Raw genomic sequence first — 144,179 nt, 5'->3', positions numbered from 1 at the left:
ACATACCTTTTCATCTGATCATGTCTTCTCTGATTTTTCTCCTTTTATTTAAATTGTCTTATTTTGGTATGAATTGTAACCCGACTGTTATGAATTAGCCAGTTTGAAAGTGTACTTGGAGCATCCATTCTCATCCACTATTTACACTGGTTAACAAGAAGTATCATTTTTCCTAATGAAGGATAATTATTACAATCACATTGACACAGCAACTTTCATCCTGAAGGATTGAGACCAGTTTAATAACTTGCCCAACAAAATATCGATGCAGGAATCACCTTTTATGCATCCATCTTTACATGCATATATGACATACATTTTGTCAAGTTTCAGACGAGACCAAAAGGTTCCTGGCCCAGTTATAACACCCTTAGAAATGGGGGAAGGGATTGGTGGGAGCCCCTCAAACAACATTAACACTAGTAGTTCATGTTGGTGCAGTGGTACTGGAATATACAATTTGATCAGCTACTCCAGAAAACAGCTCACACTCCTAAAAACAATGTTTACAAAAAGATGCAGTGGGTTACAAGGTGAATTTCATAATGCAGAGCAGAGAGAAGTCTTGGCTGCTTAAAAACAGACTTAATTCATAGCTGAAAATAAGTCAATCTTCAGTTTTCCTCCACATCACATACTAGATCCAAAAAACCCATATATGATTTTTGACGGGAAAAAATTGTCTGGAAATTGTGGCTTTTCAAGATCTGACTTTCTCAGCAGTAGCAGGTATAAGACCAGACTGCTGATTAGCACTAAGATGACTTGTGAATGAAAAAAAGGACCCCTAAGAACATACTAACTCAGCGGATATAATGAAATATTATTTGGTGAACATTGAGTGAATGGTGATTTGGGGAGCCTGTAGAATCTCAAGCTGAATATATTTTAAAATAGTGCTTAGTTAGAGCTTCCAATTTTACAGGATTACAATAAGCATTTTATATGATCACTAGCTACACACAGAAATTTTATATATGTGGGTCAATTGAATGACTCAGCAATCAAAGTTACTTAGACTCCCTGCAGTCAGAAGACTGCAGTTTGATTTTGAGAAGCAGGGTTTACTATTTCCAGTTGGTAGAGGGAGGAGGAGATAAGTCAGGGAATTAGAACAACCTTGCATTGCTTAGCTAGTGCCTGTGTCTTGATCAATAGTACTGGCACAGGTCTGCTGTAGGGAAACCCTGCAACAGTGTCGCAGTCTGCTCACTATTCTAGAGTGCTGTGGTGGATACCAGTGCTTCATAGAATTGGGGGGAAGTGGGGAGGAAGAAATATGGGAATGAAATAATACTGGAATTTCATCTCAAATCAAATAGTAAATAATATTTACCCTCTTCTATGTGAGGTAATGCACACTCTACCCCAGCAATTAGACAGACAAATAGACAAAACTTTATATCATAGTCCAAAAATATTGTTATTTTCAAGACACAGCCAATCACTGGTAAAATGGAATGCACACAAATACACAACATCCACAGAACAGGAGTATATCCCTCCCGGTCAGCAACAACATTAGGCAGGTAATTAACGAATGCCAGGATAAAAGGAATAAGGGTTTATTTATCAATCAAAATAGTATTAATTATCTCAATTGTGTCAATTTTAATTGAAGTGATTTAGATTAATAATGGTGATTTGTGTAAGCATACCTAGAGTGATAAATATTTGTTTCTATGTCTAGCATTAGGCAAACATTCTAATAAGAAAAAATATGTCATGACAGTTTCAAAGTGGAAAATTTCTTGAAGGTGCAGGTTTCGGTGGATATTATTAACAAAATCTGCCAGTGAAAAATCATTGCCTAACAGCTTTCTCTGAAGTAAAAAGAAGAATGCCGTCATGTAAGAAACTGTCTAGTGGAAGACTTGTCATAAAAAAGCTCAGACAACATACATAAAAGGGTAACATTATTTGCAAACTATAATGATAGCTTTCCACATCTACGATCATAAAGAAGGAAAGCTGGATGGCTGGTGATATTTTATCCAAGGTTTTAAACCATCCATATTGTATTAAATTTGAAAAAAAAAATAATTCTTTTTCTTTATATTTATTTTTTCACTTTATTGAAAACCTGCTCTAGTGATTTGCATTAGAACCCTATGTTTTTATGAAAATATCCCATTGATGCTGACTCTCTCCAGGCTTAGTTTTAGCCCAAAGGTGAGTTTTTGAGGACAATCCCTTCAGCTATTTGTCAGCTATTGGAGGTTATTATTCATTTATTAGTTGTATTACAATAGAGCCTAGAGACCCCCACCCCTCTTGAGCTGTCCTGACATGTAGTAAGAGACAGTCTCTGCCCCAAAGAGCTTACAATCTAAATAGCCAAAGAAAGTAAAATACTATTATGTCCTAATCTGTAGAATAGGGCTAAGACAGAGATGTTAAGTGACTTATCCAAGGTCATGCAGGCAGCCAATAGCAGAGCAGGGAACTGAACCCAGATCTCGAGTCTAAGTCCCTAACTTAGCCACAATGCCAGTGAATAGCAGTAGCATCCTGAAGTCCAAGTCAGGTTTAGGTTCTATTTACAGTGTAAACATAGAATAAGAGATAATAACCACATGGATGGACCCCTACTGCTATGTGGAGCTTCAGTGATTTCATTGCAACTCTACAGAGGCATAAGGGTCCACCCACGTGGAGCTGATTACCTAAATAGGGACAAGACAGGTGCACAAGTCAAAGGGTTTATGGGAACAGAAAGGTGACTATGGGTAATAAGACTGCATGGATGGGTGTGTTAGGTAATTGTGCAATGTGGAGGCATCCTAGTTTGCTTAGTAGGCAGTGTGGCCTAGTGGATGGAGACATGGACAGGGATTCAGGAAATGTGGATTCTATTCCCAACTCTGCCCCTGATCTGTTGGGTGACCGTGGGCAAGTGACTTCACTTCGCCTCTCTGTGCCTTCGTTTCTCCATCTGCAAAATGGGGAATGATACTGAACACGTTTGTAAAGTGCTTTGAGATCTGATGAAAATTGCTGTTTTAAAAATGATTATTTTGTTCTGAAATAAAAGAAGTGAACATTACTACATTAGTACACATAAAATGCACATTTTCAACAGTCAGGCTTCAATTTTGCCAAGCACTTATATCCCATTGGCTTCAACAATGAAGCCAATGGACTATATGAGCAAGGTTGAACATGTGCTTAGTGTTTTGCTGAATCAAGGCTTAAGACCTTCTTTATTTGTTCATTTAGTTATTTGTTTATTTATTTATTGGCTGAAGGATAACTCAAAAATATTTAACAAAAGCAAAAGCCACAAAACCCCTCCAAACAAATATTGCATATAAATAGTCTTTACCCAGGAGAAGGCTCTTCGTTAATTTAGGAGGTGGGTGGGTGAAAGGGACATTAAAAACAGAGATATTGAACTGGAAAAGAACAGTGATCATGCTCAGTGGGCATCTGCTAAGATTTTATCAGAGCCTAAAGAAGCTCTGGCCATTCTGTGACATCACTTTGTACAGCTTCCCTGCATGTCCTCACTGATTATACGGCTGCTGCTGGAACAATATATAGGAGGCAGATGGAAGCCAGAAGAAAAATACAGTGGGCCTGTCTTGCAATAAGTATCTCATTGAAACATAAAGCAGAGTCCTTCATCATAACACAAATTAGGAGACTGATTGCTGCGGTAAGGACTGCAGGACTGGCCCCCTGGTTTCTCTCTATTACTGTTGCCCTTGTTACTATTTTCAGCATTTAATATTTGTATTACAATAACACTCAGGGACTCCAATCAGGATTGGGGCCACATTGTGCTAGGCGCTGCACAAAGGCATATTAAGAGACAGTTCCTGCCCCAAACAGCTTTGAATGTAAGGCCCCTGTTCTGCAAAGACTTATGTATCTGCTTCATGTTATACCCCTAAGTAGTTCAAGTGATGTCCCCTTCAAATTACCTATATGTGGAAAGTAAAGCACATGCATAAGCGCTCTGGGGCGGAGGCTGTCTTCTTGCTATGTGTTTATACAGTGCCTAAAACAAAGGAGTCTTGGTCCGTGACTGGGTCTCCTGGGTCCTATAGAAATGCAAATAATAAATAATACTAATAAAGAGTTTACAGAATCAGAGCCTAAGAAAACAAGTGTTACACAAAGTGTAGGAAGAGGGACGCATTCAAATATATACTATTTTTGTATACAGAGATACGCATTTGCAGTTTCTTATTATGAATTAAACAGGATCCATTTATTCCACAGTGTCACTTAAATGGCCATTGTTAATTTGGCTGATTTCTCATAGACATCACTGCAGAAGTGGGTCTTGAGAGCATTGAAGGAAGAGAACAACAAAGATGTGAGCTCATCCCTGCCTTATTCACCTCCCTGAAGTGCGATCTCTTTACCCAGAGGCCATTCATCTTGATGAGGTACGTGTAAGTGCAGGAATGCAGATATAGGAATCACTAGGTGAAATCCTATGGCCTGTGTTATGCAGGAGGTCAGACTAGAATGATGAACATAATGGTAATTTCTGACCTTCAAATCTATAAAATCTATGAACTGTACAACTAAAATGAGACCATGCAAATGCTAACATGCACCGGCAGATTTTTTGTGTGTGTATTAATAAAATATAGTGTGGGCGGTAGAAGCACAAAGGAAATAAAATGCAATCTCCTCTCCTAATGCTAATACACAAATAATAAAAAGAACTGTTAATGTACTGTTAATGTGACATATTTAGGTACAAAAAACCTACTTGAAATCTTTTGACAGGTTTCAGAGTAGCAGCCGTGTTATTCTGTATTCACAAAAAGAAAAGGAGTACTTGTGGCACCTTAGAGACTAACACATTTATTTGAGCATGAGCTTTCGTGAGCTACAGCTCACTTCATCGGATGCATTCAGTGGAAAATACAGTGGGGAGATTTATATACACACAGAACACGAAACAATGGGTGTTACCATACACACTGTAACGAGAGTGATCAGGTAAAGTGAGTTATTACCAGCAGGAGAGTTGGAGGAGGGGGTGGGGAGGAACCTTTTGCAGTGATAATCAAGGTGGGCCATTTCCAGCAGTTGACAAGAAAGTCTGAGGAACAATGGGGGCTGGAGGGGGGGAAATAAACATGGGGAAATAGTTTTACTTTGTGTAATGACCCATCCACTCCCAATCTCTATTCAAGCCTAAGTTAATTGTATCCAGTTTGCAAATTAATTCAAATTCAGCAATCTCTCATTGGAGTCTGTTTCTGAAGTTTTTTTGTTGAAGAATTGCCACTTTTAGGTCTGTAATCGAGTGACCAGAGAGATTGAAGTGTTCTCCAACTGGTTTTTGAATGTTATAATTCTTGATGTCTGATTTGTGTCCATTTATTCTTTTATGTAGAGACTGTCTGGTTTGGCCAGTGTACATGGCAGAGGGGCATTGCTGGCACATGATGGCATATATCGCATTAGTAGATGTGCAGGTGAACGAGCCTCCGATAGCGTGGCTGATGTGATTAGGCCCTATGATGGTGTCCCCTGAATAGATATGTGGACACAGTTGGCAAGGGGCTTTGTTGCAAGGATAGGTTCCTGGGTTAGTGGTTCTGTTGTGTGGTGTGGTTGCTGGTATTTGCTTCAGGTTGGGGGGCTGTCTGTAAGCACGGACTGGCCTGTCTCCCAAGATCTGTGACAGTGATGGGTCGTCCTTCAGGATAGGTTGTAGATCCTTGATGACGCATTGGAGAGGTTTTAGTTGGGGGCGGAAGGTGATGGCTAGTGGCGTTCTGTTATTTTCTTTGTTGGACCTGTCCTGTAGTAGGTGACTTCTGGGTACTCTTCTGGCTCTGTCAATCTGTTTCTTCACTTCAGCAGGTGGGTATTGTAGTTGTAAGAATGCTTGATAGAGATCTTGTAGGTGTTTGTCTCTGACTGAGGGGTTGGAGCAAATGCGGTTGTATTGTAGAGCTTGGCTGTAGACAATGGATCGTGTGGTGTGGTCTGGATGAAAGCTGGAGGCATGTAGGTAGGCATGGCGATCAGTAGGTTTCCAGTACAGGGTTGTGTTTATTACTATTTCACATTTGGGGACAATGTATACCTTCAAATCAGCGGCACTCCTATGGGTACCTGCATGGCCCCACAGTATGCCAACATTTTTATGGTTGACTTAGAACAACGCTTCCTCAGCTCTCATCCCCTAATGCCCCTACTCTACTTGCGCTACATTGATGACATCTTCATCATCTGGACCCATGGAAAAGAAGCCCTTGGGGAATTCCACCATGATTTCAACAATTTCCATCCCACCACCAACCTCAGCCAGGACCAGTCCACACAAGAGATCCACTTCCTGGACACTACGGTGCTAATAAGTGATGGTCACATAAACACCACCCTATACCGGAAACCTACTGACCTACAGACCTAAAAGTGGCAATTCTTCAGCAAAAAAACTTCAAAAACAGACTCCAACGAGAGACTGCTGAATTTGAATTAATTTGCAAACTGGATACAATTAACTTAGGCTTGAATAGAGATTGGGAGTGGATGTGTCATTACACAAAGTAAAACTATTTCCCCATGTTTATTTCCCCCCTTCCACCCCCCCATTGTTCCTCAGACATTCTTGTCAACTGCTGGAAATGGCCCACCCTGATTATCACTACAAAAGGTTCCCCCTCCCCCCCGCTCTCCTGCTGGTAATAACTCACCTTACCTGATCACTCTCGTTACAGTGTGTATGGTAATACCCATTGTTTCATGTTCTCTATGTATATAAATCTCCCCACTGTATTTTCCACTGAATGCATCTGATGAAGTGAGCTGTAGCTCACAAAAGCTTATGCTCAGATAAATTTGTTAGTCTCTAAGGTGCCACAAGTCCTCCTTTTCTTTTTACCTGAAATCTATCTATCTGCATACATAAAGCACCTCTCCCCCCCTCCCCCGAAAGCAACTATGTGCTGAACTGTTAGATTCAGAAAGTAAAATTCTTACCCTTGAGAAAATTCCAGAAGACTCCATCAGAAAGCTTCAATCTGTTTCTACTGGGAAACCAGTACCATGGGAACCAATCTAGCCAAATAGACCTTTTGTTCAATACCAAGGCCTAGCGTCAGGAACCAAATGGAAATTTACAACTAGAATCTCTGCTAGCACCATTACATTGATTCACTTGTACATTTACAGGTTAATAGCAACTAGCAATGTGAGTGAGTTAAGTCTACTACAAGAACCTTAATATTTCTATTTCCAGACTTTTATGTGTGTCTGTAATCTTAATTAAGGTTTCCCCTTTTTTACATAACTAACAAGATTTAGATCTAACTTCCAAAATCTCATTGCAAATTTTAGCATTTTCAAACAAGTTCCCCAAAATGAGGCCATAGCAGATATTATAATTACGGAGAGAGGAAAATTCAGCTTTTCAAAGCAGACTGTAATCTCTTCAGAAGAAAGACTCCTGTGTGTTCAGAGTAAGAACTTGCTGTGTGTATGTGTATAGTGCCTATCGTGGCAGGGACCTTATCCTGACAGGAATTCTGGGTACTACTGTGATGATAATTAATCATTTGGGGGGATCTAAGGGACAGGACTCATGTGTTTGCTACTTTAGCATGTTCAATATCTAACCAATTCAGTCATTATATTCCATGTAGCATACGTTTTGGCTTGTGTCACAGTCATTCAGATGAGGAGAAATGAAGGGTACTCCTGCAAGAGTTTGTCAACACTATTAATTAATCAGTCACTATTAGAACCCATGGGCCTAGAACGTAGGACCAGAGGGTCTAAGTCAGGTGCTGCTACCTCGTTGCCACCGGTGACCCAGGCAGAGTTATCCCTGAGAAGAACTTGAAAGGGATAGACTTGCCTAACAGGGTCTAAACAACTGGCCTCATTGGCTACATCTACACAGCAAAGAAAAACCCATGGCTGTGCCAGCCATCTCAGGCTCACAGGGCGTGGTCTACAGGGCTATTTCATCTCTGTGTAGACTTCCTGGCTTGGGTTTGGGCTGGAGCCCAAGCTCTGGGACCCTCCCACCCTGCAGAGTCCTAGAGCCTGGGATCCATCCCAACCCTAGAAGCATACACAGCGATGAAAGAGCCCCACAGCCCAAGCGCTGTGAGCTGGAGTTGGCTGGCATGGGCCAGCTGCGTGCTTTTCTTTGCTGTGTAGACTACCCTCTGATTCCCTGTTTGGCTGGCAATTTGCATATAACCCAGGAAACCACTTCTGGGAGTTGTCTGAGCAACACAGACCTCTTGTATGTTTATACCCCACACCCTGCTTGCTGCTCCTCGCTGCAACTTGCCTGGATCCCAGACTCTCAGTCTGGCTCCCGACTCTGATCTTGGTTTACTCTCTTTGGCTTAGGACCATTGCTAACCCCGGGACCAGACCCAAGGTGGCTTGAACTCAATTCTTGCCTCATGCTCTCAATTTGTTAAACTCTGACTTCACAATTTTGACCTGGCTTGGCACCAGACTGATGTTCAATTCTTCAGCTTAGACACTGAGCAGCTCACCCCATGCCCACAGGCCACCCATAACCCAGCCCTAAAAGACTGCTCAGACCACCCCCAGACTTCCCTTTTCCGCTAATCTCTCAACAGATGATGGAAAGAGCAGGTACATCTCCTACCACTTATCTACTGGAGGAGACAGAATGTCAAATTTTCTTTCAATTACTGCGAAAAAGTGGGCCTGCAACCCCCATATGAGCTAACCTTTGTTCTCCAGGAAGGGATGTTACCACCCCAGGAGACATCCAGGGCAGTGGGAGCCAGCCAGAAACGAGGTACCTTGAGCCCACAACCATGTCCCTCCAAGAAATCACTGATGTTTTTGAGAAAAAAAATGTGGACATCCTGCCCTCTCTCTGGGACTATGATTGCCCCATAGATTTGCAGCCCAGGGCAAAGGCCCCTAATGGATGAACATACACCATGTTTTAATCAGAACTGGAAACACTGTGCACGTATATCTAAGAAAATCTTGAGAAGGGCTTCATCTGCTAATCTACTTCCCCATTCAGGGCACCAATCCTTTTTTGTATGGAAGAAAGATGGATTGCTGCAACTTTACATGGACTATTGAGCCCTAAATCAGGTCACAATTCACAACCAGTATATTCTGCCTAATATTCCAGAATTGCTATATTGCATGTGAATGGCCAGGATCTTCATGAAGCTAAAGCTTGAAGAAGCTTACAACTTAGTGCATATAAGAGCCAGGGATGAATGAAAAAACAACTTCCATACCCAGTACAGGCACTTTGAATACCCCTGGTTTAACACTGTCCCCGCAACTTTCCCACACTTTGTGAACTACCTGTTCAGGGACATATTGGATCAATATGTCATCGTTTATCTCGACAGTAACCTGATATTTTCGGAGAACCAAGAACAACACCGTTGTCATGTCTGACGTGTTCTAGAAAGGCTGCAGAAGCATGGGTTGTTAGCCAAACTGGAGTTTTTAGGCTACATCTCTCCACATAGGACATTCGGATGGATCCATAAAAAATAGCAGCAATCTGTGACTGGGCAGTTCCCTGGAACTCTGTGAATTACAACACTTCATAGGCTTTGCCCATTTTTATCAGTGGTTTATCACTAAGGCTGAGATTTTGTCATGGATATTTTTAGTAAACATCATGGACAGGTCACAGGCAATAAAGAAAAATTCACGAAACCCCATGACCTGTCCCTGACTTTTACTAAAAATATCCATGATAAAATGGGAAGGGGCTGGGCAGCTGCAGGGTGGCTAGGAGCTCTGGGGCCCCCACCACCCCTGGGGCTCAGAGCTCCAAGGTCCCCTCTCCCCAGCGGTGGCGGGGAGCTGTGGGAGTCTTCCTGCCCCTCCCTGCAGTGGTGGGGAGCCGCGGGGATCCCCCTGCCCCGCCGCAGAGGCGGGGGAGCTGCCAGAATCCCCCTGCCACCACAGCTGCCGGGGGTCCCCCTGTCGACCATGGCAGCTGGGAGCTGCGAGGTATCCCCTTTACCCACGGTGGCCAGGAGCTGCAGGGTATCTCCACTGCCCAGGGTGGCTTGGAGCTTAGGCGCCCGCTGCCTCAGGCGACAGGGGTACCTCACAGCTCCCAGCCACTGTGGAAGTGATGGGAACCTGCAGCTTCCAGCCCCCAGGGATGAAGTCATGGAGGTCTTTGGAAGTCATGGATTCTGTGACTTCCATGATAAAATCATAGCCTTATTTATCACTGACTTCTCAGGAAAAATGGCTCCTCTGATTTTGCTCCTGCATAAGACCATTTGGTTCATGTGGTCGCCCGAAACCCAGCATGCCTTCACACAGCTCAAATCTGCTTTCACAATGGCCCCCATCCGGTGCATTCTGACCCAGCCTGGCTGTCCATAGTGGAAGCTGATGCGTCCAATGTGGCCCTTGGATGGTACTCTCACAGAAGCTCAGACCCCAGCAAGTTTTGCACCCCTGTGCATTTTACTTCCGCAACCTCACCCCAGTGGAAAGAGATGACAAAATATTAGATAAGGAGTTGCTCGCAATTAAAACTGCATTCGAGGAGTGGCACCACCACCTTGAGGGGACTTGGCACCTTACACAGGTCTTCACAGACAAGAACCTTGAGTATCTCTGCAAGACCTGAGTGTTAAACCAAAGGCGAACCCTGTTTTTCTTTCAGTTTGAGTTCACCATGACCTACCAGCTTAAGTCCTGAAAAGGAAGACCAACACCTGTTGCAAAAAGGAGAGCATTAACAGGAGGGTGAGGAACCATCCTCCAAACCACCATGCCTCCTCAAACATAGTAATTTCCTCAATGTGGCAATTTGCCAAGTTCTGATCACCCTTATTCAGTCCACCTTGAAGGAGAACCCCCTTGCCCAGGAACCACTTCCTGAGCACTCGGGCACTTGAATGCCTGCTCCACAAAAAGAAGAAGTAACATATTTCTGTGGGCACATGCATGCCCCTCTAGGGCCCCCACCGCAAGGTACTACATCATTGTCATGACAACCCACTGTCATGACATTTCAGTTATCATAAGACATCCCACACAACCGCCCGCTTTTTCTATTGGCCCCACATGATGGCCAAAGTTGAAGCCTATGTAGATTCATGTGAGCTCTGTGCCCACACCAAGACACCTTGAACCTTGGTACTTTAATATCCCTAGAAATACCCCCAAAGCCTTGGACATCGATTACATTAGACTTCATTGTAGAACTCCCCAGCTCTGACAGTCACATTCTCATCCTGATAGTTGTGGACTGTATGATGAAAATGGACCACTTTGTCTGCTGCAGCTGCCTTCCCTCGGCCAAGAGTATCAGCCAATTGTTGATAATACGTATTATTTGTCTTCAGATGCTCCCTGACCCCATTGTCTCAGACCAGACCCCAATTCACCTCATACTTCTGGCATGAAATCCTGCAACTCTTGGACTTCTATGCCGCTACCTCCACCACTTACCACCCTCAAACCGATGGACAGTCTGAAAGGGTGAACCAGGTACTGGAACAGTACCTCAGTTTCTTCACTGTCACCAGGGTAACTGGTACAACCTCTCACCACCTGCCTCATTTTCCTACAACAATGTGGACCATGAATCTACAGGAAAGAGACCCTTCTTTGCAAATTTGAGTTCCACTCCCTATTCCACCCAGCATAATCAGCAGCATTGCCGAATCCAGCTGATGCTGACTGGGTCCAACAAATCCATCATACTCAGGAGAAACTAGAGAATGCAAAGAGAGCTTATAAGTGATATGCTGATCAGAGATACCAGGAGGCCCCGGCCTTCTCCAAAGGACAGAAATTTTGGCTCACTTCAAAGCATCTTCCATCCAGTAGACTCTCCCACAAACTGGACCACCTGTTCTGGGACCTTTCTAACTCTGCCAGCAAGTCAATCCAGTTGCTTTCAAATTACAGTTTAACCAATCCCTCAAGATAAAACCCTGGATTCCATGCGTACCTCCTAAAACCCTATGTTGAAAACCCTTTCCCTGGCCAAACTATTCCTCCACCTCCACCTGCTGAAGACGAGAACCATGAAGAATACAAGGTGCATGCCATCCTCAATTCCAAATGCACCTAATGATGACTATACTACCTTGTAGACTGGGAAGGATATGGATCCAAAGAGAGGACTTGGGAACCTGCCTCCTCATCCATGCCCCCAGCCTGGTGAGAGAGTTTCAAAAGCTCATCCAGACAAGCCTGGCCTGGTTGCACCCCAAAAAGGAGAAGCCTGAAGAGGGAAAGTCATGTAAGAACCCAGAGGCCTAGAACTGAGGACTGCAAATCTGAGGCAGGCACTACTTCCTCATCAGCCCATGGAAAGATGCCACCAAAAAGTACTGAGACGCTAAGCCCTGGAGGAAGTTGGGGGATGAATGACAGTCCTTTGTGATTTCCTGACACTCTCCATATAAAGCAGGAAGGCATGGCTGGGAACGTGTCTAAGCAATGTAAACCTCTGGTATGCTTCTTTTCTCAGACCCCATGTACTGCTTCTCTCTGTGATTTGCCTGGATCCCAAACTCTTGGCTCTTGACCTCAGTCTGGTTCCTGACCCTGATCTTGGCTTAGAGCCACTGCTGACCCTGGTGCAAGACCCTGGCATAGCCTGACCCCACTTCTTGCCTTATGAACTCAGTTTGGTAATGGTCTCTGATTTTGCAGTTTTGACCTGGGCTGGCCCCAGTATGACCTTTGACTCTGGCACAGATACTGAGCAGCCTACTGTAGGCTGCTCACCACACAGCCCTGAGAGACAGAGAAACTGCTACTGAATTCTTCAGAAGCATGCCTTCCTCCCACTTCTCCAGCTGAAGAAAGCATACTGCCTCCTCAATGTTCTCAGGCTTTGTCATCTTGGGGAGCAGGAAACGGACTAGAAACCAAACAGGTCTCCTATAAGACTGTGCAGAGTGCTTGTTCAAAGCCATTGGGAAGTACTTCCAACAAATGCTTTAGTAAATGGGGACTAGTCCAGATTTCCATCTTTTTAAAATATCAATTTAAACAGCACTTTCAGATCCTAGGATCAAAGTCATTATAGAAGTGCAAACCAAATAATAATTAATAATACATTAAATTATTTCCAATGTAAATTTCTCACACTCAAGAGTTTTAATGATCCATGTGACTATATAGCTATAAAAAAATCTTCCCAGTTAGTCAACTACTCTATGGCTATTCCAGAAATATCTATTTTTAACATCCCTTCAAACACCAGACTTTTAGAACCAGTTGTTGATTTCTAGGTTTGGCACCATGAAGTTATGTTCTTTTATTTTTTTTTTATTTATCAAGTTAGATTTTTGGGCTAATCCAAATTCATCTTTATTTAAAAGGTGCAACTACCTAGGTGAAATCCTAGCTCTATTGAAATCAATGGTAAAACTCCTATTGACTTCAGTGGGATCAAGAGTTCACCCTCCATCTCTTTACTGGTGTTTCTTTAGTTCAGTGTAATATATCTTTTAAAAACAGAGGAACAAATTCACCACTGGCATATAACACCAGTGGATTAGCACCTGTTATGTCAAGGGTTAATTTAGTTCTGATGCTTCTGTTTGTTCTCTGATTTTTCTTTCCTGTCATTGGATATAAATATTCTCTCTGAAGTTAAATAATTGAAACGTTTTAAAGTAAACTGTTTAAAATTTGTCATAAAATTGTATCTTATCGCTATATTTCTTTAACAATGGAATAGGACAGAAGGGCCTGTCTCATGCTACTCCATTGATTTATATTCTGGTAATCCATCCATTCTTTGCCATTAACCTATATATTAAGTACTTTTATGGTAATGTAATACCAGGGGAACAGTTTGTACACCTTATCTCCTAGTATTTGATAAACCAGAGTAAACAGATGTGAAGTTTGAGGAAGTGTTTAGGGAAATCTAGGGACTTCCCTGAAAAATAGGGTTCATAGACTGTAATGCCATTGGTGATAATTGTATTATAAAACTCATGATGTATGCATTTATAACAATTCCCTAGTGATTTCATTGTCCTTAGAGAAAAAATGCCATGTTTTTCTTCACTCCTTAATACACATTCCAACTGTTATTGCAAAGCAGCCACTTCCTACTTTACCTCGGTATTTTATCTCTAGTACTTTCATATTTTCTGGAGCTAAACCTGAATCTAAGCCTTAAATCTAAACACCTCCAAAACTTTGGGGAAGTTCAGATCCAGAACTTTGCTGTTTGAACCCATCTCTAATATCATTGTAAATAAGCAGCTGCTAAATCTAAATGATCTGTTGCTGTTTTAAAATACTTCCTTTTCAGCAAACAAAACGAGGTTTCTTTTCCTCTCTCAGGGCTGATATTTGCCTTTTCTTCTGTGATCTTACTTCTTAATCTGCTGCTTTATTAGTGGGAGAAACCCTACAGAACTTGTTCTCCAAACTGATTTGGGATCTTACCAATCAGAACAAGATTTGGTAAAAAGGGCAAGAAATGTAGCCCATATCCTGCAATCAGATCTGTTAGCACAGACCCCTGGTCTGATTACAGAACTGGGGCCATAGAAAAGAAATTAATCCTTTAGACTAACTTTCTTCTAGATTCATCTATTAATTTTCATTTAGGTCTATTTAATATGCTACAGGCTCCACACTTTGACTTTTAGCTTCCTTTTAATCCACCAACATAAGTTTTAGAGATACCTTCTGTATTCAAACTCATTTTAATCTACAGCTAAATATATGCTTGATATTTAGTGTAAAGCATAAGTGTGCTTACAAACCTGGGAAAAAGAAGTGAAACAGCAGGGTTTACCACTGCTTCTTCCCTTTCAATGCATTTACATCCTACAGAAGGCAAAAATTCAATGCACACTGATGTCAATGGAAAAGTTTCCAGTGTCTTCAGCAGATGTTGGGCCTGGCCCAAGATGAGGTGGTATGGCATGTACCACCATCTGAAGCAGCAGATTTTAAAATATATACTGATATATGCTTGAGTATATCAGCAATCAGTCATACATCATATAATATTACTAATGCTTCTTCATCAGGAGGACAGAGTTATAAAGATGTTTTGATTGTAGTTTAGTTTTGGTGGAAAAGGAGAAACAAACACTCCCTTTCCCCTGACACAGGAGAGAATGAAACCCAAGCTCCTCTTTCCTGTTAGGGATTTTCTTGGTGCTTCATTGTTGTGGGGTTTTTAAGGGTTGGGGGCAGGGCTGGGGTTACATACAATAATCCATTAGGCACTCTGATACCAGTATGGGTTTTAGTATGGCTAAATGTAAATGTGTACATCTGGGAACACAGAATGTAGTCCATACTTACAGGATGGGGGACTGTATCCTGGGAAGTGGTGACTCTGAAAAAGACTGGGGGGTTGTGGTGAATAATCGACTGAACGTGAGCTCCCAGAGCGGTGCTGTGTCCAAAACAGCGAATGCGATCCTGGGATGCATAAAGAGGGAAATCTTTAATAGGAAAAGAGGGGTTATTTTACCTCTGTATCTGTCACTGGTGTGGGGACTGCTAAAATGCTGTGTCCAGTTCTGGTGCCCACAATTCAAGAAGTATGTTGATAAATTGGAGAGGGTTAAGAGAAGAGCTATGAGAATGATTAAAGGATTAGAAAACATGCCTTACAGTGAGAAACTCCAGGAGCTCAGTTTATTTAGCTAAACAAAGAGAAGGTTAAGGGGTGACTTGTTTACAGCCTATAAGTACCCACCCGGGGAACAAGTATTTAATAATGGGCTCTTCAATCTGGCAGAGAAAGGTATAACACAATCCACTGACTGGAAGTTGAAGTTAGACAGATTCAGAAATAAGATGTAAATTTCTAACTCAGAGAGTAATTATTCTGGGGAAGTTCTATGGCCTGTGTTATACAGAAGGTCAGACTAGATGATCACAATGGTCCCTTCTGGCGTTAGAATCTATGGACCATTGTGGTGGCCATGGTATAACTGCTCAGACAGATCCATTAGATTAAATTGTGAGAAGAAAATAGGTACCACAGGATATGGGGTTTGGTTGCTGATTTCAGAGAATGTGTATAATCATTCAACTGACAAATATTACACCTGCATATTGAACAGATTTGCTACCTGTGTCTATTCAAAGTCAGATCTGCTGACTTTATTGATGCTAGTATGTTTTTATCCCTTTTTATTTGTGTTATCAGTGCAGAGTCAACTGAGCAGTAGGAAAGTGTAATGAATTCTTTTCTGGCTTCTACATCATCAGTATACTTGCTAACTAGGTTCCAGTTACAGAAACTTCAATTATTACTCGTGATTTTATGATTCTGAAAGAATTGAACTTTACTCTCACAACCCAACTTGAGTTTTCAGCTCGGAAAACATCTTTTAACTAGTAAACAAGGCAAATTTGATATGGAGAAACAGAGTCACATTGTCACAGAATCACTTTTCAGAACATAACTGCACTAAAACTCTTACAAATTATTACAATATATTTAGCAATGGTTCAAAACACTGCATAATTTGAAAGTACCATAATTTGAAAGTCCAATGTTGTGGGCCATTATTATTGCAGAGTCAATATTATCTAATGACTGGAACAGAGCATTGGGAGTCTGGATTCCTGGACTCCATTCCTTCAACCATTCCATTGCCACTGATTCCCTAAGCAAACTGGGGCAAGCCACTTAACCTTTCTGTGCCTTAGTTTTCCTATTCTTAAAAGGGATATTAAAATACCTTATTGAGGTACTGTGGTGCCTAACTAATTAATATTTATAAGACACATTGGGAATCTTGCACTAAAGGCACTGTACAAATGCAAACCATTATTGTATTATAATATTTTGATAATGGATGGCAGTATTAAGGTATTTAAAATGTCCATAGAACTAAAGATTAGTTCAATCCAATTTAAGATAATTGGAGATCACTGTACCTTAACAATTAACTTTATTTCCTTAGAACCCTACTAGAAGTGTAATAATGATGAGACAATGTTTAAACCCCTTTCCTGCAGGTGGATTGGGTCTTAGATTGTAAACTCCTTCTTAGATTAGGTTGTAAACTCTTGGGGCATCATTGTGTTTTAACAAAACCCAACAGAATGGGGCATTACTAATGATTGGGCCATCTGTGCACTTCTGTAACATAAATATTAAATAATAATAACTGTCTTGTTATGGGACTTCCAAAGAATTCAGCTGGTATAATCAGATGTCTCCTCCAAAATTAATTTATGGGAAGGAGCATAATCTAGTGGTTTGGGCAGGGGACCATGCATAATAAGACTTGAGTTCTATTTTCAGTGCAACCACTGTTTTACTATGTGATCATGAGAAAATTACTTAGATACATGCTTACAGTATCAGGGTGTAACTTTAAGCACGTGAGTAGATCCACTGACTTCGACACCCAAAAAGGATAGCTCTGATGTGAAGTACTGTCCCAGATTGATGTGTCAATAGAAGACATTTTAGAACAAACTGATAAATTAAACACTGATAGTCAGCAAGACCAGAGGGCATTCACCGAAGAGTTCTGAAGGAACTCATATATGAAATTGCAGAACTACTAACTGTGATATGTAACCTATCACTGAAAAGCCTCTGTACCAGATGACTGGTAGCTAACATAACACTGATTTTTAAAACGGGCTCCAAAGATGACCCTGACATTACAGGCTGGAGAGCTTAACTTCAGTTCTGGGCAAATTGGTAGACACTATAGTAATTGGTAGACACTATAGTAAAGAACAGAATAATCAGACACATAAATGAACATGATTTGTTGATGAAGAGTCAACATGGCTTTTGTATGGGTAAGCCATACCTCACCAATCTATTAGAATTCTTTGAGGGTGTCAACAAACATGTGGATAAGGGTAAGCCAGTCAATATAGCAGAGGGGGGCAAACTACGGCCCACGGGCCACATCCAGCCCACGGGCCACATCCAGCCCGTGGGACCATCCTGCCTGGTCCTTGAGCTCCCAGCCAGGGAAGCTAGCCCTTCCCCCGCTGTCCCCCCTCCCTCGCAGCCTCAGGTCGCCGTGCCACCAGCACTCTGCGCAGTGGGGCTGCGAGCTCCTGCCGGGCAGCACAGTAGCATGGCTGGCTCTGGCCAGGCCATGTGGCTGCCAGTCCTGCTGCTCTGAGCGACATGGTAAGGGGGTGGGGAGTGGGGGGGTTGGATAAGGGGCAGAGGGTCCAGAGCATGAGTCAGGGGACAGGGAGCCGTTGGATGGGGCAGAGGTTCTCGGCGGGGGGGGGGGGGCGGTCAGGGGACAGGGAACTGGGGGGGTTGGATAGGTGTGGCAGTCCGGGGGCGGCACACGGGGGGGGGATAGGGGTTGGGGCAGTCAGGGGACAAGGAGCAGGAGAGATTGGATAGGGGGTGGAGTCCTGGGGGGCAGTTAGGGGTGGGGGGTACTGGGAGGGGGCGGTCAGGAGACAAGGAGCAGCGGGGGTTGGATGGGCTGGGGGCTCTAAGGGGGGCAGTCAGGGGGCGGGAAGTGAGAGGGGGCAGATCGGGGGTGGGGGCCAGGCTGTTTGGGGAGGCACAGCCTTCCCTACTCGGCCCTCCATACAATTTCAGAACCCCAATGTGGCCCTCAGGCCAAAAAGTTTGCCCATCCCTGCAATACAGAGTACTTGGATTTTAAGAAGGCCTTTGACAAGGTCTCTCACTAAAGACTATTAAAGAAACTAAGTATTCATGGGATAATAGGAAAGGTCCTCTCATGGCAGCTTTCAAGATCCGTGGATCCTACACATTCCTATCACAACACATGGTATACCTCATCCAGTGCACTAAATGCCCTAATAACTATGTGAGTGAAACCAGACAAGCACTACACTTTTGAATGAACTAACACAGGAAAATGATAAAAGAGAAAAACACCCTATCACCTGTGGGTGAACACTTTTCGCAAAGCGATCACTCTATATCTGACCTCTCAGTCCTCATCCTCAAAGGAAACCGCACAACACTTTCAAAAGATGAGCCTGGGAACTTAAATTCATAGTTTTGTTAGACACTAAAAATCATGATCTTAATAAAGACACTGGATTTATGGTTTGTTATAATAATCTGTAACTCTCTAACCCCCTCTTTTTGTCCCGACTGCAGAGATGTTAATCTGTCCATCTACCTTGAATGATCCCTTACAATATGTGCTAACTACTTATGCTACACAATCTGTTCCACCTTGCATTTCACTCTGAAGCTGAGAGTTTCTGTCCTAGATCTGAAGACGAGATCTGTGTGGCTCGAAAGCTTGTCTGTCTCACCTACAAAAGTTCATCTAATAAAAAATATTACCTCACCCACCTTGTCTTTCTTGGGCAACAACATGGCAGATGAAATTCAACACTGATAAGTGCAAAGTAATGTATGTTGGAAAAAATAATCCAAACTACACATAGATAACGCTGGGTTCTAAATTTGCTGTTACCGTGCAAGAAAAAAATCATGGCGCCACTGTGGATAGTTCTCTGAAAACTTCAGCTCAGTGTGCAAGCAGCAGTCAAAATGCTAACAGAATGTTAAGAATTATTAGGAAAAGGATAGAAAATAAGACAGAAAATACCATAACTCTATTCTATAAACCTATGGTGCACCCATTCATTGAATACTGTGTCCAGTTCTTGTTGCCCTGTTTAAAAAAGGATATACTGGAACTAGAAAAGGTCCAGAGAAGGGCAAAAAAGGTGATGAAGGGTATGGAAAGTCTTCCATTTGAGGAGAAACTAAAAAGATTAGGGATGTTCATCTTAGAAAAGAGATGATTAAAGGAAGGTATGACAAAGATCTATAAAATCATGAATGGTGTGGAAAAAGTGAATGGAGAAGTGTTATTTACTGTTTCCCACAATACAAAAATCAGGGGTCACTCAGTGAAATGAATAGGCAGCAGGTTTAATATAAACAAAAGGACGTACTTTTTCACATAATGCAGAGTCAACCTGTGGAACTCATTGCCATGGAAAGTTGTGATGGCCAAAAATATAAGTGGGTTCAAGAAAGAACTAGGTAACTACATATATGATAGGTCTATCAATGGCTATTAGCCATGATGGTCAGGGATGAAACCCTATGCTCAGGGTGACCCTAAACCTCTGACTGCCAGAAGCTGAGAGGGGAAGATGGGTGGATCGCTCCAACTGCTCTGTTCTCTGCATTCTTCCTAAAGCTCTGGTACTGGCCACTGTTGGAGACAAGATACTGGGCTAGATGGACAGTTGGTCTGAGCCAGCATGGCAGTTGTTTGTATTTGTAGGAACAGAGTCTTCATAGAATCACAGAATCATAGATTTTAAGGTCAGAAGGGACCACTATGATCATCTAGTCTGATCTCCTGCACAACACAGGCCACAGAATCTCACGCACCAACTCCTGTAACAAACCCCTAACTTATGTCTGAGCTATTGAAGTCCTCAAATTGTGGTTTAAAGACTTCAAGGTACAGAGAATCCTCCAGAAAGTGACACATGCCCCACACTGCAATGGAAGGCAAAAAACCCCCATGGCCTCTGCCAATCTGCCCTGGAGGAAAATTCCTTCCCAACCCCAAACATGCTGATCAGCTAAACCCTGAGCATGTGGGCAAGACTCACCAGCCAGACACCCAGGAAAGAATTCTCTGTAGTAACTCAGATCCCACCCCATCTAACATCCCATTACAGGCCATTGGGCATATCTACTGCTAATAGTTGAAGATCAATTAATTGCCAAAATTAGGCTGTCCCATCATATCATCTCCTCCATACATTTATCAAGCTTAGTCTTGAAGCCAGATATGTCTTCTGCCCCCACTGCTTCCCTTGGAAGGCTGTTCCAGAACTTCACTCCTCTGATGGTTAGAAACCTTCGTCTAATTTCAAGTCTAAACTTCCTGATGGCCAGTTTATATCCATTTGTTCTTGTGTCACATTGGTACTGAGCTTAAATAATTCTTCTCCCTCCATGGTATTTATCCCTCGGATATATTTATAGATAGCAATCATATCTCCTCTCAACCTTCTTTTGGTTAGGCTAAACAAGCCAAGCTCTTTGAGTCTCCTTTCATAAGACAGGTTTTCCATTCCTCGGATCATCCTAGTAGCCGTTCTCTGTACCTGTTCCAGTTTGAATTCATCATTCTTAAACATGGGAGACCAGAACTGCACACAATATTCCAGATGAGGTCTCACCAGTGCTTTGTACAACGGTACTAAAACCTCCTTATCTCTACTGGAAATACCTCGCCTGATGCATCCCAAGACCGCATTAGCTTTTTTCACGGCCATATCACATTGGTGGCTCATAGTCATCCTGTAATCAACCAATACTCCAAGGTCCTTCTCCTCCTCTGTTACTTCCATGTGATGTGTCCCCAGCTTATAGGAGAAATTCTTGTTTTTAATCCCTAAATGCATGACCTTGCACTTCTCCCTATTAAATTTCATCCTATTACTATTACTCCAGTTTACAAGGTCATCCAGATCTTCCTGTATGATATCCCGGTCCTTCTCCGTATTGTCAATACCTCCCAGCTTTGTGTCATCCACAAAATTTATTAGCACATTCCCGCTTTTTGTGCCAAGGTCAGTAATAAAAAGATTAAATAAGATTGGTCCCAAAACCAATCCTTGAGGAACTCCACTAGTAACCTCCTTCCAGCCTGACTGTTAACCTTTCAGTGTGACCCGCTGTAGTCTCTCCTTTAATCAGTTCCTTATCCACCTTTCAATTTTCATATTGATCCCCATCTTTTCCAATTTAGCTAATAATTCTCCATGTGGAACCGTATCAAACACCTTACTGAAATCAAGGTAAATTAGATCCACTGCGTTCCCTTTGTCTAAAAAATCTGTTACCTTCTCAAAGAAAGGAGATCAGGTTGGTTTGACACGATCTACCTTTTGTAAAGCCATGTTGTATTTTGTCCCATTTACCATTGACTTTAACGTCCTTAACTACTTTCTCCTTCAAAATTTTTTCCAAGACCTTGTATACTACAGATGTCAAACTAACAGGCCTGTAGTTACCCGGATCACTTTTTTTACCTTTCTTAAAAATAAGAACTATGTTAGCAATTTTCCAGTCATATGGTACAATCCCGGAGTTTACAGATTGATTAAAAATTCTTGCTAATGGACTTGCAATTTCATGTGCCAGTTCCTTTAATATTCCTGGATGAAGATTATCCGGGCTCCCTGATTTAGTCCCATTAAGCTGTTTGAGTTTGGCTTCTACCTCGGATGTGGTAATATCTACCCTCCATATCCTCATTCCCGTTTGTCGTCCTACCATTATCCCTAAGCTCCTCATTAGCCTCATTAAAGACTGAGGCAAAGTATTTGTTTAGATATTGGGCCATGCCTAGATTATCCTTAACCTCCACTCCATCCTCAGTGTTAAGCAGTCCCACTTCTTCTTTCTTTGTTTTCTTCTTATTCATATGGCTATAGAACCTTTTACTATTGCTTTTAATTCTCTTTGCAAGGTCCAACTCTACATGGCTTTTGGCCTTTCTCACTTTATCTCTCCACGTTCTGACCTCAGTAAGGTAGCTTTCCTTGCTAATCCCTCCCATCTTCCACTCCTTGTAGGCTTTCTCCTTTTTCTTAATCACCTCTCTGAGATACTTGCTATTCCAGCTTGGTCTACAACTCCTCCCTATGAATTTTTTCCCCTTTCTTGGGATGCAGGCTTTTGATAGTTTCTGCAACTTTGACTTGAAGTAATTCCAGGCCTTTAGATCCACAAGTTTTTCAGTCACAGATCTATTTTTGTTTATCCTTCCATTTAGTTTGAACTGAATTAGCTCATGATCGCTTGAACCAAGGTTGTCCCCTATAACCATTTCTTCTATGAGGTCCTCACTGCTCACCAAAACCAAATCTAAAATGGCATCCCCTCTTGTTGGTTCAACAACTACTTGATGAAGGGAATCCATCAGCTATCGCATCTAGGAAAATCTGAGCCCTAGTATTATTACTAGCACTTGTCCTCCAGTCTATATCTGGGAAGATAAAGTCTCCCATGATCACGCAGTTTCCGTTCGTATTTACTCATTAAAAACATCAAAGAGGGCTCTATCCATATCCAAATTAGATCCCGGTGGTCTATAGCACACCCCAAGCACTATCCCAGGGGAGGCTCTGGTAGCTTTCTTCCCCAATATGATTTTTGCCCAGATAGACTCTGTCTTATCCATTCCATCGCTTCTTATTTCTTTACAGTCTACCTCATCATTCATATACAATGCTACTCCACCACCTTTACCTTTATTTTGGTCTTTCCTAAACAGCACATACCCTTCAATACCTGTAGTCCAGTCATGACTACTATTCCACCATGTTTCTGTTAACCCTATAATATCTGGTTTCACTTCCTGCACCAGTAGCTCTAGTTCCTCCATTTTGTTACCTAGGCTCCTCGCATTGGTGTACAAACATCTTAATTTTTGCTGTTTGTCTTCGCTCACATTCTTTACCCGACTGGGCACAGAAATTCTACCGCCAATATTACCTGTTAGATTGGTATGTACACTGCCCTTCTGCCTTATGTTCATTCTCCTACCCATGGCTGTATCCTTTCTTACTTTTCTTCCCTCTCAAAGAGAAAATCCGGCATGGAGATTACCTGGACATCTCCCAACCATCTCCCCTGAATTCCTAGTTTAAAGCTCTCTTGATCAGTTGTGCCATCCTCCATCCTAGAAGTCTATTTCCCTCCTTACTCAGGTGAAGTCCATCCCGAGAGAACAGTCCTCTGTCCATGAATGCCTCCCAGTGGCCACATATCCCAAAGCCCGCCTTATAGCACCATTGCCTGAGCCATCTGTTGAGCATCAATCTTGTCACACCTTTGTTGCCCTTCTCTAGGAACAGGCAGAATCCCACTGAAGATCACCTGAGCCTCAATTTCCTTAAGCGTCTTTCCCAGCCTGGCATAGTCTCCCTTGATACGTTCTAGTGAGAATCTAGCCGAATCACATGTTCCCACATGAAGAATAATCAATGGATTCTTTCTTGCTCCCATTAGGATCCTCTTCAGCTTCAGGTCCACATCCTGTATCTTAGCCCCAGGCAGACAGCACACCCTTCTGTTCTCTGGATCAACTCTTGTTACAGGCCTGTCTATTCTTCTCAGTAATGAGTCCCCAATTACGTAGACCTGCCTTTTCCTGGCTATGGTGCGATTCTCCAGTCTATCCCCTGTTCCATCTGGCTCAATTCCTGTTGTCCCTTGCAATCCTCTGCAACCCATCCCGTATCCTCCTGGGGCTCATATTTGGTGTTATCTCCATTGACTCTTGCCCTCTTCCTATAGGACTATCTGCTCTTCTCTTCTTCCTTGCCCTCTCACCTTCAGTGACCACCTGCTGTGCCCCTTCTTCATTTTCCAACTCCACAAACCTGTTCCTGAGCTCTATTTCTCCTTCACTGGCCGGTCTTTTCCTCTGCCTGGTTCTCTTAGTCACATGCTTCCACTATCCACTTTCCTCACCCAGCAGTATCCCCTCAGAGTTCTTTGGTCCTGCTTCCATCTGCAAGTCTGAGCTTTTCCCTTCAGCATCCTCATGTCTTTGCTCCATCATCCGCTTGAATCCCCTTCTAAACTCAACCAGAGTCTCCACCTGCATCTCCAATCCTCAGATCTTCTCTTCCATCAGCTCTATCAGGCAGCACTTCATGCAGATGAAATTATTTTCAGGTACCCCCTCCAGGATCATGTACCTGCCACAGCTTCCACATCCAGTCATCTTCATTGTGTCTTCCACTGCTTGGGTCACTACCGCTGCTGCCTCTGTGTCTGTCGTAGCCTTCTCACCTAAGTCCTGTTCGTCTGGGGGAAACAAACCAAACCAAAACACTACCACCCACAGCAACACAAACCCCCAATGAGCACCAAAACACTGCCAGAACACCACACACTCCCTTCACTAGCTTGTCTGTTCCTTTGCCTGGCTCTTATTGTGTCTTCCCCCCAAACTCCCCTTACAAACTCCCCTGTTTACAGGTTTCAGAGTAGCAGCCCTGTTAGTCTGTATTCGCAAAAAGAAAAGGAGTACTAGTGGCACCTTAGAGACTAACCAATTCATTGGATGAAGTGAGCTGTAGCTCACGAAAGCTTATGCTCAAATAAATTGGTTAGTCTCTAAGGTCCTACTAGTACTCCTTCCCCTGTTTACAGCTCTGTTTGTTGGCCTCTGTACCGCTGCCTTAATCTACACCTGTGCCTCTGCTTTGAGCCATACCATACTACTCACTTCTGTAAAGTGCTTTGAGGTCCTCAGAGAAATGCAAAGCACAAATTTCACCATGAATTAAGGGAGAATTTGAATCAGCAATAGATCCTGACTCATTCCATTCTATCTACTCAGTACTGTAATGTGCTCTTACAACTAAAAGATTAATTCTAATGGAATGGGAAAAGCTCTCTTTCCGAGACACATTTCAGTGGAGTAAATAATTCTTGCAAGTATAGCTGAGGCTCCAGATCTGCAATTTGACCACCACTGTGCATGCATGGAGCCCCCTTGATTTCAATGGATTCCTCATATGTGTATATTTGCATGCCTGAAGCCTAAATATGAAAAATTCAAGTCTGTAAGGTGAAACAAGCAATCACCTTAATGAATAACTTCTCTTTGGTGAAGTGTAGGCAGGAGGAGAATGAGGCTATCAAAATCCTCCCTACACCATTTGGGGATTTCTGCTGCTACTCTGTTTCACTTAGGATATATGTATTTATTACTTTCCCTAGTCATGAGACTTCTGTGTCTCATATATTTGTCTCTCGCCCTGATCTGTAACTCAATTGCCCATACCTCTGGTTGTTGTCTGTCTATACGTGGGTGGAGGTTGTCTTCACTCTTTTTAAAATTGTGTTGCCAATCCCAAACATAAAAAATCATGAGTCATGCCCCCTCCAAAATCATGAGATTGGCTTAAAATTCATCCAATTTTAAAAAAATTCTGAACAGAATTTTTTTTTAGGTGACTTCTGCATTTTGAGCTATTAGAAATCTCTTGAATCACATTTTTAGGCCTATCTCCAGAATCATGAGGCCTAAAAAACCCCTTACTTTTTAAAAACGAAAACTGAGATTCTCACATTACCAAATGCATCCAAGAGCTGGAGCTTTACTCAACACACCAAAGACTGGGAGAGCTGGCCACACAGCTTTTATTGCTATTTGTATTGTGGTAAGGCATTAACTGCATAGGGCCCGACTGTGCTAGGCACTGTACAAAGACGATAACAACAAAATCCCCCAAAGCTCCCGATCTAAGTCTACCAGTTTCCCCTCTTCTGTCACTGTGTGTTTGTCTTGCAGTCTGCCGGGGGCGGGGGGGTTGAGCTGTGACTCGAGCTAATAAGGCTGGACTCTGGTCCCATCCATGTGCGTGTGTGAGCTGAGCTCTCTTTTTAGTAAACACCCGGGTGAGTGGAAAGCAGCCCTAGTTACCACGACAAGGAAATCTGCGGGCAGGAAGCCAGCAGAGTTCCCCATTCCTCCTGCAGCATGCAGGACACACACCTTTTCTTGTCGACCCGCAGAGTGTGTAAGTGTGTGCAAGTGTGTGGGGGGGTGGCCGGGACAAGCGCCTCTGGAGCTGCAGAACCTTTTCCCCCTTCGCCCAGGCGGGCTGGGCGGGTTCTGCAGAGGGGACGAGCTGATTGCGCGGGCGGTAGGACCCCGCAGGCACCGCCGAGGCCAGGCAGCGGCTCCCCCAGCCTGTGGGTGTGAGCGAGCGAGCGAGCGAGAGGCGGAGAGGAGGCGAGCGCAGGCTGGCGGAGCCGGGAGCGGCGGCTGCAGCAGGGCCAGCCTGAAGCGGGCTGGCTGGGGCAGCGGCAAGCGGCTCGGGGCCCGGCCGCCCCCTTCTGCTCCCGGAGCGGCCACAGCCAGGCCAGCCCCGCGCCGGGCGGGCAGCGCAGGCGGGGGTCCGGCCGGCCGGCCGGCGCGCTCCATGGGCTGACTCCCCGCGAGAGGGGGCGGAGGAGCGGCCGGGCACGGCGAGCGGGAGGCTGCGCTAGCCCGGTTAGGCCCTAGCGCCGGAGGAGAACCCGCCCGCGGCCAAGCCCCCGTCGCCGCCTCTCTGCGGGGGCTGCTCCCCGCCGCAGGCGTGTAAGTGCCCCGCTCCCCGGGCGCGCGGGGCGGCGGGAGGAAGCGCCGGGGCCTGCTCCGCCGGGGCTGGCGCATAGCGCGGGGTGCGCGCCGGGGGCGGGGGGCTGGGGTGCGCGTCCCGCCGCCCCCCGGCGCGCCCAGCGACCCGCCTCCCCCCCGGCGCGCCCAGCGACCCGCCTGGGCCTCGGCGGGGCAGGGGGTGGCGCGCTGCAGCGTGCGGCGGCGCCCCCCCGGCCGGGGTTAGCCTGCAGGGAGGAGAAGCGGCTCCCCGGGGGCTGGCCCCTCTCTGACTTACTCCCTTTCTTCGCTCTGCCGGGGGTCTGGGCTTCGCTAACAGGAAGGGGCCGGCCGGCCGGCTGGCTGGGAATCAGTACGTGCGAGTGTCGGTGAGTGAAGCGTCCGGGGTCTCTCACCGGCGGAGCCAGCTCTGGGGTGGATCCAGCCTGGGATCTCTTTCCTCGAGCCTCCCCCATCCTCCAGTGCCTGGGTAGGAGCGAGGTTGGATCTTTCTTCGAGCCTTGCTCATTGGAGTCCTCGGCAAGAGGAGCCCTTCGGTTTTCACAAGCCTCTCTGTGTGCGCCGGCGGATATTGCCATGCTTTGAAGGCTGTTGACGGCTCGTACTAGGTTTCTAAGTCTCCCCAAAAGTTATGACTCAATGTAGGGTAGAACTGTAATCAATATAATCGAGGTGGTTCCCCCCCCCCCGCCCCCTTCCAACTTCTGTAATGACTAAATTGTTCCTTGGAGACTTCTAGCACCTTCACTTCACTTCAACTTCATTGAAAAACACTCCGTGTGTATGTGGGTGTTTCCTTAACGTGACCGGTGTATTTTGGATTTGTTTATCATAACCAACGTGAAGATGCATTAGAAGTTTTGATTTGGTGCCATTGGTACTCATGTGGTTACAGCCTTTTTACATGTTTTGCTTAGGTGAAGTGTTAACTGTATTTATTTCCCTTTCCCAATATACAAGAAGCAAATACGTGAATTGATTTGTTTGTCTTTACATCATGACATGAACATACGTTTTAAAATGCAGTTTTTAAGGGGAGTTGCTGGATTAAGTATACTATAATATTTGTTTACAAGTGAAAAATATGTGTTGTGTGGCTACTAGATTTTATGTAGTTATTAATTTCATAGTGACAGCCAGGACATTTACCATGACACAGTAGTATTTGTGGATGTAAAGACTTTGCCACTACCTTTTACTTTTTGAATATGTGGGCTTTCATTGTTTTGCAAATATTGTACACAAATTCTTGGAAGTATGCAGTCACTAATTAAAAGAAGTGTCCCAATTTATTACGTGGTACCAAGAGTTCTAGCATTCACTTGTTAATAATATTTGATAATGTTAATAATATTTGATACAAGTAATTTAGTTGAGAATTAAATGGACCTATGACTTGTTTTATCTTTACAAAGGTTGGGGCAAACCATTTGTTTACAAATGTGTTCCCTCTGATTCCATTGTACAGTCTCCTGACTTTATATGCTCATATAATTTAAAACTTGTACAAGAATTTTATAAACTGGCTTGTTTCTCACTTGAAGGGCATAATAAAAATGTAGGGTTCAGGAGAAGCTGTCCCCTTTCTGCAGCCACACTCAGTTTTACCCTGCTTAGAGTTTGTCCACACTACAACCAGAACCAGAGATAGGAGAGAAAAGGAGTACTTGTGGCACCTTAGAGACTAACCAATTTATTTTAGCATGAGCTTTCGTGAGCTACAGCTCACTTCATCAGATGAATCTGATGAAGTGAGCTGTAGCTCACGAAAGCTCATGCTAAAATAAATTGGTTAGTCTCTAAGGTGCCACAAGTACTCCTTTTCTCTTTGCGAATACAGACTAACACGGCTGTTACTCTGAAACCAGAGATAGGAGAGCTAAACTTGGGTAGCCCTCTCCTCCCCCTCCCCCCCCCCCATCTTGAACAGACGTATCTGTTGGTTCTTAGACCACTAAAGACATGAGAAATGTAAGCATTGCAAACTGCAGTTTGGAAGTCTAGATTAAGTTTATGGAGTCACAGAAAATGGGACGTGTGGTATAGTTTTCTTTTGCTCTCAGCTTGTGCTTCTACTGTAGCTTGCAATATCTGGAAAAGCTTTTCTAAGCCTTATCATAAGCTCCATGTATAATTATGACAAAATACCTGTTTTGACATGAAGAAAAGGAGTACTTGTGGCACCTTAGAGACTAACCAATTTATTTGAGCATAAGCTTTCGTGAGCTATATGCATCCGATGAAGTGAGCTACAGCTCACTTCAAAGCTTATGCTCAAATAAATTGGTTAGTCTCTAAGGTGCCACAAGTACTCCTTTCCTTTTTGCAAATACAGACTAACACGGCTGTTACTCTGAAATCTGTTTTGACATGGTGGTGTCTTAAGTGGAACATCTTCTAGACTAGTGGAGAACATCAGTAATCGCACATAATTGGTGGCCCACAACAGGATTTTCAAAATTAAGCTGAGATATAAAGGTGGTTGTTCATTTTCTGCTTTCTTGAAAATTAGTCATTAGGATTTGATGGCTGTGGGTTGGCTTCTACCTCCCCACACCTGCAGTTGGTATCGAGCCTGTGAACACAGTGGAATTAATGGTTCTTCTCGTTGAAATGATGGTGGAATTTGTGGGGCTCTAACATACAAGTCAAGGTAGAGATAAAAGGGTGAGGCTGGAGGATCTGTTACTGCTTGGATTGACCTGTTGTATGAATTTAGATGGAATAAATGGGGCAAAGGTGTTAACACAACCTAGTCAGTGTCCAACATTAAACAGTATTAAGCGAGGTCCAGGGTTTGATATACAGAGACCTCAGCCTGCTTAGCACCATGGCAAACACACCATTAAAAATCCTTTTAACCTTTTAATTAAGATGAATAAAAGAACGAAAAACAGTTTCAGACTTTAACAGCAGCACCAGCAACAACAGCTCCAGCTCATCTGGACAAATTTCTTCTCTTTTACCCAAAAGGACAGTTACTACAATCTTTGAGACCATCCAAGAGACTGCCAAGCAAGGGGTGGGTTTTTTCTTTCTAAAACTTTCTCCAGCTAAAGGGAACACGGGATATTGTTAAAATGAAAGCCTGATACTTTACCTTTCAAATCCTTTCACTGAGGATAGGGCACTGCCTACAGAGTCTGCTGCTTCTGCAGTTGTGACTGCAGAGTGCTGGTATTTCCCTCAACTCTGTTACCAAGATCCCAGCATGTTCCCCCTGAACATGGCCTGGCTCCACAGATTGTGCAGGAAATGAAGACAAAATAAAATCTCTTCCTGAGCAGGAGAGCGCTCTCTGTAAGAGGAGAACAGGTACATCTCTTAATTTTGTATGGGGCTCCTACAACAGGAAAGGGGCACATTTGAAAGACAGTAAAAGAGAGCACCCTGATTAGGCAACTTCCTGTCTTAACAGGTTTCAGAGTAACAGCCGTGTTAGTCTGTAGTCGCAAAAAGAAAAGGAGTACTTGTGGCACCTTAGAGACTTACTAATTTATTTGAGCATAAGCTTTCGTGAGCTACAGCTCACTTCATCGGATGCATCCGATGAAGTGAGCTGTAGCTCACGAAAGCTTATGCTCAAATAAATTAGTTAGTCTCTAAGGTGCCACAAGTACTCCTTTTCTTTTTTCCTGTCTTAAGAGGCTGCCCCAAATATACTGAGTATAGTTCTGCTCTACCTTCTATTGGAAGATTAGTTTGGGTGGTCCCTTAAGACAGCTTTCATTATGCTAGTACATAAGGAGATGATGTATCTTTCTAAAATTAATAGCGTACTGAATTTTCACAACTTAATTTTATGCACGTACTTATCAACTGTTCCCTATATTGGTAGAATAGTCAGCAGTGAGACACAAGGTATTATTTATATAAATAATTATTTATTTTAATCTGTCTGAATGATGAGTACAGGTGGTCTTTTGATACTGAATAAGGTGTCATAGAAACAAATCTTTTTTTAAAAAAAGAGAGAAAAAGGAAGAATTGTTCATCTGCAGCTCCTGCTGTCACTCAGTCACATGCAGATACAGGCTCTAAAAGCAGCCCATAGTGACCTCAAATGACATCTATTCACTGGGAACCATTCCTAAAGTTACTTAATGAGCCTTATGATCATCCATTTTTTCAGCGTGTGCAAAAGGCATACCTTTCATTTGTCCATATTCACTAATGCATAGATCCCCCCAGGAGAGCTGACTGCCTCTTCCTATGTGAGATCTTTGTGCTACCATTGTGTCTTTAAAAATAAACACCCCTCTCTCTCTCTCTCTGTTGAATTGCATTAGATATAATTTGGATGTGCAATTAAAATTGCACCAGGTATAGTGAGGTTATGCTAGATACAGCTTTATGTCCAACTGCACTAAGACATCCCACCTTCCCGTGTTATGAATTGAAGATATTTTAAATGAGTTTGCTCTTACTAACACACACACCAGCATAGCTGAATAAAGAATATAAGGCCTGACTGGCCTCTTCTGCATGCTGGCATGAAGGGTATTAGGGGCCTCTTAATTCTCTGTGCCATACTGCCACTTCAGTGCACAGAGCCACTATGTTATTTCTCCCTCTCCCCAAAGAGGCTGAGAGGGAGCAAGGGTGTGCCTGGCAGTGTGTAGTTACCCTCTCCAATATGCTGGTGTATGTTGTACTTAATTCATGCTGCCACTCCCTCCCTGGAACAGGAGGCAGAATGACTCCCAAATCATGATCTCCCTTCTGGGCTATTTCAGGGGTAGCGGAATAAGATGCTGCTACTAACCCTGGGCAAATTGACAATCAAGCCCATAATAAATAAGGTGGTGCTATGCAAATATATAGGTTTGTGATTCCAGATGGATATGGCATCACCCAGCCTGAAACTCCAGAAACCTTTTTGTCATTGTTTTTTATTTCTTCTAATCGGGGGATTAGCCTTCCTACTAATTAGTTATTTTGCTTTTAACTTTCTCTTTCACCAAGTGACTGTGGAAAGGGGGTTGGCTGCTTATTTCCATTGTTTTAAATTCAGTGCGTGGGTATGATGTACAGTACCCTAACCTGCTGTGGCATAGTGTTATACCAATAAGTAATGTGTGTTAACTTTCACACAGCAATTCCATTTTCAGACTGTAGCTGTGATAATCATAGGGATTTTATTCAACACTTTGCAGATAGCTCCGTATTTGAGAGAAGGCTTTAAATGAGGTCTGTTCTCCCATTGATGCCTAGGTGTAACTGTCAGTAGGTGTGTGGGAATAACAGCCCTTATTGTTTGTCCAGTCTTATCTTAGTTGCATGTCAAAAGGTGCTTGTCCTAAGATACCTTCTTGGTGAAACTCATCTCCATTTTGTAACATATAATTCTTCTGTACTTGTCTGTGATGTCAAGAAATTCCTACATGTCTGTGTTCCAGGATCAGATTTTTGTATCCACCCCCCCACCCCGGGCAAATGTCAGGCTCGTTTCTTAGAGCTGATAATTATAAGAAGTGAGAAATGGCAGATTACTAACTTGGAAAAACAGTGAATTTATTTATTTATTTGAAAAATACAGGGTGTAACTTCTAAAGATATAGAACTCTGATAACTGGTGAAAGTTCACAGAAATACAAACAGGGACCTGACCTCCTTTCTCTCACAACTCATCCCACTCAAGGTTGCACAGTTTATATTTACAGTGATTGATATAAGTCAGTTTTAACTTCATTAGACAGAAGCTCTGGCTGGCTCAGAGTACTGGCAATGAAATATGGAACCTCCCATCTCTATCAGATGTTCAGTCGTAGTCCAGGTTCATAATGGCAAGAGGTTGTTACAATCAGTGATCGCATCAGTGGATAACATGAAATTAGTTGACCTTAGTCCAGTTCCTAATGGACTGCTATCCCCATCATGACTGCTATGTTTGTTGCCAATCCAAGTAAAGATGTCATGGACTGAATAGGCATAAAGATGTGGTCCCTTCAGAAGAGGAGTGAATAACAGCCCTTATTGTTTGTCCAGTCTTATCTTGGCCAGTGCACTGAGTTCAGTAGCAGAAGGATGTGTGTCTAGTTGCTGGGGATGGGGGGTGAGGGGGTGTTGTTTTAATATCTTCACCATTATCTGGAATTTGGCATAAATTACATTTTAATGATAAAAGAAAAGGAGTACTTGTGGCACCTTAGAGACTAACCAATTTATTTGAGCATGAGCTTTCGTGAGCTACAGCTCACTTCATCAGATGCATACCGTGGAAACTGCAGCAGACTTTATATATACACAGAGAATATGAAACAATACCTCCTCCCACCCCACTGTCCTGCTGGTAATGATACTCCCCTGTTATACTGAACTAGGTAAAGTTGCAGATACCTCTGAGGACTTATAAAAAGAAACCTGGAGAAATTGGCAATGTGGGCAGAAAATAAGGAACAAAATCAGATTCAGTTTGGAAGATAATACAAGGTTATAGTTCTGGAAAGAAGGATTTTCAGTGAGGGAGCGAAACTTGGAAAACAGACCTCCTGGTGATAGTGGAGAGCAAACAGAGAACTATAATAGCCAGGAAGACCAGGGAACACAGTTTAGGGCTGCATAAGCAGAGGCCTCAAGCAACAAGAGCAAGGGGATGTAGGGGCTGATTTATGACAAGAGAAAATTAAATGATTTTACCCAAGATACCATATGCTCATTTAAGAGGGGAGTTGAATTGCTTAGAGAGGTCAGTGAGAGTAATGGGATTAGTTTAACAGGTAAAACTGAAGTGGAATATTAGGAAAACCTTCCTGACATTGAGATGCATTAGGCTGTAGAAGTTTCCCAAAGGAAGTGCGGGAAGCTTCCACACTGAGGGATATAAAAACTAGACTGGATAAAATTACTGTTGGGGAATACTTTTTATTGGTGGGGAGACGGAAGAGACCTGGATTAAGACTTGCAGTCCGTGTCTAATGTAGGGTTTTGTACTGACATTGCTGTTCTATCTGTTGAGTGACTAGGTAGAACTTCCTCAGACATTCACTTTGGCATCCCCATTCTTCCCGCAAATAAAAATACTTCTGAAGAACAAATCCCTCATTTGGACTTTGTAATCAAAACAGCAATATAAGCTACCTTCTGTTGTGTTCCTTACTGCACATATGTGAAATGCTGCAAAACATTGTTTGTTTGTTTTTTTTAATTTCTAGAAATAGCTGAAAGAGAGAGGAAAGAAGCCCTTTCCGTGGCCCCTTCTGCTGGAATCCAGAAATAACAGTGGGGTGATCTTTTGGCATAAACTGTTTTTTCAAGAGACATTCCTGCCATTATGAATGAAGTAGCAATAGTGAAGGAAGGATGGCTTCACAAGCGAGGTAAGTGTCTTTTCCTTCTCATTTAAAGGAACACTGTCCGTTTGGGTCAACCAACAAATTGGCTTGGTCTCACCTTTAACAACATACCTTTAAATAGCTCTTCCTTATTTTTCTCTCTTAAAATCTGACCCTTCCTAATACTAAATATACATAGGAAAGGTGTATGACTTTCCATGAGGCATGCAAGACTCTGTGAAATGTGTGTATTATGTTTTTCTCAGAAAACTCAGTGTCTTCACTGTTTGGTTTGAAAATTACGCTAATAGAAAAAAAGAGGCTCCTTAAAATAGAGACTTGAAAGTTGGACTATTGCAATGGTGGGACAATTTATTTTGTCTCTATGGTATCATTTTAAATGGGGATAACATATCTGTAGCTGTTCTATCTGTGAGCATGTATCACCAGAAAATATAATTCTCAAGATGAATCTTCACGTGGACAGCAAGGTATACAATGATTATTAGCTATGCTGTGATCCCACTGTGATCCCATGTAGATTTGCTAGTGAATGCACTGTTTGGTTGATTTGTTTTTTTTTAAAAACCCTTTCACTCTTTGTACCCAAGACATGAGCAGTAGCATTAGTTTTGCACACTCCATGTACATCTGTTTTAACACTGGTAAAATAAAACTTTAATAAAGTCCTTCTGTATGAGAGGTGGGGCAGAGAAAGCTGAAATATAACTGACACAGTAATTGCATGTCCCTCTATCCTGTTGCATTACGAGACATTCCCCCACTCCCTCAAGGTCTTGCTAAGAGTAAGTGAAATTTTATTGTATGATTTTTTTTCCTTAAGAACAGTGTTGTTATGCTATCAGGTATTTGGCTTACCTGTTTCTTTGTACTGTACTATTGCTTCCTGGAAAGGAGAGAACATCATTAGGTGCTTTTCATAATCTCATCATTTGTTGTAGACAACAACAGATTTTGTATCTTCCAGATTTTGTATCCTCCAGCTTGCTGCTTCTGCAGACTCAGGATTTTTCTGGACAGTTTGCAACAGCAAAGTAATGTAACCTGAAGGTGCAAAGGTACAGAATAATTTTTGGGGGAAGAAGATGGCATTCCTTATCATAACCTTGATAAAGGTTAAAGATTCTTCTGCAAGAATAAAATTGATAAAATCCATGTTGTTAAAATAAAAGGGCAATTATTTTTTCTAAAATCTGTTATAGCCTTTAGTTTTCCATTCTCGTCTGATGATTGGTCAGGAGAATTTGACATGGCCATATGAAAGCACTATAATTTTTTATTCAGTTTTGTTTCAAACAGCATTTATGCACGTAAATGTCCCCTCTCTAGAGCTTAGAGAAATGTATAACATCTTAATTCATGTCACTGGATAGTTCTGAAGAATCTAAACTATCTTTTGCAATAAATATGTTTGAGAGAGACATTTTGATTGGGTAAAACAAGGCAAGGAAAAGAATTGCTTACATTTTATTTTCCATTTTAGGATCCTAGAAACTCTTTCAGTTAAAGGGACACCGTGGACTTAAATCACATTTCTGCCTGAATATTTTGTTTTACCTAGTTACAGCTAACAGCTAACATGACTATAACTGAAAGAGGTTGGAGGGAAATGTGTATTTTGTGTGTGCGCACACGTTGGCAGCACTTTGTCTATGCAGTTTTATTGTAGTCAGTCTTCCTCTGTTTAGGTGGTTTTTTTTCTCACAAGAACGGTGGGAGAGAGAGAGAGAAACATTTTTTAAATAAGAAAGCATTGTTGTAAATCCACAGACATTGTTCAAGGGGAATTCAAGGGCAGATGTAGTATCCAAAACTATTTATTTTTCTCTTTTTTTTTTTTTAACAGTCTGACTAGATTTCAAGATGACAGTGACCCTCATATTGAAAATTGAAATTTCTATGCTTCCTACGATAAAAAGATGAGCTGAACACACGTACTGGTTCTTCTTACTTTGCAATATAGCTGGGGGGACATTTTGGTTCTAGATTCTTGAATTGATTTCTAAATGCCTTTAGAGACACTTTATTGCCCTCCAGGCATCAGAGATTATAATCTGTAATTTAATGTGACAAGACCGCCTGCTGACCATGTGTGTTGCAACTTTTTTTTTTCTTTTTGGTGTGGTAAATAGTAGTGCATGCTGTGTATCTGAGATTCTAATTTTGTGCTCGGAGTTTGCATATTCATCTTGATGTTTTGCATCTAAGTAAACCCCATTTATTTATCGTGGTTGCTGCACAGCTTTTCCCCTCTTCCTGTCCCCTTCCTGATGAATACTCTGGCACGTATTTCTTTCCACTTCAGTAGCGAAACACAACTGGTAATGTTACTTCACTAACCTGCTGATGGGAGATTTCAGAAAGTGATGCAGTATCCCCTTCTTTGCTTGCCAGGATACCACATGTGCTAAGCTCCACTATATTCTGACTGGTTGCTGTAGCTCACGAAAGCTTATGCACAAATAAATTTGTTAGTCTCTAAGGTGCCACAAGCACTCCTGTTCTTTTTACTATATTCTGAGTTTCATTGGCAGCAGTGATGAGATTGGTCTTGAAAATTGATTCACTTGCATGGAGGGAGAGAGGCTGGTCCATGAGTGTGGGTTTTTTTGTTTGTTTTTTAAGTGACTTCACAGCTACAATGCTTGTTATAGATCTGCACTTGAAAAAGACCAGATTAATTTGCTAGTTCTGCAAGGCTAAATGCTCCAGCCAGAGGAAGTTTCCAAAACTGATGCCTGGTACTGTGAGCTTGTGAAAGAAGACATAAAAAGTAATTACTGTAGGGAGGGACTACAAAGGGAGGATTACAGATATAGTAAACATATACAGTTTGTCTTTTGGGTAACAAGTAAAACCGAGATCCTGACTGCTTGCAGTCTTTAAAGATCCCATGGTTCTTTTCACAAGTGTAATCAGTGTTAACCCCAACTGGCCAAATGCCAGTTTGGGTAATTATGTTCTGCCTACCTTAAATTCCCTCCTCAGTTTCAGTTGGATAAGGTATCTTTTAGTTCCTGTCCTGAACAGTAGAACAGCATGGCTGTGTGCAGTTAAACAGTTGCTACATTTCACCCCAGCGGTGGCTGCGTTTCAGTGGTTGCAGTGATTTGTGTATGTGTAAATCAGCTTGCAAAGGGCTTTGGAGCCCTTCTGGACGGCAGGTGCTCTATATGCCATTAATGTCTAGAGCAGGTGTTTTTGACCTGGTAGAAATAGAAATAGCATGACTTTCTTGGGTAGCTTTCTTGTCTTTTTTTTGTTTGTTTCAAAGTGAAAAATATAAATGGAGAAATGAAATTCAACATCTTTTTCTGTGCATGTCTGATAGTTCCTTTAAGTGACTGACTCATGGGACTGCTGGGAAATGCCACTTCCAGTAGTTCAGATATTTATTTGTGGAGGGGCCGGGGCATCTATCTCCATGACACTTCTCGCCTCAGCCAATCAGATGTATAAGAATTCATGAATGAACTCATTTTATTTTTTCAGTTGGCAGCACATAGCTCTGTAACCCTAATCAGGATGGAACAAGTGCTTGCTCATCAACTATACATATGAAAACAATCGTTAGAAACCCTGACCTCTCTTTGCAGTATTTCTTTATGCACATGTGGAAAACCTGGAGTGGAGTAACTTAGACTTTGTCATGTTTAGGGGTGTATATGCGCATGCACATACAGTACACGATGTTACGTTGGTAGAGGGACGAGGCATTGGAGGCTAGGGTTTTGTCTTGTGGGAAGGCATAACGGGTCAGTTAAGCGGTATAAGTCCCGTGACTAATGATTAAATGCTATGCGGGAGGGAGGAGAAAATCATCTGCTCTGAATGGTTTTAGATGTTGGAACTCTATGTAACTGTGTTTCTAAATGTATGTCAGTGGCACCCAGAGATTTGGATGGGTGCCCTTTTATGTGGAATTTCTTCTAGACTGTAGTAAATACCAGTCTCAAGGTCCTAATGATTCCCTTTTCCCATTTTCATTCATCTGTTCACACTAGTGGCTCCTCCCAATATCAACTCTCCATCCCTAAATCTGCCTTTTCCAGTGTGTCCTATCCTCTGTCTCTCTTATTTAGGTTGTAAACTCTTTGGGGAAGGGATTTTCTCTTTTGTATATAGTGTATACAGATGAGAATTTTGTCAGGGCTAAATAAGGAGATAAGAATCCTCATGAGAATCCCAAAGCAGTTACAAATTTACACAGGGATTTTGTCCACCGGTAGGTACCAAATGTGGTGGTGGACCACACAGCAGTAAAGCCAACAAGTGTAGAATACCTTGTCCAGCAGAAACGGCAGAAGGATTTTAGGCATGTAGACTGTAATTACCCAATTGTGTATCTGGCTGACCAACAGGCAGATATTACCAGATTTTTAATGACAAATGGCTCCTTGTCTCATTTGTAAGATAGTGCTTCCAGTAGCAGGATGCCTTCCACTGACACACTGGAGACTTGATTCTGCTCCGACATGGAGGGACCATTACCCCCTGTTGAATAACTGGTGTTCTTCAGAGATCTCCAAGCCAGGCGTTGACCTGTTGCCAACCTGATTATCTTGTGAGGTCTGTTGTAATCACAGCATAAGATGACTACAGGATATGCATAATTAAACCATTGGGTTGATGCACACTCCATTCTGCTGAGGGAGTGTAACATAGCCTAAAATATTTTAACATTGTTACGCTGAGAGCCAGTCAATATTTTTAACTGTTCATCTATTAGTATCGATTGAACCAGGGTCACATGATCATGTTTCCACCGATTGGCTTGTTTGGCAATCCCTGGGACACAGTGTTACTGCTCCCCTTCAACTCTTACTGCTTTTCTCTTCTGTTATCATCTTGCCCCCTACTTGGCTCTTCAATTTTTGGGGAGTTTTCGTCTCTTCCTGCAATGTAATTTTGGGCTTTTGCCACTGACACGTGCAACCAGAACCTTCAAGGTTCAGATTAGCTTAAGGATCTGCGGACTTTCATGGTATTTCAAAGGAGTGGCTGTGGCACCTGATACAGAATATCTTAAAACACATCAGGAGATGCCAGCTGCAAAGTATAAAGATACTTCAGAGGAGAAAGCAGGGTGATGAGGAAAGAAAAGGAGTAAGCTAGGGTTTGAACAAGAAACGAAGTGGGGCGGGGGGTGGGGGGCGGCGGGAAGGGAGGGATTCATAATGAAGGGAAAGGAGTTGCTGTTTCCTTTGTTTTAAAGAGAATAACAAAGTATATAGCTGAAGGTTTGTATCTTATAGGGAAATCTGTTGCTACTGAGGTTTAGGGTTAAAAAGAACCTTTGATAAACAATGTTAGTCTTTGGCTTTGCACGTTGGTCACTTTTTCAACACAAGGTGCAATAGTTGTGTGTTCTAGTTCTCAGTTTCTGTCTCTTTCTTGTCCTGCTCTGGGAGCTGGGAGGAACCAGGAAATTATAGACCAATAAATCGGACGTCGGTGGTAGGCAAGATGCTAGAGACATTAAGAAAGGATGAGATCACAAAACATCTGGAGAAATATGAGGTGATAATGGCTAGTCACTAGACTATTTTAAAAAGAAAATCTCAACTGATGGAATTATTTGTGGAGAGATTGTAAGAAGCAGGAATGAGTGCAAAGCACTGGAGATGGTCTGTTTTGGATGGCAAAGGACACAAATGGACAGGGTTAGCCAGTACAACATAGGTGGCATCAGCACAGAACAGTCAAAAAGGCTGACTGAAGGGAGATTAAAGATTGCTTGGAGGAAGGAAGGGCATGAACAGGCTACCACGGGAGTAGAGCTAGTCAAAAGTGTTCCACTGAAACTTTTTTCCAATGGCAAATATCTTTCTGAGCAAAACAGATTTTGTTATGAAAAGTTTTTATTTTGGTCAAAACTTTTAGTTTCTTGGGAATAAATTTTTAATTAAAAATAAATGACTGCTTCTGCTTTGAATTTTGAAGAAATGAAATTGCCACCACCCCATATTCAGGAATTACACTGGGCCAGATACTTTTCACTATGTTTATAAATGACTTGCCGTGGAACCCCTGTGTAAGCATGATACTATATAGACTTTCCGATCAAATGATACAAAGAAGAGATCAGATGCTGGCACATTTGATATCTTATGTTACTATGCAGTTCATTAGATTAATGCCCTGTCACTACACTTCTGGAAACGTAGTTTCACATTTTGCTTACTGTCTGTCAGAAACTAAATGAATTAAGTTTCAGTCTTATCCTTAATAAGTATCAGATCATGTCACTAAAAGACCACCTTGCTTGTGTTTCAGCAATGAGGGATTGGAGTCTTTCAAGCCCAGCTTAATGTGAGCTGGTAATGCTTTGTAGGGTAGGTTGCACAGTGCCTGCCTACAATATTTCTAGTTCTAACTTGTATCATTTATTTTTTTCGTTTTCATGAGTCCTTGGTACATACACATATTTGAAAGAAAAAAATAAATTGGGAGAATGAGTAAATAAATGGCTTATGTGTTTTCCCACTTACCTGTAATGTAAGATCATCAAGTCTGGGCTTAGCAAGAAATAGAGTACTGAGTGGGGGTAGTCTGAAAGCAGGATAAAGAGAATGTAGAGGAAAGAACCATACATCTGTGGCAGAATGTAGCTGCCATGCGACATTATTTGTTTAATCTGCAAAGTACTCTTAAAGGAAAACTCTTTAAAGATGACTAGGACAGCTGATGGACATAGCTTCATTCAAGAAACAGACTTTACTACTTAATATGCTAACCTTTCATTCAGATGGACATTTTTTTGAATCATCTTCCAGTAATAACTCCGTGGCCTGTTGGGAAATATATCTCTAAGCCATGTTTTTCTTTTGTGATGCAGGCTAAACATATTGGAAATATTTATTAAGAGATTTTTTATAAGATTTAATTAATTTTAAAAATATATTTAAAAATAGATTCCCCTTCCCCTCACCCCAGTGGTATTGCATGCATCATACTACAGGTGCAATGTGTGTCTTAAAAAAGGAACAAAAACCAGGAAACCATACAAGGAAAGAGGAAGAAAAAGAATGGAGAAACAATAGCACCATATTAGGTGTGATATAGTTCGTATTTGTGGGAATTATACTTTGCAACTAAATGGGGTGGGGGTGGGGGTGGAATAACAAGAGCTTATTTTTAGAATGTTTTTAGTTGGAAAAAGTTATAGAATTCATGGATTATGCTCCCACCACTAAACTGAGCCAATAATGAAAAAAGACAGTTGGTCCAAAAAGAATTGTTAGAATCATCAGTTTATTCAACAAAGACTTGATCATCTCTGATTATAGGAGAGGTACACAGAAGTTATAAATTGAGGGTTGTGGGGAGGAGGCTAAAATTGTCCACTTTTTAATTTTTGAGTGAGTTTGGAGGGAGTATTTTGAAGTACCCATCTAAGGCCCTGATCATGCAGTGGTCTGCGTGTGGGCAGAATCTGGGAAATCAATAGGGCTCAGGAGGGGTGGAGGGAGTGCATTGTAGGTCCAGGATCTAAGTTCTTTTACCAAGAGCATAAGTGTGCAGTGTCTGAGTGGCTTGAAAGTTTAATAAAGTGAACACAAGGGGATCTCTCTTCCTTTTCATTGTGTAGGATGCTGTTTGTTTTTTTTTAATATGTGATTTTGGTGGGGATCATAGAGGGACACATAAGCCAGGGAAGTGGGTTTTGCCTTTCTTCTGATGGTCCTGAGTTTGGTGGGCAATACGATCTGTCTTGGGAGTGAGTTCCACAGTTGCTGGAAAAGCGGTAGCTCATAAGTACAAAAAGACTCTTCCTCTTGAGGTGTATGGTACCATTGTTCCAGCAGAATGTAGGTGTTATGGGAGTCATGGCTGCTTACAGTGTTGTTGCCAATTTCCATGATTTCATTACAAGTCTCGTGATACTTGGTATTTTTAAGTCCCAGCTCTAGGAATTGTCAAGTGATTACATGAGAATTTCAGCTTGCTTTTTTTTTTTTTTAAGTGAAAGTTTGTAACGCTCATGGTTGTAAATGAAAGCTTGAAAACATGACTTAAGTGTACTGCAAAGGCTTGAAAACCAAAAGGCAAAGAAAAAAGAACTGAAATTGTATTAGTTTTTAAGTCTCATGGTTTCGGGAGAATGATTCATAATTTTTTAATGCTTAGGTTTAGCAATATTGTTGGTCTCTCCATTAACTGAGATCATTCCCATGAAGGGGTCTGGAGGCAAACATGATACATTTCTAAAAAGCTAGCAGTGTAAAAGAATAACTTTAGCATATACTGTAAGAAATTTAATAGTTTTCTATTTTGGTATTATGTCCAAACTGCCTTTTTATCTGATAAATTACATCTAGATATTTAATTCAAAAATGCCCAAAAAAACCTAAGGTTCAACCTCCTTTAATAAATTAGTGTATTACTATTTTCAAATAATAGTTCTAGTACACACAGAATCAATAAGGAACTCTGTCAGAACTGATTTTTATCTTCCTCAGATTATCCAGTAAAACAGCCAACAAAATGAAAATCAGGGCCCCGTTGATATGAGTAAATGGTATTGCTTTGCATATAACAATTTTTAACACAAACAAATCATTTGCAAACTGAGATTACACTGTTCATTACTGTAAGCTTCAAACTAAAACTGACCAGATAACTTAACAAGAATGCCTACAAAATTAGGCCCTGCTTATTATTTAATCATATGTAGTGGATCATGTTGTGGTTAAAGCACTGGATTGGGACTCAGGATATCTGAGGCCAATTCCTGGTTCTGCCACAGACTTCCTGTGTGACCATGGTCAAGCCATTTAGGCCTTGTCTAAACACAGGTTACACCAGTTAAAACGGTACCACTCCGGTCATATGAGCGCAATTATAACAGTATAAAGGTGCTTATTTTGGTGTAGTTGATTCCCTGAAATTTAGGAGAATAAGCTATGTTGGTTTAAAGCATTTTTATACCAGTATAAATGTTCACACTAGGAGCTGTTCTATAACAATTTTGGTGAAAATTGTACCCCTAACCAAAATGTTTACATCACTGTAAACACTATGTGTGGGTCAGACCTTAATCTCCCTATGCCGCAGTTTTCCCCATCCCTATAATGGGGATACTGCTTCTTCCTTTGTATGTTGAGTTTTAAACTGTAAGTTCTTCAGGGCAGAGACTGCTTCATTCTCTGTGTTCATACATGTAGGTCTTGGTTAAGATCTGTAGGCGCTATTCTAATAGAATTATTTGTGTTAATTATCTAAATTCAAATGTTACTTTCCAGATCACAGTTACAATAGAATTTTTAAAAAATCAGCTTTAAGTAAAAATTAAATTCTGGTGAAACCAAGTAAAGTGAGTGATCCTCAGCTGAAGACATTTACTTCTTAATCCCAGGCCTGATCTACGTTCAAATCTTCTCTGATTTAACTAAGCTGGGTTAGTTATTTTCATGCAAGTCTACGTGTGGACACTGTTATTTTAGAATAAAAATACTTGTGCCAAAATACTCGAAACTAGATCAGTTTGCATTTTCAGCTTTTGTTATTTCAGTGCAGGTTGGTGCATAGACTAGGCCCCTAATTTCAAAGTTTTGGGCGCAAGGCCTGAGCCTAATGGTACTAATTAGCATGTGACAGTGTTGCTTGCTCTGGGGAGGGGAAGTAATTTTAGAGTTAGAGTTTTATTTTCTGGACATGAGAGAGGGTATGCTATACTTAAGGCTTGTCTACTCAGGAAAATTTAATCCAAATTATTTTTAAAGTGGATTAACTAAACAATGTTAAATCTCACCATGGACCCACTTATTCTGAATTAAAGTGGCCTTAATTTGGTTTAGTTCAATTCAATTTGGAAGGAAATTAAGATAAACCAAATTAAGGCCTAATTCGGAAGTGAATTAAGGGCACTTGAATTTTGAAGAATAACATCCACCTAGGTTTAATCCAGTTTAACTAATCCACTTTAAATTCACACCTTTAGATAATTTGGATTAATTTTCCTGTGTGCTCCCAAGTAGATAAGCCCTCAGTGAGTTGTAATAGCAAGCGATGTATAGCATTTTCTTGGTTTTGCTGTTGTGCTTTGCCATTATATGTTGGTGAGGACCATGTTTATACTGGTGGACTGCACCCTCATTATTACTTTTCACTGTCATTGATGAAACATGCTTAGATTTGAGATTGGGACTATTTTAGAGAAAGTTGTATTTTTTAAAAGGGGGCCTCAATTGGAGAACTAACTTATTTCAGTTTGTTGGCTTTGTCCCTCGCCTGTCAGGGGTTAAGGGAGTGGGATAATGGTTTGTTTCTTAACCTGAAAAACTCTTTGCAGTGAGATTTTCGTGGTTTATCCCATGAGGTGGTTCTAATTTTTTTAAACTAGAGATTGTTGTTTCCTTGTTCTCTGTGCTCTCTTGATATAGTTTAAATTGCCTGCATGATATGGGTGTGTTATTCCCCCTCCCCATAATATAATTAATAACTTCCTCTAAGTGAGAAGTAGGAAACTAATACAGTTTTCATATTTGGGAAGTTGTCAGTTATTCCCCAGTAATAACCTTCCCACTGACTTTCATGAACCTACCCTTCTGAGCACAATTGTTTTCATCGTTTTCAGTTAAGTTTAGCCTGTGAAGTCCTGATACCTTGATTTTTTTTTTTTAATGAGAGAGAGAGAGAGAGATGGGGGGAAATAGTTAAATTACATCATCACGGAAGAATACTTAGAGTTTAAAGCCATTCCAGACTACATTGGCACCCCTTTGTTATACAGTGTAGCTGAAAACGAACTGCAGCAATAATGAACCAATCCATCTAAATCACAGCAGCTGAACAACTGACTATTCTATCTCAAAATGCAAATGTGTTGTGCAGAATGGATTTAATTGTAAATGTTTGCTTAGTAGGGAATATGAGCCTTTCGGTTTGTGACAATAATCGTGAATACAAAGAATCCACAGAACTGAAGGGTTTACATAGCTTGCCCCTGTTCTCATAATATTTCAAAGTCAGTTTTTTGTTTTGTTTGTTTGTTAAATGTACCATTTGGCTTTGTTTTAGCTAATCAATATTACTCCATACACACAAGTGCTAGGAGAGGTTGTGAAAACTGAAAGATAACTATATACATTTAGATCAAGTTAGATTTTCTATTGTTTTTCTTTTTGAAATATGTGTTGGAAGATTTTTTTTATAACTTAAGATAATGGGAGAAAAAAGTGCTGACTCTCAAAATGTTTGATTTGTCTTTATAATGCAACAACATTGAGAGTTTTATGGCTTTGGGTCTTTTGTTTAGATTGTTAGAAGGTGCCTTTTACATATTAAAAGGTTACTGTTAAGGATTTCTACTCTGGTTAAAATAATTCCATGAAAGGTGGCAACTGACCATTATTCCCTTGTCAGAATCCTTTAATCCTGCGTGTATGCTGTCAGACGTTGCTCATAAGAACTGGAGTTTTGTCACCTTTTTTAATTTGTAATTAAAATCAGAGTGTATTAAAGTGTAGGTTTGGGGGAGAAAAAAAGCACTGGTGTGGACTGGCAAAGAGAGGCAGAAAACAGGTCCGACTCCCAACTGTCATTAGATATCCCTTGCAGCAAGAAAAGGCAAAGGTAAGTATAAAAGAAATGAAATCTGCAGTATGTGGTATATGGTTGTGCATCCACTGGCGTTTCATATGTGGATTCTTCACACTAATAGACACCAAATGTGTGTGTGTGTGTTCTGAAAAAAGCCCCTGGAGACTAGGCCTTTGTGACACTAGAAAAGTTTACCGTTCCAAAGTTATGGTAAGAATTTGTAAATTTTGGCTCCTGGAGCACTTCCTTCCACAATTATAAATTTCCAATATTAAAAACATAAGGTGAGAGTGGCATTTTTTAGAGGACAATGCAAACATTCATTTCAAAAACGAAACTATCCATTCACGTTATATTGCTGGCTGAATATAAACGCACCGTTGATCTTGTCCTGCAGATTTGTTCCCTGGAATTCTATCGTTGTTTTCAGGTCTGCTGTGTGTCAGAGCCCAGGTCAAGTGACTCAGGCTCATGGGGCTTGAGCTGCAGCGCTGAAAATGGACGTGTAGACATTTGGGCTCTGAAATTCCATGAGGAGGGTGGGTCTCAGAGCCCGGGCTCCAGCCCGAGCCTGAATGTCTACATTGCAGTTTTTAGCCCTGCGCCCAAGCCCCGTGAGCCTGAGTCAGCTGACCCTGGCCAGCAACGTCTGTGAGGGGGGACTTTTATTGCAGTATAGGCACGCTCTAAGTTGGCAAACTAAATCTGAGCAGCTATGTTGAATGTCTCTGGACGAATGGCTTTTAATTAAGATATTTTTCTTTCTTTCTGTCTTTTTATGCTTTATTTCTGGGACCCTAAAAACTGTTTTGTTTCCCTGAAGTTCAATTCCTGAGTAAAGCCCAAGTTGTTGTGAGGAGATGTTTGGTATTCCTTAGCGACACCATCTTCCTCTTAATTATGATGTTGGTTCCTCATGTTGTTCTTCATATTGTTGGGAGTTTTATGTTTAGGACAGGCAGAATAACGTGTTCCAGCAGGCTGAGGAAGAGTGTGCATTGTTTGTGGAAGTCACAGGGCTGGAAGGATCCAGGTAAATGCATATTGAGGTGGTGGGCGTTCCTGAAGGATGGAGGGCAATCTTTTGCTCTTGGTTACAACCGGTGCAATCCAACTGATTTCATCTGGGCTTCACAGAGTAACTGGGAGCAGCATTTGAGTCCAAGCTAGACTGTCCTGGTGACAGAATGTTTAGGAGACATATTTTCCTGCCTCAAACAAAAGCTTTGACTGTGCAACATGAAGTAAGGTTCCAGTCCAGATTGTGTGTTTTAAAAGGTTCTGTGGGTTCCATGCTTTTCTGTGTCAATCATTTCCAGATCAGCGTTTTTCAGTTTACAGGTAGAAAGAGGTTGTCTTTTTGCCTCACCATCAGTCTTGCAAACTCAGTTTGATCTCTGAAAGCCTGGCCGGGTTAATAAAAGAATTATTGGCCTTCCATTTGGACCATAGTAAACATTTCTGTCAATGAAGCATGGATGGAATGGGATCCAGCTTGTCTTCTCTGTAGCCATTCTGGGCTCTGCGCATTTAGAGGAGAGAAAGCAGGAAAAACTTATTCTTGTCATTGGAGCAAGCAGGTCTGATTTTGAATATTCTCCTGGCGCAGACCTGTTAAGTACTTTTTCAGTTTAGAAAATCCTGTTTCTGCTGCATTAGGGGCCTGTCATATTGTTGGTTTTCATCCTTTGGCAATTGCTACTAACACTTCTTTTTTCTTTTCTTGTTCCTGACGATTGGAGATATTCCAGCCTCTCCGATACACACACTACCCCTAACTTCAAAAGAAGCAAAAGGTCTAAAATGGCCATGGCTGTTTGGTCAACAGAGAGAATATAAAATCCTGGTTATAAAATGGGCAAAGATGAAACGTTTGCCATGTGACTGGTAGGTAATAATCATTAGCCAGCCACATATAAGTCATTATTACAACAACACCTCTTGCAGTTTAGGCATATCTTGCAGATTACTGATTTTTTTTTTCCTCTTATATCCCAATTGTAATTTTGGAAAAGAGTTTAGCATTGTGTGTGTGTATGTCAGAGACTCAGTTTAGTTGAGGAGGAGGCCTTCTCTCTCTGAAATAGTGGCTTCTCTCAAACACATGGCAACTTTAACTAGTTTATCAGCTGAAACAGTACCTCTGGGCCTAAAGAGACTGATATGTCCAAAGCTGCTGTTTTTTTGTGTCCTACATGGTCCTGAAGCCTCTTGGGTATTCATGGAAATCAAAAGCGAGTAGAATACAAAGGGAAAATTACCGCTCTCTCCCCAAAAGTATTAGAATCTAGAAGGCTTTATTTAGAATAGAAAAATCAGATTTATTATATCTTTTCTAAATAGTTTTTTTTTTTCTAAATAATGTCATTGGGCTGGCTAGTTGATTGGTGGTAAGTTCATGCAGCAGTCAGTGTTCTTGACGCTTCCTCTCCTACCTGTGCTAGGGGTAACATGTTCAGGCCTGAAGTTGGAGTAATGCTTATGTCATTGTCAGCAGATGAAGGCTACTAGACTGGAGCTGGACTGTCTAGCTTTGTTTCAGAGAGATCTGTTTAGTGACTGACTAGACTGGGTGTGATAATGACAAGACCAGATGGTGCTGGAGACTTCTCTTTCGCTGTACCATTTTAGAAATGGAATGACACAACAGGATGTGTGGTTGTAAACATACATTCACACTTCAGTGTCTGTACATATCTCTGACTATGTACTATGCCGGACAATTTCTCTTATGATTCATGTGGTGAAATAAAAGCATGGGAGAACTCAGAATTTTCATTTCTACTTGTTTAACCATTATACATACAGGATATTTATTGAGTGTTCATCATTCTGCTGGCTTTTATACCTTCCAACCAAAGACTGGAGCTAAGAGGAATAAAATGAGGGTGGCCAAACAGACTTTGATAAAGCAACCAGCCCCGTCTCCCCAAATTTGACCTGAATATTTTCCGAGAGTTTGAAAAAGTATGGTTAATTGTGGTGTTCTCTCTCTCCCCCCCCCCCCCCCCAGCCTTTGATTTTTGCTGTGTCTCTTGACTTCTTGGCTGTGGCTGGAAGTACAAGTGCTAAAGTGTTTGGGGAGTCTCTCCAACGCTTGGAATCTCATGCAGGGCTGAGTCTGATCTGTGTGTGAGAAGGGCGGCTTGATTTCCAGACCAAAGCCATTTGGATGAGCACTCATCCTGCCCAATATTCATTGTGACGGAAACCATGCTGATCGCTGTCCTATCCAAGGAGAAAAAAAAGTCATTCCCCCTGTTGTCAGCAGGTTTTCTCCATTGCTAGTATTCTGTATGTTGTGTTCAGATAAATTGAAAATAAGGCTGTTTAAGAGAAGTAGTTCAGGGGGTAACCAAGTATAGAGACATTATTACTCTTTTTGGTTTAGTGTAACGGTCCAGTCACTGGGACAGACAGTTTCCTCCTGCTTTTAAATACGTGGGGCCAATTCTCTAGTCCAGTAAGGATGAAAAGTGATCTTAAAATGGCCAGAGATAGTTCCCCTACACAGAAATTCCCTACTGGCTATCTGCTGTCAGAAAACAGAGCTGTTTCTGATGCCAGCTGCTTTCATGATCTCTTGGCGTAAGGGGAGGGAGAGGGAGTTGCAGGGGTGAGGTGTGGTCGGGAGGCAGTGTGGTGGACTGAGCTTTACTCTGCGTGATCTGCATGTACGCAGTCTGCTACCTTGTGCCAGCGGCTGAGTTACGGCAGCAGGGGGCCTACTCTAACATCCATCATAACTGGGTGGCTGAAGATCAAGGAGACACAACAGCTTGCCTGTGGCTGCTGCTGTCCACTGCATCAATGCTGTATCCAAGACATGGTCTCAATTCATGCTGTATCAGTGAGGTTTAAAGGTTAGGGTCACTAGATTACCTGTTCTAGTGCAGGAGAGTTGGCCTTTGGTCAGTGAACCTGTCCCTCCAGTCTCTGTGGATAAACTGGAGCCCAAAATGACAAAGTAGAGGCAGAGGCTGATCTGCTGCTGTGCTTGGCTCACTGGTTGACATGTCATGCCCTGTGCCTGAGACAGAACTGATCCAAGCATTTCTGTCCTTCCCAGTGCTTGGGCAGAGTGGAAAGTGCTAACACTTGTCAACAAGACCCAGTGGTATTGGAATGACAGACACCTCTCCCTTTCCCTGACGGTGGTGATTGTAGAGGACCCACCTCCAGTGGGGAGACAGGCTAGCTTAGGTAGTTAGTAACAGGATAATGGACCCTTGTTATGTCTAGGTCGCTAATTTTGAAACTGTTCCAGGATAATAGTGACTAAAAGTTGCTGCCATTGGATGGCAGTTCTGAAGCTTCACTGTAATGTTACCAGCTGCCGTAGCTCTCCCTATCACACCTTGTGCTCTTGGTGGCTCTCAGTGAAATAGCTGAGGACAGGATGGACATTAGAGGTTGATCCATGCTCTTTTTCTGAAAGGTGACCACACAAGGACGGGGTTGAGACGTGAGGGAGAGGGGCTATCTTGTGCTGTCCACTGCTTATGGAGGAACCTGGTGTTGGGTCTGAGACTTTCATCACTACCCTGAAACCTGAAGCCAGGATCTGTGTATGGAGCGTCATCAGTATGTAAGCTGGATTGGTGTGGCGTTTCTATATTTATTTATTTATTTATGTTTAAAACAAAATACCTGGAAAAGAGAGGTAAGGTGGTCGGAGGGGGCATGCTTCATGTGCCTGCCTCTGTACTGTGTTTCACTGATCGTTTTTAAAAACGTGGAATTTCCTGCCTCCTGTGGAATTTCCTTTATTTCAGATGCTTCGTGTGTGATTCCCCTCACCCAGAGGCAGGCTAATGCTGAAGATCAGGGACACCAGTTTCTTTACCTAGTTGGGAGAGACAGACTTCCTGAAAGCGGGCAGAACCTTGACTATAAGAGAAGCTCCTCCCACATTAAAGCGGCGGTAGCTGTTCTATGAAAGACGGGTGCACACGTCTACAGTGCAGGTGGCACGGGTGCTGCACCCCTTTCAACTTGCCTGGAGTAGGAGAGGGGCCCACGAAGTGTGCAGACGTTCCCCAACTCCTATTGCCGAAAGGGAATAGGTAGTCTCCATTAGTTGGTTGATAGGAGAAGAGAGTGAAACAAAGTTGTGAACGGATGGTCTCATGATTAGGGCACTATCCTGGGACTTGGGAGACCTAAGTTCAATTCCCTGCTCTGCCACAGACTTCCTCCTGTGTTACCTTGTCTTTGTGTGCCTCAGTTCTCTGTCTGCAAAATGGGGAGAATTATACTGCTTTGCTGCCCAGGAGGGTTGTGAGGATAAATACCTTAGAGATTGTGAGGCACTTGGATATTATGGTAATAGGGGCCATATAAGCACCCAGGCTAGATGGATAGAATGTTTCTATGTAGCATCCTCCTGACCGTTCTTTTGCTTCTCAAGCTAATAGTAGGTTAGAATGCTGATGTGAATGGGGCACCTGCATAAGCCCAGAGCTGATCACTGCAGTATGTATTCCCCTGTATGTCTTTCTGTCTCTCACTGTCTGAATGTATTGTAAATAAAACCTTGCAATTAACTTCCTTATTAAATGATGTTGTTTGGACCACTGACTACAAAGTCTGGGAACCCAAGTGTCTGTACATGAGCTAGCTTTCATGTTTGCCCTGCAGGCATAGTCACAGTGATTAAATAGAAGGCTTCAGACTCTGGTACTATCAATGCAGCACGTTTCACAAACTAATTTAAACACTAAAAGTAGATTTAAAGAAAAAGTTACAAACTCTAGTGTTATATCTCCAAACGTGGAGTTCAGAATAATTCAGTTGTTATACGCACAAGCTTTTCAAGTGGCATAGACTGTAATCTGAGCAAACTATAAAACAGAAATTGTCTTTGGTATAAGTAGTCAGATTTACATAAAAACTACATCCTTGTTGTTACCAGTGACGACGACAGCAACATTCCCTAATGTTTGAATTCAGGTAGTAGCTTATACCCAAATGTGTGTGCAAACATATTTTTCTAAGGAATTTCTATCTAATGCCACTGGAAAAGGTTCACACTCTGCTAAGCTTAACACGGATCCTTTACAGTGACTCTGTGTTTGGGTGTGTATATGTATGTACTTATACACATACAGGTAAGAGACAGGAAATCTATCTGCCTAAGGCTTCTATTGCCATTTATCCAAAGGAGGTTATAAAGAAATGGAGAGTAAAATTGCATCTTTCATGTGCAAATTGAGGGGTGTGGCTTTTTTGGAGTGTGGAGCAGCTCATGTATTGGCATCTCCTTTAAACATAAAAGGAAAAGGAGGACTTGTGGCACCTTAGAGATTAACACATTTATTTGAGCATAAGCTTTCGTGAGCTACAGCTCACTTCATTGGATGCAGTGATGTAGTGATGTGATGAAGTGAGCTGTAGCTCACGAAAGCTTATGCTCAAATAAATTGGTTAGTCTCTAAGGTGCCACAAGTACTCCTTTTCTTTTTGCGAATACAGACTAACACGGCTGTTACTCTGAATCCTTTAAACATGTGGCTCATGTCATCTTCCTTTTTCACCTGCTTTGGGAAATCCTATATTTAGTTGTCTGTGCCCATCACTTCAAGTAGACAAAAATAACTTCTGTGTAATCTAGCCTTTCTCTCTCCTTTCATCCTCTCTTCTGTTGCTGCTGGGTTTAAGATATTCATTTGTTTTCAGAAGTGAGTGGTGGTGGTAGAAAACATTTATACCCTGTAATAAAATTGCTGTGAAGAAACCCTTCTTCCTCAGTTAGAATACTTGTTGACGGGTCAGAATATGGTCAAAACACTTGAAGTGGGTGGGGCAGAATGATTGGGAAATAAAATGACTTGCATATGCACAAGGCATGCATCTGTTTGACAAAAGCTAACAGGAACAGGGGATCAATGGACACATACGGGGTTTCAGTTCTGAGCTCTGGGATTCAGCCTAAAATTCTCAAGAGAACGAATCTTCAGATAAGTCTCCTATGGACTTTAACTCCTGTTGTGAAATTCTGTATTTAATATTTAATATTTTTTAAATCTCTTCCCTGAAGAAATTCTGGGCAAGATTTGTGCTTAGACTGAATTTCTTGTATCCTCAGGACTGGCACACTTTGTACTAATGTCAGTAACAAACACTGGATTCCAACTGTTGTATCTGGTTTGTGGGTGAAGAGGTTATTAGTAGCCACAGTAAGGCCTTGTCTATGCTGCCACTTACAGCGCTGAAACTTTCTTTGCTCAGGAGTGTGAAAAAACACCCCTCTGAGTGATGCAAGTTTCAGTGCTGTAAAGTGACATTGTAGACAGCACTGGTAGCTATTCCCCTTGCAGAGGTGGTTTTCTCCCAGCACTGGAGCTGCGACTACACAGCCACGTTGAAGCGCTGCCGTGGCAGTGATTTAATGTCAGCTGTATAGACATACCCTTACTTAGGCTATGTCTACACTACGCAGCTTTTATAGTGACACGACTCTCAACGAGAGGTGTTAGCTTTATTGGCAGGAGAGCGCTCCTGCTAACAAAACACTGTTCACACCAGCGCTTTTTGTCGACGAAACTTTTGTCTTTCGGGGGGGGGTTAACACCTCTGAAAGACAAAGGTTTTGTCATTCAGTTGCCAGTGTTGATAAAGCCTTAGTGAAAAGGTTTGAAGTTTTAGTGGTATCTGCTAAAAGATGTTTTCTCTTCACAATGCAGTTAATAGGGTTTTGAGTCTGGGCTCCACTGGTCTAAACCATCCAAGACAAACTTTCCCTGTCACGTCCCTCTCGCCCCCAGTAATGGAATCTGTCTGCGCTCCTCCTCCATTACAGCTCGGTTGGCTCAGCAGAGGAGCTTGGGCTGAAGGAGGAGCTAGGGCTGAAGTGGGGATGTGGGAGGAGCTGAGGCTAGAGGCGGAGCTGGCCTGGGGGCAGAGAGGAAATAAGGGCAGAACTGGGCTAGGGGCAGAGCAGGGAATGGAATGGAGCTGGGCTGGGGGGGCTGGGGTTGGAGTGGAGTTGGGGCTGGAGCTGGGCTGGGGGCAGAGAGGGAATAAGGGAAGAACTGGGCTGGGGGCAGAGCAGGGGTCGGAGTGAGGCTGGGGACAGAGAAGGAATGAGGGCAGAGTTGGGCTGCGGGCAGAGTAGAGTTAGGGCTGAGTCTCAGGCTGGGCTGGGGTAACGCAGGGGGCAGAGAGAAGCTGTGGCTGAGGCCAGAGCTGGGCTGAGGTGGAGAGGGAATGAGGGCAGAACTGAGTTGGGGGCGGAGCAGGGGTCGGAGTGGGGCTGGGGCTGGAGCTGGGCTGGGGTGGAGAGGTAATAAGGGCAGAAGTGGTCTGGGGGCGGAGCAGGGGTTGGAGTGGGGCTGGAGCTGGGCTGGGGTGGGGTGAGGTGGAGAGGTAATAAGGGCATCTATCTGCTGCCCTGACCGGGAAAACCGAGAAGTCTGCTGCTTGCCGGGGGCTAAGATTCGTGATGTGACGAAGAGACTGCCGAGACTCATCAAGCCCTCGGATCGCTACCCCTTCCTGCTTCTCCACGTGGGCACCAATGATACTGCCAAGAATGACCTTGAGCGGATCACTGCGGACTACGTGGCTCTGGGAAGAAGGATAAAGGAGTTTGAGGCGCAAGTGGTGTTCTCGTCCATCCTCCCCGTGGAAGGAAAAGGCCTGGGTAGGGACCGTCGAATCGTGGAAGTCAACGAATGGCTACGCAGGTGGTGTCGGAGAGAAGGCTTTGGATTCTTTGACCATGGGATGGTCTTCCATGAAGGAGGAGTGCTAGGCAGAGACGGGCTCCACCTTACGAAGAGAGGCAAGAGCATCTTTACGAGCAGGCTGGCTAACCTAGTGAGGAGGGCTTTAAACTAGGTTCACCGGGGGAAGGAGACCAAAGCCCTGAGGTAAGTGGGAAAGCGGGATACCGGGAGGAAGCACAGGCAGGAATGTCTGTGAGGGGAGGGCTCCTGCCTCATACTGAGAGTGAGGGGTGATCAGCAGGTTATCTCAAGTGCTTATATATGAATGCACGAAGCCTTGGAAACAAGCAGGGAGAACTGGAGGTCCTGGTGATGTCAAGGAATTATGACGTGATTGGAATAACAGAGACTTGGTGGGATAACTCACATGACTGGAGTACTGTCATGGATGGTCATAAACTGTTCAGGAAGGACAGGCAGGGCAGAAAAGGTGGGGGAGTAGCACTGTATGTAAGGGAGCAGTATGACTGCTCAGAGCTCTGGTATGAAACTGCAGAAAAACCTGAGTGTCTCTGGATTAAGTTTAGAAGTGTGAGCAACAAGAGTGATGTAGTGGTGGGAGTCTGCTATAGACCACCGGACCAGGGGGATGAGGTGGATGAGGCTTTCTTCCGGCAGCTCGCGGAAGCTACTAGATCGCACGCCCTGGTTCTCATGGGTGACTTTAATTTTCCTGATATCTGCTGGGAGAGCAATACAGCGGTGCATAGACAATCCAGGAAGTTTTTGGAAAGCGTAGGGGACAATTTCCTGGTGCAAGTGCTAGAGGAGCCAACTAGGGGGAGAGCTTTTCTTGACATGCTGCTCACAAACCGGGAAGAATTAGTAGGGGAAGCAAAAGTGGATGGGATTCTGGGAGGCAGTGACCATGAGTTGGTTGAGTTCAGGATCCTGACACAGGGAAGAAAGGTAAGCAGCAGGATACGGACCCTGGACTTCAGGAAAGCAGACTTCGACTCCCTCAGGGAACGGATGGGTAGGATCCCCTGGGGGACTAACATGAAGGGGAAAAGAGTCCAGGAGAGCTGGCTGTATTTCAAGGAATCCCTGTTGAGGTTACAGGGACAAATCCCGATGTGTCGAAAGAATAGTAAATATGGCAGGCGACCAGCTTGGCTTAACGGTGAAATCCTTGCGGATCTTAAACATAAAAAAGAAGCTTACAAGAAGTGGAAGGTTGGACATATGACCAGGGAAGAGTATCAAAATATTGCTAGGCATGTAGGAATGAAATCAGGAGGGCCAAATCACACCTGGAGCTGCAGCTAGCGAGAGATGTTAAGAGTAACAAGAAGGGTTTCTTCAGGTATGTTGGCAACAAGAAGAAAGCCAAGGAAAGTGTGGGCCCCTTACTGAATGAGGGAGGCAACCTAGTGACAGAGGATGTGGAAAAAGCTAATGTACTCAATGCTTTTTTTGCCTCTGTCTTCATGAACAAGGTCAGCTCCCAGACTGCTGCGCTGGGCATCACAACATGGGGAATAGATGGCCAGCCCTCTGTGGAGAAAGAAGTGGTTAGGGACTATTTAGAAAAGCTGGACGTGCACAAGTCCATGGGGCCGGACGAGTTGCATCCGAGAGTGCTAAAGGAATTGGCGGCTGTGATTGAAGAGCCATTGGCCATTATCTTTGAAAACTCGTGGCGAACGGGGGAAGTCCCGGATGACTGGAAAAAGGCTAATGTAGTGCCAATCTTTAAAAAAGGGAAGAAGGAGGATCATGGGAACTACAGGCCAGTCAGCCTCACCTCAGTTTCCGGAAAAATCGTGGAGCAGGTCCTCAAAGAATCAATCCTGAAGCACTTACATGAGAGGAAAGTGATCAGGAACAGTCAGCATGGATTCACCAAGGGAAGGTCATGCCTGACTAATCTAATCGCCTTCTATGATGAGATTACTGGTTCTGTGGATGAAGGGAAAGCAGTGGATGTATTGTTTCTTGACTTTAGCAAAGCTTTTGATACGGTCTCCCACAGTATTCTTGTCAGCAAGTTAAAGAAGTACGGGCTGGATGAAGGCACTATAAGGTGGGTAGAAAGTTGGCTAGATTGTCGGGCTCAACGGGTAGTGATCAATGGCTCCATGTCTAGTTAGTAGCCGGTGTCAAGTGGAGTGCCCCAGGGGTCGGTCCTGGGGCCGGTTTTGTTCAATATCTTCATAAATTATCTGGAGGATGGTGTGGATTGCACTCTCAGCAAATTTGCGGATGATACTAAACTGGGAGGAGTGGTAGATACATTGGAGGGCAGGGATAGGATACAGAGGGACCTAGACAAATTGGAGGATTGGGCCAAAAGAAATCTGATGAGATTCAATAAGGATAAGTGCAGGGTCCTGCACTTAGGACGGAAGAACCCAATGCACAGCTACAGACTAGGGACCGAATGGCTAGGTAGCAGTTCTGCGGAAAAGGACCTAGGGGTGACAGTGGACGAGAAGCTGGATATGAGTCAGCAGTGTGCCCTTGTTGCCAAGAAGGCCAATGGCATTTTGGAATGTATAAGTAGGGGCATAGCGATCAGATCGAGGGACGTGATCATCCCCCTCTATTCGACATTGGTGAGGCCTCATCTGGAGTACTGTGTCCAGTTTTGGGCCCCACACTACAAGAAGGACGTGGGTAAATTGGAGAGAGTCCAGCGAAGGGCAACAAAAATGATTAGGGGTCTGGAACACATGACTTATGAGGAGAGGCTGAGGGAACTGGGATTGTTTAGTCTGCAGAAGAGAAGAATGAGGGGGGATTTGATAGCTGCTTTCAACTACCTGAGAGGTGGTTCCAGAGAGGATGGTTCTAGACTATTCTCAGTGGTAGAAGAGGACAGGACAAGGAGTAATGGTCTCAAGTTGCAGTGGGGGAGGTTTAGGTTGGATATTAGGAAAATCTTTTTCACTAGGAGGGTGGTGAAACACTGGAATGCGTTACCTAGGGAGGTGGTAGAATCTCCTTCCTTAGAAGTTTTTAAGGTCAGGCTTGACAAAGCCCTGACTGGGATGATTTAATTGGGGATTGGTCCTGCTTTGAGCAGGGGGTTGGACTAGATGACCTCCTGAGGTCCCTTCCAACCCTGATATTCTATGATAAGTGGTTTGGGGGCGGAGCAGGGGGCGGAGTGGGGCTGGAGCTGGGCTGGGGTGGAGAGGGAATAAGGGCAGAAGTGGTCTGGGGGCGGAGCAGGGGTCGGAGCGGGGCTGGGGCTGGAGCTGGAGCTGGGTTGGGGGCAGAGAGGGAATAAGGGCAGAACTGGGCAGGGGATGGAGTGGAATTGAGGCTGGATGGCACTCCCTCCCCGTGGGGGCTGGCCTGAGCCCCGCACTGTGCCTCCCTAAATGTTCCTCTGGGTGTGCCCCACAGTTTGGGGACCTCTGGTTTAGACATGACATAAACCCTGCATCTTGGCAGGGGGTTAGACTAGATGACCCTTGTGGTCTGTTCTAACCACATGATTCAGTGAGAGAGCTGTATGGCTTCTATAGGATGACATAGGGTGCTTTGTGATGGAGACTTGGTTCTTTTTGTCAAGTTTGCTGCACTCGTCAGCTGAGTGTTTGGTATAGCCGATTAGTGAAGTGGGCAAACTTTGCCTAGAGCTGGGTAGGGAAATGTTTTTTCTTCCTGAGAAAATGTTTTGATGGAAAAACAACTTTTCTTTAAAAGCTTTAAGGATTTTATCAAAAACTGAAAAAACCCAGATATTGTTGCTGCTGAAAACAAACACATTCAATGTATTTTTTTTTTTATAAAACCCAAAAGAAATCAAAAGTGAGTTTCCTGTGAAAATTTCCATTTTTCATTAAAATATTTCATTGAAAAAACGTTTTGAATGAAAAATTTCAAACACTTCTTTGGAAAGCAATTGGGTGCCTTTTTTTATGTTTAAAAAGTCACAATTTATGCTAATGAGGATTTCACTGGCAGAACTTGTTGCCTTCCCCCCCTTTTTTTTTGTGCTTATGAAAAGGAGGGACAAACACTATCAGCAGTAGCCAAGCAAAGGGCAGACATTCTAAGCTCCCCACCCTGCTGTGGCTTTTAGTGCTCTACCAATCTGACTTGCAGTAGCCCTGGCAGCACAATCCTGAAAGACAGCTAACCAGCGACTGCCCGTTGTCAGATTGTGTTCTGTGTTGTGAACAGATGTCTGTGGGAAATAAACTGAAACCCCCAAACCTTGCTTTCACTTAGGCTATAGTGTAGACATAGCCTAAGTCTGTAAAACTTATGTCATGCAGGGGTGGGAATGTTCCACTCCCCTGAGTGACATAAGTTACACCGACATAAGCAATTGTGTGTACAGTGTTGTGTCGGCTGGAGAGCTTCTCCCACCGACATAGCTTATGCTGCTCATGGAGGCTGGTTTTGTATGCTGATGGGAGAACTCTTTGCCATCAGCATAGAGCATCTTCATCGGACACTCTGCAGCGGTGCAGCTGGTACACTGCAGTGCTGTTCGTATAGACATGGCCTTAGAAACTTAAATCCAGATTTGAACCCAGGTCTACAAAATTAAAAGGATTGGTGTATCAACCCACCATACCACCTTGGTCTTGTGTGATCAGATTGGATTGCGTTTGCCCTGCACTTTATGCTGCATTTACACCAAGGACTACTTCAGTTTTTAGGAATGCTAATTCCTTGCTTCACAAACCCAAATATGCACTCAGGTCACCTAAAAAGGAGTGGGCCCTGAAACGAAAGCACACTTCTCTTGCTTCAAGGCATAACGTAATCCTTCCAGCAGTTTGGATTGCAGAGATTGTACTGGGCAGGCCAGGATGCCTCTCAGACATCTGCTTTTTGGTCTATTGAGTCAAGTCAATATCCTCAAAACTGTAATTTTCACTGTAATGATGGATTACACTTGTCACCGTTTATGGAATTTTGGCTTGGGTGTTTAATAAAAGGAAACAGATTCCAGTGCTTATTTCTGAAGTCCAAATAGATCTGAACTAAAGCTCAGCATATGCAAGACAAACTACGCTTTAATTTTACAATTGTCTGATGGGACTTCGCGATTTATTTGTTGTTACTTCCTTAATGATGTTGCAGTCAGAGGCACTGTTTTGCTAAATGTTGTGTAAAAAGTAAATTGTAGCACAGCAGATGTTGGTATTTGGATGGATGTCGGTGCAATGGGGGGACAGCAACAGTCATCTCTGTCAGCTGTCTTCAGACTCCACAGGCCTGCTGTGTGGTTACTTTGGTGTGTAAAAACAGCTCATTTTGCAACTGGGAAGTTTGGCATTACATTTGGCACTGAGCCATTCTGCTGGGTTAACGCAAGTGTTTATCCAGCAATTTTCCTAAAATTGGTAACTCAGAAAAAATGTTTATTAAACTTCAGTAAAGAGGAAAAGGGAATTATACTGGCTCTGTTCTTTTAAAACAATCATACAATTGCAGTACTGCGAAGATTTTTTGGGGGAGGCAGCTGTTTTGTAACCAACCTTTTTATCAAATGCTTGTTATAATTTCCCAATTTTACCTTCAAGAGTAAGCATACCCATCAAGGAACTAAGTGCACACTGTAAAATAGTAACTCTCTTTCTAGTTAGTCTGTTTCTTATTAAAAATAAGTGCGAAGAATTAAAAATGCAGGAATTTGTTTACCCATCCTCTTTGTAGGAATTCCAGCTGAAGCATGGAATTTGAGCCTTGATCTGCAGAGCAACTGATTTTTTGTGATAAACTACTATAGATTTTACCTTTTAGGCTTTCTGCAAGAGTCCCGTGCAGGCTTTCAAAAATTCCCTTTTCATACGACTCTTGTCAATATTAGATTCACTTCTTCATGGAAATCACATTCTGGGGAGTAATTTTAATAAGGAAAAGAAAGGGAGGTGAATTTATAAGATATGCTACTTTAATCAAATTTCACACCTTAACCTGAGAGTTTTAAAACCCTTGATCTGAGGTTAATGGGAAACTTGCTTATAATATTGGAGACATTTATTTTGGATTCATAATAGTTCCAGCCATTAGTGCCACTGTAGTTAGAGGATTCAATGCCTGTCATTCTTTTGGGGGAGGACATCCATTTCTCATAGAAAGGGAAAGGTGGCTAAACTCGGATGCTCACGTACTAAAGTGAGGGGTGCAGGATGAGAAGTGTGAGACTGCGGAGTTTCTCGGTTGTTGTTGTTGTTTACAGAGCACTCATAAAGTGTGCTAGGTACTTAGTAAAGTGTTTCACTGAAATATCATTTTGTTGCCAAAAATGATTTCAGTGGTTCAATTTTTGTTTTTTAAAGGAGAGACTGAAAAGGTTTTTTTCTCTGCCTTCTTCTGTGCCAAATATGTCTTAATTTTGAAAAATACAGTTTTGCAAGAAGGTAGCCCTTTAAAAAACCACAAACAAATACCCCCCCCCCCCATCAAAACAATCCTCCTTACTATCCTTAGGATGAAATGAACAGTGGAGATTTGCTGTTGAACATATATTCACTTGTCCTTAGGTTTGATAGTGACCATGCAAATTAAAACTTGGCTTGTACAATATTTACTTTTGCGGAGGGACTAAAATCTTAGTTTAATTATAGGAATAATCCAGATTTATAATGTCACTAAACAAAAGGACAGGCCGAGGCTTCCATAGCAGAGCTGATCTTTCGTGAGTTTCCACTACAGAAACTGTCAGCCCTTCTGCTGGGCTACAAAGTCGTAGGTGAGAACAGAAATGAGTAGCTCTCAAACTTCATCCACAGTCTTTGCATTGGAACCCAGTTGACATTTGTTTTTTCATAGACATAGTCAGGCTATTTAAATTGCCTCAGTCTAAACTGGCAGCTTTCAGAGATAGGAAAGAAACCCTGGATGTGGAGCAGTGCTAAGCCCACTTTTAAAAACAAAACAAAGCCTTCCAGCCAATCCGTTGCCCCGACCCCACTGTGTGCTCTGGTGACCCATGGTGGTCCTGAGTGTGGGATTTTGAGACTTAGGGTATACTGCAGAAGAGGCAGCATCCTAGACTGGCAGAGACCCCACCTGTCTGATAGCATGGCCGTCTACCCCACCCCTATCCTGTCATTTTATCCGCAGCATCCTCTCTGGGGCAGCTGATTCCAGTCGGAGTCACAGCAGCCGGAACATCTTGGCTGATCTCTGCCAGACCTTGCTTCTCCCCTCCCCCACCTAACTTGCTGGCAGAAGCAGGATCGTCAGGGTGGCCTCTCTTGGTTTGACCCCTGTGGCAGCAGCAAACCCCCCATAGCAGCTGCAGTGAGATGACAGTATCAGCTCAGGGAGTGCTGGGAGGAGGAGGGGGAAATTTGCCCTGTGTCCAAAACGTACACTAAGCAAAGCAGGATTCGTGGGGGTTTTTTGTGCACCTTCCTGTGCAAAAACTCCCTGAGGCAGGACTGCCTTCCCAGATGCTCTTCTGCAGGAGCGTTACCCCAGATGACCTTCAGCAGGAAAGGTTCACATAAGCTTTATTTACGGCTTCCTGGTTCTCTCATGTTTAAAGCACAGGTATCTGACTTAGCTAGAGAGCCATTTTCATGTTCATAGGAGAATGTGCAGTTATTAGGGTAAATATATCCTGACTAGGCAAGTGATTTTTGTCATGTTAAATGTTGGGGGGAAAAACCAACGCTGGTCTTCCCTGGGGGCTCCCTGGATACATGCTGAGGGTAGAAGATGTGCGTGTGTGATGGGGAGGAGAATCACGTGCATGTGCGACACTGCACTTGAGATATCAGGTGTTCTGGAAGGTGGCGCTTATGCAGCTGACCCCGACCTCTGTACATCCTTATGGTGGAGGAAGTGCTATTTTGGACGCCCTACTAGATTGTGGGGGGTGGGCTGTGTGTGTGGAGAGTGAGGGAGCTTGTCCTTTGTTTTGTGTCCCCTGGGAATGGGGGGAATTTTAGAGGGTGGAACCACTGAATTTCTCTCCTCCCCCTGCCTATCCTCATTACTGTAGGATTGCTCTAATTGCAAAGCCTGTGATCTTATTTTAAATAAGAAATGTCCTGTCTCTCCTCTGCCTTCACCCTTGAGTTTTTGCTTTTGCATCTTCAGCTGAAAATCCTGACTGTCCCTGGAATTGGATAGGCACCTTAGCTGGTTGCTTTATTTAACCAAAAGTAGCTTTAACATTCTAAGCTGTTAGTGCAATATGAACATTAATAAATACTGTATTGGTGTAGAGTCAGTTGTTCAATCCACTGAATTAGTTATATTTCACATCCTGTTGTTTTAGTAAGCAGTATATTTGCATGGGAGTGAACGGGATGTTTGCTCAGCTGGGACTTTGAGCAGTTAGGGATGAAGCTGATGCTCCATTAGAATGGAGATTAGGTGTGCTAAAAATGCAGTAATGTTTCCTATTGAGTATTAGAGATTTTTTTCCCCCAAGACTGAGTTAAATCCTGGCCCCTCTGAAGTCAATCAGAGTTTTGCTGTTGACTTCAGTGGAGCCAGGATTATGAAGAGTGGCTGATGGAAGATCTCTGCTTTGTGGTAGAATCCTGGGGCTGTAGTGGTACATAGCTGCCCTATGCTACCCTGACAATATGCCTCATCCGAGCCCAAAGAAGCCACCCCAGAGGTTTCTCCACATCCATTCAGTCAGTAGTTTCTGTGCTGAAACTGACAAAAGGACACTGATTGCTGGTGGTGGTGGTGATTTAAAAAAAAGAAAAAAAAAAGTATGAATTCCAGTGAAACTGTCTGTAGGCAGCTATGATGTGTTCCATCACATTAGTGTAGATAATCTGGTTTCTGGCACATATCCTCAGCTGCACTGAGTTTACACTTGGCACGACTGAGGAGAGTAAGATTGGGGATGGCTGTAAGTCACCTTTTCTGCTTCCCTGATCCTGGGCAGGCTGACTCCAAATCCTCCATAGGAGGAATCCTCAGCTCCCCATTTAGGGCCACTTTGCACTGATATGCCTGGGGCCAGGGCTGGGATGGCATATCAGTTTGCACTGATAATGCATTAACCAACTGGTGTGTATTTTTACTTCTCATAACTCCTCTGAAACAAACAGGGCATTCCTACTATTTCTCTTCCATGGGGCTTTCCTCACTGAGCATCAGGGCAGTGACTCAATCTAAGTTAGAAAGAGAGCTATTGTTCTTATCTGTACAATACCAAATCTGAAAGCGGGGAGGGATGCCCTGATAATAACAAGCATTAAAATTTTTTTGCTGACAGTTGCTTGAAATTTTCCCTTGGCAGCCATTTAAATAGTCAAGTTAATGAGACAGTCAGGACTATCTTGGTCTCACCATCCGCTTCCAGAGGTTTTATAAACTTACAAGTGAGTGTGTTGGATTGGGGAGGGGAGAACAGAGTTGGCCTTGTCTATGGAAAAGGTCATCCTTTTTCTCATGTGACTTCTTACAGACTAGGTATTGCATCTGTATAGCACTGACCTGTTTTTTAACTTGGTTTTTTTGCATGTATATGTAGAGTGTTTGGAATACACCTAGGACTTCCGGAGTCTATCTTCAATGTGTCCATTCTGTTACTTGTAAATTAGTTTGAACTTTTTCATTGACTTTGAAAAACAAAACAAAAAGTAACTTTCTGAGGTACATCTGTATTGTTCAGGACAACTTGGAGCTAGGGTTCGACCTTTCCATTCTCATGGTGAATATTTCCATTCTCATGCAAAACTCCAGTAATTGAATGACACAGTGAATCAGTGGCAGAACCAGGATTAGAACCCAGAACCCAAAGAATAGCAGGATTGAGTCTTTATTCTCAACTCCCTCTAATTTGCTGAGTGGAATAAACCCATTTATCTTCATTATCAAGTGGATTATTGGGCAGTTGTGCTGAATGCAACCATTTCATTCTATTCCAAAATGGCAGGTTTCTAAAATTTATTCATATGCATGCTTCAGTGAAACTATTGTTCCCTAAAGGTATTGGTAACCCCTTTTGTTCTTCTGAAGTCCTTTCTTTTTTTTCCGTTTCTTTTCACTTTCTCCAAAGTCTCTGTTGAGTTTTAGTGAAGCCAGGATGTAGTGGTGTGAGCCCAGGAGTGTGAGCCAAGAAATCATGAGCCCTCATTCTACCTGTGACACACTCTCAGTCTCTTTCTCTTTCTGGCCTTAATTTAATTACTTCACCTCTCTGTCTCTTTTCCCCACCTGTAATTTTGGGATGCTAATATTTAACTTTCCTCACAGTGGTTTTGAGGATTAATGTTTGCAAAGTGCATAAGAGTTTAAATGCACCATAAAATTCTAATTTGTATGTATTGGATTCTACTAACTTTTATATGAAAAGAGGAATCAATTTTTATTTCATTTAATAGAGCTTGTCCTAAATGTCTTCAACGCACAGTATATATAAACTGTGTGTGGAATTAAAACTAGCATTATGCCTTTTGATTCACTTTTTGTTTTTCATACATTGCGAGGGATGCTTCTTTGGTTTGTATTTGCTTTTCTTTTTGCATTCTACCTGTCCCCACTCCCAGATCTCTGAATCTTTCAACAGAATTTCACTGAAGAACAATACTAGATATGGTATATTATTTAAATAAGCTCAAAGTTCAAATAAGTGCAACACTCATGTTAAGAATAATGCTGCTTGCAATTTATTCCAGGAATTATAGAAACTTATGCCTGGTATGAACTACAAAGTTAGGTCCATGTAAGCTGACCTGTGTTGACCTTGTTGCGCATGTGTCTACACTTAAATTTGTCTCCCGTCCGATTGTAAGCACCCTTTTCCATTGACACAGTAACACCTTCTTTCCAAGCAGCACTGAGCCATGGTCAATGTACTGAGGCCAATACAATGCAAGTGTAAACACTGTGTTACTTGTGTCGACCCTAACAGTCTGCTAGCAGCTGTCCCACAATGCCTGACACTGACCACTCTGGTCACAGTTGTGAACGCCACTGGCCAGGGGTCATGCAGAGTGGAAGGTCCCTTTGCCCCACCTTTCAAGCCCCACAAATTTTTGAAATGCCTTTTCCTGATTGTCCAGCTTGGCAAGCACACCTAGCAGCTCTCCATTGTGTGCAACTGCTCAGTGACCAGGCCAGCTACACGCTCCAGACATTCTCTCCTGCCTGGAGTAAACAGGTGATATTGGATCTCCTGGGCCTGTGGGAAGAGGAGGTGTTACAGGTACAGCTATGGAGCAGATGTAGAAACATTGACACGTACGAGCATATTGCACAGGGGATGCAGGAGAAGAGTATGATGGACCAGAAGCAGTGTTGCATGAAAGTGTAGGAACTGTGTCAGACATATCAGAAGGCCAGGGAGGCCAACAGTCAATCTGGTGCCAAGTTGCAGACATGCCACTTTTACAAGGAGCTGCACGCCATACTTAGCGGAGGCCAAACCACCATCCCGCAGGCCAACATCAATACCTCCGAGGATCCCGAGTCACAAGCCCTTGGCATGAACAGCAAGGAGGAGATGGAGAAGGAAGAAGAGCAGGATGAGGGATACGTAACCAGAGGATCCAGCTGTGTTGCAAGCTGGGACCTGTGTGAGACTCCACCACAGTTCAGTCGGTCCTGCCAGTTAAGCATAGGCAAGCCTGGTACAGGGGAAGGAACCTTGGGTATGTGTGTAATTGCTTTTCCCATTACAATGATGTGCTGGTGGTGCCCCCAACTTATCAGGACACAACAATCGACTTTTAATTTATTTACTTGTACTAGAAGAGGTAGCGGTGCAACAATGAGAGGTAACGTTACCTGTTCGTCATTCCCCTACAGAGTTTGGCAGTGGGGGCCATGCAGCACAGTTTGTTTATGTACATGTTCCTTGAATCTTCCTGAGAGATTTGCATGGACGTGCTCTGAAGTCCTCTCCCAGAGGTTTCTAAGGATGGCAGCCTTTATTTCTTCTTCTGCAGTAGGACACTTTCCTACGCCAGTTGGCGATAACTTCAGCAGGCTCCGTCACAGTAAACAGGCTAGCAGCATACGGGCCTGGGCAGCTTTGGGAGGCCAGTTGCAGCTGTGGTCTCTCTGCCTCTGTTACCCTCAGGAGTGAGATATCTGCTAAAATCACCACTGTGTGTGGAAAATGGTGCCAGTAGTCAGTGCCATTGCCCTGCACTCATGGTTTCATGCAACTGAGCAATTTCCTCTCCATTCCCCTCACCCCGGTGGGCCGTACTCACCATTGCTTGTGCTGTGAGTGGTGCCATGCACAAGCAATCCAAAGACCAACTGTCAATAAGCATGTCTTGTTTAACACTTCAGGGGAGCAAGGAAAGGGAGTTCTGAATCTTAACTTTCACTTTCTGTTGTGACTGTACTGACATTGTGTGTGTTATCTGTAGCTGCTGTTGTTGTGGCCTTGAAGGGTTTCCCCTCCACATCCACGGAATATGTGAGCAAGATAAGGAGAAGAAAGAGGAGGACTCGGGATGACGTGTTCAATGAGATCCTGCAAGCCAGTGCTGCATCAGACCATGTGCAAAGGGCCTGGAGGGTGAATATTGCAGACAGCCTGGAGAAGGAAAGAGCAGGCAGGAGAAAGGCCTGGGAGTCCCAACAGGAAAAGGAGAGGGATGTGTGTCAGGAAACAATGGGGCTTCTCTGGCAGCAAACACAGATGCTGTAGACTTTTGTGGACCTACAGGTTCAACAAGTCCAGGCTTGCCTGCCTTTGCAGTCCATGGAGATCTCCACTGCAGCACCTCCCTACACCGCCCCTCAGCATTGCACATGACATCAGGGTCGGATCCCTCCCCCAGGGTCGGATCCCTCCTGGGAGACAGTAAGGACAACCAAAGCTTTACATACACTGACCTGTGAAAGCCACGGTTGCTGTATGTGTAGCTAAAATGGGCATGAATAGTCTCTCCCCTTGTTAAGTTCAGTTCCATTAATTTATTAAGTTTTTAATGTATTTGCTTTTTAAATTTTACAGATTTTTCTTTGCACTAATTTTGTTATTGAATAAAATTCTATTTGGAAAATAATTCATCTTCATTAGTTCACAACATATGTTGCAGAGTGCCGAGCAGATCAGAAAGCACCCACATACTTGCTATTGTGCTGTATGACACAACTCATAGGATCAGTGACAAACACAGTATAATAATAAAAAATGTACAGTATGCACCACAGAATCAACAGGTGCATTTGCAGTGTTATATTCTTAGATGTAGAATTCCCAAGAGGCCCCAAAACAGCAGGGCCAGGTAGAGCACAATACACCAGGAGGTATTACTGTGGCTCGCTGTAAGTGGTATTTAAAAGCCTCACTGAACCATATAGCTCCACAGTGAGCTCTTCTAATAGCCCTTGTGTCTGGCTGTTCAAACACAGCAGACACCGCTTCACCTCCACTCCAGTGGCAACTTCCCCCGCTTTGCTTTACAGCTATTATGCAGGAAGCAGCAAGCAGCTATAACCACTGGAATGTTTTCTTCACTGAGATCCAGTCACGTGAGTGAACAACACCAGCGTCCCCTCAGTCAACCAAAAGCACATTCAGCTGTTATTCTGCATCTTCTGAGCTGGTAGTTGAATCTTTCTTTGGTGCTGTCGAGGTGGCCAGTGTACAGTTCATGAATCAGGGGAGCAAAGAGTATGCTCAGTGCCTGAGGATCACTGTTGGCATTTCAGCATTTCCATTATTCAGGAAAGAAAGTCCCTGCTTGCAACTTTTTGAACAGTCATGTGTTCTTAAAGATGGTAGTGTTACTCACCTTCCCTGACCAGCTAACACTAATGTCAGTGAAGCGTCCCCAGTGATCCCTGAATGCTTGCGTAACGACAGAAAAGTAGCCCTTTCTGTTGCTGTACTCTGTGGCAAGGTGGTCTGGTGCCAAAATAGGGATGTGTGTGCGATCCGTTGCTCCACCTCAATTCAGGAACCCCATTGCTTCAAATCCATCCACTATGTCTGCACATTGCTGAGAGTCACAATCCTGCATAGCAGGAGGTGATTAATGGTCCTGCACACTTGCATGACAACGGGCCCTACAGTGGATTTTCCAACTCCAAAATGATTTCCCGCTGACCAGTAGCAATCCAGCATTGCAAGTTTCCACAGTGTCATTGCAACTTGCTTCTCCACTGTAAGTGCAGTTCTCATTTTGGTGTCCCTGTGCTGGAGGGCTGGGGCAAGCTCAGCACACACATCCGGGAATGTGGCCTTGAAAGTTCTGCAGCCACTGCTCATCGTCCCAGGCCTGCATTATGATGTGAACCCACCAGTCAGTGCTTGTTTCTCGGGCCCAGAAGCACCACTGTCTGCAGCTGCTCCGTGAATGCCACTAGCAGTCTTGAATTGGTTCTCACTATGTCTCACAGCCATCTGTCCTCCAAGAAATCCTTATGTTCTCTGTTGATTCGTTTGTCATTGCAGCTCTGAAAATACTGGAGGATTGTGTGTCCTGTGTTTGCTATATTTATTGCAGTAGTGTAGAGCTCTGCAGGCTCAGTGCTTCTGTCCGAGATGGTGGACAGCGAGGAGGGCCATGCAAGTTCATGGGATTTTTTTAAAAAAATCATGAAAATTATGGGATATAAATGACATTATGAGACGGAGCCAGTTGGGTGCTGGGAAGTTGATCCATTGCTCCCAGTCACCCTTTTGTGACTTCTCTGCCCCATCATGCATTGCTAAAACTTCTCAAACAAGTGTGTGCTGTATGGTAGTGAGATGCACACTGGGTTACCTACTCATGCTGCACCACACCCTGTGAGTTGACACAAGCGCTCCTGGTGAGTACATGCAGCATAGACTCAAGGAACCAAGTATGCACATGTACAAGCCATATACTAACTGCGGCAGCTTTATGTCGAGGTAACTTGTGGCAGCAAAAGTTTGCAGTGTAGGCATGGTGTGTGTCAATCTTCATGGCTACCCAAGGCCTTTAGACTTTGTTTAGACAAGTCCATGGGTGTCCAAAAATGTCAGCAAAGTTTATTTATTTTACTAGTGCTCATTATGCTGTTTAGGGATTATGTCACACCCGTCACAAACAATTGGTTATGTTTATATGTATTTGGGGCCTGATTTAGAGAAGTGCTGATCACCCACAAATCCAGCTGAAGTCATGGTGAAGTTGTAGGTGCGCAACTCTTCTGAAAAATCAAGAGGCTTTTCAAATGTCAGTGGGGCTTGTTTGCTTAAGTGCTTTTGGACATGTCCCCCTTAAAGTCTAACTAAAACACTGGGAAAAAACGGTTCAAAATACATTTAATTCAGTTTGATGCCTCTGGCCTTTGTTCTGTTGTTAAAATACATAAAGGCACTTGTCAAAAACAAAGTAATACACTATGGCACTTCTTACTTGCATGTTTTCATTTTTAAAATGCTGTAATTGCTGATCATATTGTGTTATGGAAAAGTTTTAAAATTACATTGCATGGCTTCTAATAGCTTTCTTTTTAGCCCTTTTACTTCCACCATGGCGTAATGGAGACAAAGTTCACTCTGATTGTTTTTACCATACTTTAAGAGCTCAGTGTATCCTTCCTTATAATTTATGTAGCTATCCTTAAAATTGCAGTGTTTAATGAAACTTCATTTGCATCTTTTCTCACTAGAGACAGCTGTAGGTTAGGACTAGCCTGAGTAAGCTGTGCCAAAGGTAGGAGTAAGGAGTTTTGTATGCTGATTAATTCTCTTGGACTCCTTTGGGAATATCTGGCATTGCTTAAATTGATTACTGTAAGCAAGATGGCAACATTTTTGACCTTCTAAACAAAACGCTGCAAAAACACCCCACAAAAAAACAAACCAAAAAAACCCAACCCTGTGTTTCAAATATACTATGAAGTAAAACTGAAATGCTGTGGTATAGAATATAGATATTCTGATACAGATCAGGGTGTTGCTTGTTGGATGATGCCTAGTTTTGAACTTGGGTGTTCTTAAAACTTTAAGTATATATAAAATGTAAATCAGTCACCGTCCACCTTTTATGTGAAAATGGTGCCTGAATAAGTCATAATCAATGTCTGTTTCCCCATGTTCTTTATTTTGATGTCTCATAGGTGTCCAGTGTGCACACAAGCTAGCTTTATGATTTAGAGCATCTTTTGGTCCCCTAATTAATGTTTGTATTTACACTGTCCATATATTTAAAGACCAACATAGCTTCTAAAGCAATCTCGGTGTCTTTGTTTTGCTAGTTCCTCCAAATAATTTGTCGTATTGTTTTGTAGCTGTGGCCCTATGTGAGAGATGTGGTGTTGGTTTTTTAAAAAAAATAATCTACAGATGTGTGAAACCAGATGAACATAAGTTGCTGTTTGGTTGTTTTTAATGGGCTTCTACTTGAGTACAGTGTGAAGATTTTTTTAAGTGCTGCTCTGAACACGAGACCATTTAATCAGTCCCCTTTGCCCCTCCTCCAGCTTCCCTCCCCCCTCTTCAAATTCCCTGAAGATATGATAATTAAGCAGGTGCCATATATTGTAGCTTTGTGTGACCGTGAGAAACAGTAGTAGTTTTAGGATAATCAGAGCCACACTAGAGGCAGAGGCATTTCTTCTTAACCTGTTGGCAATAATGTCAATCATTGTCATGCAGGCTGCTGTAGGGCCTTAAATGTAATGTACTACTATCCAGCTGCACGGAAAATGAGTAAGAATAAAGCAGTGAGCAGATTTGCCTTGCACTGAATTAGCTTGTTGTGACAGTGGACTGCCATATATGGTCAGTGAAAGGAAAAAGAGCTGGGATAAGCTGTGGAGCGCCAGTCTGGTGCAGACAGTCTGCTGACTCAGGCTTGACCTCCCTATTGGGGAGCACCCTTGACTGCAGTCTGAGCTGGCTCATTGAGATTCAGGGCACAGCCAAAGTGTCCGCAGCTGTATGCTGGAGGCAAAGGCTGAGAACACATCCAGAGTGTGACCCAAAAATAATCAAAGCACTGGCCCCCTTCTGTACTCCTGTGAATAGGCAGACAAACCAGAGGTCCTCGCCTCTTAGTGAGCATATTGGGAAAGACATTAGCATACATTTTATTTTTTTCCCAAGCTCCCTAAACCCAAATACTGTTTTGACAGTTAGTTCAGGGGGAGGCATATCAACTGAGGGAAACAAATTAGAAATTAAAAAAGTTACAACACATATTTTGTTTGGCATAACTGACTTCTCTAATTTATAAGCATCAAATGTACATGTGATGTGAAACTAATTCCCTGTCTGAAAACTGCTTGCTTCTATTTAAAAAAACAAACAAACAAAAAAAACCCACCACCACAAGGAGGGTTGTCAAACCCTTTCCAACAAAAGAATCTGTCTTGGTTTTAATAAAGTTGATTTTAAAGTGAATGGACATAATTTGCTTGAACAGCAGACACTAGTTGTGAATTCACATCCCGTTTTTCAGTCACACCAGTGCACATGAGATGGCATGTTTTAAAAACTTCACATCTTTAAGGAAGCTGGCATCTGTTTTGCTGAAGCCTTATTGGGCAGACAGGATGCAGACCACTCTTTGCTTCCATTGAAGTTTTATAAATGAGTCATTCTGTTTCTTTGACTGGCGAAACATTAGTACTGCGTTTGGCATAACATTCATGTTGCACTCAGATAGTAATGTGTGCAATCAAGGAGTGCATTATAATTTTCTCTGTATGTAATATTTAGTGTGTTCGTTTTGTCCATTAATAAAGGTGCTTTTTGATGCTCAGAGCAGAATAAATAATACATTATTTGTCCATAGTTTCCTGATAGTCACTCTAGTACATTTAATATAATTGTGGGCTTGTTTTTCCCCCAAAGCTTCTAAGCAGGTTCTAGTTAGCTTGGGGCATTAAAAAGTTAACGGTCAAACCTGTACTTTTTGTAAACTTGTTCGATTCTTGCTTTATTAATCTAATTCTTTTTTAAAAAATCCTCTGTGTATGCATGAGTTTAGATAAAATATTTTAAGCAAAGACTGCTTAAATACAGTCTGTTATGAATTAGAGGGTGTGGTGTTGGCTTTGAATGAGTTTGATGCAGCAACAAGCATGCAGCAGTTGGTAAATAAAGATGGATTTTCTTTTGTTCTGCTGGTGCTTGCTGCTCATTATTCTCCACTTACCCTGTAAGCTTCCCAGGGAGTGGCAGCTGTTTCTGATGTTAGACAGTTTATCAGTGGTAGACAGCTCCAGATTCAGTAAGACGCTGTTGTGGGGAGGAGAGGAAAAAAAATAACCCTGCATTATTGTAAATTCTCTGTAGAATTAACTTTTCATGAACCAAAAGAGTTTCATGTTTAACTTTTGAAATATTAAAGTGCAAGTATGTTTTGCAATACGTCTTGTAATGAAAAGTGGTTTTGGCATGAGACAGGTTTACCAAAGTGTATATTAAGGATTTTAATGTGCTATGTGTGCGGGGGGCAGAGACAAGGCAACAAAATGAAATCGGTCTAACAATCTTTGTGTATATTTACAGACATGTATAGTTTTGGAATTTTTGCAGTTCAAAAATTGCTTTGGGTAAATAGAATGGTGTATAAAGATTTTACATATTTTTTTAAGCTAGCAAGTTGTAGATGAGTTTATTCAAATCCAGATTTTATATGTAGGATTTATAAAATATACTTTTGCTTTTCTCTCTTTGCACTGTTAGCATTCTGTTACTGAAAACAAAGATGACTGCCAAGGCATTACACAAGCAATGAATCACAGAGGAAAAAATGTTTTGCTTTGTAAATTGTTCAGTTTTCTATGGTACTTCATTGCTATTTTTTACTGTTACCTAATAAAGCTGCAGTTTTACTTTTCTTATTCACACACACTTTTGCATTATCCTGCATCTCTTGCACTTTGAATTTTTTATGTATTGAAACTGTTGGATGTGCAGCAACATGACTAATATAAGCCACTTCAGATATCTTTTTACTTACAATTGTCTTAAAGAAATAAAATCAGGACATAAAACCTTTTTTAAAAACGATGTTTTAACTCACCCTTCAAATATGCCAATGTCCAACACTCCAAACACGAGTGGAAGGAAAGGCTGTTGGTTTGTTTTTTAAATCAGCTTTGTCCGGGCGTTTTGACATTGCTGTATCTTGTCTGTTTTAACAAAAATCGTAGAGTTCTGTCTTTAGATATTCAAATATCCTATTGTAATTAGTTTGTATTCTAATAAACAGGCAAAATTACACACACAGTTTTAAAAAAAGCAAAACTTCACCTCATTTCATACATTTCTATTGCTTTACTGAGTGATTATTTTTAAAGTTCCAACTCCTTTACATATAACATCTCTACTGTTCTATACTTAAGAATGGTTTCTAAAGGGGGATAAAATATGACAGCTGTCACAGGTAAAGTAGGTTTATATTTTTTAGCAGTTACAATTGCTGATCATAGAAATTTAAACTTGTTTATCAAGAACAGAAATTTCATAAATGTATTCATGATTTTTATCGACAAATTTGTGTTCCAGCGCTTCCGTAGATGGATCATCAGACTTCCTACGGTTTTATTAATCTATAGATTAAGTGTATATTCAAGCTTCTCTAATCATTTTCACCTGTAACCACGGATAAGTCAATTTCATGCCCATTCCTTACATTTCTGGTTTATCCTGTCACTTCAGAGCATGTTATGTAATGGCACATATGCTATAGTTACTGCAGTGTGCTTCATAATGCTGCAGGTCATCAAGACATCTTGTTTTTGTACTTATTATTATTTACTGATTGGTTGTAATCCTTGATACTGGTAATAAAAATAAACAAACAAACAAACAAAAACCAAAAGACTCATCAATTTATTAAGCTCCAGACATAGACCAAGCATAAAATTTAAGAAAATTTAGAAATTTACTACTAGTCTGCAAATTAGCAATGTGAATCAGGAAAGAGAACCACTAACAGTGATGAATAAGTGAAGGTCCCATTCTAAAGAAGCGTATAGAAGACGGTAACAAAAATCCTAATTCCTCAAGGGTTTCTACCTGGAACTTATTGGTGGAATAAAGCTGTAGGGCAAAAATACTGGAGTGATTAAATTTAAACATGAAATAAAATTATAAAATGTAAAATGGGAAAGAGGAGGTAAAATGTTTGTTGCAACAACTCAGTGCAGTTTTGTATGAAATCCTGCTCATATTTCACTAAAAAAAAAAAAAAAAGTCTCTAAAATTAAACCTTTCCTCTGAAAACTTTAATGACAAGAAAGAGTTTATGGCAGATTGTCACTCATTTGTAGAAAAGAGAAAGGAAGAGTAAAAATCCCTTGCTGGACCCTGCCCAGATTGTGACTCAGGCTGTGGTGGGAAGTACAAGTAGCAGCTACTTCTTGCCTGACCCTTCCACTCCAGTCCCTTCCTGTGCAAGTGGGAGGGGACTGGCTAGAGTTACTGGATAGGTGCATAGCTGGTAGTGAGCTGCTCCATGAAACAAGTGAAATAACTTCCTCCCCAGAGCAATGGGGGAACACAGGGGAGGAACACTGACAGAATTCATTCTCTGGTCCGCTTGTGGGACATAGCTACATGCCACTCCTCACAAAGGGCAGATTGTAACGTCACACTCTTACTCTTAGTGAATTTGCAGGGTAAAACTATTAATTATAATTTTGGCTTTAAGTGAGGGTCAGATTTTGCAGGTGCTGAAGACACTGAAGTCGGTGGGAGTTGAGGGAACTCAGCAAGACACTGTAAGGTGCCAGGTTAAATTAAATCCCTTTAATGATGAACTAGACGCTTTCTCTATTTCAGGGGCTCTGAAACTGGGGGTAGAGACCCCTCAGGGGATCGCGAGCTGTCAGCCTCCACCCCAATCCCCGCTTCACTTCCAGCATTTATAATGGTCTGAAACCTGTCATTAAAAAAAAGTGTTTTTAATTTATAAGGTGGGGGGGTTGCATTCAGAGGCTTGCTGTGTGAAAGGGGTTACCACTACAAAAGTTTGAGAACCACTGCTCTAGTTCATCATTAAAGGGATATCATCAAGATTTCTAAGCCTGAAAACTGACCTACCTTAAAATTGTTAGGGGCTTAGTCCTCCACATTTGAAACTTATTTCCTTGTCTGTTTTTATTTTAAATATACCATGTATTGTTGGGAGGGGTTGAGAGTTATTTTGTAGGGTAAGCTGAAGCATTTACCCTCTGTAAGTGGATATTGGTTATTTTGATGCTCATTGTCTGTAGCTGCGTTTGCTTTAGTAAGTGAAGAACGTTTTCACTGCTGGAGATGGTGCCAGCCTGACAGCCCTAGAGAACAAGTCACAAAACAGTGGCAGTCCAGACAGCAGGTGGGCAAGCTGCCCCCAGTCTGCCCTGTCCAGTCATGATGGTGGCTCTTCTCATTTGAGACTCTTGTCTACAAGATCTCAGCTGACACCACGAGCTCATTCTACTCAGAGTAGGTACATAATCAGCCTGATGGTAATGACTCTTGGACACTGCTGACCTGGGCTGGATTTGAACTGATGGTTTAGAAGTGAAAGGCTCCGTAGCCTATTACTGATTCCCAAGAGTTGCCAGTGTTACGTTAAAGTTCAGATTTTAAAAAAAAAGTATATTTAACATTTTGAATGTAAATGTTAAATCACAACACCTGTGGATGAGTTCCTCTGAAATTCCTAAGGTACCTCTGACTATTTCTAAACCTGTTTCAACTGGGGCAAACATACTAGATTGTATGCAGGGTCTTTGTTTTTTTCTGTCTGCAATAACACTTGTATCAGTGCTAATAGATGTTCTCAGACAGTCCCAATACCCAGAGGAGATCACCCCTTAAGTCTTGGGCAGATCCTCTCCTCCACTTACTCTGAGTTTTTTTTTTTTGCTTTAGAATAAAAGGTGACAAAAGCCATTGTGGCAACAAGCGACAGCCAGCTGTGTGCGTGCCCCTGAGAAAGGGGAGAGAAGGTAGGAGAAGCAGGAGGAGGCTGCACCACAGAAGGAGAGGTGGGAGAGGGAAAGAGGCAAGGCAGCTGTAGGGGAGTTCCTGGGGCAGAGTACACATCATCATGAAAGAAATCACCTGGGGTGGAAAGCAGAACAGCAGGAGAGGTGGGGTGGGGGTGGGGGATGGGAAGAGAGCTGAATAAAGGAGATTTGGTCAATAACCTGTTGTGCCTTTTCTTTTTTTTTTTTTTTTTGTAATTTTTGTCTATTATTTAATTTGGGAGCAAACCCTTCAAACAACCAGCCAGGATCACTATATCTTGCTACAGTGAACTCTCCTGTATGTATGTGCACCTGCATGCTTTTTATAATGAAACTGAATGAAATTAGCAAATTGCAAGTGATGAAGAAAGCTTGGAGCAGAGTCCCTGGATTTGGTTAACACCAGGATTGAGGGCCTCTAGGCACAATGCAATAGAAATAATTCTTCAGAAATTACTTATGGTGCCTAGAGGCCCTGCTGAGATTGGATACCACTGTGCTAGGTGCTGCAGAATTGTGGTGAGTGACAGTCTAAACAGATAAAGGCAAAGAGTGAGAAGGGAGACAGAGGCAGTGTGAGGGGAGGTGATATGCCTAGGGTGGCCAGGAGCCTGGTTTTCAACCGGAAGGTCAGATTGAAAAGGGGACCTGGCAGATCTACTGACCAGACACCTAAAGTCTGGTTACTGCGAGCGGGGTAGGCAAGGAGGCGCCAGTCATCACCCCCCGCTCCAGCCCCTGCTGAACTGGGGCTGCCTTCTACCTTCATCGGGCGGCTGCAGCTCCCAACCCTGACTCTGCAGGCAAGTCCCTCCTGACCTGGATCAGGAGAAGGTGGGAGGGGAAAAGCGGCTAGTGAGGAAGAGTGGATGGGGGCGGGGCCTCAGCCGAAAGGGGGGAATAGGTGGGGCTGGAGCCCCAAGGTTACACAACAAGTCAGTAGTAGATCTGGGAATAGAACCCATGTTTTCTGTATCCCAGTCCAATGCCCTGTCAAGTAGACCACTCTGCTTCCCTAGTAAATAGAGATTTGATCTTTGTAATCACTGTTACTTCTGTTGCCAGGAGTTTGTGTATGGCTGTATTGTTTGTGTGTAACAATACACTATCTCTGCAAAATATTCATACGACCAGTGGCATGATATGCTTTAGGGATGCTTTCTTCAGAAAAGAGAGAACAAGCACTTTGAAGGACCTTTAGAACTTTTGCGTATTAAAAGTTAGGTTTTTACTCTTCACATTGCAGTCTCTCTTGTGCTTCATTCTTTTAGAGGAGTGAGTGATGTTATGTAACTTAAGTGGAGAATTGCCTCTTTATGCTCTAAAAATTATTGTGGGTTTGATAAAGCAGTTGACTAATTACTAAATTACCCACCATTGTTTAAAATACTTGCGCTGCAAAATGTAAATGAAAAAAATGTCTCCACGTGTCAGTATGAAAAATGACAATGGCAAAAATAATACATAGGACATCTGCTCTGATTTTTAAATTTTAAATTGCATTTAAGGCAGATGTTGCAGAATTTGAATGAAATAGGCATAGATGGGGGAAATATAGCTATTTACTTTTTATGAAGTCCCATTTTATGGTTAAATCTGCTGTCAATATCTGAACTGATGCCTATATTTTTCCATTGTTTTCAGCAGAACAAACAATGAATTAAAATGCCTTCCGTATTAAGAGGATGTACAGTATTAATATTTTAAAGAGGTTCTCATTGGAATTCTGGAACATGAGGAATTAGGATGGAATATATGGAATATTTTACTGTCTTTTCTGCTCTGTTTTTTCCAGGAGAATACATAAAGACATGGAGGCCAAGGTATTTTCTGTTGAAGAACGATGGCACGTTCATTGGCTACAAAGAGCGGCCGCAGGATGTTGACCAACGGGAATCCCCTTTAAATAATTTCTCCGTAGCTCGTAAGCATTTTCACAGGCACTCTCATTCTTGCTGTATGGGTTTTACAGAATTATTGTAAGCATAGCCCTTATACACAATATCTTTCATGTTAAATCAAAATCAGCTCAAGACAAATGTTCTATGAAAACATAAAAAGTTTTCATTTTATGTAATATTAGATTTTGCAGTGTTAATCTTTTTTGTAGCTTTGAAGTACAAATGATTAATGCAAAGGTGTGATTGCATTTACTTTATGTAATACACTGTTATTTTTCAGTCTTTTCTAGTTGAAATTACTAATCGTTGTTTATAGTTACAATACAAAATACTCTTTTACTATTTTACCTTTACTCTTCTTATACGTTGTACGTTAGGAAAAATAGCTAACTTTAAGCCCTGATTCAGCAAAGTACTTATACATGGCTAATCCCATTCAGTAGTATAAGATTAAGAACATTGCAGAATCAGGGCTTTCAACCCTAAACTACATGTTTGCTGTTTGGATATGGTCCTAAGTGTGTTGAAATCAATGGGAGTCTTTCCATTTACTTCAATGGGCATGAGATCAGGCCCTGAAATTGATGGAATGTGTTCAATTTTTTTATTTATTTTAAAATCAAAATTGTGTGTCAGAGGCAACAAGAGAATTTTTGGGCTCAGGGGATAATAGAAATTGGTCCTCTTCCTACTTCCCTTCTCCTGGCATTCTTTACCATGTTCGTAGAAATGTAGGGCTGGAAGGCACCATGAGAAGTCACCAAGTCCGGCCCCCTGCGCTGTGGCAGGATCAAATAAATGTAGACCGTCTCTGACAGGTGTTTATCCAACCTGTTCTTAAAAATCTCCTATGATGGGGATTCCACAACCTCCCTTAGAAGGATTTTCCAGAGCTTAACTACCATTGTAGTTAGAAAGTTTTTCCTAATATCTAGCCTAAATCTCCCTTACTGAAGATTAAGCCCATTACCTCTTGTACATCTTCAGTGGACATGGAGAACAATTGATCACCATCTTCATTATAAAAGCCCTTAACATATCTGAAGACTGTTATTAGGTCCCCTGACCCCTCCAGTCTTCTTTTCTGAAAACTAAACACCCAGGATTTTTTAACCTTTGCTTGGGTAGGTTTGCTGAACCTTTTTATCATTTTTGTTGCTTTCTTCTAAACTCTGTCCAATTTGTCCACATCTTTCCTAAGGTGTGGCCCCCCCAGAATTGGATACAGCACTCTAAGTGTGGCCTCACTAATGCCAAGTAGAGCAGGACGATTACCTCCTGGGTCTTATATGATATACTCCTGTTAATACACCCCAGAATTCTGGCCTTTTTTCACAGCTGCTTCACATTGGTGTCTCTCTTTCAGTTAGTGATGCACCATAATCCCCAGATGTGTTTCCTCAGTACTGCCATCTATCCTGGTATTCCCCAGTTTGTAGTTGTGCATTTGATTTTTCCTTCCTAATTGAGTTGCCAGTTGCAACTTGTCTTTATTGAGTGTCATCATGTTGAATTCAGACCAATTCTTCAGTTTATCAAGGTTGTTTTGAATTCTAATCCTGCCCTCCAAAGTGCTTGCAACCCCTCCCAGCAAGGTGTCATCTGCAAATTTTATAAGCATACTCTCAACTCTATTGTCCAAGTCATTAATGAAAATGTTGAATAGTACTGGACCCACGATTGACCCCTGTGGAACCCTACTAGAGTCATTCTCCCAGTTTGACAGTGAACCATTGGTAACTACTCTCTGAGGACAGTTTTTCAACTAGGTATGCACCCATCTTATAATAATTTCATCTAGACCACATTTCCCTACTTTCCCTGTCAAAGAAGGAAATAAGGTTGGTTTGGCAGGATTTATTCTTGACAAATCCATGCTGGCTATTCCTTATAATCCTGTTATCCTCCCGGTGCTTACCAATTGGTTGTTTAATAATTTGTTCCAGTATCTTCCCTGGTATCCAAGTTAGATTGACTGGTCTATAATTCCCTGAGTCCTTTTTGTTCCCCTTTTTAAATATAGGTACTGTGTTTGCCCTTCTCCATTCACCTGTCCTCCAGGAATTCTCAAAGATAATAGCTAATGGTTTTGAGATTGCTTCAGCTAGTTCCTTAAGTTCCCTATGATGAATTTCATCAGGCCCTGCTGACTTGAATACATCTAACTTATTTAAATATTCTTTAACCTGTTCGTCCCCTATTTTGGCTTCCGTTCCATCTTATTGTCCGCAATTCTTTCTCAACGTCTATCTTCCTCATGCTGATATGCAGTACGCCCTTCATTTCACCTCACTTCCCACAGCTTTACAAATGGAATCATGCAGCATTTGTTATAAAGAGTGCTCCATTGAGCGTCCCTGCCTGGTAGGCTGGGTAGTGAAGCTCTGCCTGAGGAGCAGCAGTGGGCACTCCATACATTGAGGGGGGAGCTTGCACATCTGGAAGGAGATAGATGCCTTTTAAAGATTAGGTACAAAAATGAATCTCCAATCAGATTTCCTCTAGGGCATCCTGAGGCCTATTAAAACGCAAAAAGGTTCTTGGGAATTATTGCTCTGTGCCAGCCATTCGCATGACAGACCTGGTACCCATGTGCCAAATAGGTGTGTAGTCACTTATTTTAGGGTGAGATGAGGTTGGGAATAAAAAACGAGCATGTTATCACAAGTTGCATCAGTCCAGAATGACAAGAGAGTGTGTTTGGGGCTTTTGTCTTGCCAAGCCAATCCCAAGAGAGATTTGATTAGTATTTTCACCTCAGCAATGATAGAGCCTATAATGCTTCCCTCTTTATGCTGATTTCTCCTTACAGGTCAGAAAAGTAAAGAAAGCAGCAGAAAGCCATTAAATCCTAGGCTTTGTCTACACTGGCAACTGAACTTTTGTTGTTCAGAGGTGTTAAAAAAACACACACCCCCGAAAGACAAAAGTTTTGCCAATGAAAAGCACCGGTGTAAACTGCGCTTTGTCAGCAGGAGCGCTCTCTTGCTGACAAAGCTACCACTGCTTGTTGGGGATGGAAGTTTTTTGTGGGTGGGAGAGCTCTCTCTTGATGACAAACAGTGGCTAAACTGAGTGTCTTTTAGTGGCACGGCTGTAGTAGCAAAGCCGTGTCGCTAAAAGGTGCGTAGTGTAGACAAAGTCCTAGACTGTCTTTTCAAGCACTTGATATGTACCCTGAAGATTTTAACACCTTCATTAAGTTGATGCTAACTATATTTTTATGGTAATTACAGAGGAAAGGTCAATGCTAAGGTCTGAAAATGGTGAGCATTACCTCCTTTCTTCTGCTTTTCTTCCATAACTCATTCAGAAGGGGTTAACTTATTCCTTAGTTGAGGGTTCTGAGAATTTTTGGCAGATCAAGCCTGTTGGTCTAGGCATGTATAACAAGCTAATTGTCATGGTATCAGAGTATCTTACAGACAGACACAGGTCCACCATAAGGGATATCATCCTGGCAAGAATGGGGTGGTGGAGGAAAAGTGTTTTTGGAAGCTGCTGGTGGAAATTTTGGAAATACAGTGGCAATGAAGAGTCCAAGAGGATCCCAAGACTGCAAACTATCTTGATGATCAACCGGCAGACATCTTTGCTTGAGGCAGTGACTGCAGTTTGGGCTAGTTGTTGAAACTACCATGAACGCATCACAACTTCCTACACTCTTTGCTGGCTTCAAGTCAAATTCACTGGCATGGTCCTTATATTCAAAGCGCTCCATGGCCTGGACTCAGGATACCTAAAAGACCATCTAAAGCTCTGGGACAAAGACCATAATTGACAACTACGCTCTTTTGGCCCAGTGGGACCCTTATTATTGAGAGTAAAGGTTATCCGTGTGGGAGACAGAAACCTCACCACTTTCCACTCCAAGTGCAAGGCACGCCTATTTGATCTTGCCTTCTCTAATACAAACACATAGCAACAGGCATATTTATTTTGTAAAAAAAACCCTACCAAAATAAGAAAAGGAGTACTTGTGGCACCTTAGAGACTAACCAATTTATTTGAGCATGAGCTGTAGCTCACTAAAGCTCATGCTCAAATAAATTGGTTAGTCTCTAAGGTGCCACAAGTACTCCTTTTCTTTTTGCGAATACAGACTAACACGGCTGTTACTCTGAAACCTACCAAAATAAGACACACTTCTGCACATGTTTCTCCTTCTGAGATGAGAGTGAGAGAACAAACACTTGACCAGTGTGTGGGCACATTGCTTAATGCTCTACTGGAAGGCTTTCAGATACTATGATGATGAGCATGGTATAAAAAAACTATTTAGATCTCACTAGACTATCTCTTCCATCTTGCTCAGATTTAGCTTTGTTCAACTACTTGTCATCGAGGCACTGAGCTCTGGCACTTTAAATAGAACTGGGAATCGCCTGCATACTATTGGCATTGGAGGCCCAGTTATGTTACACTCTTGTCTCTCTGAGCCTGCTCAAACCTCTCTCTCTGCCCCCAAATCTGATCGCCCACTTTCATTTGTCTCGGATTGGAGTCTTAGTCTGTGAAGCATGCTTGTAGTTGGGTAAAGGGCCGTCCAAAATGTATAAAGTTAACTCGGGCTTCCTTTACAAGTATCAGATGAAGAACACAGCCCAAAATACTGTTTTCACTCTGCCAGTGGGATACACGTAGCTAGCAGTGGCTCAGGGAAGGTTGATACTAGCAAAAGTGGGGACAGGCTTGCCCCAGAGTGTTACATAAAAACTTTTCAATTTGTTTTCAGTAATTTCACAACTCCAAATATTTGCTATTTAGTGAAATTCAACTAAGTGGCTCTTTCTCTGTCAAAAACTTGTGAAATTGCAGATTTTTCATGGCAAAACTACTTTTGCTCAAAAATTACTCTGTTGCTGCCTGAAATCTTCATGTTTTTCACTAGAAAACAGCTCAGTTTTCACTCAGTGGTCTAATCTTCCAGAAGAAAAGATTTTAAATGAAAATAGGGCCATTTTCATATTTGTAATGAAATGCAAAAACTCAAATATTGAGTATTCCAGTTTTGTTGTGAATAAGTTGCACCTCCTGCTACACATGTGAGAATAACACACTGAAGGAAGGGGGCAGATGGTATTAGAGAAGGGTTTGATTCTCTCCCCCCCCCCCCCACTAAGGAAGAATAAATAAGATGGTGGGTCCAATGCTAACCACATTTCTGCACAGTAGATGCAGAAATATAAGTTGCATCTACAGTTTTGCAATCTGCAAGTCCCTCACTACTCTAGGATCAGGCTAGACTCTCATGCTTCAGATGGAATGGGCTTTGATCCCATCACTGTCTGTGAAAGCTTGTCTGAAAAGCTGCCTCTGTAAAATCAGTCTTATCTTTATTTAAAAAAGGAAAAAAAGAAAAAGCCTGCTTCTCTTTTGCCTACTCTACATTTTGAAATCTCTGTTCACCTGTTTGTGTAGTTCAAGGATACAATTTGGAAATTTCCTCCCATAAAATACTTGTTGGTGATTTCAATTTATTCCATCAAAACTAATGCCTAATCCATCTGAGTGTGCAGCTCCAACAGATTTGCAGGGTTGAATCTCTGCTCTTATTGGTAATTTATTTTGTTTTTCCTGCACTACCAAGAGAGATTAGGTAAGAGACCTTCTAGCAAATCAGTGTTCATGCGGATCTTTTCTGAAATAATGTAAAACACCCCAGAGATCATGCAGGCAAATAACAAATAGATTCTATTGCTATGAACAGCTTAGGTTAGTGGAACTCCTAGTGATGGTAATCTCTGGGTGTCACGCACATCTCCATATTAGATTATAAACCCTCCTTTAAATTTTATGCATCTGAAAGAGGTAATTTATAGAAAAAATTAACATGGAAATAGAGAAGAGCCTGCTACAAGGAACAGATTATTTTCCTGTCATCAAAATTTGAGTGGACTATGTTCAATATAAGAGGTTTTGTTGCATTTGGTATATGACAACTGCAGGCGCCCAACTAAACTAGTAGTAGTTTTATGGGCAGGACTGTGTATCTGTGGCCAAGAATTATCAGTGTTCTGGACCTTTTGCACAAGGTGATCAGATTCCAGTAGATAACTTGATTTTATCAGCGATCTCCAGGGTCCAATGAATTTACATACCTTCCTGACTCTGGGCATAAGGTGGCATTCAGAACTCTGTTCTCACTTGCACCTTGGTATTGTATGATTAGGTCTATCCAGTAGCACACAGAGAAGGCTTGCTATGAGACATAACATTCCTTATTTGCCTTTTCAAACCATCTCTTCTTCACCAGACTGCTCTTCTTACTGTCTGTCCTTTTAATTTTTCTTTATTAAAAAAAAAGAAAGTGGGGAGTGAAGGTGTCTTCCTTGACATTATTGGTTTAAAATGTGATGTCATTAAATAGGGAGCAGAGTTTGACACCTTCATCACAAATAATCTGGCTTTTGCTTAAGTGCTAGGGAAGCAAATATTGTGACATTTTAGAAAGTCACTAGGATAATACTAAGTGTCTTTCAAATACAAAATGATCATTTGCATTTGAATGCCTTCGTGTCTGTTCCTGTTAAACAATTTCTCTGTCCTACTTATTTTAAGACCAAATGCCAAGAAAGAATCAAGAGGTTCTTGAGAATAGTTTACATCATTTTTTTTAAACAGGCTGCAGTTTATAGTACAGACTTCGTTGCAAATGGGAATAGTGGTATGGGTCCATTTGACAGGACTGATTGTTTTTTCTAAGTGTGCAGGTGATCTTCAGCTGATATTGGAGGCATGAGGTTGTTTTCATATCAGAACATAAAAATGTGATATCAGTCATCCATAGTATCATAGGGCCAGTAATAACTTTTTATTTATGGAGTGCTATAGGTGTGCCTGATGCTGTACTGACATATAAAAATGGTAACCTGTCCTGAGTAGTTTGTAAAGTACCACAAAGAGCACTGTCAGATTTAAAGATTTATTTATTTATTTATTTTAAAAGAGGTATTTCCTGGGTTCATTGATAAAATAAAGTCCAGGAGACTCAGCTATGTCTGGAGGAAATTGGGTAGTAACTTGATTAATTTTTAAAAAATCTGTGTGGTACAGTACTTTAGTGTAATGCAAGTTAAAAATAAAGATTACTGCATTTTGTGATACGTTCTGTTATGATTGAGCAGAGTAATTAGACAGCATATTGTTCACCAAACAAAACACTTCTGTGTGACATATTTGAATTATAGTGGTTATTAACTGACAAATCTCTATTATTCATCTTGCTGCATGCGTTAAAGATTGCTGGATCAGCAAGCTTAACAAATATCAATGGACAGTGCTGATTTAGACGAAATGTGTTGATATTTAATTGGTCCAGTTCTCTGTATTGAAAAGCCTAGCATAGTTTGTTATGCTGAAGTTAAATAGTTAATTTTTGTTTTTATGGTGACTTACAGAAATATTTACTAGCTGAAATTATCTATTCATAGATATCAAGTAGTGTAGCAAGCGGGTCCATGACAAGGACATTGACTAAATACATGTAAAAAAATTTTATTAATAGTCTCTTAAAAATAATATTGAGCTGCAGGGTAAACATAGCAGACAACTCACAATTTTTTAATCTCATTAGCTATAGCCAGTATTATTATTTGTTTGTATTATACAGTAGTATTTAGAGGCCTCAGCAAAGATCAGTGCTCCATTTGTTCAAACGCATAGTCCTTGCTCAAAGAGAATACAGTCTAACTAGACAAAACAGACTAAAAATAGGAGGGGAAACAGGCAAAGAGAGGTAAAGTGACTTGCCCAAGGTCACTCTGCAGGTCAGTTGCAGAGCCAAAGGTAGAACTCATTCCAGAGTCCTATTCACTGGACCATGCTAACTCTTATCATAATATACAGTGTAAACTATAGTTCCTTAAAAGATGGTGGCAGCTACAGGAGCACATGCAGTAGAGGTGGGTGCAGCATAATAAAAGCATAACTGCATCTGTTTGTGGTGGTTCTTTAATGTTCATTTTTCTAGGGAATGAGGAAGTGCTGTTTATCACACTAAAACCTTTCCGTGACTCATTAATAAACTTTCTCTTTTCTTATTGCAGTTCTTTAGTAGGACACAGTATAACGTCAGCATGCTATTAAAGAAAAATTAGATTTTCTTGTGATAAAAAATGCAGAATTATTTGTTGAAAAGCTTATAATTTCAGCAGCAAATGAGGCATGAAATATATTGCCAAGAATACAGAACCCAAATACCCTGGCAGTAAATATTTTATCTTACAGACAATGTGCTAATTAAAGGCTTGAATTTAAAATGGGACGCTCTAAGTTTTCACAATAATAAAATTTGCATCACAATGCTAGAGTGTATACTCTTAAGAAAAGAATGGATCCAGAGTGACAGTACACATTACTAAATTGTCATCTTACTGAAGGTGGAACCTGTTAGAAGCTTTAGTAGTAAGTAGAGATGTCTTCTTGACTTTTTATAGGGCCTTTTGTTTACTGTGAAGTTAATTTAGAACTTTAAGACCAAATAATAATGAGGCAGTGCTTTCAAGAGCAAGAGACTTGATACTGGAACAAGAACAGCTACATTCAACAACTCTTCCCTTTTTTTTTTTTTTGGTCCTTTTTGTTTTTATTTGGGCAATTGGTTGAGGTTTCCATTAGAAGGAGGAACTCTATTATTATTAGAGCTCTGCTGAATGCAATTCAGAAAACTAGGTACAAAAAATGTCTTAAAATAGCCTGAAGATTGCTACTTAGCTGAACTTATTTGAGTTTGTTCAGCTTACAGCAGCCATTCTGCTATTAATGAGGATCAGTGTCGGCCCCAAATTTGAAGGATCTTAAGCTGTCTGTCTCATGAGGAATGGCCATAAAATACCAAATGTGGCTTTGAAAGAAAGAAAAAAAGGGCCACTTTATTCCTAAGAGATGCAGAAATAATTTTCTGAAGAAAGTGCTGTGTGAATGACAGTATAAGGAGTCCACTTTATGGTTTATGGATGTTATGAAATGATCCTTACTTCTGTGGAATTGTTAGTTTAGATTGTGTTGTGGTATCTGCAGGGGTGAAAGCTCTCACCAGAGTTTAACATGGGTGTCTGCACATCCATTCTCTGGGTGTTTTTTATGCTAAGAAGGTGCTTTTCAGAATGCCCCTTTGTGATCTGCCCCTTATAATGATAAGATAATGAGGACTGGAGGTTCTTTCCTCCAGAGACTGTTGTGTTGATCTTTCTGTTAGCCACAGGGGTCTTTGTAGAACAAGGACTGCAAACACACTCTCTGCTAAAAGAAAAAGAGGACTTGTGGCACCTTAGGGACTAACAAATTTATTTGCGCATAAGCTTTCGTGAGCTATAGCTCACTTCATCGGATGCATCCGATGTAGCTCACGAAAGCTTATGCTCAAATAAATTTGTTAGTCTCTAAGGTGCCACAAGTACTCCTGTTCTTTTTGCGGATACAGACTAACACGGCTGCTACTCTGAAAACCTCTGCTAACTTCTTCAAAGCTATGGGCCTGAGCCTGTGTGACTGAAATTGATGAGGGCTTTGCCATTAACCTCAGTGGATGCAGTAATCAGACCCACTGTGAACTGCCCCTGTCATGTGCTCTGCTCCACACGGTCAGGGGAATGTGGGACCTGAGTTTGGATCTCTTTAGTGGCATTACCCTGTATGGGTGGTCAGCTCTGAAGGCTTTCTAAATAGAACTTGATTCAAGCAAAGCTTAAATGACTATCTACTGAGCTATTTATTGGTTTCATCAGCATAGCAAACTGTCTTATGTCTCCTAAAGAAGTACTTAGAGATTTCTGTGGCTGATTAATTGCAACAGTTTGCTAGATAAGAATAAAGACAAACGATTATTTAAACCTGCTTATGTACCATGACTTTTTCTTCCTTGATTGTGGTAGAATGCCAGCTGATGAAGACAGAACGACCTAAACCAAACACATTCATCATTAGATGCCTCCAGTGGACCACAGTAATTGAAAGAACATTTCATGTGGAGACTCTAGAGGAGCGGTATGTTTCATTCATATTTAATACATAAACTACTTGCAAAAGCAGATGTGAATGTTCAGCGCTATTAGTGCAGTCCTTGCGAAAGCTCTGATTTCTCAGGTGACATAGGTCTAGAATCTAATAGGTTTACGTTTTCAAAAGTACAAATGATCATGGATATCACAATTTTGGGGTGGTCCAACCTGAGAGACCTTTATAAAGGGGCTTGATTTTTCAGAGGATGGGTGCTCAGCCCCACGCGAGTTGTTGATTTCAGGGCTCTCGTTGCGTAAGAAATAAAGGTTCTCCCACCTTGAGATTACGGGGAGAGGTCAGCACAAAGCAAAACAAAAATCCCAGCAGAGTTGAGCTGTCTCCGCCTACTGACCCTTTCTGAGGACACCTTTTTAAGGAACAAATTAGTTGTATTGCTACCACCTGCTAATGGGTTATGTAAATAAGATGATAAAAGTGATGACAAAGAAGTAATATGCTGCTGCCTGAGACTTGTATTTCAGCTGTTGAAGGAAACAGAGCTAAAAGAATGTATCCTGTACTCTGACTAGTGGAGAATTGATCTCTTACCTGCTGAGAGAACAGAATCCCAGCGTAGCTGTTTACAGCTACTGGCTGTTTAAATATTTAAATTGCTGTTCAGCTGTTGAATTTAGATTGTTCCCCGGTATCATTGTGGGGTATTTAAAATCCCAGCCCCCCCTTATGTATGACAGGCACAATATTTGTCTTTAACCTCCACATATTTTTACCTGATTCTCTTAGCTTATTTTCTACTTAGTCTTTCATTCATTGATTCCAGTTGGTGTCATATTAATGGCTTATGATTCTGTTATGAGGACATGGGGAGGATGAAAACAAACTAAAGCAAAGAAAAGTAAATTACGTGTTTTCTTTTATCACTTTGTAGCAGATGGCCCCAAAAATGAATGAGACACCGTCCATTTCAGGGAGATTGCATTTCAGTCTTCCTTTCATCCCTCCCAACCAATTAGAAAGGCTGCATCCAGGGTGGATAAAAATCAATGATTTTAAAAAAAAATCAGAAAAATCAGATTTTTTTTAAATTTAAATCAGATTTTTTTTATAAAATGCTTTTTGAGGAAAAAGCCTATCTAAAGATAGCTTTAATTAAGATACATTATAGCTCAGAGATATCTCACCATGGAATAGGGATTATACATTCTAATTCTATATGAGTATGAGACAATATATTCATGTAATGTTTAAGAAAAGTTTTGTAACTGAGTTCCAATAGTTCGTGGATTAGGGACCCAATTGTATGGGGTTCCCCAAGCTTCTGTATAGATTATTTAGGTTAATCTTTCTATCTACCCAATGGGACTGAGTGCTCAGTCTAGAAGATACCATCAGAGATGCTTAGTTTTTCAGTTCTCAAATTATGGATTTGTGTCTCCAGAGGTAACATGCTTGTTAACAGCAAGAATGTTTTAAAATAAATAACATATAGAGGTGAAAAATAAAAGACCTCAATTCTATTGTCTCTCTGCAAATTTGTGTACACAGAGTCAATCCCTTACCTCTCTCTAAAAGTGCAAAGTTTCAAAAAGTTGAATGAATAGAAGATTGTTGGGGGCAGAATAGATCTGAACAAGGAGAAGTCTGGAGATAAATGTGAGAAGCGAGGGACATATGCTTTTTTGTTAAAATATTATATCTTTGCTGTTGAAAAAAAAATCCACAATACTTAACATCGTTTTAGTTAAATAGAACAGTTTAAATGTCTGTCTAGTGATGTTCTCCTCCTCATACAGCATGGCAAGAAAATCCTCCAAATATTAATGATAGTTCACCTCCCAATGATTTCATAAATATCTGCTTCAATTACCTTTGGTAAATGAAATAACCAACTAATCATTCATTCATTTTCTAATGTAGCTGTAAAACTAATCAGAAAAGTTTTCAAAATAAGTCACTGTTTAAAAATGAATAGTGTGTACCTTCTAAAAATGAAACCTACATCTATCTCTGAGTTGTGAAGAATATGTATTAAGTTTATAACAACCAACAAGAATGCACTTTTATGTAAAACTATGGTTAAATCAAATCCACCCTGCCTGCATCACAGCCTGGAATGCTAATACTAGTCATCTCTGCAACATACATTTGGAAGATAGTCTGAAGGTACATCAGTGGTGTATCATCATGCGGTGGCATGTAGAATACACACACTACACGCCCAGCTAGCATGGGTATAAATAGCAGTGTAGACAGCTTAGGTGAGTCGAGTAGAGTGCCCTACACACCTGAACCCCAAGGTATATACTGTATGTGGTGCTCTGGATGCCCACGCAGTGCTTTCCACATCAACACTGCCATTTTTAGCAGTGTAGCATCCTGCTGTTGGAGCTTTTTCCTGCTGCATTGCCTGGGGAAAGGCTCCATCAGCAGGGATCTGCAGGAACCTTTCCCCACTGCCTCCCCACTCCCAGAACCTTTCGCTGCCTTGTGTAGCTATACACTGCACTGAGTGTGGACACAGACTGCCTTTCACTGTGGCTTCTAGCTACACGTAGCCTACATGCCTCCACCAGTGTAGACAGGATCTAAGGGTGAAATCCTGGCCCCAGTGAAGTCAGTGGCATTTCACCCAAAATCAGTAAAAGAGATCTAAAAATAGACTTAAAAGTAGAAGTAGCTTGAATGTCCTTTTATCCTTTAAACCCAAAAGCTGCTTTTAAGAGGGAAATGGAGAAATGTGAACACAAATGGAGGAAGGATGTTTTCTTTGTAATGGTTATTTTTAATGTTTAGAGGTGGGGCATAAAGACAGGCATTCCTAATGTTGAAGAAAAATCTGTGCCTTTGTTCAGAAACTATTATTCCGTGTGCAGATGTGACCACTTGGCATCTCAAGGGCCTCACCTCAAGACTCCAGTGTCTGAGGATCTTCTGAACAAGGGTTGATCATGCAAGTTAAGGTTGCCTGGACAAAATCCACAGGTTTTGCTATCTTCACTCCACATCCCCTCTTTGAGGATAGGCAGATATTCTCCAGACAGAGAATACTAAATTGAACATAATTTGCCTAAAGAAACTAGATAGGACAAGTGTATTATTCAGACAGTGAAAAATTCAAGGTACTGCAAGGCGAGAGTGCGGGGTTTACAAGGAAATGCCAGTGCAGCTGCTATGTTTTTAACTAGAATTGTATGCCAGATACTCTCTCTTGCCTGGACCTTGTATTTGTTTTTTCCTATTTTATTTTTCAAACTGAAGTTCAGCTGTTTTGAAAGATGTACTTTCTAAAGCTAATTTTTTTCAATGGCCCCTCAAAATGCACCTGGGAAACATATCTCCCCAAATTCTGTGTAGCTGCCTGCAAACTACTTACTCTAGTGTGTTCACTCCAGTGCATATTTGGAGGTGCAGTTGTGGAGGCGTATTTGAAAAATTTGTATGTTATGATGAAGTGGACACAGCAGTATCTGCATCTTAAACATTTTTAACACTTTCTTCTTATTAGGCAGATCTTTTGGATGTAATCATGGGAGCCTGTGCTGCAGAGTCACTCTATCCAGAATTTTAGAATTAAATGCTCTTAATTACTTTTCCCTGTCTAGCTGTAGGGGGGGATTTTCCGAAGTATTCAGCACTGGTCTATCTCTGCTCCAATTGTAGTTACTGGGAGTTTACCACCTGTGACTTAGTGGGAGCAGGGTTAGGCCAATGCCAAACACTTCTGAAAATCTTTTGTAAGTTGGATAGTCCTGTGCAGTATTTATGTTGTTGTTAATCGCAGGACATTTCACATGTAGCTGTTTCAATATTGAATAAATAGGTTGCTAAAATGTGGGTGTTGATGTTAATTGGCAGAGCAGTGTCATTCAGCAAAGATTTCTGAAATTCATCAGCTTCTCAGTGGTGTTTTCTTTGGCTTCATTCTGTTCTTTGTCAGGAATTGTGCTGTAAATAAATCTAGAAAATGAAGTCTATGGAAACAGTTTAAAAGGAAGCATGTTCCTGTTTTCAGCTCTATTTTGGCTTCAGTCGGTGAATACTGCTTACCAAGTGCAAATTTTATTTTAAGGACAAAGAAGTGGGCCAGTCCAATAGGTTTCCAGGGCTTTTCGCAGCCATTTAGAATATCAAACTTCCATTTTTTGGCTCTTGTCCATTGGTACCAAGAGTTTGGGTGTATTAGGGACATAGTGAGCTCATCTCCTAAGGGCTTGTCTGCAGGCCCGGGTGTGTTAATTAACCTCTCCTAACCATGATCTTTTTCCTAGTGTGTGTATATATTGCAACACCTTTTAACTTGACAGAGCAGGTCAAGATGTCGGCTAGGTTTTTTTTTATCTGAGTACACCTTCACCTGCTTATTTGAAGTAGAAGGCACTGCAGTTTGTCCAGGGTAGGAAAAAAGTTGTGGCTAGACTGATGTAAATTAATACACCAACTGAATCTCGACCCATTTTTCTAATGTAGGTAAGTGCTCAGTAGAAACCTCGTAAGATTCACCAAAAAAACCCAGCACTTTTTCCTTCGCTGCTAATTACCACTTTTGTCAATCTACCGATACCCAAACTTAATCCACTTTATTTTTTGTTTTGGCCTCTCTAGCAAGTTGGGGGTAGGGATGAGGGAAAATACCTGACATGGTTACAGTTACAAACTTAAATAAGCGATTGTTTGTATGCGAATTGTTGTTTTGGTAGACTTGCATTGAAATGAACCAGAATGGCAAGAACATTCACTCCAGTAGCTTCCTACAGTGTAAAATTCCCCACAGGACACTTTCACTGCAATTGGAGTGATGAAGTGAGCTGTAGCTCACGAAAGCTCATGCTCAAATAAATTGGTTAGTCTCTAAGGTGCCACAAGTACTCCTTTTCTTTTTCCAAAGGAATAGAGGCACGATACTAGAGCATCCATTGCTGAAACAATGGTGGACATGTTCCTGTAACCTAGTTCCTGTAACCTAGTACCCGCATCTCAGATCAAAAATACTATTTTTGGGGGCGGGGGGGGGGGGGAGGAATCTCAAAGCAGGCGAGAACAACTGACAAAAGCAGAGATATTTTGTTAAACGCTGTATATTGTATACAAGCATTGCAACACATTTAGTGTCCTCTCTGACAGCCGAAGAACCCTGGGCAGTGTTATCTGGTACTGGAAAACGTATATTCATTTAAAAAATGGCATAAGTGTGTCATGAGTTGTCACTATGTGTCGAACTCTTGCATGTTTTTGTTACAATGTACTGTGAAAAAGCGAGGGTGTGTTAAATAGCTCTGTGCTGTGGAGGTGCCTTGTAGCTTTTTGGCTTTGGCAGGCCTAATGTTGAGATGTAATGTGTGTATCCTTAGACAATGTGTTGCCCTAAAGATTGAATGTGCATTTTAGAAATTTTGCTATATATTGAAGGTCCTAGTTATTGTATTCATATTGCAGGGACTTGAGTCATCTCCTGTTTGTAAAACAATTAATAGCTGTAATAATGGATATATACATTAAAAGCGTTTTTTTGAACACCAACTTTTACATCTAAAAACACATGGGATTTTTCACCATTCATTGAACTGGTTTGACATTATCAGATAATCACGCTTTATGTTTTTCTGACTCTTGCTGAGGCAGATGGTAATCTGAGGTCATGAATAACAAATGTCATTGCTTACATTTTCTCAGGGAAGAATGGACAAAAGCCATCCAAACAGTAGCAGACAGCCTTAAGAAACAGGAGGAGGAAATGATGGATTTTAGATCTGGTTCCCCTAGTGATAATTCAGGTGCTGAAGAAATGGAAGTTTCTATGACAAAACCAAAACATAAAGTGGTAAGTTAGTATAGCAGGATCAGTGTTTTTAAAGGGAACCTTGTTACATGTGCACACCTAGCTAATGCCACAGCTCCAAGCTTTGAGTCCAGCATCAGCTGTCAGCCAGTAATCCTTTAGATCCTGAATAATTATAAGGGGAGGAGCACTATTAGGTATACTGAATCCAAGCGAGAGGCAGCCATTAAGACACCCCTCCCCCCATAGCAATATATTTATTTGTGAGAAGATCCTACTCTGTAAATTATAGTAAGGCTTTCTTCTGTGCCCTTGCCCCTCTCACTTCCATTTGTTCCCAGAGTTGTGCCTGTGTTTTGGGAAAATGAACCAAAACAATGAACAGCAAAAGGATCATGCCTGTCAAATTGCATCATTAATGAACGTGCACCGTATGCTTTGACGCTTGGTTATGCTACAAAATTAAATTTATACCAACCTGGGCAACTACCCATATGCCACTCTGAACCACGGCTGCCATCAGTTTAATATGACCCCTACTAATTGGGCCCTTAGCATCTTGTCGGAGGGTTCCAGTAGGATGCTGCAGGTGAATTTTAAAAGGACTGGACCTCACTAGCTTGGCTAGTGTGTCATGGAGATGGTGGAAAGTTTCTCAGCTTTAGTGAGCTGATTCATTCTGAGCAAGGATCGGTCTGAATGACTGTTCAGATCGGGAATAGTCAATAGGTGGTTCATGGGCCAAATCCAGACTGCCAGACGCATATGAACGGACCCTGACATCTTTTTATTTACTTCTTATTATCGTTGTTGTTATTTTTGAATTATTTTCTCTGTAGTCTGGACCTTGACTATGTTTTGACCAAGAAATGTGGACCTTGACAAAGAAAATTGAGTACCCCGGTTTAAATCCTGAAACCAATTGTCCCACACAACCAAAAGTGCAGTCTTGCTTTTGTTAATGCATTTCAAAGTGAACTAAACCAGTCCTTGCAGAGCATACAGTGTGGGAGTAGAGTTCATCATGCTTTCAGGGAGCAAGAAAGCTGTTATCAGGAGCATCTCATAATCCTTTCTAGCAAGGAACTTGTGAGCCCCTGGATACACAGATCTTCTGTCACCCCTTTGGCACTGTCCGTTGAAGATGCTGGAATAGGATCTAAGAGACAAACCCTTTCCTATTTTCCCTCCACCTTTTTTAATAGAAAAACAAACAAGAAAGAGAAAGATAGTCTATGTGCAGTGTGGTTTCTGCACATTTTCTGGCACTGTTCCGTGGGTCACAGCAAAGCTGATCCTCCATAAATATGGGGAGACTTATTTTCATATCAGAACCTCAGAGTGGGAATCAGACTGACAGATCTTTAGAATGAGATGTGGATGGCCTTCCCAAGCTTGCGCACTGACACAGGCTGCGTGAATAAAACACCTATTTTGGCGCTTACCTGTTTCATGTGAAGAAATTCTCAGTTACATGGAGGAGAGTTTTTTGTTTATTAAGCAATTCTATGGGTTTGAAGTATCATATCCTTGGAAGTGTAACAGTCCTATTCTTTTTGAAGAACTAGTTTTTTATTTTAACTCTCTAGAAGCAAATCATAAACGGTATATACATCATTTTAACTGACCAAAACAGTAAATTCATCTACTTTAGACAGTATTTACATGTATTATGAAGTTGGTCATGACCTATATTTAACTTAAATATCTTTAACAGACCATGAATGAGTTTGAATACCTTAAACTACTGGGAAAAGGCACTTTTGGCAAGGTCATTCTAGTCAAAGAAAAAGCAACTGGACGATATTATGCTATGAAAATCCTGAAGAAGGAAGTTATTGTTGCAAAGGTGAGTAAATTAGAACATTCTGGGCCCAGTTCACCCCTGGTGTAACCCTCTAGCTTCTAAAGAGTGACCTCAGGGTTGCAATTTACCCTGTGTATGTGACCACGTATTTGTTGTTGTTAATCGAACTCTTGTTCTTTAGTGATTGCATTGATAACTTTCTCTGGGTGGCATTGCAGGATGAAGTAGCTCACACGCTGACAGAAAACCGGGTTTTACAGAATTCGAGGCACCCATTCTTGACAGTAAGTGTTCCTCCTTTTTTAGTACATCTGGTAAGCAAATTGAGCATTGTGACAGCTACGGCTTTCCTCCTTATTATCATGATTATAAAACAAGTCTCACAGGTCTGGGTTTTTAACAGTAAGTAGTGTTTTGGGGTACCTTTATTTTTGGGGTGGACAACTTGCGACGCTTTCAAAGATCCTGATTTTCAGAGGGTAGATGCTCAGCACTTCCTGAAAATCAGAGATGCTTTATGGTGTCTCAGTTTGGGCCCCCAGAATCATTGGTCACTTTTGAAAATATACTGTATGGCATATGTTTGTTTACTTTTTATTACAGAATACTGTCAGAGTTGACAAACCCCAAAATCCGATGCTCGCTTCCTGCACAAGATGTTATTGATTCAAATGTGCCACCAGATTGACATAATTGTTTGTATATAAAAGTATGCTTGCATAAATCAAAATATATCTTCAAAGCAAAGGGCTGCAACTGCCTGGCTTGAAAACCTAGCTGTAAGCCTGGGTTGTGACCCAAACAAAATAAATCCAAGGGTGTGGCAAACAAGATGGTGGGACTTGTGATGCAGGAATGCACATGACACAACTGGATGAAGGCACTTCATGACATTTCATCACTCTCCGTGCCTGTTCTGTTTTTTGTGAATTGATGGTAAATGCATATTGACAGAATTTCTCAATCCCCTGGCTGGCTGTCAGCCTGGAGCAGCAGCAGTAGAGAAAGCAGAAGGGACAGAGATATAACTGTCCAATAGTAATATAACCCTTTGACAATTTTTTTTTAATCCATGTGTGTTTTTCCAGAATTGATCCCTACTTTAGTTAAACTCCCATATCTGACCTATATGTTGTTTTAGTAAAACCACCATGGGATCAGTGATGAAGAAATGCTGCTGAAGAACGTATCAGAGAAAAGTTTCTATAAAATATTATTACAATATAATGTATTTTCTCTCTGTCCCCGTTTCTAAAACTTCACTGAAAGTGCTTTTGTAAATCTTGATATGGGATCTCTGCTAAGTCTTTGTTTAAATTTGTTTCAGGCTTTAAAGTATTCCTTTCAGACACATGATCGTTTGTGTTTTGTTATGGAGTATGCTAATGGAGGAGAGGTAAGGAAACCATGTTAAAAGGCTTTGGGATTTTCCTATATTTTTTTGTATTCAGTTTCATGTTAGGATTTGCTGTCTTTGAGCCCTCATTAACTTACTCATATATGTAGCCCTAACTTACATGAGTAGTCCTACATCAGTGGGGCTGTTCACATGAGTTAGGACTACATACATGAGTAAGGATTTTCAGGGATGAGCCCCTAGTTAACAAAAATTATACTAATATCTTAAAGTCTGTCTTTATTGGTGCAGGAGGTTTATACATCTTGTTGCTGCTTTCTCTACACCATTGAAGCTTTTTGTATTATAATTTCAAAGCACGCAGTACTTTGAGGACAGAGCTGTAAATGAAAACACATACTGTTAGACATTTCAGAAGAAGAGAAATCCAATTTATGTCAAATAAGGAATCTCCTGCTTTTAAAGTAATGCAATAAAAATCTGGTTTAATAAGTAACGAGCTAAGAAAATAATTTGATTTGTTTTAGTTGTTTATATATACTGATAAAAATTAATAGTACATCAAATTGTCAAATAGAGCAGCTATGAATTTGAAATATATTATATTATTACACTTACGTTTAATCATTTAATTTATGGTGCAGCTTTTAGAATGTTTCGGAGCACAGCTGTGTCCGGGGGAAAAAGGTTCCTTTCTGGGTAAATATCTGATTCCAGGCAGGATTGTCTATAACATATATGAAGTATGTGCATTCTAAATGTAATAAATTCTTGCTGTTGTAGTTGTTTTTCCATTTGTCAAGAGAGCGTGTCTTTTCTGAAGACCGGGCTCGGTTTTATGGAGCTGAGATTGTATCAGCACTGGATTACCTGCATTCAGAGAAGAATGTGGTTTATAGAGATTTAAAGGTACTTAGAAGACTGTTCATTTCATAGGCTATTAAAAATGGGTTTGGACTGTTACAGTTCTTAAAGTCACAGAAGCTGATTACACTTAAATACAATAAATCTATCCACCAAACTTTGTTATAACAGAAATATTACAGCTATATTATTTTTGGCCATGATTGTTATAAGATCTCAAACTAAGCACTTGAATACTCTACTGCTGCAGAAAGCCAATTTTTGGGATTGATTCTCCCCAAGTGTATGGAACCAGTGCCTTGGTAGAATACGAAGGGGCACTCTGTTATTGGGGATGCATCTTCACATGGATATGAAATTAAAGAATTGACCACTTTATTATGAAAAAGACCCTGGTAGTTCTTCTAAGCGATGGAGGGTATTTGTGGTGTCTTGGTCAATGTACACTCTATGTACAAATTCAGACTGTGTGAACATTCTGCTCCCTTGTCCTATTTTTCACTTGCAGTTAAAACTGACTACGTTTTCCTTGGCTTTTCTATTTGAGGGGGAAAAATGAATCATACAAACTTTTGTGTTCTTTCTGATTAAGAATGATGGCTGCATTCCCTCACCAGAAGTGTATGAGAAGTGCTATTACTATTCTTTCAGTCCACAGTTCATTTTAGGAGCCATCTAGATGAAAGGCGCTGTGTATATAGGGATGTGGATAAACTGGAGAGAGTTCAGAAAAGAGCCACAAGAATAATTCAAGGTTTAGAAAACGTGCCATATAGCGAAAGACTCAGGGAGCTCAATCTAGTTAATTTACCAAAGAGAAGATTAAGGGGTGACTCGATTACAGTCTGTAAGTGTCTACACAGTGAACAAATATTTAATAATGGGCTCTTCATTCTAGCAGAGAAAGATATAACAAAATCCAGTGGCTGTAAATTGAAGCTAAACAAATTCAGTCTGGAAATAAGATGTAAATTTTTAACAGTGAGCGTTATTAACCATTGGAGAAACTCACCAAGGGTCATGATGGATTCTCCATCACTGACAATTTTTAAATCAAGATTGGATGCTTTTTTCTAAAAGATCTGGTCTACACATTATTTTGGGGAAGTTCTCTGTCCTGTGTTATATAGGTAGTCAGACTAGATGATCACAATGGTCCCTTTTGGCCTTGGAATCTATGAATATTCAAGCTGTTGTGAAATTCAGTAGGAGTTAAGCGCCTCTCTCTCTGAGGCTCCTTTGAAAACCCCACCCTATAGCATAAGTACCGTCAGCATATAGAGCTTTATTTTCATGAGCTATGGGTAGTGCCATCAGAAATGGATAGTGCCAGCATTCTCTCAGTTTTTATATAATTATCAAATTCTGAGTAAATTTACAGCATATTTACCATGTACAGTGTGCTATTGTAAATTGATCCCTTAGCTTTAAATTGATTCATTGTTTTTGTCACTGCTGCAAGCCTCTGTCAGTATTGAAATGGCCTATGAAAGATGCTCTAAGTAAAAGCAGGGGCAAAGGAGTTTCTTTGTTTTCAAATTTGTGCTTTTGCTGACTGTAACATTTAAGGAGCTTAGATGTAGTATGACTGTTTTCTGTATTCTCACTATATGTATGTCAACTGCCCAATGATCTCAAGTTACTTTTCTGAAGTTATCCCTAAGGGAAATGATGTAAATGTATATTTACATTATATGTGCTTTGGTAGCTAGTATAATTCTTATCCCAGGGTGAACAGGGCTGAAAAGAATAACCTGCAGAAATCCAAGTATTTTACAAACTCACTCAAGTCTATGGATTGTGTATCTAATGACCATTTTAATTTGGATTTTTATCTAAGTTGGAAAATCTTATGCTGGATAAAGATGGACACATAAAAATAACAGACTTTGGGCTATGCAAAGAAGGTATCAAGGATGGAGCAACAATGAAGACTTTCTGTGGCACTCCAGAATATCTTGCACCAGAGGTACCTTTTATTACAGCTATTGTACCTAACTGTATTCTTAAATAAATGCCATTCTTGAGATAGCAGAATTGTTATTTAAATATTTCCTGTACTAACTGCACTGTTTATTTGTAAAAATGTGTATATTTTATTTTATGATATAGATAAAAACCTTTTTATTCATTGTTCTGCAAAATTTCATTGGTATAGAGAAATGTTAAATGTTTTCACATAAGTTATTTTCTTCTGTCTGTGTGTCTTTAAGAAGAGAAAAGTACAGTTCACTTCAAGGAGTATATAAAAAGTTATAATTATATAGCAGGATATATTTTATATTAAATTTTTAAAATTAAATAGCTATAGAAAATATTTTGAATATATTTCAAATACTTTTAAAAATTAAATGAGTAACTTTTGTGATGGATGTGGAACTGCTCCATATAATAATTTATGAATGCTGTATGTTGATCTGATTATTGGGATGCTCCCTGTATGAATCTATTGGTCTAGTTTAATAGGGGTCTGTAAGAAAGAATAAGCAGGCTGGGGAATAGCATGGCTCAAGACAAGCCACTTCTCAGCAAACCTTTGAGAGGCATTTAGAGACAAAGCCAGGACAGGAATGGTCTTGGGAAGCAGAAGATCAAAAGAACTGTGGCAGGATTGAAAAGGAAGACTTGAGGAATGCGGGGAGTGGTGGTTAGGAGGAAGTTGGTCCAGGGGAACCAGATTGAGGGATAGGCACCCAAAGGGGGTATCTGAAGAAGTTACCCTCTTAGGTTATCATCAGAGGATGGTAAGGCTTTAGGTAAGATAGACTGATGTTCTAAAATCTGTTCTTCAAGTGTTGTCCCTGTGGGTGCTCCACTTCAGGTGATTGTACGCCCCTGTGCCTCTCGTCGGAGAACTTTTACAGCAGTACCCAGTAGGGCTGCACATGTGCTCTCTTTGTATTGTGCTTGTAGCGGCAGTTAACTAGCTGCCAACCCTCTGTCAGTTCCTTCTCAATCACCCTTGATCCAAGTCAGAGCTTCGGCAGTGCCTCTGTACGACTTACCTTTAAATTTAGGATTAGCTGTATAGTGTAGTAGATTGAGTAGTTACGTAAAATTTGTTTCCTATCCCTTTTCTTTTTCTTTTTTCTCCCCATTTTAAAAAAAAAATTTTTTTCTTTGTTTTCATTCACTCCTCTCGGGGATAATTTTATCTGTGAATGCCTGGGTCTCTGGGCTTTCAACGTTGCCTCTCCTGCCGAGAGGCAATTCCAGTCTCAGATGGACATTCCTAGCGTGTCTGCTGCTTGGGGGAAACGCATGTACCTCAGAAGTGCTTTCGTTGCCAAAGCAAGGAGCTTAAACTCATCTTCATGGAGAAATCTCTCTGCCCAGCCTCTGACCTGGGATCACAAACTCCTCCCGATCACCGGTTGCATACCTCGGCTTTGACAGACTTCCCTCACTGATTCTGCACAGGAAGGACCTGTCTCTCAGAAAAAAGATGAAGAAGAGAGCTACCACTTCTCCTATGAAAGGAGTCTTGAAAAAGAAGCGTTCACCAACTCTCCCTATCATCAGTACAAACCACGCCACGGCTAAGTACCTACTAGTACCACTAAGGCCAAAGACCCTAAGTGGGCAGGCTCTCAGAAGGACTGCAGAGACAAGACCACCCCTTCTACCATGACACCGACTGCAGCAATTAAACACTCTGTATTGAGCACCTCTGCAGTGCTTCAGCTTATGGCGCCATCTCCTGGCCCTCTGGCGCATAGTGTAGAGACAGCGGTACCAAAGTCTACTTTACCTCCTTCGGTACGGACATAATCAGCACCGATTCTCCTGGTGCCGCAATACCTCCTGGTACCACAACAATTCCCAGTACTGCAACAATTACAGATTCCATCTTTGGTACTGAGATCTCTTGGAATGCACCATTTTTTCCGACATAAGGACTTAGTAGTTGCTGCGGCACCAGAATCACCTCTTTTCAGTACTGATACAGCGTCGGTACATTCGGCACCATTATACAGACAGACAAACAGATCTGCCTCTCCTTTTTCCAGCGAGGAGGCCGATGATGAGGAGGGAGATGTTTGTTCCTCACACCACTCTTCACCCATCCAGAGAATCAACAGACCAGATCTATAGGAACAGCCAGGACACCGCTCCAGAGCTGGCACCCAGGGGTGGTATGGACATTCATGGATGCCACCACGAGTGTCATTCCTGCCATACTAGGACCCGTAGGGAACATTATTCCAAGCTTCCCAGTAACTCCAGGGAAAGACAGAGATGCTCCCCATCAGCATCAGAGGAGGGGCTCTGTGAGCTCCCTGAGGAGACTCTTGATGAAACAGGAGGCTCTAGATCAGGAGGCCACTTCTGCAACTAACACCTCCTCCTCCTCCTCTCCAGATGAAACCATCATGCTTCTGCCACCTACAGTAGGAGACAATTTTAAGCAAGTTCAGGAGCTGTTTAAAAGAATTGCAGACACGCTCCAAATCCCCCTGGAAGAGGTTGTTGATTCCCAAAACAAGTTGGTGGACATATTACACACATCAGCCTCCTGTAAAATAGCCCTTCCTATAATGAGGCTCTCATGCATCCTGCCAAGACTATCTGGCAGACACCCACAGCAATCCCCCCCACTACTTGTAAGAGGGTGGATAAGAAGTGTTGTGTCCCATTGAAGGACCTAGAGTTTCTATTTTCACACCCCCAGCCAAACTCATAGAAGCTGTCAACGAGCAGGGCAGGCAACACCATTCGAGGACCACCCCATATAATAGAGTGGAAAAGATGGGATCTTTTTGATCACAAGACCTATTCATCAGCAACATTATAGTTCAGAATAGCCAGCTATGAAGCCATGATGGCGAAATACAATCACACAAATTACTCAAAACTGTTTGAATTTATTGACATTATCCCTGAAGACAAAAAGGAGCAATTTAGGTCAGTCATTTCTGAAGGCCATCTCCTCGCAAGAACAGATCTTCAGGCATCCTTAGACTCAGCAAACACAGTGGCAAGATCCATTGCAACTGCCATAGTAATGCAATGTGCCTCTTGGCTCCACCTGTCTGGATTCCCAAAGGAGCTGCAATCCACCAGAGAGGATCTTCCCTTTGAAGGTCAAAATTATTTGCAGGTAAGACTGACGAGTCCCTCCATGCATTGAAAGACTCTAAAGCGACTCTTTGGTCTTTAGGCATCTACACACCTGCACAAAAACGAAAACAGGTCATATATTACCCATCAGAACACTCCAGACCAGTGCCTTACACACAACCGCAGACGTAATATGACGCCCAGAGGTAGAGACAAAGACCCACAAGACGTAGGCCACTCCCATCTCAATCTCCTACATCATAACAACCTGGACTGAAATATCAAATTTGATGGTTTGGTTGAGGGTACGAGAGACCTCTCCCAATTCCAGTTGCTGAAACCTCTTTCTACCAACATGGCAAATTATTACTTCAGACAAATGGGTGCTGGAAATTATCACCACCAGTTAGTCCATCCAGTTCACCTCTATCCCCCCCACCTACCCTCACGAACACCTTCTGAGACAAGAAGTAGACCATCTCCTGCACTTCGGTGCAGTAGAATCAGTATCAGTACAACACAGAGGGAAGGGCTTTTATTCCCATATTTCTTAATCCAGGGTTTGGAGGCCCATTTTTGGTCTGAGAAACCTAAACAAATTTGTCAAAACACTTTTGTCAGGATGGTTACTTTAGCAACAGTAATCCCATGAGAGGACTGGTTTTCGGCCCTTGACCTGCAAGACTCATACTTTCATGTCGCCAGACATCCATCACACAGGCGGTTCCTCCAGTTTGTTTTGGGACAAGATCACTATCAGTACAAGATGCTGCTCTTTGGCCTCTCCATGGCCCCTCAAGTTTTTTCCAAAGTTCTAGCAGTGGTAGCGGCCCATCTATGCAAGCAAAGGGTCATGATGTACCCATGTTTAGACAACAGTCTACTCAAAGCCCCCACTTGGGAAGAAGCCATCAAAGCCACACAAAACTCAGTTTTACAAAACTCAGTCTCCAAATAAACATTCAAAAGCCAACAGTGACACCAGTACAAGAACTAGAATTCACTGGGGCTCACCTAAACTCGTTGGAGGCGAAAGCTTCACTACCACTGCACAGATTTGTCACATTAGTGAATCTGATCAACGCTACAGTGAACAGTCCACAAACATCTTCCAGGACTTGCGTCAAACTACTAGGCCACATGGTGGCAACCACCTCCATCGTAAAACATACCAGATTACACATGGGCTACCTACAAGGGTGGCACAGGACAGTGTATATCCCCCACAAACACAGTCCGAGCAAGCCTCTCAACATACCACAGAAGGTCATGAACTCGCTAGAGTGGTGGTCCCATTCACACAACGTGTGTGCAGGGGTCCCCTTTCTACAGATTCCCCCACAATGATAATCACAATGGATGTCTCCCTAGTGGGCTGGGAGGTCCATCTAAACAACCTGACAGTACAGCACAGGTGGTCTTCTTCGGAATCAGCACTGCACATAAACGTTCTGGAACTGCAAGCAGTTCGCAACCCATGAACCCACTTTCTGCCTATGATCAAAAACAAAACCATACAGATCCCGATGGACGACGTTGCTTGCATGTTCTATATAAACAAACATGGAGGAGCAAGGTCACGCTCCCTCTGCGCCAAGGCTTTAAGACTCTGGAACTGGTGCATCTATCATAACATCACCATGTCAGCCTCCTATCTTCTGGGACGTCACAACACCACAGCAGACATGTTAAGCAGAAAGTTCTCCTACAATCATGAGTGGGAAATAAATACCTCGGTGATACAGCATGTATTCCAGCAATGGGATTTCCCCCCCCAGAGATCTACTTGCCATGAGTCAGAACAGCACATGCCCATCATTTTGCTCCAAAGTGGGGTTGGGGCCAGGATCCATAGACAATGCCTTCCTCCTAAGATGGGCTGCACCTCGCTTTTATGCTTTCTCTCTTACCCCGTAGTTGTCTAGGGTCAGATAAAAGATCAAGACTGACCTATCCAGGGTCATCTTGATAGCTGTCACATGGCCCAGACAAATTTGATTTCCATACTTGCAGCAGATGTCTGCATGTTCACTGCGAGTTCTCCCACTTCTTCCACATCTCCTGTCACAAGATGCAGGTCAGATCTTGTACCCGAACCTGGAGCATGGCTCCTCCATGGTTTCAAAGCAAGGAGATGACCTGCTCAGAAAGGGTGAAGGATACCTTGCTAGGCAGCAGAGATGGTTGATTACATACTCAGCCTATCTCCACAAATGGAAGAGATTCCACACAGGTGCCAGAACAAACAAATCAGAGCTACCACCTCTGCTCTACCACTAATCCTGGACTATATGCTTCAATAAAAAAACCTGGGTCTTTCACTGAGCTCATTCAGAGTTTACCTCGCACCTGTCACAATGTTCCACTCTAAAGTGGATGAGTTTTTTTCAGTCTTTGCCCATCCAACTACAAAACAATTCCTACAAGGTTTCTGGAACCTCTGTCCTGAACTCTGAGTCCCAGTGCCTCCATAGCATCTTAATTTAGTACTTCATTCACTTTCCAGACCTCCGTTTGAGCCCTTGGCTGCCGTTCACTGTTACGCCTTTCAATGAAAATAGCCTTCCTTGTCGCCATCACATCCATAAGATGTGTACGAGAATATGGGGCCCTCCTGGCATACCCCCATACACGATCTTTTTCAAGAACAAGGTCACTCTAAGAGCGCATCCTAAATTTCTACCTAATGTACCCTCTTCGTTCCACCTCAACCAACCTATTAATCTTCCTGCATTCTTCCCTAAACTTCATAACAACAGGCAAAAAGCAGCACTTCATCCTCTAGGTGTCAGAAGGGCACTAGCCTTTTATCTCAAATGGACTAAACTATTCAGGAAGGCACCAAAACTGTTTCTCTCAACTACGGAGAGATCCAAAGGAGAAGCTATATATAAGCAGAGACTCTCCAAATGGATGTCAGAGTGCATTCATCTCTGCTAACGCCAAGACAAACTTGAACCCCCACTGGGGGGTTAGAACGCATTCTACCAGGTCGCTCTCCCGGTTGGTAGCCTTCCTTAATGCTGTGACTATTAGACATGTAAAGCAGCCACTTGGTCCTTGGCCCACACATTCATTCAGCACTACGCAATCAAGCAAGATTTGACATCTGACACTTTTTATTAGGACTCACGGTCCTATCATCTATCACAGATCCAACTCTGAAGCCCCTCCTTTCCACTGAGGGGCACTGCTCTACAGTCACCTGAAGTGCAGCACCCACAAGGACATCACTCGAAGCAGAAGAGAAGGTGTAGTAACTGAGGTTCTTCGAGATGTATGTCCCTGTGAGTGCTCCACTACCCACTTTCCTCCCCTCTGCTTTGGAGTTTTTGCAAGGTCCTCTGCAGTTGAGAAAGAACTGAGATGGGGGTTGGCCACACAGCGCTTGTTAACCACTGCTACAGGTGTGAGACAGGGAGAGCGCATGTGCAGCCCAACCGGGTACTGCTGTCAAAGCTCTCTGACTAGAGGCATGGGGCGCCCAAGTGGAGCACCCACAGGGGGATACATCTTGAAGAACCTCAGTTACTGCACAAGGTGAGTGACCCTCTTTTTTGCTCTAAATGCTTTATTCCTTCTGCAAAATAAACCATCCTTTAGGAAAGCTGTTTTGTCACTGTACAACGCTGGTCAGAGACTCCCAAAGGGAAGAACTACAGGTTGTCAGAGCTCACTCAGACTTGCTGGGTAAGCATGATTGATACACAGGGTTGATGGTCTAGGGCCCAGTCTAATTAGAGGTAGAAAAGCGGAATTCAGGCCTGGGATAGGTAAAGGCACAAGGTTTGACACCTGAGGAGGTACACTCAGAGAGACTAGGTAGGGGACAAAGGTGCAGCTAGCATATACCATTATAGACAGATAGATATTCCCCAAAGTGAATAGTGTACCATCCTTTTCTGGAAGGAACAATACGGACAGGCAATCTGTGCTCAGAATTTTACATTTCTTTGTACTAAAGACATTTTGCAGAACTTAATTAGCAGAAATGTTTTCATGACTTCCCTCTTTAAAAGTTTTTAAACCTTTCCCCTGAACTGTTTGCAGTCCGGACAGTGGAGCACTGTGCCAGTGCACAACAGCATGAAAACGAAACCGTGGCTCCATTTCGCTCTTTGTCCAAGTTGGGTGAAATGGAGCCACGAGTAAACATGCTTTCAGTTATAGCAGCGTAAGGCACAAGTACAGGAATTGATTACATGGAAAAGTTACCTTTGGGAAACATTGCTTTTGTTTTTGTTTTGTTCCACTGATGGCTCTTGTCCTTTCTGGAGGCTTCTGTTTATACTCTCCTCCTACACAGCAGTGGCGGGGAGGCAGCTGTGTTCATTTTTTCCAGCTCTTTGTACAGCCATCCAGCCGCTTCATTGAAATGAAGAACCTGGGCACCTGTCAAAGTAGCTTGAAGCAAGGAGATCGAGCCAGCTCCATGATGTCTGCCAGCTCTCATGGACAACCAGAAGCTCCTTGTGAATCATCAGCAGTCCATAGGTTGAGAACCACTGACACAAAGAGTTATCAGTAAAACAGCTAAGGCAGTTTGTTGTTTACAAATATGGCTTTAAATCTGCCATTATCCCTTTTAAAAGCAGTGTTAAACTTTAGTCTCTGATTATAACTGTGGATTTTGTGGGCCAGTGAAAGACTGGGCAAATCTCATTGGAGATTATTTAACTTTTGAATTTTTTCCTGACGCGGAATGTGTCTGAAGCAGCCACGGAATGTTTCTATATGAATTACCCCTCAATCATTTTACCTGTAATATTTTCCTTTAATATTTATAATGATCTGGCTTAACCATAACACAGAAGGACAAATCCTTTTGACTAACCTAGCTCACACTCTTCATTGCAAATCCCAGCTATTGGTTGGAGTGTTAAATTCTGAAGGCTTTTGTCATCTGGCTGATAGCATGCAAAAAATCTGGAAATCGTGCATGAATGAGTATTCTGTATGTTTAAGGTCATGTATCCTTAAAAGTAGGGGTCTCTTTCTTTTCCTCTCTATTTGTAACTTGAATCCAGCATAAGAGCGTGTTTATACAGTTGTTACATAGTTGTTTTTAGGTTCGTATTGGAATCTTGTGCATGGATGGTAGGGACTGAACTGCGTCCGCTTTGATGTGTCAGATATATTGATGACTGTCCTGTTTACAGCTGTTGTGTCTTCTCTTGTAAATTCCATCACACAGCTGCCAAGAACTGTGGTGAACTGACCATCCGCTTAATTTAAGTTAAATGACCTTGTTACCTATTGCTTCTCAGTTACCATGCACATTGCAATAAATCATGGGTATATAAGTACCTTTCATGCTACTTCTATATTATTTTTTCTCTTCTCAGTTGTGAACATACTTAAAGTAAGACTAAATCATTGTCCTGTTTTGTATAAACATTAATATAAGCACTGTGGGGTTTGTGAGAAGTATTTTTTACTTTGAAAAATAAGGATTGGTACTTGTTTTGTGCTGTATGGAGGTAAGAAATTCAGGGTTCTAGTTAGTAATCTGAATTATAACTAGTGTTCTTTTAGTATCTTGGCCAAATTATCGTTGTTGAGTTTTAGAAGGCCTGATTTTGTAGGACTCGATCTTGGCTTTTAAAAAAAAAATTATTCCTATTGTGTATCTAGTAGCAATGTGTCTACTTTATTTTAAGTAACCTAAGTGGTTTAGAATGAACAGGAAGTGCTTCGTGAAAGGGTGTGGCTCAGAAATATGGCTAACTGCATTATCACACACTATCTCCTATGAAGTTAGAGACTGTGATTCCTCATAAAGGATGAGGCTGGCTCCTGGAATCCTGGCAGACAAGCAGCTGTGTTGGTCTTATACATATATGGGGCAGCTGTAGAACCAGCTGTCGTTTGGTGTGAATCATACAGCAAGAGATGCTGTAAATAGACCTGTGCGGGGTAATCTAATACCTGACAGCCTTTGGATTTTTACTGCAGGACTTTTTTTCTGATTCAGATAATTTTTAAGGCAGAGTACTAAATAATTAGTGAATATATAGAGAGAACACAAACAATTTTTTACAAAGAAAATCTTGATCTTTCTCTTTATCCACAGGATCTTAATAATTAATTCATAAAGTGCCAGATTCTGCTCCCATGGAAGTTAGTGGCAAAACTACTTCTGGCTTCAGTTGGCTCTTTGGTCCTGAGTCCTACTGAAGACTTATTTCTGAGCATAAATGGTTCTGAAGTGCAGTTCTGTAAATTGGGTAGGCACTGACACTGCAAGGCACTAAAGAATGAACAAACAGTGCTTTTACCTCGTACCAGTGAGAAGCAGTAAAGTGCAGAACTGTAAGGAGAGTAAAGCTATCAAATATCATGTAACCCAACCTAAACCTGAGGATACAATTAAGTAAGAGAAAATTGTAATAGTAGATTTTCTCCACTGTGAGAGAGAAACAATTTTTTTTCTGAACATCTGTGTGTATAATAAGGAGATTGCAAATTGAAAAGATTTAGGGCCAGATTTTCAAAAGCACTTGGCTCCCATTTAGGGCAACATAAAGGCCAGAAGTGCAAAAGAGAACTGAGCTATTTTGAACCTTGGGCCCTTACAGTTTAATTCAGCTCAGCAATTCTTCTAAAACTTGCAAGCTGTCTTTCCTGGGTTGCTGCATAGCTTTTCTGGTGAGGATAAAGAAAACGTACAAGTTGACATGGAGAGGGAACAGATATAGATATGATTGTAGCTTTGAAGCAATAGGTTAATCAATCCTCTCTTGCCCCCCAAATGGCATCCTGTTTTTAAAATGAGGCCCCATTTGGAATGGTTTCTAATGAATAAGTTAGGATTTAACAGCTGGCTGTGTAATCTGAGAACAGACTTGGGTTCTCAGCCTCTAGGCATTAGGTTATGCATATCATGGAAGTAATGTGGGGGGGGGAAGGGGGGTAGAGCCATCTCTCTCTAGCCTTTTTTCCCTCTTGCTTGCCTAGAGCGTTCCCTGTGGATAAATCATTGGTGTGCATTAGTGTCAGTTGTCTGCAATGGGATCTGCTCTCTCAGCTGCAGCAAGTATGCTGTGCCTGCAGAGTTGTGAAATGCATGAAAACGAATATAATAGTATAAGTCCCTGTCACTTGAATTCCTTGCATAGTCACAGCACAGGAATACCTACTAAAGCTGTTCTCTGTGTTTCTGCAGGTGCTGGAAGATAATGACTATGGTCGTGCAGTAGACTGGTGGGGCTTAGGAGTCGTAATGTATGAAATGATGTGTGGCCGGCTCCCTTTCTACAATCAGGACCATGAGAAGCTCTTTGAACTTATCCTTATGGAGGAGATTAGGTTTCCACGCACTTTGTCACCTGAAGCAAAATCTCTTCTGTCAGGTTTGCTGAAGAAGGATCCTAAGCAAAGGTGAGACCGTTTTTTAAAAATCAAACATTTTAATTTCTTCGGTTTTCTGAATGATAGCTATGGTCGCATTTCTTGTTTGGATCCACCACATCAAAACAAACACAGGGGCATAATCAGCTGAGGTACTAAACGAAAAAGAACACATATGCCTGTCCAGTGGATTTCAGAAAATGAGTTAAAAATAGTTTCTCACCAATGTTGCTGTTGGAAAAATCCACACAATCAGAGCAAATTGTACGTTCAACCACACTTTGTAAACGGTCGCTTTCACTAAGGGCTAGTCTGCACTGGCAACGTTAAAGCAGTGCCGCGGCAGCACTGGGAGAGAGCTCTCCTAGCACCATAAAAAACCCACCTCCACGAGGGGCGTAGCTCCCAGCGTTGGGGCACTGTGTACACTGGTGCTTTACAGCGCTGAAACTTGCTGCACTCGGGGGGGGGGTGTTTTTTCACACCCCTGAGTGAGAAAGTTGCAGCGCTGTAAAGTGCCAGTGTAGACAAACCCTAAGTAAACACACGAAAAGGGGTTTTTCCCCTCTAATTTCTTTCAGGGTTTCAGATAAGTGTGATGATTTTTTTTTTCTTTTTTGATGACAACATCCCTTTAAATATTGCAGATTTATCAGGAACTAAGGGTAGTTGGAAGATCCAACAAACCGGTGTCTTCTTTCTTGTTTTAAATGTTGGTACAGACTGGATACTCCAGATGGCAACAGGAAGCAAATGCAGTAATAGAGAGGCAGAACTGCAAAATACCCTGGCTGCCATTGTATTGTACAGAAGGCTATAACCCAAACAAACCACATAACCCATTCTAGATCACAGTGAACATGACTTTTGCATGCTCTGCAGTGACTGCTTTCACATCTACAATTCTGTTTTCTGTTTCTTAGTTCCATGTTGAATCAGTGGGCTGTTAGCAGTGCTGCTCCGCAACTTAGTGGGTAGATGGTGTTATCTGTGCCGTGAAGTTAGCCCTCTTTCTCTGCTCCCTTTTTGTTGTTTTTTTATTGATAACCATAAGTGAAAGACTTCATACACAACAACCAGTACAGTATCACAGGATTACAAAGGACATTTGACCTTCCCACAGTGACCTGGCACTGCTTACAACCATTTGCACCACTGCCAACCCCACACATACAAAAATAACATGTCTGTCCCCAAAAAACTGAGATTGACCCTGAAATTGAGACTTTTAAAAAAATGTAAGGCCTGGTTTTTTTGGTCTGTCCTTTGATTTTTTTTTTTTTTTTTTGAACTTCCCATGCCCAGACTCCTGTGTGCGTGTGACATTAGTCTTCCCAACTCTTACAAATGTATAGCAAGATGACTGGCCCCCACTGCAGGAGTTTTAGCTGGAGGACCCCACTTAGGTTGGGGCCCCATAGTGGTAGGTACAAACACTTAGTAAGAACCAGGCCCTGCCCACAAGGGATCAATCTAGTTCAAAGCTTAATGGTGATATTAGGAACTGGAACTGGGACTTGCCATACTCATATAGGGGCTACCAAACATCCATCAGATGGGAACAATTTTTAATCCTTTCTGAGCTGGCTAGGATCCAAACCGGTAACCTACAAATGAAGAGGTTCTGTAGTTTATTAGGAATACTCTGAGGAATCCAATCGCTATTAAGTATTAACGTTGCACTGTGAGAATGAGGCTGCTTTCCAGAAAAGTATGGATCTTAGATCAAGTTATCACCTTTCTGTAGCTTATGCAAACAGCCTCTTCCAATCTCTGGAAACACAGGCAAAATCTCCTTCAAGCTTCTCTCAGTCTGCCATACCCCCTTAACAGAGCAGCTCCTATTAACCAAAATACAAACAATAAAATAAATATTAACACAGCATTCGAATTCACTTCTAGATGCAATGTTTTGCAATATGAAATAGTTCCAACTATTACTCCAAGGTTCTTATGCTAACTTTGCCGTTGTATATGTTTTCACTTCCACACGAATCATCCTCAGCAGGGTTTGAATGTACAACCTTCTGATCTATAGAATAGTGATTCTCAAACTTTTTTTTTTTTTTTTTTGCATATACCTCTACCCCGATATAATGCAGTCTGATACAACGTGAATTCGGATATAATGCAGTAAAGCAGTGCTCCGGGGAGCAGGGCTGCTTTACCTCGTTATATCCGAATTTGTGTTACCGCAAGCGGTTCCTCTGCCCCCCCCCCCCCCCCGCCACTTGCTGCAGCCCCCCGCCTCAGCTCACCTCCACTCTGCCTCCTCCCCTGAGCACGCCGCTCCGCTTCTTCCCCCCCCTCCCACCCCCACTTCCAGGCTTCCCGCGCCAAACAGTTGATTGGAGCAGCAAGCCTGGCAGGGAGGGAGGGAAGGAGAAGGAGAGCGGCAGCGGTGCGCTCAGGGGAGGAGGTGGAGGCAGAGTGGAGGTGAGCTGGGGCGGGGAGCAGTTCCTCTCCCTACCCTGATATAACGCGGTCTCACCTATAAGATGGTAAGATTTTTTGGTTCCCGAAGGCCGCGTTATATCGGGGTAGAGGTGTACCACTTTAAAATTGCTGAGGATCTCGGCGGACCACTTAATGAACTTTCCAAATGTTATTTGCACCATTAGCTAACTATTGCAAAGAGCTTTGGATAAAAGCGCTATATAAAAAAACCTTAATAATATTTAACGTTTTTTTGCTCTACATATAAAAGCACACAACTCTTATTTTGATATCAGTAGTCTTACGTTCTAATGCGATGGATGTGTCCTCTCTCCCCTGCTGCAGCAGCCCCTGAGCTGGGGCTGGGAAGGTGGGGCGGTTTCTCCCCGGCCACAGCAGCCACAGAGCTGGGGCTGGGAAGGAGGGGCGTCTCTCCCCAGCAGCCCCAGCCCTGGAGCTGGGGAAAGTAGCCTCTTTCTATGGCCGCTGAGCCCTGCACGCCCCAAATTTTCCCCACCCCCTCTTCTCACCCCACTTACCCCCATTCCACCCAAGGCCACCATCTCACCTTACATGTGTGTCTTCTCCAGGTTCCAGGCACCTAATAAGTGGAGCCACACCTGCATGGCTCCACTGATTAGGTGGGTGGCCCTTCATTCTCTGTGTGCTGCTGCCCAGGTGCGCCTTAAAAGGAGCTATGGTCTGCGGACCACAGTTTGAGAACCTCTGCCATAGAACATAGATATCTTCAGTGTCCGCTATAGGTATAAGCAGGGAGGCAGAAAGTATGCTGTTATTCTCTGTGGACTAGCCTGTACCAGGAGGCATGACATGCACACTGCTAGTTACTTTACACAAGTATACATGACATAAATATTTGAGAGACAGCTGTGGAACAATGACCACCAGAAATCTTAGTTTCTCTGCCCAGCTCTAGGATCAGACTGTGGCCTAATGGTTACAGACAGAATAGGCAGATGTAACAATGACTCTGTTCGGGTCACCTGCAGGGAACTGAACCTGGGACCTGTGGATGAAGTATGGCCCTATATTACTTGAGCAAAGGAGCCATGTCTCTTAGTATCAAAGCAGTATCCTGTCGTACATTCCTATATGTGGTCCAGCTCTTAGAGGGTGACACAGGATCATGCTATATTGGTGTGGGTTACAGAAGCATGTATTTGCCGTGTTCCTCCTGAAAGACTTGTGTGGAAAAGTGGCTGAGATTTGGGCCTCTGAGACCTGGTGTCACAGCCCTGGTCAAGCAGCCCTTTTCTGAACACTCACCAGGCTGCTGTGTTTGGACTCACACATTGGGCCTTTGTACTTTCAAGCTTCCTTGAGTCACGGTAGGCTTCAGACATTATGTCTGGCTCTGGCCTCTGGAATGCTTGCTGGTCCCAGACTCTGTCAAGTATCCTTTTTTAGAAGTGGGACCCCACGGCCCAGCTGCCCCAAACGAGGCCCCAGGACGAGTGCTGAACCCTCCAGGTCTCCCAGTGGCTTAAGCAAAGCCTTACTCCTCTTACGTGCACGCTGGTTTATAGTTTAACCCTTCAGGGACATGTGACAGTGAAGCCAGTAGACACAGACTTTGCAGAAGGATATTTAAAACAAATCAATTTACTTTAGACTGCACAAGAGATATGCAGATCCCTGCAAAATAATAAATACCAATATGCTATTTCTTGCTTCATTTTCTTCACCACCCTTGAGCGTTCTTTGGAATGTGGTCAGAGTCTTCAAAGGAGTCCAGGATCCTTCCTCTCCCTTTTTCCTCCAGAACATAGTCTTCTTTCAGACCCCTGAAGCGGTGGCCAGTACGTCCCTCGGCCCGCGCCGCTTCCAGCAGCTCCCATTGGCCTGGAGCAGCGAACAGCGGCCACTGGGAGCTGCGATCAGCCGAACTTGTGGACGCGGCAGGTAAACAAACCGGCCCAGCCCACCAGGGGCTTTCCCTGCACAAGCGGCAGAACAAGTTTGGGAACCACTGCTCTAGATGATAGCTAGTAATACCTTAAGTTTAGTTTAGAGTTAGAGTAGTTGGCTGCCATGTGTGATGCCCTAACCAAGGCTCAAGCATTGGCCGTCGTGTGTGTGGGTGATCCCTAATAGTGTCCCCTACCCAAGGTGCTTGTGTCTCGGTACATTAAGGAACAGTGCTCCATCTGTAAAGTCATTCAAGGGTACTTCTTGTGATCTGCCTACAGGGAACATAGCTGCGTCTCCTCAAAGAAGAAAAATGGTTCCTTTCCTACATTATGACAGGTTTCAGAGTAACAACCGTGTTAGTCTGTATTTGCAAAAAGAAAGGGAGTACTTGTGGCACCTCAGAGACTAACCAATTTATTTGAGCATAAGCTTTCGTGAGTTACAGCTCACTTCATCGGATGCATCCGATGAAGTGAGCTGTGGCTCACGAAAGCTTATGCTCAAATAAATTGGTTAGTCTCTGAGGTGCCACAAGTACTCCTTTTCTTTTTCCTACATTGTAACTGTTCTTTGAGATGAGTTGCAGGTGTGTATTCCACAACCACTCTCTGTCGCCTCTACATCAGACTTTATACTCTTGACATCTGAGGGGGTCTGGTCGATGCTACCCTTATATAACCAGGGGAGAGTCTAGCCTGGGTGGGTGTACACCTATGTATGCATGTCTGCACCTCCTCTCTAAGAACAACAGTAACTATACAAGTAAATACTTGTTTTTTTCATAGATTCAAAGACCAGAAGGGATGGTCTAGTCTGATCTCCTGCATAACACAGGCCATAGAACTTCTCCAAAATAATTCCCAGAGCAGATCTTTTAGAAAAAATCCAATCTTGAAAAAATGTCCAGTGATGGAGAATCCGCCATGACCTTTGTTCCAATGGTTAATTACACTCAACATTAAACAAATTATGCCATATTTCCAGTCTGAATTTGTCTAGCTTCAATTTTGAGCCATTGGATCATGTTGTTTATTTTTCTCTCTTAGACTGACTAGCTCATTAGTAAATATTTGTTCCCCTTGTGGGTACTTTTTGGCAGTGCTAGCCCATTGGGGGCCCTAAGCAGGAATATTTTTGTCTCCCCCATTCTAAAATGAGCAAGTTCTTATAATAAAAACTGAGTAAGTGACCCCCTTGAACTGCTGGCGGCCCTAAGCAATTGCTTAGTTTGTTTATGAGGCTCTGACTTAGACTGTAATCAAGTCACCCATTAACCTTCTCTTTGTTAAGCTAAATAGACTGAGTACCTTGAGTCTTTCACTATAAGGCATGTTTTCTAATCCATTAATCAGTTTCTAATCCATTAATCATGGCTCTTCTCCAAACCCTCTCCAATTTATCAATATCCTTCTCGAATTGTGGACACCAGAACTGGACACAATATTCCAGCAGCAGTCACACCAGTTCCTCTTTACTCCCACTCAAGATTCTTTTTTTATGTATCTGTAACAAAGTGGCTCACCCCTTAATGCCTGGAGGGCCTGGGGCTAGCCAACCCTGATTACTAAAGGAGGTACATCTGTGTGAGAGCAGCAGCTGGCTGCAGTAAGCTGGGAGATGCTCAGGAAGCAGAAGCCTGAGAAGCTGTAGCTGGCTTGAGGAAACAACAGCTGCAGGGAACACGATTTGCGCTTGCAGAGACTGAACTATGCCCAGCTCTGAGGAAAAGGGCTGGGAACCCCGCAGCTAGGGGGAGAGACACTGAACTGGTGCTGGGGCTTGGAGGACCAGTGTATACCTGAGAACTGAATAAAGTGGACCCCAGGTGGGGAATGTTTTAATTTCCTTTGGACTATCTTGAGTTTGGTTAAGGAGCCCTAAAGAGGGGGACAACAGATGCAGGGAGCTGGAGGGCAACCTCTGGCGATAACGGGGAGATCGGGTGGTGGCCAGTCCCGTTACAGCATTCAAGGATTGCGTTAGCTTTTGTTGGCCACATAATTGCATTGGGAGCTCATGTTCAGCTGATTATCCATCATGACCCACAAATCTTTTTCAGAGTCACTGCTTCCCAGTATAGAGTCCCCCATTCTGTAAGTATGGCCTACAGTCTGTTTCTCGGTGTATACATTTACATTTAGCGGATTAAAGACACACATTGTTTGCTTGTGCCCAGTTTACCAAGTGATCCAGATTGCTCTATATCAGTGACCTGTCCTCTTCATTATTTACCACTCTCCCAATTTTTGTGTCATCTACAAACTTTATCAGTGATGATTTTATGTTTATTCCAGGTCACTGATGAAAATGTTAAATAGCATAGGGCCAAGAACCAGTTCCTGGGGGACCACCTGCGCAGTTGGTCACAGTCCTCTTTTGAATAGCCCTTCAGCATTTTTGAAGACTGCGATCAGGTTCCTCCCTCAGCCTTCTTTTTTCAGGACTTAACATTCCCAGGTTTTTTAACCTTTCCTCATAGGTCAGCTTTTTTAAACCTTTTCTCATTTGTGTTGCTCTCCTCTGGACTGTCTCCAGTTTGTCCACATCTTTTCTAAAGTGTGGTGCCTAGAACTGGACACACTGCTCCAGCGGAGGCCCCACCAAGTAGAGCAGAACAATTACCTCCTGTGTCTTCGGCATGACACTTCTATTAATACTCCCCAGACTATTCGCCTTTTTTGCAGCTGCATCACAGTTGCATATTCAATTTGTGATCCATTATAACCCCTAGATCGTTTTCTGCAGTACTGCCACCTAGCTAGTTATTCCCCATTTTGTATTTGTGCATTTGATTTTTCTTCCTTCCTAAGTGTAGGAATTTGCACCTGTCTTTATTGAATTTCATCTTGTTGATTTCAGACCAATTCTCCAATTTGTTATGGTCGTTCTGAATTCTAATCCTGTATTCCAAAGTGCTGGCAACCCCCCCTAACTCGGTGTCGTCTGGAAATTTTATAAGCATACTCTCCATTCCGTTATCCAAGTCAGTAATGAAAATATTGAATAGTACCGGACCCAGGACTGACTTCTCCAGGATCCCACTAGATATGCCCTCCTAGTTTGACAGTGAACCTTTGATAACCACTCATTGAGTATGGTTGTGTTGTTGTTTTTTTCCAAACAGTTGTGCACACATCTTATAGTAATTTCATCTAGACTACATTTCCCTACTTTGTTTATGAGAATGTCATGTGGGACTGTGTCCAAAAGCCTAAATAAAATCAAGCTGTATCATGTCTACTGTTTTTCCCCTATATCCACTAAGCCAATAACTCTGTCAAAGAAGGAAATTAGGTTGGTTTGGTGTGATTTGTCCTTGACAAATCAATGTTGGCTATTGCTTATCGCCCTATTATCTCTAGCTGCTTACAAACAGATTATTTAATAATTTGTTCCAGGATCTTTCCAGGTATCAAAGTTAGGCTGATTGGTCTATAAGTCTCTGGGTCTTCCTGTCTAATAGGCTAAAACCTTGTTTAATAATGAGGTTTTGTATGGGCACCAAAATACTAACAGCGGTCAGTGAAAGAGCCAGGATTAGAACTCATGGTCTCTGGGCTTGCAGTTTTGTGCCTCTTCCACTAGGCTACAGGAAACTGTTTAGAAGCCTTCTCCTCCCCCGCCCCCCTCAAGTCACATGATTGCTAGAACTTTGTGTCATCATGAGACTGCCAGCAGCAGGAGTCGCCCATCCCAAAAATCAGCAACACTGAATTGATACTGGTAAGTGGTAGAGAGGGAGGAGAGAGCCCCAGTTATAAGGGAAATTGAACCATGTGATCCCCCACAATAAAATCTCTTTTCAGATGATGATATAGTGAAGTACTGTGCTTGGGAAATTTCAGCTAAATAGCCAGTAACTAATGAATCCTGGCCTGGTATCAGGGAATTTTAAGATTACAAATTACCTGTCCTATCTCAGCTGGTAATGTGTGAGAGCAGGGGTGGCCAACCTTAGCCTGAGAAGGAGCCAGAATTTACCAATGAATTGGAATTTACATTGCCAAAGAGCAACAGTAATATATCAGCAGCCGCTCCCAGCACCTCCCACCCACCGGCAGCCCTGCCAATCAGCATCTCCCCATGCCTCCTGCCCGCTGCAATCAGCTGTTTCACAGTGCGCAGGAGGCTCTGGTGAGGAGCGAGGGCATGGCAGGCAGGGGGAAGGGACAGGGGCCTTGTGGGAGGGAGTGGAGTGGTGGCGGGACCTTGGGCAGAACAGGGGGTTGAGCAGTGAGCAGCCCACAGCACATTGGAAAGTTAGCATCTGCAGCTCCAGCCTCAGAGTCAGCGCCTAGGCAAGGAGCAGCATATTAACCTCTGAAGAGCCACGTGCCACTCCGAAGCCACAGGTTGGCCACCTCTGTGTGAGATGTTTTAGCATTCGGCAACATGTGTTTTCAGTAAAACTGATCCAACTTCAAAGTCATGAGCATATGAGGAAAGATAATTATACTCAGCCTTTTAGTCACTGTTCTTTCCCAGAATCAATCTTGTACCCCTCTTTTTTAAGAGTAAAGGAATTTTGAGGTTTCTTTTGGGAAGCATATAAGCTTACTCATCTTGGAATGTGAACCTCAGTTTTTGTAGAAAGAGCAAAGCGCTTCTATAAACATTTCCTTTTAATATGATCTGAAGTTTTCCTCTGCTGCCTTGTGATGGATCTTAGACTGAAGCAGGCAAAAATTCTAGTGCGTTGTTACATTTGAAATTGCAAAGCTTCCAAAGAACTTTATTATTCTTTTTCAAAGATCAGAGACCAGTAAAGCTTGAATGGGACAACGTGCTCCTCCTAAACTGGATGGCTTTGTGTATAGTTTGCATGTGTGTGCACGCATGCACAATCAGCAGCAAGTACCCAATAAACCCTCTAATGAGTCTCAGCCTTGCTGCACTTGGAGGAGTCTCAGCACCTGCAGATTTTATGCCTGGATTTTGACCCTTCTCATGGTAATTCCGTGTCCCAGCACTTCCAGCCCACCAGATAAAGATGGTCTCAAATGTTTGTATTCTCTCTCACATTCCAAGCTCTGAAAAAGTCATCACCCCAAGTTTTCTTTCCTTCCTCTCTTGCCTTAATGGCACTTTCTGCCCTTGTCATTAGGGAGGAATGAGAAACAGAATTAGGTCCACCACTAAAAGATAGAAAGTGAGCCACTAAGCCTCTCAGCAGAGCATCATAAACCTCTGTCAGTTTTGGAATCCAGCAATTTCAGGGGTTGTACCGTATGATCGGAGAATTGCTAACATAGTTCATATTTTTGAGGAAAAAAAGTGATCCGGGTAACTACAGGCCTGTTAGTTTGACATCTGTAGTATGCAAGGTCTTGGAAAAAATTTTGAAGGAGAAAGTAGTTAAGGACATTGAGGTCAATGGTAAATGGGACAAAATACAACATGGTTTTACAAAAGGTAGATCGTGCCAAACCAACCTGATCTCCTTCTTTGAGAAAGTAACAGATTTTTTAGACAAAGGAAACGCAGTGGATCTAATTTACCTAGATTTCAGTAAGGCGTTTGATACTGTGCCACATGGGGAATTATTAGTTAAATTGGAAAAGATGGGGATCAATATGAAAATTGAAAGGTGGATAAGTAATTGGTTAACAGGGAGACAACAGCGGGTCCTACTGAAAGGTAAACTGTCAGGCTGGAGGGAGGTTAACAGTGGAGTTCCTCAGGGATCAGTTTTGGGACCAATCTTATTTAATCTTTTTATTACTGACCTCGGCACAAAAAGTGGGAGTGTGCTAATAAAGTTTGCGGACGATACGAAGCTGGGAGGTATTGCCAATTTAGAGAGAGACCGGGATATCTTACAGGAAGATTTGGATGACCTTGTAAACTGGAGTAATAGTAATAGGATGAAATTTAATAGTGAGAAGTGTAAGGTTATGCATTTAGGGATTAATAACAAGAATTTCTGTTATAAGATGGGGACGCATCAATTAGAAGTAACGGAGGAGGAGAACGACCTGGAGTATTGGTTGACCACAGGATGACTATGAGCCGCCAATGTGATATGGCCGTGAAAAAAGCTAATGCGGTCTTGGGATGCATCAGGCAAGGTATTTCCAGTAGAGATAAGGAGGTTTTAGTACCGTTATACAAGGCACTGGTGAGACCTCATCTGGAATACTGTGTGCAGTTCTGGTCTCCCATGTTTAAGAAGGATGAATTCAAACGGGAACAGGTACAGAGAAGGGCTACTAGGATGATCCAAGGAATGGAAAACCTGTCTTATGAAAGGAGACTCAAGGAGCTTGGCTTGTTTAGCCTAACCAAAAGAAGGTTGAGAGGAGATATGATTGCTATCTATAAATATAACCGAGGGATAAATACCACAGAGGGAGAAGAATTATTTAAGCTCAGTACCAATGTGGACACAAGAACAAATGGATATAAACTGGTCATTGGGAAGTTTAGACTTGAAATTAGACGAAGGTTTCTAACCATCAGAGGAGTGAACTTTTGGAATAGCCTTCAAAGGGAAGCAGTGGGGGCAAATGACCTATCTGGCTTTAAGATTAAACTCGATAAGTTTATGGAGGAGATGGTATGATGGGATAACATGATTTTGGTAATTAATTGATCTTTAAATATTCATGGTAAATAGGCCCGATGGGATGTTAGATGGGGTGGGATCTGAGTTACTACAGAAAATTCTTTCCTGGGTATCTGGCTGGTGAAGCTTGCCCATATGCTCAGGGTTTAGCTGATCACCACATTTGGGGTTGGGAAGGAATTTTCCTCCAGGGCAGATTGGAAGAGGCCCTGGAGGTTTTTCACCTTCCTCTGTAGCATGGGGCACGGGTCACTTGCTGGAGGATTCTCTGCTCTTTGAAGTCTTTAAACGCGATTTGAGGACTTCAATAGCTCAGACATAGGTGAGAGGTTTTTCATAGGAGTGGGTGGGTGAGATTCTGTGGCCTGCGTTGTGCAGGAGGTCAGACTAGATGATCATAATGGTCCCTTCTGACCTTTAATATCTATGAATCTATTAATCTAAAACCAAAAATTACTCCTTTTAGCAACACAAAGTGCTCCTGCATCTCATTGTTTCTAGTACTGTTACTCCCTTGCAAAGTATGTTGTTAAGGCTGCAGGCACGTGCCAGTGGTTTGAGTGCTTGAACCTGACCTTACAAGAAATCCAAACCTTTGAAAAAAGAAAAGGAGTACTTGTGGCACCTTAGAGACTAACCGATTTATTTGAGCATGAGCTTTCATGAGCTACAGCTCACGAAAGCTCATGCTCAAATAAATTGGTTAGTCTCTAAGGTGCCACAAGTACTCCTTTTCTTTTTGTGAATACAGACTAACACGGCTGTTACTCTGAAACCAAACCTTTGAAAGTGTGAAAATCCACAGTTAAAGCCCCAAGAGAGGCAGTCTGCCATTTCCTCCTCTCTGCATTAGAGTATCACAAACACGCAAGACAGATGGTGAATTTTATCATTTTGTTTCATTACATGCATGTCACAACTACTAAAGCTTTGTCTTCACCTAGAGAAATGTGACCTAAGAACTCCTTTAAGCCCTGCATACTGCTTGTAAAGCACTTCCCATCTGCACACAGTGCTTCAGCAGATCTAGACAGAGTAGAGGCTGTAAGCAGGTGTATGAACTGGTTTAGTCTAAACCATTTCAGTCTGAACCAGTTTAGCACCAGCATGAGCATGGACAAGATGAATTAGTTAAATAGTCGTCCTGCTACTGGTCTACAATGCTTGGGTGGCCTTTTGAAATTTCCCACAGTCCACTGCTTCTGCATCCAACCTACCTATCTTACAAAGAAGCTGGGAAGAGAAGCTAACGTTGAAAGCAAAAACTTGGGATCATGTTATATTGTCAGTACATCTTAGATATCTGAACGAAGATGACAAGTTGTATTTTCACCCTCATAGATGCATGTGCAATAGATCATTGCCCTTCCAACTCAAAATAATATTTAATAAGTGGCTCTGCCATACAGAAGGGAACAGCACAGAGTCTGTTCTTGTGGCTAATACTGCTCATGGGGAGACAAGGTAGATGCAAACCCTAAGTCCTTGTGCATGGCTGCTAGAGAGAAGTCTCCAGGCTCAGGTCCTTATTCAAAGAAGTAATTTTTCCCTCTGGCAACCTGCAGCCACTCCCACTGCTGAGCTGATCCTCCTGAGCCCTTGGACCATGCTCAGCCAATTGTGGAACCATGCAATAAACAGTTCCTGGTGCCCATATAACCAATCCCGGCTGGAAATCTGAAATGCACCATGAAACGTTCGTTTTAAAACTTTCAAAAACACAATTTTTTTTTTAAAAAAAGTCATTTCTAGTTTTGATGGAAACTTTACCATTGTAAAAATTTCACACAAAATGCTGCATGTTCACAGAGTTCTGCAAATGGGGGAGAAGCCAATTTGGAATGGCGATGGTCTCTCACTGAATGTTTATATAGGCTTAGTTCTGACCAGACCATAATTGTCAGAACTGAAGACAAAACCGAGTGGTTAAACTACCACAGAACCTGATACCATACTAACATGCGGAGGACTAGAAGAATTCTTTTGCTGACTCTGCCTCAAAGAATTCTTTCAACAATTCCGAAACCACTCACAGTTATCACGTCCCTACCAACAATCACCCCATGTCCACAGCGATAAGAAAAAGAATAATCTGACCACCATAAGAAAAAAGAATAATCTGACCAGCACAGAGCAGACTAACCCACACCCTTGATCATTACATTGTTTCACGTGAAAATTAACTGTGAAATCCTTAACAAAGAGCACATCCAACACAATCTCCACTGCCGAGAAGACAGCTATGCACTCCCTGAAATCTAACCACTAGATAGTGATCAGACCAGCAAAGGAGGTGCCATCGTAGTCCTCAGCCATGATGACTACATGAATGAGGTCAACCAACAACTCTCTGACACCACCTACTATAAAGAACTCGAAGAAGACCCCATACCACAATTTACCCAGGAACATAAGGATATCCTCAAATCCTTCCTCAAACAATGGTAAGAGAAACTCTACAAACTCATCCCCCATGAGCCCACCTGTGACAGGGGTTCTGAGTCAGGAGTTGACTCAGTAACCTGTCACTCAAATCCCCACAAATTTAACTGGAATCTAAGTGGAAGACCAGATAACAAGTAGGGCCACAGCTGAATGGCTATTTAGGAGAAGCAACCCAAGCAGCTGGGAGCATATAAATAGAGAGGAAGGAAGCCCTGGAAAGGGGAAGGGGGCTGACAGAGCCTCAAAGAAAGAAGATCTGGTTGCTGCTAGTACCATTCCCTTTTACCCCAGGAGTAAGAAGGGAAGTGACCGGGACTTGTATATATGTAAATAGTATGACAGTCAGCATCCTGAATGAACACTATCATAAAGCATGGTGGTGGTGAAGGTGACCTGGAGTGAGTGTGGTCTGTATCTAAGGTGGGAGAGACTCACAGGAATCCTCCCTGTGACACCACTCCATGGAGCTTCTCCATTCTTCCCAAGATACACAAACAAGGGAACCCCAGTAGACCCATCATCTAGCCACAGCATTCTTACTGAAGGAATATTGGAACTCAGAAACCATCCTAACCACTCAGGACACAAAGGGACAGCTTCCTTCAGGACACAACTGACTTCCTCCAGAAACTCTGCAACATTAACAACCTCCCTCTGAACACCATCCTTACCACCATGGATGTCACTTCCCTATCAACCAGCATCCCTCACAATAATTGCATCACTGCCTGCCTCAAATATCAACAAGACAATGGTCAACTCTCAGATTTCCCCCCAAAACACATCACCAAACTCATCCATTTCATCCTCACCCATAACAATTTTACATTCGACAACAAACAATTTGTCCAAACCATGGGAACAGCCCTGGGTACTGGGATGGCTCCCCAATATTCCAGCCTCCTCATGGGCCATCTTGAAGAAGAATTTCTAGACAAATGCACCCCAAAACCAATGATATTCTTGAGATACCACCAGTGATATTTTTATTTTCTGGACAGATGACTTCAACTCCCTCATAGATTTCTACCACAACTTCAACCACCATCACCTGTCCATAAAACTGTCTCTGGAACACTCCCACACTAACATCAACTTCCTGGATACCACAATCAACTTCAATAATGGAACCTTTCAGACAACTATGTACAAGAAACCCACGGATCACCACACCTACATTCATAGATACAGTAACCACCTCAAACGCACCAAGATATCTGTTACCTACAGCCAGGCACTCAGATACCACAGAATATGCCCTGAGGAGAAAGTTAGGGATATACACCTTAACACACTTAAAACTACCTTCACCAAACAAGGACACTCAACGAGAGAAGTAGATCACATCATGGCACGGGCTACCCAAATACCCCAAGAGAACCTGCTTCAATACAGAAAAAAAGCCCTCTGACTGCACACTCCTGATTGTCACCTATCACCCCACACTGGAATCAATATGGGGTTTCATGAAACAACTACAACCCATACTTGGTGTGGACCCTATTCTGAAAGATATCTTTCCTGAATCCCCTCTTCCGGCCTTCACACAATTCCCCATCCTATCCAAGCTCATCAGCAGCAGGAAGCTCCCCACAGATCAGGATGCACTGGACCCTAATAGAACAACAGATGCAAAACTTGAGACTTATCTCTACTGCTACAATGATCAACACCCACCCCCCAACGCATCTTTCAAGATCCATGGATCCTACAAAATGTGGTGTACCTCATCCAGTGCACTAAATGCCCCAATAACAACTATGTGAGTAAAACTAGACAATCACTATAGTCGCAAATGAATTCTCAGAGGAAAATGATAAAGGACAAAAACACCATATCACCTGTGAGTGAACATTTTTGACAAAGCGATCGCTCTGTATCTAACTCTTCCTCAAAGGAAACCTGCACAACACTTTCAAAAGATGAGCCTGGGAGCTTAAATTCATAATTTTACTAGACACTAAAAATCATGGTCTTAACAAAGACACTGAATTTATGGCTTATTACAACAATCCGTAACCCATTAACCCCCCTTTTTGTCCTATGACTACAGGGATATTAATGGACCACTTCACCTTCACATATTCTAACTACTTATGCTTAATTATCTGTTTGATCTTGTATTTGGTTGTGATGCTCTCAGTATCTTTCCCAGACCTGAAATAGATCTCTGTATAACTCAAAAACTTGTCCCTCTCACCATTGAAGTTGGTCCAATAAAAGATATTATTACCTCACCCACCTTGTCTGTGAAAATTTAGGACCAAAGAGTTCCACAGCACTTCAGTGTGTTTAATGCATTTGTTTAACCAGTATACGTAGAGTGCTTTTCAGGGTTGGAATGGTAGAAATTTGAACGGAAGGAAGCAGATTCTGTAAACTTAGGTGTATTGAGTATGTGGTCTTTATCATAAAGTCAGAGGGATCACACTTTAAGACCTAGTAATGAAAAGTGGCTTAAGTTAGTGCTGATTTGGGACTACATAGGAATTGGAGACACTTGTGAAGCAGTGGATTCTAGCAACAATACAAACCGGAAATGGAAGGAATTCTGCTCCTTGGTTCCACAATATTTGGAAAATGTGGGCCTACTGCCAAAATGTCATTCTTCTCTGCAGCATTCAAGTGAAATGAAGAGCATTTGGAAGGAACAAAGTGTGCCATTTATCACATACATCAGCCTGGTGCTAGCAATGATTAGATCTTCCTATACGCAAGGTGGACCATAGGGAATATCTACTGTGGTGATTGATAAGGATTTTTAATAACAGTGAGTTATGTCTTGAAAGCCCTGCAGGGGAATATTAAAATATTGTGTTTGAGATTTTGGAGTTGCGAAATATTTTAGCATAACAATATATATTGGAAATAAGTGGAGACTAACTGGAGAATAATGTGATTTAAGAGTCTGCTGGATAAAAGGTCACTGGGGAAGACCCAAAATGAGCAACCAGCAGAAGACAATCAATAACCTAGTGGTTAATGGTGTAAAAGGCCTTCCAGATGATGATAGACTCATTGTATCCCATCTTGTGTGGTCTTGGCCCAGAAAGGATTTAAGCAGAAGCTCACTATCAGTGGGACTACTCACATGTTTAAAGTTAAGTACATGCTTAAATGCTTTTCTGGATCAGAACCATGCTGCAGTAGAGTTGAGATTATTAAAATAAAGAACTAGTACTATTTTTTTTTTTAAGCTGTGAACGGAAATGGGCGCTCAGCATTGTTTAAACCCTTATATCGATGAGTTAGCTGAGATGATACTGAATCCATGATTCAGTAACCTTTTTTATTGTGTTTCTTTATAACTAGAGCCCTACCAAATTCACAATCATTTTGATCAGTTTCACAGTCAGAGGGTTTTAAAAGTTTCATGTCAGTTTCATGTTTTCAGATGTTTACATCTGAAATTTTATGGTATTGTAACCTTGGGGGTCCCAACCCAAAAGGTACCTGGAAGTGGATCTGATCTTCCCTTTCCCCACACTGAGTTGCCATGCAAGGGAAGGACAAGTCCTGTCCTTCCCCAGCCCAGCAGGGACTCGAAGCTAGGAGCCCCCTGATTGGGGCACTCCCAGCAGCAAGACGGAGATCAGATTTCACGAGGAAGGGCTTGTTGCATGGTCCGTGACACTTTTTTCGCAGCCATGAAATTGATAGGGCCCTAATTGTAATCCTGTCAGTGATTTAGGTATGCAGAATGATTACTGTATTTGCACTTGGTTTCTCTTCAGAATGATAGCTGGCTGTCTTTCACTTCTGGAGCACAGATGTTTGCAGTCAGATCATTAAAATAACTTCCAGGCTGCATGCAGTTTTATAAGTTCAGAGAATGCACATGTTTCATGGTTTTTTCTAAGCACCTTCCTAATGATGATTTTTCTCTTTTGAACCACAAGAGATGATTATTGTAAAAGGAAGATCAGCCTATTTCAGCCATTTATTTTTTATCACCACTGCATCTAAAATGATAGTACAATAGAGTAACAACTATATTTTTTGCTCAAACATGAGAATTCAAGACTAGTCCAGAAGGAAGACAGGCAGTCCTTAAGAAAGAAGAATGAAATAAAAAAGTTTACCAACCAGGAGATCCTGCGTGTTAGGACATGTTCCTTTCATCATCTTCAATGCAGCTTCCTCCTGAGAAGCAACACTTCTCATGATGTTGTTTCATTCGGGCAACCAGGCCTTGCATTTCTTTGTTGCACTGTTTGCATTTTGCACGCATCCTGTCTTACCCACAGGTAGAGGAGCTTCATTAAAATATTCCCAAACTGGGTCTCTTTTACGGTCTGCTGCCACTATAGGTTTTCCCTTCTAGTGAGAGAATGGTATAGTAGATCAATGAAGGCTACACTCAGAAAGACCTCAAGACTCCTGGAATATGCTGCTCAAATGGTTTCACTTTTGTTTCTACTGCCTGTCCCTCCCTTCTCACATTTATCTCCAGACTTCTTCTCCTTGTCCAGATCTATTCCACTCCCAACAATCTTCTATTCATTGAACTTTTTGAAACTTTTCACTTTTAGAGAGAGGTAAGTGATTGACTCTGTGTACACAAATTTGCAGAGGGACAGTAGGGTTGAGGTCTGTTATTTCTCACCTCTGTATATTATTTATTTATTGATTGATTTAAAAACATTTTTGCTGTTAACAAGCATGTTAGCTCTGGAGACACAAATCCACAGTTTGAGAACTGCAAAACTAAGCATCTCTGATGGTATCTTCTAGACTGAGCACTGAATCCCATTGGGTAGATAGAAAGACTAACCTAAATAATCTATACAGAAGCTTGTGGAACCCCATAAGATTGGGTCCCTAATCCATGAACTATTGGAACTCATTTACAAAACTTTTCTTAAACATTACATGAATATATTGTCTCATAGTATAGAATTCAAATTTATAATCCCTATTCCATTATGAGATATCTTTGAGCTATAATGTATCTTAATTAAAACTATCTTTAGATAGGTTTTTTCCTCAAAAAGCATTTTATCAAAAAAAATCCAATTTAAATTAAAAAAATCTGATTTTTTTTATTTATTTTTTTTAAATCATTGATTTTTATCCACCCTGATTTAGACTATAGTTTTTTCTGTAGTTTCTAGGTCTCGGTTCTCATTTAATCTTTGTAATATTTCACTGTAAACTTTTAATGGTGTATTGCTTTTATAGTGTTATTTATATCCATAGTTAGGATTGCAAGAATTGCAGAGTGAAATTGTGTTGTGGCTTGTGTTATAAGAGGAAGTGTGGCCCAGTGGTAAGGTGCTAGCCGGGGACTTGGAGTAGTGAGTTCAGTTCCCAGCTCTACCCTATTTCCTGTGTGATTGGGCAAGTCACTTAGCCACTCTGTGGCTCAGCTTCTCACCTGTAAAATGGGGATGATAATAGTTCCCTACCACACAGGGGTGTTTGGGAGGATAAATACATTAAAGTTCATGAGGTGCTCAGAAATTATGGTGATGGGCACCTTATGCAGGATGTCAGACTAGATTATCATAATGGTTGTAATGGTACCTTCCAGCCTTCATATCTGTGAATTTCATCTGTCTGAAGGTGATAGGTGAACTAGAAGCCTGTTGATCTCTGTGTGTGTTTTGTTCCAGAAGAACATGCTTTTTGTATTGTTTGGATAATGTGGTTCAGTCTTCGAGAGAAAGCATTTCACCCATATAATAAAGTTAAAACTCCTGTTGACTCAGGGCTTCTCTACACATTAACTGGAACAAAAATAACTAAATTGTTTTAATTTATACCTGTAATTATGTTGGGTCATGTCTGTGTGAAGACTCTGTCGTAATAAACGTGCCCTATCTCGATATAATTTAAATCAATAGAAAACCCATTGTGTTTCCCTGAATCCAGGAAGGAGGGTACTGTTTGTGTACAATTTGATAATATTATTTGTGTTATTATAGCACCAAGTGTCTTCTTATAATTTACATTTACATCAGGTTGCATAATTCATTTCTTTTTAAAGCCTTGTGTCTTTCACTGTTGGTCGTTAAGATCATTTTGGCTTCCAAGAAAATATCCCAGCCCACTGAGAAGTGACTACTCCTTGTAACAGAGTTAGAAGGAAGTCTGGCTAGCTCAGTCAGGGCTCACTCAACTCTTGTTACAAAATGTATTTTTAAGCTTCAGCTCTTCTCTGAAAGTTGACTAAAATGGCAACATGGGGTTCTGTGTTTGTGTTTCATTATCTTCCATAACAGCTTCTTAACAGTGAGAACAATTTACCAAGGGTCGTGGTGGATTCCCCATTACTGGAAATTTTTAAATCAAGATTGGATGTTTTTTTAAAAGATCTGATCTAGGAGTTATTTTGGGGAAGTTCTATGACCTGTATTATACAGGAGGTCAAATTAGATGATCACAGTGGTCCCTTCTGGCCTTGGAATCTATGAATCATATCAAATATTTCCACAAAGAGAGTTTTTTGATGGCCTGTAAGTTATGCTTCCAACAAATGATTAGTGTTCTACAGGTCAAATTCTGCCTTTCTTCATTTCTATGGTATAACTCCCATTATCTTCAGATTTTAGCTTTAATTTACACATGAGCAAACCTCATTCCCTTTTCCTAGTTGCCAGGTGTAACTGATTGGACCTCTAATTGGAACACAGTAAAACTTAATGCACAAGAAGGACTAGAATCCAGCTCACTCTCCCATAGGGATGCACAAGCTCTGCATGCTAAAAGTAATAACTTACTTTTGCCACTAAAACAAATATGAATTAGAGCAGAGATGTTGAGTAAGAGAAGCCCCCTTTTAAAGTCATATAATAGAACTTCATTTTGAGGTCAGATAGCTTGAAGCACAAATTTTAGATGCATCTTTTTCTGTATCAATAATTTGTCTCTTTAAAATAGTTCCACTAGAGGTTTTGAAAGCATGTTGAAGTCTGAAATGGACAATCAAACAGTATTCATGAGTCTTAGTACACGAAACAAATGCATCAAGGTAAAGGCTTGTTCTCAGACCCGAAACTGATAAACTGTAGGTTACTTAACCATATAACCCATGACTTCCTCACTTCTCAGTAATAATCTTATTTGAAAACTACATATGCTCAAGTGTTCTTTTTTTTTTTTTGCCCCAAAACAGGTTAGGTGGTGGCTCTGATGATGCAAAGGAGATTATGCAACACAAATTTTTTTCTGGCATTGTTTGGCAAGACGTATATGAGAAAAAGGTACTTATAATAATTCCTCTGATGTAAAGTGGGTTTGTGTAGAAACTAAATACGTTTGAGGTGGTCCCCTATATTGGTTATTGAAGATTACTTCATAAAAAAGGTTTGCTATGTTTCTGAGTCAGCTTTTCTAAGCCAGAATTGTTACATAGTTCTTACACCAATATAGTTCTTTATTTCTAACTAAAAAATTCCTGCTAAAGAAAACATATCTAAATCAATAATAGGAGTAAAAGAGAATCTGTTAGGTCAGAAATGGCTCAAAATATTAGTTTTTTGTAAACACAAGCTTTTACAAAACTGGTTTCCATGAATTCTGTTTTAATTCTAGTTGAAACAGTTTTCTCTTTAACAAGTGATACCCCTAAGATGCTTGAAGCCCAGAAACTGGCTCATTGAACCAGTGCCTGAGACTCTGAACATGAAACTAATCAGAAATAATAGTGAAACTGTTTTTTGCTTTTTCGCATTTCTCTCTGTTTGAATAATGCAAATAGACTAGATCAGACAAATAGCATAAACACAGCAAAGTAAAACTTGGATTTTTTAAAGTTAGTCCAGTTCTAGTAAGGGGTTTGTGACAAAGAAGGGAAGGACAATTTTAAGTATCTGAATTCATGGTTTGTCACCTTCTTTTCTGAAGCCCTGCCCCCATGTTCTCTAACAAGAGCCCCTAGAGTCAGAGAGACTGACCAGCTGCCATGTGACTGGCATAACCACTATTCTGTCAGTGATGTCGGCCTCAGTCACTTCCTCCTCCATTATCTTAGTGCCATCTTCCACGTTGCCCTCATTACCTCTTCCGAGAGTTTCCCTCCACTCATTCAAGTCCCTCCTCACACACACTTTTGTCATGACACCCACATGGAACTCAGACATCTACTTAGTGATAAAAAGAGAAACTACTTCATCATGCCATGCACTAGCCATTGTTGAGTAACGGTGTGATTTTATTCATGTTATCCCACTTTGCCCTCCGTACTGTCTTGTTTTCCCCGCATCATATCAGAGCTAATTTAATTAGGAGGCAAGAGTCATATCTTCCCTTGGTTTTGGAAAGTGCTAAAGCCACCTTTGGGCCTCAGTAGGCATCAATAATAATTTATTTTTAACCTGAAAGTCTCTTATTAATGAATAGAAATGTATGATCTGCTCAGGGTTTTAGCTTTTGGTATAACTAATGTAATAATATGTTAGCAGTTTCCATATCATACCAGTAGAGATTAACATTGTTGGCTTTCCTATTGTATTGGAGTACAAAGGGTACCCTATCTTCTCCTTCCAAAACTTCCCTCTCTCCTTGCAGAAATGTGTCTCTCTTTGTATTCCTGATAAAGTTATGAAGATGTTGAATAGTCCCCTGGAGAACGCAAAAGATACAGCAAACAAAATGTAATATGACATGCACGTTCCTAATACTAGAAGACTCTTGTATTAGAAAAGATGGTTGCCCCTTTATATCATTTCACAGAAGGGAGAGAGATGCATCTGAATCCTGATGAAATATTTCAGCATTGCATGTTTCACACTTGAATGCCTATGCATCATTCAGCATATATTGATCCTTTTAAAGGATGCTGTCCAGGTTGCCAGACTAAAATTTTAACCTGTTGTATTATATACACATTTTAATATTTACAATATAACTCTGCCCTTCTGCTTCTGGAAAATCTGTCATTTCCTCTAAAAGAAAAGGTTGTAACCGACAGAACTCCAACTCTTCTGCTGGGCAAGTGGAAAACAAACCCTAGAACTATGTTAATTCATGATCACACATGCATGTTTTACTGGGCGCCTCTCATTCTGCCTGCTCTATTCTTGTCAGAAAGCAGAGTTCTGAAATTTACAAGGATCTCAATTCTTGAGAGAATAGGAGTTGTGTATATTCCATACTCTGTCTGCTCCCCAGACTAAGGCAGCCAAACAAATTGGAGGGATAGCAAGTCATTTATTTGCCTTTTGTGCATCTGCCAGGAAACAAAGAGCTGTCTGGAAGGTCTGATTTTGGGTCTACTAGCCTTGACAATATCCCTTTTAAGACCAGATATCAAAGGAGACTGCCACATGCAGAATGTCTGCAGTGAATTTATCAGGTCTTGGACTTCTGCGTGCCAGCATTCTGACTGCAGAGTTTACACAGTTCAGGGTAAAAAATATTGTTTTTAATATGATCTTCATGAAGCTTATAGTGTGTGGTGACGGGCCAAAAACTTCAATCTTTTTTCCCAGTCCCTCCAGACCTTTGCTGCCTTGGGGAAAAGAGTGCCTGGATCAAGACTACCTCTGACATTGTCTTTGCAAAACCAAAACCCAGCCTCTTTGGCCCATTTCTAGCAAGCAGGCAAATCAGAAATTGGATCTAAGACATTATCTACTGTAGAAATACCCACTCTGTGAAAGCCAAAGAGACAGGTTTAAGTGGCCTGGAGGGGCTTCTGAAAGTGATAGAATATCACCCCATAGTGAGTGAAATATGCTACATGAATCTCTGGGACAGACATGGTTCCCCAGTGTCATCAGGAAATGTTGAATATGTTTACATAATTGAGATTTTGTATGAACAAGGACATTTTCTGGGAGACAAGACCTTGCTTTGAACAACAGGGAGTTTGGCTGAGTTTGTCTAGTCACAGAAATTTAAAATCTTTATCAGAAGATCCCTGCTGAAAATCTTTGCCATTTGTCCTTGGAGAAGGCTGCATTTTAACTGTGCAATACTTCATCCTTCCACAAACTCCATGTAAATATTGATATTTTAATTGCATCTTCTCACCAGTTTCTCTTGGCTAGGTAAGCAACTTAAGTCCACGTATCTTATGCTGGCATGCAGCAACATTACACTATAAGTGGCACCTCTCAACCATAGTCTGCTGAGCTATTGCAGTGAGGGCTGCAATCCACTTAACAAATCCACTTAATAAAACAAACCTCACCACTCCTTGCTACATTCTCCCACTTCCCCTTGTAGTTCAATAATCCAAATCTGACCATATGCAAAAATATTTCCCTCGTTTTGTAGGTGCAGCTCACCCTGTCTTAGATTGTATTTTACAAATATTTTGTAAAAAATAATCTAAAACACATCTTATACTTGTTTTCTGTTTCCTTCTGTGGTTCCCAGTCATTCTCTAGCATAGAGTTTAGGTTTCTGCTGCAGAGCCCGAGTCCTTAATCACTCACGCATTCTGAGACTCAGCACTGCAGACAATTTAGAGAGTGACGGGGAGCAGCACATGTGCCAAAATCACCATTAGCTAAATGGGTTATGGATAGAACAAACACGCAAAAAGGGCCAAGCTATTGCTTAGATGGAGAAACTGCCTTATGGATGATCAGAATATTGAGGGTTCAGTATCAGGGAGAAAGGATGTTTATCCTCACAAAAAAATAGATTGGTCGGACTCACTTGAGAATAGGATTGTTATCTTATGAAATGGAGCTCCCTTCTAATGTACCTCTAATAACATATAGACTATAAAGCCTTCATTTTCAATAGGGTCCAATAATTTGGGGTACTTAACATTGATATCTGAACCATTAGTGATTATCTTTGAAAAGTCATGGAAGATGGTAGAGATTCCAGATGACTGGAAAAGGGCAAATATAGTGCCGATCTATTAAAAGCTGGAGTATTGTGTTCAGTTCTGGGCATCACATTTCAGGAAGGATGTGGACAAATCGGAGAAAGTCCAGAGAAGAGCAACAAAAATGATTAAAGGTCTAGAAAACATGACCTATGAGGGAAGATTGAAAAAAAAAAATTGGGTTTGTTTAGTCTGGAAAAGAGAAGACTGAGAGGGGACTTAATAACAGTTTTCAAGTACATAAAAGGTTGTTACAAGGAGGAGGGAGAAAAATTGTTGTTCTTAACCTCTGAGGATAGGACAAGAAGCAATGGCCTTAAATTGCAGCAAGGGACATTAGGTTGGACATTAGGAAAAACTTCCTGTCAGGGTGGTTAAGCACTGGAATAAATTGCCTAGGGAGGTTGTGGAATCTCCATCATTGGAGATTTTGAAGAGCAGGTTAGACAAACACCTGTCAGGGATGGTCTAGATAATACTTAGTCCTGTCATGAGTGCAGGGGACTGGACTAGATGACCTCTCAAGGTCCCTTCCAGTTCTATGATTGAGACCTCTTAAAGGGGCCTGAATTTCTGAAAGTGCTGAGCACTTATCCAATCCTCAGACTCCTTCAAGGTATCATTGGACACCCAAAGTGACTAGTTAGTTTTGAAAATTTAGGTTTAAAATATGTATATTGTTTGCATATTGTAACTGTATTAGGTATTTATAATAAGGGCCATTTTTAAAACAGTTGTATTCTCACTTCCCATAATGTTGAATTGTTGGTTCTAAACCTCACAGGATTTTTCTTTGAAGTATCACCAGATTCTGTGTCTGTGGATCATATTTTTGTCTTTAATTTTAAATCTAATCTGAAATAAAATTAAAGGGGCCTAATGGTATTATTTATTGTATGTATTGCAGTAGCAACTAAGGAAGTGTTATTTCCCCTTTTGCGTAACACAGGAACCAGGGTCAGGTTAATAGGCAGCAGGTTTAAAACAAACAAAAGGAAGTAGTACTTCACATAACAGAGTCAACCTGTGGAACTCATTGCTAGGGGATGTTGTGAAGGCCATAACTATAACTGGGTTCAAAAAAGAATTAGACAAGTTCATGGAGGATAAGTCCATCAATGGCTATTAGCCAAGATGGTCAGGGATACAACCCCATGCTCTGGGTGTCCTAAGCCTCTGATTGCTAGATGCTGGGACTGGACGACAGAAGATGGACCATTTGATGATTGCCTGTTCTGTTCATTCCCTTTGAAGCACCTGGCATTGGCCACTGTTGGAAGACAGGATACTGGGCTAGATGAACCACTGGTCTGATCCAGTGTGGCCGTCCTTAAGTTATTTGACCTTGTTGTGCCTACACCAGGGACTAGGTCAGCATAGCTACAGCACTCACAGTGTGGATTTTTCATGCCTCTGAGCACCATAGCTACATAGATCTGTCTTTTAATTGTAGACCAGGCCTGAGTGATTTAATGTTCTGCTTAGCTAACGTAGTCCCTGCAGTTTCAGTGGGATACAGTATGCTTCCATGATCCCATTCCCCAATTGTTGTGTTGCCTAGTGTAGTGTAGTTGCTATTACGACTGCCAGATTTATCCCCAGTGGTGGGTGAACTGATGCCCAGCATCATGTCCTCTGTGGAAGGGCTACAGACTGTGACTTCACACTCAAGTTTCTGCTGTATCATGCAGTGGGAAACAGAACAAGGTTTGTCTACCAGATATGCTGCCTTCCAGGACTGCACATTACAAAATCCTTTGGAACGCTGCATCTGCATAAGACCAGCATGGTGGGCGTGCTACTTCCCACGCTCCCTCCTCCCTCACCCCACTCAAACAGCTCTGTTTACCTAGAGTCCTGCTGCCAGACTCCCTGCTTACACGGGGCTGACTTCTACCCCTCACACCCAAGAGAGTTTAACAGCACAGCGCAGGGTCTTATTAGTGCTACTCATGGTTTAGCCAGAGAAGGATGCAATGTAAGAAGCTCTCCACTGACCATGCCAGTTTCCCTTAAACCTTCAGAGCTCCAGAAGTGCAGAGTTTATATCCAGTTGTTTCCATGGGATAGGAGGGAGCTGTAAAGCCACTGAAGTACAGCTCCTCTCCCTCTGAACAATTTTGGGTAATTAGGCAGGCTTTCTGCTCCTTTTGCCCCTCTCCCATGCCTAAAGCAGAGGTGATAAGGCCTATAGTATGTATACTATTTTTTAAAAACAGACTATTAATTTCTTAACTGTAAATATCAGCTATTTATTGCTTGAAGTAGCATCAAGAGCTCACAACTCTTTCTACTGCAAACACGATTTAGAAACAAAGCCGTTCACATCCTATAAACAGCAAATGCACATTTAAATACTTTGTATTGTATACATTTCTTTCCTACGAGCCATGATTTTATTAGCAGTATAGGAAAAGTCACTGTGGTTTATAGCTGAAATTCAAAGCCAACCTATAAAGAATGTATTTCAATAAACTATAAGCTTGCAGTATTTTTGTGTCTTTCAGCTTATACCTCCATTTAAACCACAAGTTACATCTGAAACAGACACAAGGTATTTTGACGAAGAATTTACAGCACAGATGATTACAATCACTCCACCTGACCAAGGTAAAGTTTCCTAAATATTTCTCTCTTTCTTTTTAGGCCCACCCCAAGATAATATTCAGTAGTGTTATCTGGCCTTATAGAAAATATCAAAGAAATGTCCGTTCAGATTCATCTGGGTTTCTTCATATACAGTAATTAAACTGTATGATTATAGTTGATCATGGTGTTAGTAAACTGATATGGAGCTTTTCACTGTTAGTTTGCCTATTCAGATCTGGGATGGCGGCAAAGATGGGTCCATACCAAACTTCCAGCTCCAGCTTTGGGATGTTTAGAAATCTGAAACTGAATTTTGCACCCTGAGCCCATCTCTAATTGATAGTACCAGAAAGTTGTTATCCAGTGGCTGCTCAGTGAGCTATGTGATTTGATCTGGCGGTCTGAGTCCCTATCCTCATAAATGCCTCGAAAACCAATACTATAACCGACCCCATTATTAGTAGCCTCAGCAGAGAAGCAAACTATTGACTGGGCATAGAAACTGAATTGCCCTCTCAGCCCCTACTGGTGGTCTCTCCAGTCTAGTGTTTTGGGGAAGTGTAAATGACTGTACCCACTCCACAGCTAAATAGAGACTTCCAGTCTGGTGCCTTTCACAGGCATAGAACATCATAAAGAGAACTGAGTAGAAACTGGATTTTTTGTTGTGGGGAGTTCTGAGAGTTCAAAATTTGGTTTCTGTTCTGAAATGGAACTAAAACAAAATATATGAAATATCTTAGAAAATGAAGTTCTGAGAAAAAGAATAATTTCAGGTCAGTTGAAATGTTTAATTTTGCAAGATCAGAAAGTTTCATTCTAATTTTGACATTTTACAAAAAGTGATATAAAAATGTTAATAAGTTGTTTCAAAATAATAAATCAAAATGCTTCATTCTGAAAATGTCAGAACACTTTGCACTGGCTCTTTTCCAAATGAAATAATGTTCAAATTAACAAGTTTCCTCAAAACATTTCATTTTCAATGAATTGGCATTTTCCAACAGAAAAACATTCCGTTGGAAAATTTCCAACCACCAATATTCATAAGCTTAGAAATGCATACACATAGACATGGTGTATATTAACAAACACTTGTTGCATAATGGCTAATGTGCTTTTTTAATTTAAGTATACTCCATTTCCATGGTAACTTAGCATTCACTTTGTACTACTAGACACGGAGGGGTGAAAATTCAGTACAGTGAGTATGGATTCAGCCATACAACTTCCAGCAATGTTAAATGGACACCAACACAGCTACATCTCTGTGCTGAAAATTAACTTCTTCTGTGACTTACATTAAATAGAGAGTCAAGGCAGGTCTTAAGTTTGATGCCTTTCTGTTACTATCTTCAGCTATATTTTTAGTTTGGGGTCTAGGGGGGAAGTTACAATGCATTTGTTCCAAGACATGAAAATCATTAACCTCCGCTCTGTTTAAAATCAAAATATACGCGGCATTATTCAATGTGGGTAAAATTTATTTTTCTCTTTGCAGATGACAGTATGGATTGTGTAGATAATGAGAGAAGACCTCATTTTCCTCAGTTCTCCTATTCAGCCAGTGGAACAGCTTAATGTTTTGCCTTTTTTCCCATTCAGAAACGAAACAGACTACATTTTGGGGACCTTACTTCAATGGACACTAGAAAACTGTCTACATTATCGGAATTACAAACTATGTTTGTACTACAATTTACATGAATTTGTTGGAAGCCTCACAGATTCTGTATTTAAAACAGTTCTCTGATGCATTTTTGAGAAGAAAACATTTAAGAATGGATTTGTTTAAGTCAACCTTTTATGCTGAATGACTAGGTTTTTAAGAATACGTACCAAAACAGTTTACATTAGAAATAATTAAGATATTCAACATATCAGCAACTCTGACCAGAAAAATCCCCTTATTTTATTTATTTCATACAGGTCATTATCTAAATATAGAATCTGCACTCTGAACAATTAGATTTATTTAGGAAGCTATAAAGACTTTAGTAGCTAGTGCAATAATATAAGCAACGAAGTGAACAAACTCTGGAGAGTTAAAGGTTCAAACTCACTTTGGACAGCAATGAAGTGTCATCCTACTCCAGAAAATCAACTATAGGAACAGCATTAATGGCCTCAGTGAGGTAGTTCAAAAAGCAAGTTATTTTGTTATAACATCTGCTACAAGACATTATGTATCAAATTGAATTCTGTGGAATCTAGTCCATTTCTACATCGCACAGATGAGTATTCCCTTCAAGATAGTGCATTTAATTATTCCATTTGTCTAATGTTTAAGAGTATTTAACAGGATTGGCTGCTCAAAACTTAGAAAACAGTCTGATTACCAATCTAATCTAAAATGCTGTACTGCAGAATTGCCCCACTTTGTACAGTGTATAAAAAGCCACACACAGGTCTAAGGGAGAAATTCATCTTGATGAATGATTCAACCAAACAGAAGTAAATTATGGCACTGAAGTAATGACTTGTCGCTGCTTTTTTTTAAAGAGAAGTTGTATAAAGATACGTAAACAATTACTGTTTGCATCATGCCAGACAATTTCCTCACTCTTCAGTGTGCATTCAAGGTATCAGGCAACTGTCATTGGTGCCTTCTGACTCTTGAAGAAGCACTTTAACGTGTTTCCCGTAAATAAGAAAAAAAGAAAGAAGGTTGAAACTTTCTCTGTGTTTGAGTAATAGGGTGTTCAAGTGAATATATTTTGTTTTTAATCTTAGTGAGAAATTCCCCCACTCCCTTTTTTGTTGTTGTATCATGTTTCTTTGTAACTTTCGTAAAAACAGTCTTATTCTGCCTCTACTGCCCAAATGACTTTATTCCCTTGTAGGTTGCATTCTTTTAGATCGCTTTTTGTTTTCATTCTCTTGACTGTATAAAAATGATGAAATGTACTGCAGTTAATTAGCATTTATTTTTTTAATTTGGAAGAGAGTGTATTGGAAATACCCTCACTTCCCCTTTCCACGAGAAACTACTGTGGTCCAGCAGAAAGCCCATTGCCGTGACTTTTTTTTGTACACAAGGTTCGACTCTAGTATTTTTACTTATGATATGGAAGTTTCCCTCTAAATACTTAAATAAAAATTACTTAAACACGGTAGGTGCTTATTTCTTTTGATAGGAGCTTTATGGATTCAGAGAAATGTGAAAGCTGTTCTCAAATTTCTCTCCATCGTTCCCTGATCCAAACTCTAAAGCTCTCACCTCTGTGAGTGGAATTTGCCTTCCCTACACTCCTTCCTTTTGCTGCTGGTTTAGTAACAGGTGTTTTCAGCAGTAGATTGTTAAAGAAATAATTCATTCTGCACTGGAAGATCTTCTCTAGGGGGGATGAAAAAGGAAGGGACTCACTTTGCCATGTTTAGTCTGTGAGCTGTCGCTGATGTCAGTGGGACTAATCATTAAAAGTCTACAGGATCAGGTCACCTGAGCTCTTTGCACAAGAAAGGGCTGGAGTATAATTAAGGTGTGACATGCAGGAATGTTGCTAAATCTTTATTTCCTGCCCCAGTCACTTGAGTCAGGGCCACAGGAGGCCAGTATTCATTGACTCCAGGGGCTCCTGTTAAAAAGAGCGTTCCCTCTCCTTGTAGGTGCTGGAAAAAAAATACTGTGTTGTTTAAACACAATATATTTGAAGCTAACCATGGATGCTTCAGCTGTGCAATAAGCAACAAAACACCCAAACCAGGTCTGTTTGGTTTAAGCAACGGGCTGTAATCCCTAAAAAGTTTACTGTCCACCAAAGCTCAAGTTCTTACCAGGGAGCGTAAGCGTTTCTCTGCAGTCTTCTTCACCCAACCAAGCAATAATTATTAAGCATCATGGTGGGCTAGGAGCATCAGCATGTGTCTGTGTGGTCACATGAAATTTTGGGGGGCAGAGTGGGGTCTATTTCCTTGCAAAGGGATGCCTTCAGTGTGTGCCAGACAGCATGCCCCATTTGTCTGATATAACACATCCTTGAGTCCTATTGCTCTTGACCCTGTGCCTAGGTTTGGGTTAAGAAATGGAGCCAACCAGCACACCAAGACCAAATAGGGCTAAGTTAAAAATTACTTAGCAAGTTAGCTGACTTCAAGGCACCAAGGCCTGATGAAATACATCCTAGAATACTCAAGCAGCTGACTGAGGAGATATCTGAGCCATTAGCAATTATCTTCAAAAAGTCATGGATGATGGAAGAGATGCCGGAGGACTGGAAAAAGGCAAATATAATGCCAATATATAAAAAGGGGAATAAGGCCAACCTGGGGAATTACAGACCAGTCAGCTTAACTTCAGTACCTGAAAAGATAATGGTGCAAATAATTAAGCAATCAATTTGCAAACATCTAGAAGATAATAAGGTGATAAGTAACTCAGCATGGATGTGTGAAGAACAAATGTCAAACCAACCTAATACCTTTTTTTGACAGGGTAACAAGCCTTGCAGATGTGGGGGAAGCAGTAGATGTGGTATATCTTGACTTCAGTAAGGCTTTTGATACTGTCTCACAAGACCTTTTCATAAACAAATTAGGGAAATACAACCTAGATGGAGCTACTATAAGGTGGGTGCATAACTGGTTGGAAAATTGTTCCCAGAGTAGTTATCAGTGATTCACAGTCAAGCTGGAGGGGCATATCACATGGGGTCCTGCAAGGATCAGTTCTGAGTCCAGTTCTGTTCAATATCTTCATCAGTGATTTAGATAATGGTATAGAGAGTACACTTATAAACATTGCAGATGATACTGAGCAGTTAGGGGTTGCAAATGCTTTGGAGGAGAGGATTAAAATTCAAAATGATCTGAACAAATTGGAGAAATGGTCTGAAGAAAACAGGATGAAATTCAATAAGGACAAATGCAAAGTACTCCACCACTTAGGAAGGAAGAGGCAGTTGCACACATACAAAATGGGAAATGACTGCCTAGGAAGGAGTACTGCAGAAAGGAATTTGGGGGTCATAGTGGATCACAAGCTATGTATGAATCAACAGTGTAACAATATTGTAAAAAAATCAAACATCATTCTGGGCTGTATTAACGGGAGTGTTGTAAGCATGACACGAGAAGTAATTCTGCTCTACTCCTCACTGATTCAGTCTCAGTGTCCAGTTCTGGGTGCTACATTTCAGGAAAGATGTGGACAAACTGAAAACATCCAGAGAAGAGCAACAAAAACGATTAACGGTCTAAAAAACATTGCATAGGAGGGAAGATGGAAAAAATTGGGTTTGTTTAGTCTGGAGAAGAGAAGACGGGGCGGGGGGGATGTGGACATAACAGTTTGCAAGTTCATAAAACGTTGTTACAAGGAGGAGCGAGAAAAAATTTACTAGTTAACTTCTGAGGATAGGACAAGAAGCAATGGGCTTAAATTGCAGCAAGGGAGGTTTAGGTTAGACATTAGGAAAAACTTCCTGTCAGGGTAGTTAGCACCGGAATAAATTGCCTAGGGAGGTTGTAGAATCTCCATCATTGGTGATTTTTAAGAGCAAGTTAGACAAACACCTGTCAGGGAGAGTTTAGATAAAACTTATTCCTGCCTTGAGTACAGGGTACTGGACTAGAAAACCTCTCAAAGTCCCTTCCAGTCCTACAATTTTATGATTCTACAAGTTGTTACAAGTTCTGAGCCAACATATATATAAAGCATCCTAATATAGGTTGCAATAACTTCTGCCTATTTGTTTAAACCTCCCAAAGAGCGACCTTGCCTTCCAAATGCAGAAAGACAAGAGTCAGAAAAATAATGTAATCCATCTCAGATGCTCCAGAGAAAAGTTATATCTCGCTGGGGTGTTTTGCCAGTTTACTGCGGTGATAGATTCTGTCTCAATACCACCACACAAAATGCCACTTAGCGGAACAACAACAAAACCCTGCAAATCAGTAAGAACCAACTAATGAAGCCAGTGTTAACAGAGTAAAACAGTCACCAATTCTGTTTCACAGTATGGTCCGCATCTTAATAGAGTGTCTCATGGATCATATCCCCTCCCCTTTGCGATTATACCACCCATCTTGGCTCTGATTGCATGATATCCCTACGGCTATTACACTTGCTTACATGGAAATGTAACATCTTTTTAACTTTCATTATGATTTAGTAGATGAAGATAAGGAGAGTCAGTTGCATGTCAATCACTGTGAACAACACCCTGCATCCCGCCTGTTAGGCTCATCGTTGACGCAGCCCTCTCTCTAGGTCCCCACATCCAGGATAGTCTTGCAGATTCTTTCTGCATAACGTCGCTAAGGACAAGTCTACGCTAGAGTGCTACATCGGTGTAGCTGCACTGATGCAGCTCTCCAGTCAGCATAATTACTCCACCTCCGCCAGAGACAGAAGCTATGCTGGTGGGAGAGTGTTTCGCACTGACATAGCGCCGGTGTGGACAGCGCTTAAGTCAATGTAACTTACATTGCTCAGGGGTATGAAAAACTCTCCACCCCGAGCGATGCAAGTTGCATTGACTTAAGCGGTAGTGTAGACCAGCCCTAAAATACAGCCTTCCTCTAACCGTCCATGCAGCTAAAACTCTCACCCAGGCTTTTATCATAACATCCTTCTCTTTGGCTTCTACAAATGCTACTTTCCATGCTCATATCTATTCAGAATGCTGTCACAAAGATGATTTTCCTAGCCCATCACTTTGTCCATGTCACCGTCTCTTTACATCCCTTCTCTATCACATCAGACATAACTACTTGCCTTCACTTTCAAGCCCCTTCATGGCCTATCCTCACCCTATCTATCGTCTTTCGTTCAGAATCAGGATGTCGTCCTTTGCCTCCAATTGGCACGAGGCCAACCTCCATCTCCCCTTTGTTAAATTTGCAAACAGGCTTTCTCCCATGCTGCCCCACATGCTTTGGAGGAACTCACCATAAACATCTA

General features: G+C 41.7%; 1 protein-coding gene across 3 annotated transcripts; it reads left to right on the top strand.

Moving 5' to 3' along the window:
• Positions 1-26,741: 26,741 nt before the first annotated feature.
• On the top strand, positions 26,742-140,389 carry AKT1 (AKT serine/threonine kinase 1). 3 transcript variants are annotated; one of them, XM_077819470.1, is made up of 14 exons: positions 26,745-27,050; positions 34,223-34,387; positions 78,236-78,364; positions 88,217-88,328; positions 93,975-94,122; positions 95,798-95,929; positions 96,106-96,171; positions 97,215-97,283; positions 98,028-98,153; positions 99,949-100,077; positions 110,335-110,549; positions 131,015-131,102; positions 137,194-137,296; positions 138,777-140,389. In XM_077819470.1, the coding sequence occupies exons 2-14, from the start codon at positions 34,342-34,344 to the stop codon at positions 138,854-138,856; spliced, it is 1,443 nt and encodes a 480-aa protein (XP_077675596.1). In that variant the 5' UTR covers positions 26,745-27,050; positions 34,223-34,341; the 3' UTR covers positions 138,857-140,389. The 3 variants fall into 3 exon arrangements, with proteins under 3 accessions (XP_077675599.1, XP_077675597.1, XP_077675596.1); XM_077819473.1 differs by lacking the exons at positions 131,015-131,102; positions 137,194-137,296; positions 138,777-140,389 and adding an exon at positions 117,747-118,013 and having other exon boundaries at positions 26,742-27,050; XM_077819471.1 differs by lacking the exons at positions 131,015-131,102; positions 137,194-137,296; positions 138,777-140,389 and adding an exon at positions 115,673-115,857 and having other exon boundaries at positions 26,742-27,050.
• Positions 140,390-144,179: the final 3,790 nt, after the last annotated feature.

The sequence above is a fragment of the Eretmochelys imbricata genome, chromosome 6 (genome assembly GCF_965152235.1).
Source record: "Eretmochelys imbricata isolate rEreImb1 chromosome 6, rEreImb1.hap1, whole genome shotgun sequence".
Taxonomy (NCBI): domain Eukaryota; kingdom Metazoa; phylum Chordata; order Testudines; family Cheloniidae; genus Eretmochelys; species Eretmochelys imbricata.
The sequence above is the reverse complement of the archived record's forward strand: the minus strand, read 5'-3'. Positions and strand labels throughout refer to the sequence as shown.

Bases quoted from the DNA above. Each gene is read 5' to 3' on its own strand.
- AKT1 (XM_077819470.1), top strand. From the start codon at position 34,342: ATGAATGAAGTAGCAATAGTGAAGGAAGGATGGCTTCACAAGCGAG. The intron at 94,123-95,797 runs GTAAGTTAGTAT...TATCTTTAACAG, and splicing joins CAAAACCAAAACATAAAGTG to ACCATGAATGAGTTTGAATA. The intron at 95,930-96,105 runs GTGAGTAAATTA...GTGGCATTGCAG, and splicing joins AGGAAGTTATTGTTGCAAAG to GATGAAGTAGCTCACACGCT.